We start from the raw sequence: 121,896 nt of genomic DNA on the forward strand, positions 1-121,896 counted from the left end.
AGCTTCCTCCTCTGGCTATTGGCTAATGTGAGGTTGACAATCATCCTAGGTGGGCCGATGTGTCCGGAGTATGGACTCCATCAGTGAGGTCAAAGCCTGGGGCTTTTCAGAGAAGGGAGGATTATGGGTTTTCTAATTATACAAGTCAGAATTAGAAAGAAGGGACATAAACTAAGAAGGGGGCTGAGCGCTTGTCACCTGGAGGGACTTGTGCCTCTCTTAGTGGTAGTAGAGGGGCTACTTCCTCCTGCTGTGACTTCAGTTGAGGGGCAATGGGTGGTGAGCCTACAGGAGGTGTCGTCGAGAAGACATGGGATGACCTTAAGGGAGCAGGCTGGTTGTAAGGCTGTGCGACTTGGTGAGGGAGACTCTCCTCTTCTTCAGAGGGAGGCAGTGCAGGGGGAGCCAAACCAGCCGAGGGTCGAGGCAAAAACGCGGTCTGGCTCAGGAGGACTTTGGAGGTAGAATTATTAATGGCGCATGAATGGAGCCATGGAAGAGGGCTCCTGACCAAACTCAGCCATTGATCAATGTAGGGAAACTGATCAGGGTGGCTGGGAGTTTTGGTAACAACCTGCCACACAGCTTGAACAATTGTAGGATTCAGTGACCTTTCAGGGGGCCACCTAACTCTAAACTTTGGCTATTCTATCTTGCAGAGTGTCCAGAGCTTGCCTTTTTTTAAGGCAGACTGCATAATCTTTGGAAAAACCGAGAAAAATTCTGCAGCATACATTGGAGAGGGCTCTAAATTTTACAAGGTCAGGAGGAAGTGTTTCTTTTTTTTCTTTTCTTTTTTTTTTTAAAAAAAGGCAATTTAACACAATTTGAGCAGAGATATCAGATCTAACATGGACAGAGACACTCACTCCCTGGGGGGCTGGAGTATCGGAAAAACAGAATTAACATAACTAGAAAGAACAGAAAAACGACAACAGCTAATACTACTTGTCACATTGCTGTAGCTTTAAGATTGAGGGAGGGGGACTAGAGGCTAGTCTGAGGTCTCATGGGTCGGTTGGATCTAGGCGTTCTCCTTTTCCTTTTCCTTCTAGACCTGTACCGTAAATACCTTCGATGTCTCCACAACTCAAAGGCAAATAGCTCAAATTCAGCTCTTTCTTTTAAGGGTTCAAGGAGTGAGAGCAGAGCCAAGTCCTGGAAACGCTGAACTTGTTGTCACACCAGAAAATGAGATATGCAGCATAGGGGGCAGGGATGAGGAGGAAAAGGACCACTCATATCATCCTTAAGATGAGAGAGTAGCCACAGAGGAACAGAGTAGGAATCTAAACGAAGTAAAGCAGTACGGGCATAGGTTTCCTTAGACAGTGTTCTATTTAAGGGCACAGGAAAAGTTACAGAATGACAAAAGAGGTCAGCAAGGAAATCTGCAGGGTGGCTGTTTTGAACCTACTACAAGTTTAATCTAGAGGAGGTCTAATCACTTGGATGTGGGGTATGACAATCTAAATGCCTACAACCTCCATGGTGCCAGAAATCTTAATCAGATGAATGTTCTTCACACTTGTTCCTGTAACAACACTTGACTTGCCTCTGGCAGAAAAGACAGGACTGTGGTGGCCAGCCTAAATGATTGATGAGAAACTTAACCTCTTGTGACAAAAAATCAGCACTAAGGACCTTGAAGAAGTTTTTACCTAGACGTCTTGGGCAATACTTACATCTTGACATGCAAAACCTTGACGACTACTAAACAAGACAATAGACACTGAACAAAACAATAAACATAAAACAAACAATTGACTTTAGGGCATGTAAACAGTTATAACAGTTTTCCTATTTATTTTTTATTAGACAGACAAGGGGAGGGGGTCCTGTGATGGGATCATTCAGATGCCTGCCTGGCCTCTCTTGCTGAGGAGACTTGGGCTCCTCTTATAATTGGCAGGCCGGTATAAACCTCTGGCTCGGATCGAGCTATGCCTGATGCTGCCTTAAGCCTTATGAGGTCACCACGGAACTGCAGGTGAGGACCCACTCAAACTCCGTAGCTTTTGCTGTGGAGCTACAAACTGGAAGACAAACGCAAGCCCTTGTCTTCCCCACTCACTCACCATCCACACAGAGTTTATAACAATTTTTTTCTCTTTTCTTTTTTTTCCTTCTTGGAGATTCTCCAAGAAACTTAAACAAGAGAAAGATGAGAGATGAAAAAAAGAGAGAGAGAGAGAGAGACTGGTCTGCCAGAAACTAAGGTTCAGTTCCCCAGCATCCTGGGACGTGAACTCAGTCAAGGGAGGGCCCCCGTCAGGACCACTTCCTACCTAAACCAAGACACAAAGGCACCTACGAAAAAACCAAGGCTCAACCTTTTAGCATCCTGGAGTAACGGGCTGAGTCAAAAGAGGGACGCCTTTGTCAGGGCTGCTTCCTTCTTACCAGAATCGAAGTCAAATCTGACCTACCTGAACCTGGGGTCAGAAGCTGAGGACTCAGATGTTGAATTTTAGGGCACCCACACGGTAGTTGATCCACTCTCCTCCGGAAGACAGTCACCCTTTGGGGACCTGAAAAAAATTTTTCTGGTGGCACCACCCCCTATAAGCCAGCCATCTGTTCTGGGGAGCCCAGAGCGAGAAAGGCTCTTGCCCAGTGGTGTTAATATCTCACTGGGGCCTCCAAATGTTGTACCTGAGTAAGTTAGAGAAAACATCACACTTTGAGACGAATTAAGAGTCCGTTTATTTAGCCAGCGGCCAAGAGACAGCTAACGCTCAAAATTCTCTTGGCCCTGAAGAAGGGGCTAGATTTTCTTTTATACTTTGGTTTAGAAAGGGGAGGGGGCTCTAGTTAAAACAATTTTACAGAAATAAAGTAGGCAAAAAGTTAAAAGGATAAATGGTTACAGGAAAGTAAGCAGTTCCAGGTGCAGGGGCTTTAAGACTATTACAAGGTGATAGACTCGGGGCTTTGGGCATTATCAATCAGATGAATTCCTGGGAATTGCGGATACAGCTTGCCACAGTATCTTATCAGTTAATTGCATTCTTGGATGTGCTGGGAGTCAGCCTGCACAAGTCAAGTCCTTGAGGAAGGGGCTGCCAGTGAAAGAGCCAAGATGGAGTCTGTCTGCCTCTCTTAGCTAAAGGAGAGTCAATTCAGGTAGAAACAAGGCTAAGTGATTAAAGGAAAAAGGAGAGTCTAAAAACAAGGTTAGTAAAAACAAGGTTAGGCATTACAAAACCATTATATAAACTCACAAATGGAAACCTAGCTGACCCCAAAGATCCTAAATCCTTTCCCCACTCCTCTTTCTGTTCCTTGAAAACAGCTCTAGAGATTGCTCCCACACTAGCTCTCCCTGACTCATCCCAACTTTTTTTATTACACACAGCCAAAGTGCAGAGCTGTGCAGTCAGAATTCTTACACAAGGACCAGGACTACATCCTGTAGGCTTTTTGTCCAAACAACTTGACCTTACTGTTTTAGGCTGTCTTTCATGTCTGCATGCAGCCGCCCCGTCTGGGAGGGAGGTGGGGGGGTCAGCCCCCCGCTCGGTCAGCTGCCCCATCCGGGAGGTGAGGGGCGCCTCTGCCCGGCCGCCCCTACTGGGAGGTGAGGAGCCCCTCTGCCCGGCCACCACCCCGTCTGGGAGGTGTACCCAGCAGCTCATTGAGAGCGGGCCATGAAGACAATGGCGGTTTTGTGGAATAGAAAGGGGAGAAAGGTGGGGAAAAGATTGAGAAATCGGATGGTTGCCGTGTCTGTGTAGAAAGAGGTAGACATGGGAGACTTTTCATTTTGTTCTGTACTAAGAAAAATTCTTCTGCCTTGGGATCCTGTTGATCTGTGACCTTACCCCCAACCCTGTGCTCTCTGAAACATGTGCTGTGTCCACTCAGGGTTAAATGGATTAAGTGCGGTGCAAGATGTGCTTTGTTAAACAGATGCTTGAAGGCAGCATGCTCGTTAAGAGTCATCACCACTACCTAATCTCAAGTACCCAGGGACACAAACACTGCAGAAGGCCGCAGGGTCCTCTGCCTAGGAAAACCAGAGACCTTTGTTCACTTGTTTATCTGCTGACCTTCCCTCCACTATTGTCCTATGACCCTGCCAAATCCCCCTCTGCGAGAAACACCCAAGAATGATCAATAAAAAAAAAAAGGAGCAATTATTTTTTATTCAATGAATCTTTGATACAGTGACTTTAAATTCTTAGGTGTTAAGCCTATAAATGTTCAATGGCTTAGGTAATGTCTTATACTGCATATCTTACATGCTAATCACTGTGACTATCAGATTCTCTTTTGTTCATAGCATTTTTTAAATATAATATTTTGTTTTTCTTATTAAAATTTATTTTTCTGTCATGCCTAAGTATTGATAAAAGTAAAGAGGATTGGTTTGCCTGATTTATTCCAAAGTCAAATAGCAGTTTTGCTTTTTTCTTTTTATTCAGTAACTCATTTGTTTCACACAATAAACATGAGAATTAAATAACACAATTATAGTTATATCCTCATGCTAATAACGGAGAAATATTTGAGTTATTTTTTGATAGGGCTAAAATCTTATTTTATATTTTTATTACAGATTATTTCATGTCAAGTGACTAGAATATGAATTTTAATAATATACTATGAGATTAGAAAATGTGATAGTCACAGATTACGGAAGTACAGTGAAGAAATAGATTATATTAAGAGGTGATTTATTATATCTATAATAAAATGGAGTATATAAATAGCCATATAACAAGTAAAGTAAAAAGGTTACTTAAAATGTTTTTACATAAAAGCTCAGTGTCAAGTTGCTTAAATTTTAAATTTTACCAACATTTAATGAAAAGTTGATACCAATTTCCCACAAAAACTGAGAGCAATAGAAGAGGTAACATTTCCCAATTCATCTATTAGCCAGGATTACCATGATCCCGAAACCAGACAAAAGAATCCGAAATAATGAAGACTATGGAACAACGTCCCATATAAATATAGATGCAGAAAATTTCAGAAACACTAGCAAATTAAATCCAGCAACATATGAAAATGAGTACATACCATGACCAGGTAATATTTTTTCACAAATTTAGTGTTGACTTAATATTTAAAAAATCAACTAACATATTACAAAAATAGTAATTACTCACAGGTTTTGTCCTGGTCGCTTCACCTGTGCAGGACCCAAGAATCTGCTCTGCTCTTGTTTCTCTAAGAAGCCAGGTGCTTAACCATGAGAACCAGGAGAAAGAAAGCTGAGGGAGCCAGAAGAGGAAGCGAGCTACAGAAAGAGGGGTGACAGGACCTCCAGGCGCAGGGTGCTTCGGGCAGGGAGGCGGGAAGGGCTGGCGGCTGCCTGGGTCAGGTAGGATGAGGTGGATCTGAGGGTACTCACGGACAGGATGTTCCAGCAATGAAAAAAGCAGAAGCTCCAGCTTTTAGTTGCATGGCCATTACCATGACCAAACAATGGGAAAAGGACTGACTCTCCAACAAATGGCACCAGAGAACTTAATGTTTAAATTAAAAAAAAAAAAAAAAACTTGGGGCTGGGCGCGGTGGCTCATGCCTGTGATCCTAGCACTTTGGGAGGCCGAGGCGGGCGGAACACTGGAGATCAGGAGTTCGAGACCAACCTGACCAACATGACGAAAACCCTGTCTCTACTAAAAATACAACGTTAGCTGGGCGTGGTGGCACGTACCTGTAATCCCAGCTACTCGGGAGGCTGAGTCAGGCGAATCGCTTGAACCCAGGAGGCAGAAGTTGCAGTGAGCCGAGATCGTGCCAACTGCACTGCAGCCTGGGCGACAGAGCAAGACTCTGTCTCAAAACAAAAAAAACAAAAACTTTGGACCCTTTTTTTTGCATATTATACAAAAAATGTCTATGCAAAGCAGAAACTGGAAGTAACATTTGCATACTAATGTTGATAATCATATTATTCACAAAACCAAAACTTGGAAGCTTCTTAAATGATTTTTGATCTATAAATTTTTTTTTCTTTTAAATGAGACAGGTTATCACTTTGTCGTCCAAGTTGAAGTGCAGCAGCGCCATCTCGGCTCACTGCAACCTCCGCCTCCGGGGTTCAAGTGATTCTCCTGCCTCAGCCTCTGGAGTAGCTGGGATTACAGGCGTGTGCCGCCACACCCGGATAATTTTTGTAATTTTAGTAGAGACGGGGTTTCACCATGTTGGCCAGGCTGGTCTGGAACTCCCGACCTCAGGTGATCTGCCCACCTCTGCCTTCCAATGTGCTGGGATTACAGGCTTGAGCTCCCACACCGAGCCGTATAAATGGATTTTTAAAATGGCATATACATGCGATGGAATATAATTATACCTTATAAAAGGAAATTATGTCACATGCTACAATGAAGATAAACCTTTAGGGCCAGTGTGGTGGCTCACTCCTGTAATTCAGTTTGAGAGGGTGAGGCAAAAAAATGTTTTGAGCCCAGGAGTTTATGACTAGCCGGGCAACACACACACACATGCACACACACACACACACACACAAAGGATAAACCTTTAGGACATTATGTTAAGTGAATTATGCCAGGAACAAAATAACAAAGAGCATATAATTTGATTTACATGAGATATCTTCAGTAGTCAAATTAATAAAAATTGTAAGTAGAATGGTGTTTGTCAACAACTGGGGTAGGGGGTAAAAGGGGAAGTTCTTGCTTAATGGGTTTGAATTTTGAGTTTTACTTTTGCAAAATGTAAAAGTTCTAAAGGTCTGTTGCATAACTTTTTTTTTTTTTTTTGATACTGAGTCTTGCTGTGTCGCCCAGGCTGGAGTGCAGTAGCATGATATCGGCTCACTGCAACCTCCACCTCCTGGGTTCAAGCAATTCTCCTGCCTCAGCCTCCTCAGTAGCTGAAATTACAGGCATCTGCCACCATGCCTGGCTAATTTTTTTATTGAATAACAATTTTAATACACTTAATACTACTAAACTATAAACTTCATGGTCAAATATATGTAATAACATTTTAAAAAGCATAATTATTAAAAGTATACAATTTTTAATTAAATAGGATTGACTTTGCATCTTCTTTACTTTATGATTATGTAAAGTTTTACTTCCATTATCATGCCAATTTTCTACCTTCTCTTTCTTTTTTTTTTTTTTTTTTTGACATGGAGTCTCACTCTGTCCCCCAGGCTGAAGTGCAGAGGCATGATCTCAGCTTACTGGAAACTTTGCCTCCCGGGTTCAAGCAATTCTCCTGCCTCAGCCTCCAAGTAGTTGGGACTACAGGCACGTGCCACCATGCCGGGCTAATTTTTGTATTTTTAGTAAAGACGGGGTTTCACCATATTGGCCAGGCTGGTCTCGAGCTCCTGACCTTGTGATCCATCCTCCTAGGCCTCCCAAAGTGCCACCAATCCCGGCCATTCTACCTTCTCTTTCTAATCCTACTGAGATTTTCTTAACTGTTTTCTATTCTTGCATAATTAATAAATTCAATGCATTTCTCTGAGATTTATTGTAACAATGAAATTTTTACTTTTACTTGTTTTTTTTTTTCTTGAGATGGAGTCTCGCTCTGTCGCCCAGGCTGGAGTGCAGTGGTGCAATCTCGGCTCACTGCAAGCTCCGCCTCCCGGGTTCACGCCATTCTCCTGCCTCAGCCTCCCAAGTAGCTGGGACTACAGGCGCCCGCCACCACGCCCGGCTAATTTTTTGTATTTTTAGTAGAGACGGGGTTTCCATGTTAGCCAGGATGGTCTCGATCTCCTGACCTCGTGATCCACCCGCCTTGGCCTCCCAAAGTGCTGGGATTACAGGTGTGAGCCACCGAGCCTGGCCTTTTACTTTTTTTTTAAGTGAAAGCAAGTTTATTAGGAAAGTAAACAAACAAAATAATTGCTACTCTACAGGCCTACCTTTGGTTTTCATACCTACAAGTTGTTTTTGAAAAGAGATCATTTGAGAAATACTAACAGTAATTGCCTGCTATGCAAAGCTGTGTAAAATCAGTACCCAAAATTATAATTCTTCTTTCAAGCAAAGCTCTAGGAGCCCCTATAATGCTTTCAGTCTAGTACCAAATGTAAAATTCATTTTCTGCAAAGAACTGTTCCTTTCACTGGAAAACACAGATACCACACTGAGCAGGCTTGTCTGTACTTATTTGGGAAACGGCTTAGTCATTGTGCCCTAAGTACAATAATTTCCTTCTTCCTTCCTTCTTCTTTTTTCTTTTCTTTCTTTTTTTTTTTTTTTTTTTTTTTGACGAGTTTCGCTTTTTTTGCCCAGACTGGAGTGCGATGGCGCAATCTCGGCTCACTGCAACCTCCGCCTCTCGGGTTCAAGCGATTCTCCTGCCTCAGCCTCTCGAGTAGCTGGGATTACAGGCATGCACCACCACGCCTGGCTAATTTTTGTATTTTTAGGACAGACGGGGTTTTGTCTTGTTGGTCAGGCTGGTCTTGAATTCCCGACCTCAGGTCATCCGCCCGCCTCAGCCTCCTAAAGTGCTGGGGATTACAGGCGCGAGCCACCGCTCCAGGCCAATAATTTCTTAGAATTAGGAAATGAGGAAAATAAAAATAATATTAACTTATACAATTGAAATGTTTAAAAATGAAGTTTATTGTGTAATAAAAAATAATTTCAACATCTCAGTTACTAAGAAAAAGGTTTCTTTTTTTTTTTTTTTTTTTTTTGGAGACGGAGTCTCACTCTGTCGCTCAGGCTGGAGTGCAGTGGCGAGATCTCAGCTCACTGCAAGCTCCCCCTCCCGGGTTCACGCCATTCTCCTGCCTCAGCCTCCCGAGTAGCTGGGACTACAGTCGCCCACCACCACACCCAGTTAATTTTTTTTTTTTTTTTTTTTTTTTTAGTAGAGACAGGGTTTCACTGTGTTAGCCAGGATGGTCTCGATCTCCTGACCTTGTGATCCACCTGCCTCGGCCTCCCAAAGTGCTGGGATTACAGGCGTGAGCCACCGCGCCCAGCTAAGATTTGTTTCTTGTTCATAGAAGTGTTACACAGATTAACTGCATTTTTACTAGTTTTTGTCTTTATTCCAAAATCCAGGCTGGTGAAGCAGCTTCTCTCTACATTTTACTGATTTTCATGGCTTAGAGAAAAGAAGCAGTTGGCCGGACACAGACGCTCACGCCTGCAATCCCAGCACTTTGGGAGGCTGAGGCGGGCAGATCCCGAGGTCAGGAGTTCGAGACCAGCCTGGCCAACATGGTGAAACACCATCTCTAGTAAAGATACAAAAAATTAGCCGAGCATGGTGGCATGTGCCTGTAGTCCCAGCTACTTGGAAGGCTGAGGCATGAGAATCGCTTGAACCCGGGAGGTGGAGGTTGCAGTGAGGTGAGTTGGCGCCACTGCACTCCACCCTGGGTGACAGGGTGAGACTCCATCTCAAAAAAATAAATAAATAAATAAAAAGAAGCGGTCAACCACACATTGACTCTTAAAATTTATGCTCAGAAGTGACACACCTTACTTTAGTCTATTTTCACTGGCCAAATAAAGTTAAATAGCCAAGTCTGATGTCCATGGGGTAAGAAAATATAATTCTCTTGGGAGGGTCATCAAATATCAGGAAACAATAATACAACTTACCACAAAACCTTCCTACTCAGCTAAATATTAAATTATAATATAGTCATTCATAAACAAAGGAACCTTGCATTTAATACTATTTATTAGTAATAATGTTTAATATCTACTGTTTGCTTATTTTCTGCTAGAATCAATGATATGCATTTTATTTTTTAAATTTTTTTAGATAGGGTCTCACTCTTTTATCCAGGCTGGAGGGCAGTGGTGTAATCACAGCTCATGGCAGTCTCAATCTCTTGCTGAAATGATCCTCCCACCTCAGCTTCCTAGGTAGCCGAGAATACAGGCATGGACCACTGCACCTGGCTAATTTGTTTTATTTTTTTTTTGTACAGATGGGGTGTAGCTATGTTGCCCAGGATGCTATCCAACTCCTTTGCTCCAGCAGTCTACCTGTCTTGGCCTATCAGTGCTGGCATAGGCTGCTGTGCCCAGCCAATGATAAGTGGGTTTTTTTTGTTTGTTTTTTGTTTTGTTTTGAGACAGAGTCTCGCTCTGTGGCCCAGGCTGGAGTGCAGTGGCATGATCTTGGCTCACTGCAACCTCTGCCTCCCGGGTTCAAGTGATTCTTCTGCCTCAGACTCCCGAGTAGCTGGGACTACAGGTGCCCATCACCACACCTGGCTAATTTTTGTATTTTTAGTAGAGACCAGGTTTCACCATATTGGCCAGGCTGGTCTCGAACTCCTGACCTCCAGTGATCTGCCTGCCTCGGCCTCCCAAAGTGCTGGGATTACAGGCATGAGCCACTACACCTGGCCCATCATAAGTATTTTATATGTGCTATTTCATTTAAATGTAAGAGGCTGGTATATAATTATCCCTATTTTAAAGATGAAGCTAGTAAAATGTAGTGAAGTTTTCAGTTGCATAAATAAGTAATGAAGTAGAGCTGCCTCTAATCCTTAGTAAATTGCCATACGCACACTAATAGTAACAATGTGTCAGTTTATAAATGCGCATGAAGTTGTACCCAAAGCTACTGATATTTTTCTTTACTAATTTGGATTATCCTTGGAGCTGCCATGAATAAAATATCCATCTAGAGCCCACAAAAGAGCAGCACATCTGAGAATAAACATGAAAACAATGAAGCAGCCACTTTTAGTGAGCTCAGCAGAACCACGGGTTCAAACTCTATTGACCATACTTATAAACCATCCAGGGCTCCAGGACAACTAAAACTGTGGCTTCTAATAATGGAGAACCACCTATGACATTTAAGGTGTGACTTTTTAAAACTGAAAAGAACAAATATGATTACTGCTAACATTTTTATTTTGTTTACTTGACTTTGGGGATGAATGAGTAGATGTAAGAGAGGGCAATGATATGTCTTAATAGTCTTCTGAAGTAATAAATAATTTGATTTGGTCTATCAGAAGTCTATTGGCTACTACCAAACAAACCACAGTTATCCCGCGTTCAAGCGATTCTCCTGCCTCAGCCTCCTAAGTAGCTGGGACCACAGGCGCCTGGCTAATCTTTTGTATTTTTAGTGGAGACGGGGTTTCACCATGTTGTCCAGGATTGTCTTGATCACCTGACCTCATGATCCGCCTGCCTCGGCTGGCGTGAGCCACCGCGCCTGGTTGGCTGGAGTGCAGTGCCGCGATCTCGGCTCACTGCAACCTGCGCCTCCTGCGTTCAAGCGATTCTCCTGCCTCAGCCTCCCGAGTAGTTGGGATTACAGGTGCGCAACGCCACGCACAGATACTTTTTTTTTTTTTTTGTATTTTTAGTAGAGACGGGGTTTCACCATGATGGCCGGGATGGTCTTGATCAGTTGACCTCGTGATCCGCCTGCCTCGGCCTCCCAAAGTGCTGGGATCACATGTGAGCCACGGTGCCTAGCCCAACAGCAGCATTTTTATCTAAAGCTGTAGTTCAGCAAATGCTATAAGGTAAATAATTAAATATTATTTACTACAGACCCAAGCAGTCTACTATGATTTTATTACCCTTTAATACAAATTTATTTCTTGAATTAAATAATTATTTCTCTATTTTAGTTGTATTTTCTTTGTGTCTGTTGCTAAGTTTTGCTGAAATACTACCATTTTACTTAAACTTGCCCCACAGTTTTTTATTTGTGTAAAAAAACTTCAAAAAAAAATATTGTAAACATGACAGCTTGCATTGGTAGTCCCAGCTACTCAGGAGGCTGAGGAAGGATAATTTCTTGAACCCGGGCAGTGGAGGTTTCAGTGAGCTGAGATGGCGCCATTGCACTCCAGCCTGGGCAGCAAGAGTGAAACTCCATCTCAAACTAAAAAAAAAAAAGAAAGAAAGAAAAAGAAAAATGTAGAATTCAATATGCTAAAACAACTTTTTTATATCAAATATATACATCATATTGATGGTTGTCTGATACGAATATTAAGTGTTCTGTATTAGATTTTGCAAAATATATAATTTTTTTGCACGAGTCATGAGCAAAAGCCCAACTATTCAAATGGCCATAAAAAATGATTTTTTGAAAAATAATATATGATTTTAAAAAGTTTGGGCCGGGCATGGTACCTTGCACCTGTAATCTCAGCACTTTTAGAGGCCGAGATTAGCCGATCACCCGAGGTCAGGAGTTCAAGACCGGCCTGGCCAACATGGTGAAGCCCTGTCTCTACTAAAAATACAAAAATTAGCCAGGCGCTGTAGCATGTGCCTGTAATTGCAACTACTCGGGAGGCTGAGGCAGCAGAGTTGCTTGAACCCAGGAGGTGGAGGTTGCAGTGATCCAAGGTCGCACCACTGCACTCCAGCCTGGGCAACAGAGAGAGACTCCGTCTCAAAAAATAAATAAATAAATAAATAAATAATAAAGAGCAAAACACCATCTCAAAAAAAGAAAATTAGCATTCTCTGCTCTTTCTTTTTGGTTCATTTTTGGGTTTGTTTGTTTGTTTTGAGATAGAATCTCTCTCTGTTACTCAGGCTGGAGTGCAGTGGCACAATCTCAGCTCACTGCAAACTCCACCTCCCAGGTTCAAGCAATTCTCCTGCCTCGGCCTCCTGAGTAGCTGGGATTACAGCCGTATGCCACCACACCTGGCTAATTTTTGTATTTTTAGTAGAGACAGGGTTTCACCATGTTGGCCAGGCTGGTCTCGAACTTCTGACCTTGTGATCCACCCACCTCGGCCTCCCAAAGTGCTGGGATTACAGGCTTGAGCCACCACGCCTGGCCAACGGTTTTCTTTTTTACAGATGAGGGTTTGCTACATTGCCTAGGCTGTTCTCGAAGTCATTGGCTCAAGCAATGAGGCTCCTGCCTCAGCCTCCCAAAATGCTCGCTGTAATATTTAATAATACTTATATGAGTCAAGTGTGCTGGCTCATGCCTGTAATCTCAACACTTTGGAGGCTGAGGGGAAAAAATTGTTTGAGTTCAGGAGATTAAGACGAGTCTTGGCAACATCGTGAAACCTCATCTCGACTACAAATAAAAAAATAGTAAGTGGACATGGTGATACATACTACAGTACTAGCTACTTGAGAGGCTTATGGGGAAAGACCCTTTGAGCCCTGGAGATCGAGGTTGCAGTGAGCTATAATCACACCACTGCACTCCAGCCTGGGCAACAGAGTGAGACTCTATCTCAAAAATAATACCTATAGACAGAATGCATTTATATAATTTTGCTATTCACTGTATTGGATTAACTTATAAACAAAAAATATAATACAGTCAAAGGCAGAATCATCCCTTTCTAGTCTTTCTTTTGCCTTTCATGTTAGCTCTTCACTCCCAAAGCAACCCAGCCTGTAGGGCTAGATGTTGCCATGCTGCCAACTGTTTACATTCTTACTCTGATACCATATTAGCTTTTCTGAGCATATCTCTCAGAGAAGAATTTTGCTTCATATTTGTGTATGTAAGAGACTATAAGGTTGGCTTTCTTACTACTTCTTTTTCAATGATTAAAAACAAATCCCGGGGCCGGGCGCGGTGGCTCACGCCTGTAATCCCAGCACTTTGGGAGGCCGAGGCAGGCGGATCACGAGGTCAGGAGATCGAGACCACGGTGAAACCCCGTCTCTACTAAAAATACAAAAAATTAGCCGGGCGTGGTGGCAGGCGCCTGTAGTCCCAGCTACTCGGGAGGCTGAGGCAGGAGAATGGCGTGAACCCGGGAGGCGGAGCTTGCAGTGAGCCAAGATCGCGCCACTGCACTCCAGCCTGGGTGACAGAGCGAGACTCCGTCTCAAAAAAAATAAAAAATAAATAAAATAAAAAAACAAAAAAAAAACAAATCCTGGGCCAGACGCAGTGGCTCACGGCTGTAATCTCGGTACTTTGGGAGGCTGAGGTGAGTGGATCACCTGAGATCAGGAGGTCAAGACCAGCCTTGCCAACATGGTAAAACCCCGTCTCTACTAAAAATACAAAAATTAGCCAGGCGTGGTTGGTGGCCGGCACCTGTAATCCCAGCTACTTGGCAGGAGAATTGGTTGAACCCGGGAGGCGGAGGTTGCAGTGAGCCCAGATCGCACCATTGTGCTCCAGCCTAGGTGACAAGAGTGAGACTCTGTTTCAAAAACAAACACACACACAAACAAACAAACAAACAAAATCTTGGCTGCTGGCAACCAGGCACAGCCAAGTAAGGTGAGGGCAGAAAGCAGAAACTTGCAATCCATGGTGCATCAGCTTTTTTAACATATTTTTTCTCCCCAACTACATAGAAAATATCCTAAGTGATCTCATGCATCTTTGAATCCAAACATCTCATTTTTTGCCTTATCCATATTACAAACGTATTCACAATTTATAATGCATAATCAATCTATTGGAAAATATTCAAAACAAATGCATTCTCTTCATGGAACCAAGTAGTACGCCTGAATTAAACTTTGTATTGAGAATTATTAGTACAATAATTTTTTAAAAATTATTAAGTACTTTTAGATGTTTAGCACTTGGAAAATATTATAAAAACCCTCGCAAAATTAACCTGGGACTCCAAAAGACATGTATGGTCCAAACAGTTCTTTTCTTCACAACACCGAGGAATGGCATACAAGGCTGTCTCCAAGAGGTCACATCTCTTCCAGACCTTAATGAACCTTAAAAATAATTTTTCATGTGCAGTGACTAGCAAGAAATCAAAGATGACAAAGCTCACAATAAATAAGACAGTGTGAAATATACCAGAAAAAAAATAACTGAAGCACATTTGCAAAGACATCTAATATTAGAATTATCAGATACGAAAATATTAAAAACAACTATGCCTACCATATTACAAGAAGATAAAGTATTGGCAGGAAAAAAATATTAAAAGTTTTAAAAATAACTAAGTTGTGGCTGGGCGCAGTGGCTCACATCTGTAATTCCAGCACTTCAGTAGGCTGAGGAGGTGGATCACCTGAGATCAGGGGTTCAAAACCAGCCTGGCCAACATGATAAAACCCCATCTCAGGCCGGGCATGGTGGCTCACGCCTGTAATCCCAGCACTTTGGGAGGCCGAGGCAGGCGAATCACGAGGTCAGGAGATCGAGACCATCCTGGCTAACACGGTGAAACCCCGTCTCTACTAAAAATACAAAAAAAAGTTAGCCGGGCGTGGTGGTGGGTGCCTGTAGTCCCAGCTATTTGGGAAACTGAAGCAGGAGAATTGCTTGAACCTGGGAGGCAGAGGTTGCAGTGAGCCAAGATTGTGCCACTGCACTCCAGCCTGGGGAACAAGTGTGAAACTCCATCTCAAATAAAATGAAATGACTAAGTTGTAGAATGAATAATACAATAACTAAAATGAAAAACTCGCTAGTCACATTTGCACTTATGTGCACAAGACAGAACCAGTAAACTAGATGCTAGATCAGAAGAAATTAACACATAGGCAACAAATGTCAGTCTCAGAAAACTTTTCTGGTAAGTTTTCCAGACATTCAAAATTTAAAACTGAAAAGCATAATGTTGATATTATTTAGCCTCTTCCAAAAAATAGAGTAAGTAAAAAACCCTGCATAACTTAATTCCTGAGTTAATACCAAATCTTGACAGAAACAAAATGAGAGCAACTATAGACAATCTCATTAAGACAAATAGAAAAAATGTTAAAGCAATTGCTAACAAAACTAAATTTTGCTCCGTAAAAAATAAATAAAACCGTAAGTAAGTTTGGTACAGTATAAGTTGAAATTGTAAAATCTACATGTCTATATATAATAGGCACAGAAAAAGAGTTTGGTAAAAACTTTTTAGCAAACTAGAAACAAAAGAAAATTTCATTTTATTTTCTAAATATACAAGGTATCTAAAATAAACTACAGCAAATGTAAATGTACAACTATTGAAAGCTTGTCTTTTGATGTCATAAACATGATAATGATGCTGCTGTCGACGTTTTTATTAAACATTGCATGTATGGCTCCAGCCAACAAAATAAAATGAGAAATTAGTATTACAATTATATTGGCAAAGCAGAACTAGTCAATAAACTAGTACCTAAACAACTGTTCTACCTAGGTAGATTGCATCTCTGCAAAGCAACTCACACAAAAATTGTTCACATAGATCGAGGATTTTCTTTTGGGAGAAAATAGAGGATAACATTGTTTTTATTAAGGGAGGAGACCACCCCTCATATTGTCTTATGCCCAATTTCTGCCTCCAAAGAAAGAAGAAGTAAAAACTAAAAGGCAGAAATGAAATCCACAGGCAGACAACCTGGCACCATGCCCTGGGCCTGGTTAAAGATCGACCCCTGACCTAACCAGTTATGTTATCTATAGATTCCAGACATTATATGGAAAAGCATTGTGAAAATCCCTGTCCTGTTTTGTTCCGTTCTGATTACCGGTGCATGCAGCCCCCAGTCATGTACCCCCTGCTTGCTCAATTGATCAGGACCCCCTCACGCGGACCCCTTTAGAGTTGTAACACCTTAAAAAGGACAGGAATTGCTCACTCAGGGAGCTTGGTTTTTGGAGACGTGAGTCTTGCTGAAGCTCCTGGCCAAATAAAGCCGTTCCTTCTTTAACTCGGTGTCTCAGGGGTTTTGTCTGGGGCTTGTCCTGCTACATTATAACTGTGGGGTAAAAAGACTTATTAAACATATAGAAATAGTGCATAGGCTGGGCACAGTTGCTGATGCCTGTAATATCAGCACTTTGTGAGCTCCAGGTGGGTGGATTACTTCTGGTCAGAAGTTCAAGACCAGCCAGGCCAAAAAGGTGAAACCCCGTCTCTACTAAAAATACAAAACTTAGCTGGGCGTGGTGGCACGCACCTGTAATCCCAGCTACTCGGGAGGCTGAGGTAGGAGAATCGCTTAAACCCGGGAAGCGAAGGTTGCAGGGAGCAGAGATTGCCACTGCACTCCAGTCTGGGCAACAGAGCCAGACTCTGTCTCAAAAAAAAAAAAAAAAAAAAAAAAAAAAACCTATAGCTATGCAAAGCAACATGAAAAAATAGAAAAACAACATAAATAAGCAAGTCACAGATGAAAACTTATGCTAGAATATACATACAGGCAAAAAATAGGCAACACTGAAATGTATATTGTTTATACTTAAAATTGCATAAAGTAAATGATAACAGAGGTCGGGCGCGGTGGCTCATGCCTGTAATCCCAGCACTATGGGAGGCCGAGGCAGGCGGATCACGAGGTCAGGAGATCGAGACCATCCTGGCTAACACGGTGAAACCCCATCTCTACTAAAAATACAAAAAAAAATAGCCGGGCATGGTGGCACGCGCCTGTAATCCCAGCTACTCCGGAGGCTGAGGCAGGAGAATTGCTTGAACCCGGGAGGCGGAGGTTGCAGTGAGCCGAGATCGCGCCACTGCACTCCCGCCTGGGCAATTTCAAAGCGAGACTCTGTCTCAAAAAAAAAAAAAAAAAAAAAAAAAAAAGGGAAATAACACAAAATTCAGGTAGTGGTCACTTTGGGGTAGGAGGTTAATAGAAGACTTTAGAGGTATTGACTTTACAGGAGTGTGTGACGATTTTATGCAGCAAGACTGAAAGTTTTAAAAGAGGAAAGAGCAATACTTTTATTTTTTTCATTTTATTTCCTAAGGCTAGCAAAAAGTATGGCACAAAGTGTGTGCTCCACACACATTTCTAGGTTAAATGAATGAATCCCCTTTGTAAACTGTCAAGCTATGCAAACCAAGACTTTATTATTATTAGTTACTATAGATTAGTTAATAGAATCAAATGAAAGGTAATGAACTGTGGGATTCAGAAAGCACTATTGAAAGTTCAATGTTACCCCAGCATTCTCAGGTAAAATAAATTAAAATTTTTAGTTTCTAAATTTGCGACCATTATAATTACATTTAATTTGCCACGTGTAGATGGAACATGAAATCTTACTTCAGGCGAGCATAATTTGAGATGAAAAGGCAAAAAGGGAAAAATAAAAAAAGAATAAAAACTTGATTGAGTCAAATCTGCAAGTTCTACTTTAAACTTAAAAAAAAAAATTGTTTCCTTCTCTCCTGACCCAGAGTGAGGCTGGCTGGGGAGCCTGGGTCCCTCTGTCCTTCCAGCGGTGGCAGTGGCTGATCTCTGCTCCGGCGTGAGAGGCGCCGCCCTGCGCTAGGCCGGAGGCTGCCCGGCCCAGCCCCTCCTCACTCCCTTGGACTCTTCACGGTGTCTCCGGGCCCCTGCACAATCCTGAGCGTCCCTCACATGGAAGCCGAGGTGGTAGCAGGAAGCTGGTGGAAGGAACTGGCTCCGCAGGCAGGGAGGTCTCGCCCAGGAAATGCTCTGTTGGCCTCGGCTTCCTGCGCACGCAGCTGGGCCCGGACCCAGGGTTGGAGCCGAGACGTACCCGGGCTGGGCGACCTCGGGCGTTGGCGCGCCCGCTGCTGCTGCGGTTCGTGCTGTGCTCGGCTCGGCTGTGGAGAAAGGTTGGATCGAGGCTGGAGGCCAGAAGTGCAGGAGCCGCCTCGCAGGCGGGAGGAGTCGGTAGCCATGGTCTCTGAAAACTGGGCCCTGTAAACAATTTTTAGGCGCCAGGAACAGAAGAACCGGCAGAAACAGCCCTAGAGCTTGAGCCAAATGGACGGACTGTTGGCGCTGCTGAGGGCGAAGGTGCCCAAACTCCTCAAAGTGGAGCAGCAAAGCAACCACCAGAGATGGACAAGAAAAATGAAAAGTCAAAGAAAATTAGCAGAAATCAAAGGCAGTTGCTAGAGCAGTGCAAAACCGTTCACGCCACGATGGAAACCGAGTTGATGAAGGAGTCTGGGAAACTAATCTTTTTTTTTTTCTTTTTTTTTGAGACAGAGTCTCACTCTGTCACCCAGGCTGGAGTGCAATGGCGTGGTCTCGGCTCACTGCAACCTCCGCCTCCGGGGTTCAAGCGATTCTCCCGCCTTAGCATCCCGAGTAGCTGGGACTACAGGCGCGTGCCACCACACCCGGCTAATTTTTGTATTTTTAGTAGAGACAGGGTTTCACCATGTTGGCCAGGCCAACATATAGGGCAACTCACTTCTTTGGTTCCTCCAAACTGAGGCCTCACGAAGGCTCAAATATGGAGTGAGAAGGACTCAACAACAGAGCATGCAAAACAAAAAGGATGAGGTAGGATGGTCAGCTCTAAGGCTTAGGGAGTGCCTGGGGGATGCCAACATAATGATTGCAGCTATAAAGCTTACTGGGTAGAAATAAACATAAAAAGCTGAAAACAGCATGGCTTGAATTTGGTAAAAAAACAGTCTCTGGAATTGTAGCAGTTGTGCCAAAATAATTGAGCAAGAATGACATGCATCTAAGGATTATTAAGGGGAATGTTTAAAAGCACACAAAAATTTGTTCCAAATCTTATTACAGTGGTGATATTATTTTCCGTAATGACAGTTTCCCCAAGCTAAAGATGCCATAGAGAGACTAAGGCAAGTGCCTAATATGTTGTAGGCAGTTAGTTTCAAAATTTAACAAACTTACAATGATTTTATGAATTCAATTGAACTCTGTTTCATGTATAAATTTCACTAAAAGGCACTATCTAGTAGCTATTTCTCTCAGTTTTTCTGGAATTTTTCTGTTGCTTGATTCCAAATCAACCTTACTTGATTCCAAATCAATCTTACTTGAATGCCAGTCATTTCTAAAGCCTCAGATGTAAGAACAGAAAAACAGCAGAAATGAAGCCAAGTTACCGCAAACAGTCCACGTCTAATCATTTGGCTTCCCACATGAACCAAAAACTCCCACAAGCTAAACAACAGTGGGTTTAAAATTCAACCTAAATTCAACAATAGCAGTCACAGCCATATGTAAAAATTAGCAAATCACAATGTAGAAAACTTTAGTCTGTCATTGCATTGTTATTCTTAAATATGTACTATATTTAGACAAGACTTTCAATAAAAAGTACTTATAGCTACCATGTATGAATTAAAACAGCCCTGGGGGAAATAGTATTTTTTATTAATGATGAAGACTGAAGCTCCAAGGATGTAAAATAATTTCTACTAGGCACACAGCTAATGACCCAAATCAAGCTCATATATGTTTGATTTTAAAATTTTTAATTCTCTCACTGTTGACAATGTTGGCAAAACTTTTCAATCATAGTTTCAGTGTTGGTGCTTGGGAATAAATCACAAGTACTACTGAGGGAGGATGGGTAGTCAAGAAAGTGATCATGTCCTTGGGATGCAGCAACCACGGCGATTGCACGGTGACTGTATATTGTCAACACAATAAGTCCCAGCATTTGCTTCGTATTCCAGCTCATTCAAGCAAAGCTCTCTCCAATAGGAAAATTTTCCTGTAAAGAGCATGCACATTTTTATTTTACCTGTCCTCAGACTGACCTGACCTGTTACTCATTATTAATAGTAAAACACCATGCCCATGGGTAGAGATTTAGAATGTCATCGAGACATGCGACATATGAAGAAGCATGTACAGCCACTGTGTATGTGCTCCAAGAGGAACACCCAGAACATGCTTACTAGTAACACCTCTCCCCTCATAAATAATTGTGTAAGGCTCCTGTAAGTGGAGTCTCCCTAGTTCCTTTCTTTCCTGTCTCATTCTTACAGCCTGTCTTGAATCCCTTTCTTTCAGAGTGTACTGGCTATTCTGCATCTAACTTTTTTTTTTTTTTTTTTTTTTTTTGAGGTGGAGTCATGCTTTGTCGCCCAGGCTGGAGTGCAGTGGCATGAACTCAGCTCACTGCAACCTCCGCCTCCCGGGTTCAAGTGATTCTCCTGCCTCAGCCTCCTGAGTAGGTGGGACTACAGGCGTGTGCCACCACATCAGGCTAATTTTTTTTTTTTTTTTAGTAGAGGTGTTTCACCATGTTACCCAGGCTGGTCCTGAACTCCTGACCTCAAGCAATCTGCCTGCCTCGCCCTCCCAAAGTGCTGGGGTTACAGGTGTGAGCCACCACACCTAGCCTGCACCTAACTTTTAAAAGTCTTTGTTTCGCAATAAATTACCCTATGCTGCATCTCCTTTGTTGTGTGTCTCATGTTTTTTTGTTTTTTAACTTAGAAGACAAAAACTGAGGTCTCACAACAGCCATTAACACTATCGCACTGTTTTGTATTTTTTATTATAAACATTTCATTCTCTGATATGTCAACATTCACATTTCAAACAGCCAACTTATATTGAAGTCTGCTATATAACAATGCTAAATTGAAAATTTAAATGATCAGGCAGGGCGCGGTGGCTCAGGCCTGTAATCCCAGCACTTTGGGAGGCCGAGGCGGGCGGATCACGAGGTCAGGAGATCGAGACCATCCTGGCTAACATGGTGAAACCCCGTCTCTACTAAAGATAGAAAAAATTAGCTGGGCGTGGTGGTGGGCGCCTGTAGTCCCAGCTACTCCGGTGGCTGAGGCAGGAGAATGGCGTGAACCCGGGAGGCGGAGCTTGCAGTGAGCCGAGATTGCGCCACTGCACTCCAGCCTGGGCGACAGAGCGAGACTCCGTTTCAAACAAAAAAGAAAAGAAAATTTAAATGATCACAAAATGATTTGTCATAAAAGCATGTATATTTTACAAGTTTCAGCTTTATCACACTATTCAATTTCTTAAAACAATTTCTGACACAAATAATCAAATATCTTAATGATTTGGATTCAATTCCAAAATAATTTACATTCGTTTATTGTTATATGTACTTTTGACAAAGGTGGATTTGAAAACTAAGAAAAAACTAAAGCATGTTCTTATTTTTGTTTTTTTTTTTTTTTTTTTTTTGAGACGGAGACTCACTCTTGTTGCCCAGGCTGGAGTGCAGTGGGGGTAATCTCTGCTCACTGCAACCTCCGCCTCCCAGGTTCAAGCAATTCTCCTGCCTCAGCCTCCTGAGTAGCTGGAATTACAGGCAGACGCCACCACGCCTGGCTGATTTTTGTGTTTTTAGTAGAGACGGGGTTTCACCATGATGGCCAGGCTGGTCTCGAACTCCTGACCTCGTGTTTCACCCGCCTTGGCCTCCCAAAGTGCTGGGATTACAAGTGTGAGCCACCGCGCCCTGCTAACGCATGTTTTTAAAGGTTCAAGGGACTTAAGCTTAGAGGCACAAATGCTCTGTAGTAAAATAAATAAAGCCTCATCTTTTTATCAATAATATTTTAATAGTTTTATGTCTGAGCACTTAAGCATCAAGAACACGACTCTGGATGATGTTGAGGGAATACTTAAATGGATAAAATAGAAAGTGATCATCGGAGTCTAATAAGTGATGGATACAGCAACATAATACTTGACAAAACCATTCAGGGTGTTTGACAAACAAGGTTACATAGAAGCTGCACTGCATGATTAATGTAAAGTGTTTTGTCTCTAACTTTAGTCTTTATTCTCAATCTTACAAATATCACATACTCACATACACAGAATAATTAACTTTTTTTTCCTGGAAGGCAGTGTTTCATCTTTTATTATATCTGTTTCACATTGCTGTAATGATGCTGTTGAAGTACACTCTTTCACCAGAAGATTACCTGTGTGAATTTGAATAGACTGACACTGGATAAGACCAGCTCAGCACACTCACTTGAACTGTCTTGCTTTTCAGGCAGTTAAAATGCCTTTGAAGAGTGAAAATATACTGACTGCTGATTATGCAGAAAGTTTTATATTAAAAAAGCTTGTCAGTTGTTTGAAAATTACATCGCATGGTCTACAACTTTTAAAATGTAAAATGCATAAAAATACTGCACAACAAAATAGAAATGATGGAGTTGGCCACAAAGGACAGCCAAATCTGTATATAGCAATATAGAAATGTATCTACTGTCAGAGTGAGGTAACTTGAAGTATTTGAGAGATGTTCTCTAAGAATCTAAAATTAATTTTAGTTTCAGTGTCCATGTTTTTTAAGGATTTTTAATTTTCAAAAAATGTTTAAATGTGTCCATTGTTTTATTCCTAGAAATACGGAAGGAAAAAAGAGGTATAAAAACAAATGAAATAGAAGGAAGTGGATTACTCACAATAGCTAAGGTATAGAATCAACCTAAGTGTCCATCAACCAGTGAATGAATAAATTATAGTATATTTACCGAATTGAATGATATCCATTTCTTTAAAATAGAAAGTCTTGTTATTTGCAACAACATTGATAAACCTAGAGAACATTATGCTAAGGAAAATAAGCCAGCACAGAATAAAAGTATATCACATGATCTCATTTCTATGTAGAGTGTAAAAAAGTTTAAATTCATAGAAGCAGAAAGTAGAATGATAATTGCCTGGGGCTGGAGGAGATGTTGATCAACAATAATAGGTCTTGTCTACATCTCTTAAGTTAACAAATAAGTTATTCTCCTCTCAAATTGGATTAACCAGGGAATTGAATCATACACTGAAGAATCAATACTGAAGAAATAACACATTTGTTATAGCAATGATGGTTGTATACCAAAATTTCAGAGGCTTAGCAAAATAATATATTCTCTGCTTAGATCACCATGCCCTGTCGGTTTTCTTTTTCTGGTTAAGAGAACGTCTTCATGATCTTTCACAGATAATATTTTCTTTCATCTTCTATCTGCATTCTCCTTTCTTCAGCGAATGGATGAAAAAAAAAAAAACGATGCAGAGAAGACACATTTGCATCTTACCCACACATCACTTTTACTATTAGGCAAAGTGGGTAAGCAAAATAGGCATATACATGAATAAAGTGCTTGTGGTAAAATAATCATTTTGTTGATTTCTATAGCGCTCAGGTTATAGATCAAAAGCTACCAAATATAAGCAGAAAAGAGTATTATTTCAAATAAGAATACTGTGAATGACATTATTCTGTCAATAGAAAAACATAACCTTATCCTAACAGTCTCACCTATATTTGTACATCAAATTCTTTTTATTAAAAATTGTATTTCATATAAATATGCAAGTTATATCACCTTTTTTACCATTTCAATGTCTTCTTCACTCTATGTTAGTGGAAAACAGGCCAGCTGGTCCCGGGAATGATAAAGAGCACTTGTTTGGGTGATACTCCTGTGCCAAACACCGTTATTTGGCCCAAGGTACTGGTTTTCTATTTTTCTCTACATTTAGTAATAAAATAAAATTCTTAGCTAAGAAGACTTGATCTCATTCAAATATGGTTTATGGAATATGGCTGACATTTAAGAGTCTCTGACTTATCTTGAATATTGACTTTTTTATGAATTCAAATTGAGTACTATAAATAATCTTTTACTAAAAGCCTTTGCAGAGTAAGATTCATAAAATTTCTCTATAATATAAAAGGAATATGTTAACCATGCTTCCAGTAATCACTCTGACCACAGCATTCTCAATTTCCAGTATTCACCCTGAGTCACTCAGGGGAAACTGGTATTTGTAAACAGGCAGAATAAGGTGCTGTTGAGTGGAGGTGAACCACACTGCACATGATGCTTTCTGCATGCACCTCTTAGGCTCTTAATTTAATTGGACTGTCATTTATATGGCTAGATACCTACTCAACCTAATCACACTATTTTTTAGCAGCTAATGACATGTGTTACCCATTAGCATTAGTCCTGTACAACTATTTGACTGGCTGAAAAATATTTTGTTAATTTACTTTAAATTGAGAGACTAGATTTGCGATCTTCAATCTTTCAGTGTTAAAGCAAATCAGAGAAGCACAATGCACGTAGAATGCTCCTTCTCTTCCTTTTCCTTTTGTTGTTGTTGTTGTTGAGACGGACTCTCGCACTGTGCAATGGCACGATCTCGGCTCACTGCAACCTTTGCCTCCCGGGTTCAAGCGATTCTCCTGCCTCAGCCTCCCGAGTAGCTGGGATTACAGGTGCCTGCCACCACGCCTAGCTAATTTTTTAATTTTTTGTAGAGACAGGGTTTCACTATGTTGGCCAGGCTGGTCTTGGACTCCTAACCTCGTGATCTGCCCACCTCGGCCTCCCAAAGTGCTGGGATTACAGGGGTGATAGAATGCATTTTCCTGCCCACCATACTTCTTCTTTACATAGAATATATTCCATTCAAACTATTTAGCCAGGATTTTAGATTTCAAAAGGTCAAGAACTTAATAATTGAGTGAAGCCAAAATATTGTCTTTGCTTCTTGTTAGCAATCTAGCCATTTCAAAAAGCACAGCAATTATGCCAAGCCATTGAAAGCATGTAGTTAACTTTATCCCATTTCAAAAATTGTTACTTTTATGTTAATTTAAGAGGAACTATCTAAATAACTTTACATGCATTCAAGGAATATATACATTTGCTGGATGCAGTAGCTCACACCTGTAATCCCAGCACTTTGGGGGCCGAGGAGGTAGGATCATGAGGTCAGGAGTTCGAGACCAGCCTGGCTGACATGGAAAAGCTCCGTATCTACTAAAACTACAAAAATTATCTGGGCATAATGATGCACGTCTTTAATCCCAGCTACTCAGGAGGCTGAGGCATGAGATTCTCTTGAACCTGAGGCAGAGGTTGCAGTGAGCCAAGATTGCACCACTGCACTCTAGCCTGAGCAACAGAGCAAGACTCTGTCTCAAATAAATTTTCATATTAAGGTATTTAATGTTCAATATTGTATGACAGTATAGTGGAATCCTCAAAAATGAGCATGCTTATTATTAATAAATTTATTAGGCCAGGTGCAGTGGCTCAAGTCTGTAATCCCAGCACTTTGGGAGGCCGAAGCGGGTGGATCACGAGTTCAGGAGTTCAAGACCAGCCTGGCCAACATGGTGAAACCCTGTCTTTACTAAAAATACAAAAATTAGCTAGGTGTTGTGGCACATCTGTAATCCCAGCTACTCAGGAGGCTGAAGCAGAAAAATCGCTTGAGCCTAGTAGGTGGAGGCTGCAGTAAGCTGAGATTGCACCACTGCACTCCAGCCTGGGCAACAGAGTGAGGCTCTGTCTCAAAATACATAAAATAAATCAATCGATAAAATTATTTTTTCAAAGTTTTTCAATTGTTAAAGAATCAGGTATGCTCTTCACGGTAAGTTCAATTTTAGGAGGGTACCCACTGGTCTCCATGTTATTTCTGTAATGGATAGTATAAAACCGGGTCACCAGAATTATGCAGACATGCTCATTTAATCAGAATGAGTTCAGCCTTCGTGCTGTATTGGTATCTCAGGAGCTGATCATTCACTACAACTTAGTAAATATTGCTCCATAATCCCAGCAAATTCTTTCGACCACGTTTCCTTTTTTCTCTCATTGATGTGGTCATGTTGTGGTCTCCTCTGTTTATCTTCAGCTATCCCTGATGAGAGGTGATTATTTATTGCATGAATGAGACCCCCTTTTTTCCCTCTTCCTTGGGATCCTCCTGCCTTCCCTACTGGAAGCAACATGTGAGAGGCAGGAATTATGACAATATACAAACATATTTCCTGCCAGGGGACCACTATAAGAAGCTTACAACATGACCCATCTAGAAGTCACTTACTTCCAGGCCAGCAGGGGTGTTTTTCTAGGATGTGTCTTTTTCTCTTAAAAGCATCTCTAATTAAGTTTAGTCCAGTCAGGATAATCTCCCTTTTGATAAACACAAAGTCAAAATAACCTAATTTCATGAGTAATTAATTTCCTACCACAGTAAATCACTTTTTTTTTTTTTTTTTTTTGAGATGGAGTCTCACTCTGTGTTCCAGGCTGGAATGCAGTGGCATGATCTCAACTCACCTCACAGATTCAAGTGATTCTCCTGCCTCAGCCTCCAGAGTAGCTGGGATTGCAGGTGCCTTCCACCATGCTTGGCTAATTTTGTATTTTCAGTAGAGATGGGGTTTCACCGTGTTGGCCAGGCTGGTCTCGAACTCCTGACCTCAGGTGATCCACCTGTCTCTGCCTCCCAAAGTGTTGGGATTACAGGCGTGAGCCACCGCGCCCGGCCAGTCACACTTTACACTAAAAAGATAACACCGCAGGTATGCAACAGCTGGGAATCCTGGGGATCATCTTCGAATTTTGCTTATCCACCTGAACAGACTTTTCTTTTTTTTGAGATGGAGTTTCACTCTTGTCACCCAGGTTGGAGTGCAGTAGTGTGATCTTGGCTCACTGCAACCTCCACCTCTCGGGTTCAAGCGATTCTCCTGCGTCAGCCTCCTGAGTAGCTGGGATTACAGGCGCCCACCACCACACCCGGCGGTTTTGCCCCGTTGGCCAGGCTGGTCTCGAACTCCTGACCTCAGGTGATCCACCCGCCTCGGCCTCCCAAACTGCTGGGATTACAGGTGTGAGCCACCGCACCCGGATCTGAATAGACTTTTCAAATTCTTTCAGTTGTTTTTGTTATCTAAGTAAACAAAGATATCTGCAAATAATATTAACTACTTCCCAATTTAATTCATTACAAATATCTTTTTTCTGGCTTAATTTCTTCATGTACCATTTTACAGATTGACACACACACATATATAACAATGAAAATGTATCCAATTATTCTATTTTTGTTAATCTGTATTATAAATGAGTATTAAAATAATTATTTCTTTTTTGTTTGAAGGGTTTGTTTGTTATTCTTTTTTTTTGTTTTTGTTTTTTTTGAGACAGAGTCTCGCCCTGTTCCCCAGGCTGGAATGCAGTGGCGGGATCTCAGCTCACTGCAACGTCCACCTCCTGAGTTCAAGCGATTCTCCTGCCTCAGCCTCCTGGGTAGCTGGGATTACAGGCGCGTGCCACCACGCCCGGCTAACTTTTGGGTTTTTAGTAGAGACAGGGTTACACCATGTTGGCCAGGCTGGTCTCAACCTCCTGATCTCAGGTGATCCACCCACCTCGGCCTCCCAAAGTGCTGGGATTATAGGCGTGAGCCACTGCGCCCAGCAACACAGAACTATTTTTATAACATACAAGTCTTTCAACCAATAAACAGATATTTAAATTATGTCTTAAAATGTGGTACAGATACACAATGGAGTACTATTCAGCCTTAGAAAGGGGTAAATCCTGTCATTTGAAATATACATTTGAAGACATTATGCTAGATGGAATAAGCCTGACACAGAAAGACAAATACTGCATAATCTCATTTATATGTAGAATCTAATAAAGTTATAAAGTTCAACTCAAAAAAAAAAAGAAAGTGAAATAATGGTTACCAGAGGCTTGATGTGGTGGGAAGAAATTAGTTTTTGATTGAAGGGTACAAAGTTTCAAATAGACAAGGTAAGTAGTTTTTGAGATCTATTTTACAGCAGCGTGACTATAGTAAACCACAATGTAATTGTATTTTAAAATGACTAAGTAAATTTCAAATGTCTTACCACAAAGAATGATAGGTAAGCTAGTTGATAGATGTTATTTAACTCAACTCAACCATTCCACATTACATACATATATTCAAATGTCACATTTTACCCCATAAATTCATTCAACTTTGATTTGCCAAAAATACTATTCATACTTTAAAGAGAAATAAACTTTAAGAAATTTGATGAGAAAAGTGTTCATTTTAAAATCTTAGAAAACATACATATATTTTGCATATATATATTTCAAATGGCTTGCTCCTTTAATGATGTAAGTAAACTTTTTTTTTTTTTTTTTTGAGACGGAGTCTCACTGTCACTCAGGCTAGAGTTCAGTGGCATGGTCTCTCACTGCAACCTCCGCCTCCCAGGTTCAAGCGATTCTCCTGCCTCAGCCTCCCGAGTAGCTGTGATTACAGGCACCCGCCATCATGCCCAGCTAATTTTTGTAATTTTAGTAGAAACTGGGTTTCACCATGTTGGCCAGGCTGTTCTTGAGCTCCTGACCTCAGGTGATCCACCTGCCTCGGCCTCCCAAAGTGCTGGGTTTACAGGCATGAGCCACCGTGCCCAGCCGTGAGTAAACTTTTAATATAATAGTCTAAACCCAACACTCAGGAATAAAATGTTTATTTTTAATGTTCAAAATACAATACTATAAAAGACTCTAACTGCTTACAGTACCATTATTTCTACGTTTCTAAATAAATTATTCCTTCACTTGTTAGTTATTTGAATATATACTTTAAACTACATTTCAACGTATCAAATGAACATATGTACTTGGCAATAAAAAATTTATTAAACAGGTAGACAAGAAAACAACTTGCCTTCTTTTCTAATTTTAAAACTGACAAACACTCGGCATTTAGGTGCTTATTTGTCTAGTGTTACTGGAGTGCTAAAGAGAAGTACTCAATGGGAAATCTTTCCGTATTTATATCCATGCTGGGTGTGAATATATGGGAATTTTCCAAGGGTAGTACTATAAACATTCAACTACTATTATATATAGCCCCAGACTGACTGATTAGAATAAACATGGGTTACAAACCACTGATGTGGCCACCTTGTTTTTAGGCTTAACATTGATCATGATCTAACAGAATCAACAAATGAGAGCTATATGCTGGGTGCTCTTCGGGCATCTTTATTTGCACTAATTGCTTTAATTTTACCAAAACCCTAAAGTTGGGGATGCAATCAGTAACCAGCTGATACCGAGTTTCAATCTAACCATTATGCCCAACACCCTGTCACCCAATGCTTGTTTTAAATCCTGACCTAACATTTTGGCTTTAAATTTTTTAATTTAGTAAAAATAAAGATAAATTTACAAACCACTTCTTTTTATCCATAGATAGTATGTAGAACTTAATTTCTGGTTTAAAGCATTCATTACAAAGTATGAGACAAACACTTCAGTAAGTGAATTATAACATTATTCCTCTTATGACTTAAAAGAACCATTAATTTTACTTTTGAAATAATGAGTGTTTATATTTAAAGTTAAAATGAGCCTATTATTATATAGAAAATTTGTTGTCTGCATGAACCTTGTCATCCACTGAGTGGTCTACAGTTGCTTTCAGAAACACTAATAAGAATACTGTTTCTGATTGAATAATTAAAGAATGTTATGCTTTTTCAGTGACTAAAATAAAATAGATTGAAATTACTGATCAGTAACTTACCATGTGGTTTAAATGTTATTTAATAAATACATGTGAAGTTTCTCTTAAACTCATTTTAACAAATGACTTGTTTTTCACTTCTATTAGAAAAAAGTATTAAAATTTGTTATTACAAGCCTATAAATTTTATTCAGCTCTAAATATAGCGCTAATCTTAAAAGATCTGTATGCTTAGGATTATAAAAAGCCTATTCTCCATTCACACATATAAGATAAATAACTGCTTTTCAGTAAACCCAATGGGGCAATTGTGACTCACAATTATAAGCTATTAATATATTAATACTGTCACCTAGATGACACTTTTAGGTATCTGCATGTTCAAGTTGTTTAACTTATAATTCAAAAATAAATTTTTATAAACTATAAAAAATATAAAGAATTTTCTTTTATTTCTTAAATATTGTCATTATTTCTAGTTGACTTAACATTCAATTTTAGAGGCTGTGGCTTTAGAAACAAGAAATGTCATGGTTGACTCCACTTTACTTCCTGCCTTATTTCACACAAACACAGCAGCACAAAAAAGGCCAGAAATGCTACAACTTGACTGGAAATACACCAGTACCTTTCTAGGGAGAATATATGTGGGAGCATATTTACTTGAAATTAATGACATCTTTTGTTGAAGTACAGGCTTCTATATGGCAAGTAATAAATACAAAAATTTTACAGGGCAAAAGAGTAAGAGATATACTCTAAAATTACCTTCTAACCCATTATTTCTTTTTTCACTAGCATGGTTGTGACGGAATGAGCATTTGCAGCAGCTTTTTTTTTTTTTTTTGAGACAGAATCTTGCTCTGTCGACCAGACTGGAGTGCAATGGCATGATCTCAGCTCACTGCAACCTCTGCCTCCCGGGTTCAAGTGATTCTTCTGCCTCAGCCTCCTGAGTAGCTGGATTACAGGCACGTGCCACCACACCCTGCTAATTTTTGTTATCTTTAGTAGAGATGAGGTTTCACCATGTTGGTCAGGCTGGTCTCAAACTCCTGACCTCGTGATCTGCCCGCCTCGGCCTCCCAAAGTGCTGGGATTACAGGTGTGAGCCACGGTGCCCGGCCTGCAGCACGGTCTTAAATAACCTACACTCTCTGCCTCATCATTTTTGGGATATGGCCATAAGACATTTATGATTTTATTAGAAAAAAATGTTTTCTTTTTCTAATTCAGAAATTTAGCAAAATTTCACAGGTGGATCATGAGGTCAGGAGTTTGAGACCAGCCTGACCAACATGGTGAAACCTAGTCTCTACTAAAAATACAAAAATTAGCCGGATGTGGTGGCACATGCCTGTAGTCCCAGCTACTTAGGAGGCTGAGGCAGAGTGCAATTGTGCCACTGCACTCCAGCCTGAGCAGGAGAGAGACTCCATCTCAAAAAAAAAGAAAATTGAATCTACAATAACTGTAGTAATTATACTTTGAAATAAATTTAACCAAAAAGTGGAAAAACCTGTGCATTATAATCTAAACAATATTGAAGTACAAAATTAAATAATACACAAACGGAAAAATATTACCTATAAATGAATTAGCATTATTATTGTGAAATATCTGTATTACACAAAATAATCTACAGACATAATGCAACCTCTATGAAAATACCAGTGACACACTGGTATAAATTTTAAAACATACATCTAAAATTTATATTGTACCACAGAAGACCCAAAGTAGCCAAAGCAATAAAGAAAAAAAAAAGTGTGCTTTGGGAGGCCAAGGCGGGTGGATCACGAGGTCAGGAGATTGAAACCATCCTCACTAACACGGTGAAACCCCGTCTCTACTAAAAATACAAAAATTTATCTGGGCGTGGTGTCGGGTGCCTGTAGTCCCAGCTACTCAGGCGGCTGAGGCAGGAGAATGGCGTGAACCCAGGAGGCGGAGCCGATTGTGCCACTGCACTCCAGCCTGGGAGAAAGTGCGAAACTTCGTCTTAAAACAAAAAAACAAAGAACAAAACAAAACAAAAAAGGGTGAAGATATCACCCTACCTGACTGAAATATACTAAAAAAGCTATATTACCTAAAACAGTATGGTAATTGAAGAAAAACACACACATACTCCAATGGAGCAGGAACCAAAAAAAAGACCAGAAACGGCTGATTTGAAGTTACAACTAAGCCCAGCAGTAATATTTATGGCTTATTATGGAGCATCAGTTACGCAGCAAGCACTCTCATGTTTCTTTTTTTTTTTTTGGAGAAGGAGTCTCGCTTTGTCACCCAGGCTGGAATGCGGTGGCGCCATCTCAGCTCACTGCAACCTCTGCCTCCTGGGATTAAGCAATTCTCCTGCCGCAGCCTCCCGAATAGCTGAGATTTCAGGCGCGTGTCACCACACACAGCTAATTTTTGTATTTTTAGTAGAGATGGGGTTGTGCCATGTTTGCCAGGCTGGTCTTGAACTCCTGGCCTCAGGTGATCTGCCCACCTTGGCCTCCCAAAGTGCAGGGATTACAAGCATGAGCCACCGTACTTGGCCTCACTGTTTCTTTGATACATTTATATATAAAAACATTCTCATGACTTATGAAATTTCCCTAGTACTTACCTAAAAAAAAAAAAAAAAGACTCAATAAATAAGTAAATTCACTTATGTCATCTATAAAAAGTAAAAGGACAATAACTAAAGTAGGCTTATATAGGCATCTGCAACTAAAAGAACAAAATGGAATGTTCTAAATAAAATATAACTACATTAATTATGGAATTACTTCTAAAAATTATGTGCACTACTGAATTTTATAAAAAACATTCTTATAATCATGACCAACTCATGTAATGGATACTTCATAAACTATAAAACAAAAAATTATAACAAGAAAATTATAGGTCTGGCATGAGTGCCAGGCAAAGAGTTTGTATGGCGAGATTCTGAACCATAAGCCATAAGGTTTTACAGTAATGAATTTAATACAAAGCTGAGAGCATAAATTTGCTTTCAGCATTTTTGAGGTTTTTACTAGCTAGCAAATTAATCACCTTATTAAAATGATTTGTTCCAATATTGCTCTATTCTTCTGAAAATAGGTACAAACTCATGCTCATACAAACACACTCACTCCATAATTTTCTTTCCTAAGGTTTAGAGTAATACACGCATATTTTTAACTTTATGTAAATCAAAATTAAAAGTCTTTGTGTTTGCAGGCAGAGAGGCCACATGTTCAAATAAAAATATATAAGAAATTTATTAAAATACGTATTCAAGACTCACAAATGTATGCATTTTATTCATACTTCTAAATAATATAATCATAGAAATTACCCTGTAGTCAATGTCTATTTATTTATTCATTTTGAGACAAAGTCTCGCTCTGCCACCCAGGCTGGAGTGCAGTGGCACGATCTCAGCTCACCACAACCTCCACCTCCCAAGTTCAAGAGATTCTCCTGCCTCAGACTCCTGAGTAACTGGGATTACAGGCACTCACCACCGTGCCTGGCTAACTTTTCTATTTATAGTACAGACACGGTTTCAACATGTTGGCAACGCTGGTCTTGAACTCCTGACCTCAGGTGATCCACCTGTCTCAGCCTCCCAAAGTGCTAGGATTACTGGCATGAGCCACGGTGTCCGGCCGTCAGTAACAGTTCAGTTGTACATTTTAAACTAACAAAAAAGTGTAAAATTAAATTTTCTGTAATACAAAGGATAAATGCTAGAGGTGATAGATACCTAATTTACCATGAGGTGATTATTACATATTGTATGTATGTATCAAAATATGCCATATGTGGTTTAAATATATACACATACTATGTACCCAAAAATATTAAGTAAATTTAAATGAGAAAGAAAAAATAAAAACTTAACATACAGGAACAACATTCTTTAACTTCTTTGCAGTTTAAAGCCACTAGCAAAAAAGATTACTACAAATACTACTTTATTATGTTAACAAATAATATATTGTTACCATCTTTTACCTACACTCCAAGGTGGAATGGGTTAAGGTTAGTGGCAAAATAACGCTTCATTGAATGCACAATAGTATTTAACGTGTTAAAAATGTTAAATTAAAAAGTTAAGTCTACACATAATTTCAAAGTTTTAAAATGTACTGGATTGTATCACATAAAAGTACAATTAGTAAAATAATACACTATTAAATTTTAACTAAAATTAAAAATATTTTTCTCTCATAGAGTATTAAACTGAACACCTACTTCATGCATTGCTCAATATTATAAGTTAATCACAAAGAGCATCCCTACTTAGATTTTCATCATACATCTTACATTTTAATGTCTTTACTCTTTCATAGAAGAGAGAATATATAACGCCCACCTAATAAAAAAGAATCTCTCATATCTTTCATGCAGGAACAATTCATCACATACTTTCACATGTGAATACAATAGGAATAAAGAAACAGCATGAATTTGAGAGTTGAATTACATCATTATTCACGTATTTAAAAAGTCTATAAAATTTTTTCAAGAAAAAAGTATACTTTGGTGGACACAGTGGCTCACGCCTGTAATCCCAGCACTTTGGGAGGCTGAGGCAGGTGGATCACCTGAGGTCAGGGGTTCAAGACAACCTGCCCAATGGCCAAGACCCCATCTCTACTAAAAATACAAAAATTAGCCAGGCATGGTAGCTCATGCCTGTCATCCCAGCTACTTGGGAGGCTGAAGCAGGAGAGTCACTTGAACTGGGAGGCGGAGGCTGCACTCCAACCTGGGTGACAGAGCAAGACATTGTCTAAAAAAAAAAAAAAAAACAAAAAACAAAAGTAAAGCCTGGCCAACATGGTGAAACCCTGTCTCTACTAAAAATACTAAAAATTAGCAAGGCATGGTGGTGCACGCCTGTAATCCCAGCTACTCAGAAGGCTGAGGCAGGAGAATCACCTGAACCTGGGAGGTGGAGGTTGCAGTGAGCCGAGATAGCACCACTGCACTCCATCCTGCACGATGGGAACAAGACTCCATCTCAAAAAAAAAAAAAAAAAAAAAAATGTAATTTGAATGTAATAACTCTCCAAAATATCTTATACACTTTTTAAAGTTATATAAAAAATGTTTATGTACAAACTTCAGTTCTGAATTATTTTCTAAACTCAGCCCTCTGATTTAGTGTACTGTCTGAAGTGTCAGTTCCTTAGATATATCTACTCTGAACTGACATTTACAGACTTAATTTTTTCAAATAACTAATTTTTTATATTACTGCATCTGCAAAAACATATTTTACTATGAACTCTCTGGTGTTTCCTAGGCTGTAGTTTGTAAAAAAATGTTTTTCCAAATTTATTACCTTTGCAGCGATTTTCTTCAAGATAAATTATCTGATGTTGAAGAAAGCTGGAGCAACTACTTCAGGGTTTTCCTCTAGTACAAAATGTGTAAAATAAGATCTGTAATACAAGTAATGGTACCACAACACTCTTCATATTAGGTTTTTTTTTTTTGAGATGGAGTGCAGCTGGAGTGTCCAGGCTGGAGTGTGGTGGCACAAACTCAGCTCACTGCAACCTCTGCCTCCCAGGTTCAAGCGATTCTCCTGTCTCAACCACCGAGTAGCTGGGATTAGTCATGCACCACCACACCCCATAATTTTTGTATTTTGAGTAGAGATGGAGTTTCACCATGTTGGCCAGGCTGGTCTTGAACTTCTGACCTCAAGTGAACCACCCGCCTTGGCCTCCAAAGTGCTGAAATTACAGGCCTGAGCCACCATGCCCAGCTGACACTCTTGATATTTTAATGCTTGTCTTCAAAATAAATACTCTTCTTCACTTTAAAGGCTTATATTTTCTGAAAAATCTATTGACAGTAATTTCATTTTTAATGCTTCTATTAAGTATGAACTGATATTGAATAAGATGTGAACAGATATTAATGGCTTCTTCACATTCTTTACATTTGCATAATTTTTCTCAAGTATACATCATTTCCTGTCCAATAAAGTGTCAGCATTGGTTAAAAGTTTTGCCACATTCTTCACACTTGTAGAGGTTTCCTCTAGTATATTTTACCTACAATCAAGTATGACAACCATTTAAAGGTGTTTAGAAATGTTGAGGTGTTGTCAACTGCACTGTTATATCTTTCAGGTTTGTACGGTTTCTCTCCAGTAATTCTCTTCGTTGGCCAGGATGGTCTCAATCTCTTGATCTTGTGATCCACCCGCCTTGGCCTCCCAAAGTGCTGGGATTACAGGTGTGAGCCACCGCGCCTGGTCCATTTTTCTTATTTGTCAGATTTTTCTACAGCATGAATTTTCTTGTGTGTAGTAAGGTTTGAGCATTGGTTAAAAGCTTTGCCACATTCTTTACATTTGTAGGGTTTCTCTCCAGTATGAATTACCTTATGTTTAGTCAGAGTTGAGGACCAATTAAAGGCTTTGCCACACTCTTCACATTTGTAGGGTTTCTCTCCAGTATGAATTATCTTATGTTGAGTAAGGTTTGAGTATTGGTAAAAAGCTTTGCCACATTCTTCACATTTGTAGGGTTTCTCTCCAGCATGAATTATCTTATGTCTAGCAAGTGTCGAGGATTGGTTAAAAGCTTTGCCACATTCTTTACATTTGTAGGGTTTCTCTCCAGTATGAATTTTCTTATGTGTTGTAAGGTGTGAGGATAGGTTAAAAGCTTTGCCACATTCTTCACATTTGTAGGGTTTCTCTCCAGTATGAATTATCCTATGTTCAGTAAGGTTTGAGGACCGCTTAAAAGCTTTGCCACATTCTTTACATTTGTAGGGTTTCTCTCCAGTATGAATTATCTTATGTGTAGTAAGTTGTGAGAACTGGTTAAAGGCTTTGCCACATTCTTCACATTTGTAGGGTTTCTCTCCGGTATGAATTCTTTTATGTGTGGTGAGGTGTGAGGATGTGTTAAAGGCTTTGCCACATTCTTCACATTTGTATGGTTTTTCTCCAGTATGAATTCTCTTATGTTGAGTAAGAGTTGAGGACACGTTAAAGGCTTTGCCACACTCTTCACATTTGTAAGGTTTCTCTCCAGTATGAATTCTCTTATGTTGAGTAAGGGTTGAGGACACATTAAAGGCTTTGCCACATTCTTCACATTTATAAGGTTTATCACCAGTATGAATTCTCTTATGTTTAGTAAGGTTCGAGGATTGGTTAAAAGCTCTGCCACAATGTTCACACATGTAGGGCTTCTCTCCAGCATGAATTATCTTATGTCTAGTAAGGGTTGACGATTGGTTAAAAGCTTTGCCACATTCTTTACATTTGTAGGCATTCTCTCCAGTATGAATTATCTTATGTGTAGTAAGGTGTGAGGATATGTTAAAAGCTTTTCCACATTCTTCACGTTTGTAGGATTTCTGTCCAGTATGAATTATCTTATGTGTGTTAAGGTGTGAGGACTTGTTAAAGGCTATGCCACATTCTTCCCATTTGTAGTGTTTTTGTCCTGTATGAATTCTCTTATGTTGAGAAAGGGTTGAGGACACATTAAAGGCCTTGCCACATTCTTCAAGTTTGTAGGAATTGACAGTAGTGTGAATTCTTTTATGTTGAGTTAGGTGTGAAAGAACACAAAATGACTTGCCACATTCTTTACATTTGAAAGGATTCTTTTCAGTCTTATGTCTATTTGAATTTGAAAATTTATGAAAGTCTTTCACATATTTATCACATTGAAGTATTTTGCTCTGGGTAGTTGTCAAACACTGGTTAAATCCATTATAACTTCCTTTGTGCACCTTATACTCATCCACACTTTTATAGCCTTTTTTTAACTGTAAATTGTGATGTCCACATTCTTCATATTTTCTCAGTATTATTCTTTGCAAAGAAGCTTTTATGCTCTGCTCTGGCCAAAGGTCTTGGGCAAAATAACAACACATACCTGAAAGAAATAAAAATAACAACTTACTCCACATACTGGACTCAGATACATATTCTTTATACATCTAACCTACAAAACTATACAAACTACATAAACAAGATTGCATAAGAAGGCCAGGCATGGTAGCTAATGCCTGTACTCCCAGCACGTTGAAAGGCTGAGATGGGCAGATCACCTGAAGTCAGGAGTTTGAGACCAGTCTGGCCAATTGGTGAGACCCATCTTTACTAAAAAATACAAAAAAATTAGCCGGGCATGATAGCATGCACCTGTAATCCCAGCTACTCAGGAGGCTGAGGCAGAAGAATCGCTTGAACCTGAGCGGCAGAAGTTGCAGTGAGCTGATATCACACCAACGCACTCCACGCTGGAGAACAGAGCAAGACTTTGACTAAAAAACAAACAAACAAACAAAAAACTGCATAACAAAATACCAAAGGCCCTAATTTCCTTATAGGCATATAAATATAAGAAAAATACACAGACCAAAATACATTTGTGAAAAATTTATAAATGAGTTAAGTGTGTACAGTGCCCCAGGAGGTGAGTACAATGCAAAGAGCCACAAAGAATAAAGAGAAAAGTCTGTTATGTTTACCTAACATAGCTCATCCCTCTCCCCAATATAATATAGTGCCTTTAGAAGTGAACACCCAGCCAGGCAGGGTGGCTCAGGCCTGTAATCCCAACACTTTGGGGTGCCGAGGTGGGCCGATCACCTGAGGTCAGGAGTTTGGAACCACCCTGGTCAATATGGCGAAACCCCGTCTCTACTAAAAACACAAAAATTAGCCAGGCATGGTGGTGGGCACCTGTAGTCCCAGCTACTTGGGAGGCTAAGGCAGGAGAATCGCTTGAACCTGGGAGGCGGATGTTGCAGTGAGCCGAGATCACACCACTGCACTCCAGCCTGGGCAACAGAGCAAGACTCTGTCTTAAACAAAAAAACAAACAAACAACAACAACAACAACAACAAAAAAACCCCACCAAATCTGTTGACAATGCTATGAAAATGAAACTTATGTTGACTGTTGATGGAAAACAAGGATGCAGCCATTATTTTAAAATGTTATGTTTCACACATAATTAAAAATAGAATTATAATTAAATACAGCAATCCCATTTATTAATCTATATCCAAAGTATGCAACACAGGACCTAGAAGAGATATGTAAACATCTATGTTTATTGTACCAGCATTCACAAAAGCCAAAAGGCTGAAGTAACCCAGATGTCTTTTGATTCATAAACGTATCAAAAAATGTGACATATACATACAATGGAATTTTATTCAGCCTTAAAAAAATCGTGGCCGTGCATAGTGGCTCACATTTGTAATCCTAGCACTTTGGGAGGCAGAGGCGGGTGGATCACCTGAGGTCAGGAGTTCCAGACCAGCCCGGGCAACATGGTGAAACCCCATTTCTATAGAATACAAAAAAATTTATCCGGGCATGATGGTGGGTGCCTGTATTCCCCACTACTCAGGAGGCTGAGGTGGCAGAATTGCCTGAACCTGGGAGGCAGAGGTTCCAATGAGCCGAGATAGCACCATTGTACTCCAGCCTGGGCAACAAAGCAAGACTCCGTCTCAAAAAACAAAAAACAAACAAAAACCACTTGTAAAATTCTAAGATAAACTTTGAGAATATTTTATCACCTAAAATAAGACAGTAACAGAATGATGCATACTATATGATTCCACTTATATGAGATATGTTATAAAGAGTCACACTCATAAAAACAAAGTAGAAGAGCGTTTGTCAAGGGCTGAGGAGAGGGGAAAATGGGCAGTTGTTACTTAATGGATATTGAGTTTTCATTTTACAAGATGAAAAATTTCTAGAAGTGTTTTGCATAACCAGGTGAATATACTCTGTCACCCAAGCTGAAATACAGCGGCAAGATTATGGCTTACTGTAGCCTCAAACTCCCAGCCTCAAGTAATCCTACCCCTTCAATTCCCCAAGCTGCTGGGACCACAGGCGCACACCACCCCATGCCTGGTTATTTTTAAAAAAAATTTTCTAGAGAGAGGGTCTTTTTTTTTTTTTTTTTTGAGATGGAGTCTCGCTCTGTCCCCCAGGCTGGAGTGCAGTGGCTGAATCTCGGCTCACTGCAAGCTCCACCTCCTGGGTTCACGCCATTCTCCTGCCTCAGCCTCCCAAAAAGCTGGGACTACAGGGGCCCTCCACCATGCCAGGCTAGTTTTTTGTATTTTTAGTAGAGACAGGGTTTCACTGTGTTAGCCACAATGGTCTCGATCTCCTGACCTCGTGATCTGCCCACCTCAGCCTCCCAAAGTGCTGGGATTACAGGCGTGAGCCACCGCGCCCAGCCCGAGAGAGGGTCTTTACGGGTGGGCCAGGCTTGTCTCAAACTTTTGGGCTAAAGTGATTCTCTTGTCTTGGCCTCTCAAAATCCTGGAATTACAGATGTGAGCCACCACCATGCATAGTCCTAATATGTACACTTAAATAGATTTAAGATGGTAAATTTTATGTCATCTGTTTTTACAACAATTTTGTAGAAGAAGAACCGAAAAAAGTAAAGAATTATAAATCTTTTCAAAAATTAACTTCAAATAACAAAAGTGATCTGAAAGGAACACAAAGGAAATGTACATTCATTATTAAACACAGTGTGGAAATAAGATTATTTTCACAACTACTCACTTATATAAGACAAAACAACCACTGAAAATCAGCTAAGAAAAAATGTATACAAGATAGGCCATAACCATAATTAGGGTCATATTTATAAATAAAAAACACACACATATATAATCTGATTGCGATAGACATATAGCTAATTTATTTCCTAATTAAGCCCTATGTTGACTTAAAGTGTACAAACAGAATTACAAATTGTCTAAAATTTTAATATGTAAGTAAAACCAAAAACACAATAGATTGATTTTAAGAAACCAACACTAAAAAAAACACATAAAGAACTGCAAAATAATAAGGGAAATGTTTACTTATAAACTCTGGTAAGCAACATTAATGGACCATTAAAAAAGAATTTGTCTAGATAACTACAATATTTGACGGTAACTGTGTACTCATGGAAGGCAGGTATTATGAATCACTGGCATTAACTATATGGTAGTTAAAATTTCAGAGAAAATGCAGTATAACCATAAATAGAAGACTCTAATGAGAAACTTTTAATAAATAAGCATTATAAAAACTAGAGGTAGTTTTCATGTTTTAAATGTATGTTATTCTTATACAAAATGAAACTGCTGTAATTCAAATTTAGAAGCAGGCCAGGTGTGGTGGCTCACGCCTCTAATCCCAGCACTTTGGGAGGCCAAGGCAGGCAGATCACTTGAGGTCAGGAGTTCGAGACCAGCCTGGCCAACATGATGAAACCCCATCTCTACTAAAAATACAAAAAACTAGCCAGGCGTGGTGGTGCATGTCTGTAATCCCAGCTACTTGGGAGGCTGAGGCAGAAGAATCACTTGAACCCAGGAGGTGGAGGTTGCAGTGAGCCGAGATCACGCCATTGCACTCCAGCCTGGGCAACAGAGTGAGACTCCATCTCAAAAAAAAAAAAAAAAAATCAAATTATATTGCTAAATTAAAAAGAAATAAATATATTTTTGCAGAATATAATTAAAGCCTCTGATATATATAAAACAATAAATTATGTTTTTATTTAGATATAGTCTGAAGAAAGTGGGTGCAAATCCTGTAATTCCTATTTGCCTGCAGCAAACAAATGTATAAGTTACTATTTTAGTAAATATGGAGTGCCTACTAAGTATCTAATTTACTTCAGGCATAACATTTAAATTCTGACATATGTGTCAATCTAAAATTAATTCTGACATATGTGTCAATCTAAAATTAAAATTCTGACATATGTGTCAATCTAAAATTACAGACAAATTTGAAATAGAAAATAGAAAAATGAATAGAGAGAGTGACATTAGTTTGACGGAAAAATAAAAGGTGACCTATTTTCTTAACCCGACAGCAACTTTATGAGAGAGCCAAGCATCATGTCTCACACCTGTAATGACAGCTATATGGTACATTGAGGTTGGAGAATTTCTTCAGGCCAAAATTTCAAGACCAGCTTGGGGTATGTAGCAAGTCCTCATCTCCAAAATAAGTGCCTTTAAGAGAGCTTTAAAGGCCGAGTGTGGTGGCTCATGCCTGTAATTCCAGCACTTTGGGAGGCTGAGACAGGTGGGTCACCTGAGGTCAGGAGTTCGAGACCAGCCTGGCCAACATGGTGAAACACTTTCCCTACTAAAAATACACAAATTAGCCAGGCGTGGTGGCGCATGCCTGTAATCCCAGCTACTCGGGAGGCTGAGACAGCAGAATTGATCGAACCCAGCCGGGAGGCAGAGGTTGCAGTGAGCCAAGATCGAGCCACTGCACTCCAGCCTGGGTGACAGAGATGAGACTTCGTCTCAAAAAAAAAAAAAAAAAAGGCCGGGCACAGTGGCTTATGCCTGTAATCTCAGCACTTTGGGAAGCTGAGGCGGGTGTCGATCATCTGAGGTCAAGGAGTTCGAGACCAGCCTGGCCAACAAGGCGAAACCCTATCTCTACTAAAAATACAAAAATTATCCGGGCATGGCCGGGCGTGATGGCTCACACCTGTAATCCCAGCACTTTGGGAGGCTAAGGCAGGAGGATCACCTGAGGTCAGGAGTTTGAGACCAGCTGGCCAACATCGTGAAACCCCGTCTCTACTAAAAATACAAAAATTAGCCAGGTGTGGTGGCATGTACCAGCTGCTTGGGAGGCTGAGGCAGGAGAATCGCTTGAACCTGGAAGGAGGACGTTGCAGTGAGCTGCGATTGAGCCATTGCACTCCAGCCTGGGCGACAGAGCGAGACTCCAAGCCCCATTTCCAAAAAACAAAAAAAATTATCCAGGCATGGTGGCGCGTGCTTATAATCCCAGCTACTTGGGGGCTGAGGTAGGAGGATCACCTGAACCTGGGAGGCAGAGGTTACAGTGAGTTGAGATGGTGCCACTGCACTCCAGTCTGAGGAACAGAGTGAGACTCCGTCTCAAAAGAAAAAAAAAAAAAAGAGAGATTGAGAGAGAGAGCTTTGAGATCCAGGGAGGGAGTTGTGAAACTCTGATAATGCCCAAGACTGAGGAGCATCCTTTTCAGAAGGCAGGCATTCATTCAGGTGGTAAACTACAGGACCTCTGTTCTTGGCTACAGACTGAAAAATAGCCTACCCAACTTGGTCCCACTGAGAATACTGAACTTACCCCGTAACCATCTCAAACTACTCCCAGTCACAGTCTGGGAGAGGTCCTGCCCTTCCAGAGGCCTGGAGGAAGACACCCATTTATAGCCATGCAGGCAGGTTTGCAAGACCTTAGCCTTTACTGTGGTCCCTGAAGCAGTTCCATGACTCAGTTCAAGGCCAGTTCTGCCTACACAGAAATCTACACAGTGACCTGGCAAAATCCTCTTTGATACTAAGTGAAAGCCATACTCATTCACATCCTGATGTAAGGCTCACCATATGCAGACCTGACTACAGAAACCTGCCTAGTGTCTGCCCTACAGATCAAAGTCCTGAAGGATATTCAGCCTGTCCAAAAATAAAATGCAAATTACAACTACACAATCCCCTTGTAACAAGCCAACTAAAGGTAAACCCTTGTGCAGACATAGCAGCCTTGTGAGCAACCTACAACCCCTCTTCATTACAAACCCATAGGGCATCCCATTATCCTGGGTGCCCAACAAAAGATCTTTTACCTCCTGAAACCAGTTTATAAAAACTTGAAGAGGTGTTTGTTTCTTGAAATTCACAGACACCAGTGCAAAACTATATTGTGCCCAGTGTCAATGCTTCTATTTTAAAATAGCACTGGAAGTATGTAGCAGAATAATTAGAACAACTTTTAAAAAGCCATTAAAATTTAAGACAAATAGGTAAAAAGTTGCTGTTTGTAGATCATATAATCTCATATATAAAAAATCATACACAGTACATTTAAACAGGTCTAAACTAATTAATATACTCAGTAAATTAGCAAAATATAAAATTAACATACATTTATAAGATACGGTTCCATAAACTTAAACTATCTGATAAAATAAAGGAGGAAAACAATCTTATTGACAATAGCATTAAAATAATAAATTTCTTAGAACAAATTTAACCAAGCATCTAAAAAGCCTTTACAATAAATGATGTATCAATGGAGGAAATTAGAAAAGACGCAAATTTTAAAATATTTTGTGTGTATGGATTGAAAGAATAAATATTGTTAAAGTGCCATATTATCCAAAGTGATCTACAGATTTAATAAACTCCCTATCAAAATTCCAGTGGTACTTGTTTTCATAGTAATGAAAAACACAATCATAAAATTTACTTGAAACTTCAATAAACTCTGAATAATGAAAGCAATCTTGAGGAAAAAGAACAAAGGATGAGGACAACATACTTTATAATTTCAAACTATATTTCAAGACTATAGTAATAAAAACAGGAAGGAATGTGCAGAAAAAATGAACAAAAAAAATGAAACAGAAACCACTACTCTCACATATTTCAGACATGATGTAGAAAGAAAACTTAATAGTTTAACATAGAGTTTCTTAAAATTTCACAGATATTTATGTGTCCGCCAAAACATTAAAAAGCAGATTTTGTAGTCTTGTATATGCCAAAAAGGGGACTTTGGTTCTCACTGAAAACTTGAAGAAAGATAACGGAAGGGAAAGTATATTCCTTAGAAAAGTTAGAAGGATAAGACAAAAGATACCCCTATGTAAGAGAAAAAATAAAATAAACTATTTTATTTTCCCAGAAACTATTTTCCTTGGAGCACAACTCCCAAATTGTATTTCTTATTTTTATTCGTTTATTTATTTATTTATCTGAGACGGAGTTTCGCTCTTGTTGCCCAGGCTGCAGTGCAATGGCGTGATCTCAGCTCACCACAACCTCTGCCTCCCAGGTTCAAGCGATTCTCCTGCCTTAGCTTCCCAAGTAGCTGGGACTACAGGCATGCGCCACCACACCCAGCTAATTTTGTATTTTTAGTAAAGACGGGGTTTCTCCATGTTGGTCAGGCTGGTCTCAAACACCCAACCTTAGGTAATCTGCCTGCCTTGGCCTCTCCAAGTGCTGGGATTACAGGCATGAGCCACCGCACCTGGCCCCAAATCGTATTTCAAAAACTGACTTTCTCCTTGACATTTGGACCTCTCATCTGTGTCATCTGTCATATTCACTCTCACCTACCTGGGTGTTTGGCCACCATCTCATGTCTCTCCATATTCCAGGGCTCTTTGCCTTGCTCCAGACAGGTGATCAGGTCTGGCTTAGAGACAGCAATACCTGTTTTATTAAAAATAAATAACATGAATGTTGCTCATATTCTTCAAATAATGTGCTCAGTAAAAAGGGTGTAATTAATAGAATACTAAATTAATTACAAAATACTAATTTAAAACAAATTTCTAAATATTTAGACATTATTTTAAATTTGTAGGTCCTTAATTTTACTATTAGTACTACTGAATCAAAAACTGGAGATGACAATTAGATTTTAAGGTATAGAAAACAATATTTTATGCCACTAAATTTCTGGAATTACCACTAATTTAGAGTGAAGGATACAGATCAGCTCAGGAATATAAAAAGTCCAGATCACAATGAAACATCTTGAATTTTTTTTTTCTACATTGACAAATCCCCAAGATTTTCTTTCTCTCCTTTTTTTTTTTTGTTTTTTTGTTTTTTTTTTTTTTGAGATGGAGTCTCACTCTGCCACCCAGGCTGGAGTGCAGTGGTACGATCTCGGCTCACTGCAACCTCCACCTCCCGGGTTCAAGTGATTCTCCTGCCTCAGCCTCCCAAGTAGCTGGGACTACAGGCGTGCACCACTACACCTGGCTAATTTTTGTATTTTTTTAAGTAGAGATGGGGTTTCACCATGTTGGCCAGGCTGGTCTTGAACTCCTGACCTCAGGTGATCCACCTGCCTTGGCCACCCAAAGTGCTAGGATTACAGGCATAAGCCACCGCGCTTGGCCCCCAAGATTTTCTTAGAAATAGAGATCTGATACTCATTTATGCAAAGATCAATTACCAAAAAACATCCTACCAAAAAACAAACGAAATATTTAGGGTAGATTAGGAATTGTGTATTGAAGTTATTCTCACCCAGGAAGACCAGGTTTCTGTAGTTCTCTAACATCACATTCCTATATAAATTCTGCTGTGCAGTGTCCAGGCATTGCCACTCCTCCACAGAGAATTCTATGGCCACATCCATAAATGTCAATGGTCCCTGAAAAGTACACACACACATAATATTTATGAAGTGGCCATGGGCAAAATTTTTAATTTGATTCAAGTTGAAATGAAAGACTAAGGAGTACTCGTTCTGACTTATAAAAGTGAATGAAATTATCCAAATGAAGTAATTTTAAAGACAGAAATATTCTCTGATGTACTCTCTAACTCTGAGAAAAGACTAGAATAAGATCCACAACATCAATTTATATATGATACTTTTCTGGATAATAAAATGTAAAATTAAGGACATGAACACAGGCATGTACATTCTGGAGTGCTATATTCACACTATAAAGAATGAGTTCTGTTGAGACGAAAGACATGTTGAGTTACAAGGTACATCTCAAATTTTAATGTGTACAATAAACTGGAAATCTTGTTATGCTTTTTTTTTTTTTGCAGAAGATCTGGAATAAAGTCTGAGTTGCTGAATTTTTAATAAGCTCACAAGTAATGCCAATGATTTTGCCCCAAAGAAAAATATTTTATCAAACATCCAATAAGTGAAATAACCTGTTTTTTTCCCCGTTTTTATGGCCTATAAGAGAGAGATGACAGCCTTCATTTTCCAAAAACAGATATATGCAAAGAAACCCTAAGAAAGAAGAGCAGCTGTCAGATTACATTTGATAATTTATACAAATCAGCTGCACAAAGATACTTAATAATGAAGAAAAAATAATTAACTGTATAGTGAAAAAATCTGTCAGACAGCTCTTTAACCAAGTGAATCATTAGCATCAACTGCACTAGGACAAATTTTTACGGTGTGCTAAAACACACAGAAGGACACACAGCATCACTGCTGGAATATTGTTCCCAATAAGTAAATTACAGTCTAAATTCAACCATATGGAAACATCAGTTTTATGCAAAGTTCAAGATACAGGTATCTTCTATCTTGATACAGGATATCTTAAGATACAGGAATCTTCTATTCAAGATACCTGTATCTTCTATGTTCTGTAATGTTTAATAGTGATTTTAAGTAGTCTTTCTTTAGCACCCTAGAGAACAGGTATCTCCTGATAATTTTTTTCAGAACTTTCTGGGTAATAAATGCCATCCTGTTTAAATAAGCATTTTCTTAATTCTGTTCTGCATAGGGCTAATAGCAAACACAAAAGGAACTTCAACATTACATGTTCTCCATCTTTACTAAGGATCCCAGCTTTTCCCCAATAGTAATCTTGAGTATCCACACTTTTCTAAGTTCAACAGCCAAAAAAGAACACTTTTAATACTGCAGATCATAAATTAATGGTGATAATTTTGCAAGGCATATAAAAAGCCAAAATGTAAAAAATTTAGAGAAGGCTCTGGTATATAGGAAAGAAATATTTTTCTTGATTATCATAAGAATTTTAAAAAGTAGTTAAAACAAACTCATTAGGGAGAAAAAAACACAAGTATAGAAGTCAAGGTTTGCAAGTACTAAACACACAGCATTCCGGAGGCAGGGTGGATACAGCTCTTGATCCAAGACACGTTTAGCTGAAAAAAAAAAAAATGCCACTTTTTCCTCTATCTCCTCCTTCTCTTGGATTTATTTTCAGATGAGATTTTCTGGACAAATTACACCGGCATCTTGAGAAAATGCCACCTGTTTACATGCTATAACCACACCCACAGGCAGAAGGACCAAGACCCTCAGAAAAAGTCCACCCATTTCTGGGTGAATCTTCAGAAAAGATTCAGAAACAATGAAGAGAAAAATAGAAGTTTCTCCTTTCCTGTCCTTAGGTACCCTCCCCACCACAGACACCAGCAATTTCTGCTACAATAATGGAAATATGGGCCACGCTGCCCTGTCTTTACCAAACCCAAACAGAACAGGCCCTGTGACCATCCTTCAGTGGAAAAGTAAAACTTAACTCTCATGAATGTATCTTGAACCCCTCATAGTTGATTCTGGCCTTACCTTAGAGTCACATGAGGCACTTAATTAAAACAACATAAATGTGTCCACACAAAACAATAAACAAAACCTGTGAAGAAGGCACAAGTAAAGGGATTTCTAATAATTAGCCATGTAATTTGAGTGCCTACACCTAAGTAATCCAAGTCACTTAGAATGGCAAAAACGTCAATTAAATTTTCCACCAACCTAATAGAAGTCCAGCTGATAACCATTTAGCTAAGCATTGCCTTGCCATTTTTTTTTTTTTAGATGGTGTTTTGCTCTTGTCATCCAGGCTGGAGTGCAATGGCACAATCTCTGCTCACCGCAACCTCCACCTCCTGGGTTAAAGAGATTCTCCAGCCTCAGCCTCCCAAGTAGCTGAGATTACAGGCATCTGCCACCATGCCCAGCTAATTTTTGTACTTTTAGTAGAGACGGGATTTTACCATGTTGGACAGGCTGCTCTGGAACTCCTGACATCAGGTGATCCACCCACCTCGGTCTCCCAAAGTGCTGGGATTACAGGCATAAGCCACCACGCCCAGCTGCCTTGTAATATTTAATAAGCTTATAAATCACTTGGTAACTTTGGACCTTCCCTATGTATTTTGATTCTGCAGGTTTTCAAAGGGTTCATGAATGTGTGTTTTAAATAAGTCCCCTGTCAATGCTGATGTTGCTTCTTCTAGGCTCATCATTAGAATTGGTTAGAGAAGCAGGCACAGTACAGAGTCCCTTACACTCAGCACTCTTGTCACAACACAAATACTTCCAGCACAAATGAAGACAACAAATCTCCATCTTTAAGTATCATATTCTTTGCTGGTTCTTTAAAGTTTACAGAGGCAACAGAAAGTAGCAATGCCTGAATAAGTCTGCACTTGGAAAACAACATGTACTATTGAAATGTTTATAAAGCAGGTACTATGTGCTCAAGAGTATGTTACAGAGCACTGTGCTTGGAATAACACATTATGTGATTTAATTCTCATAACAAACTGGGAGTCAGCACAGCTGTTTAATAATTCCCAGGATTTAGATTAAGGCTTATCATTTTTATTTCATCTTCTGTTTCTCTGTCCTTGGTTTTTTTAAAAAAATGTATAGAACACTAAATATAGACAGATGAGAGGGATACAGAAAGGACGAATTTAATGTAGTTTAAAGAAATTTTTATTGTGTTCATATTTACTTGTTTGTGACTTGTGGAGCAACTACTGGATCTGCAGGAATAGAAAACAAGTTGCTAAATGTCTCTGCAAGCACTGGTTTAATAGAAAATTTAAAAATTAAGATGCTAAAATATATACTTTATTTTTCCAATTTTATCTACTTTTGGGTTTCAGAAAATTGTGAGCACCAGCTCTAAACATGTAACAGACTCACTAGTCAAAACTTCCAATCAGTTCTGTGAGGCCAGACTTCAATGTGGGGCCAGACCGAAATAAGAGGTAAAATAGCTGATTGCTACCCTGTGAAGTTTGTAGAAATCTGAAGTGACTGGAAGCCTGAGAGGAAAAGGCCCCTCTAGAGTAAAGTTTGGCTGGAACCATATGTGTTCATATCACGTCTAGTAATTCTAGACAGTGTTTGGAAAATATAATTAAAAGAAAAAATTTCTCCAGCCCTAGAGAAACTCCAAAATGATAGAACAGAAAGTAAACTGTTTCATTACACAATTAAACCAGAATGTGACATGCATCACAGTCAATCTTCTTAAGAGATTGCAAAGACAAAAAGACACTCCCATAATTAGTCCACAAGTAAAAGAATTTACAGCACCATGTAATACATGGTTCATCCTAAATTCACCTGGTAATGGGGGAGGTGATCCGTGTATGCTAATTGGTTATAATCAATGACAAAATTAACTTTTCACATCCTCATGACAGGAGGTAATTTTGCAACTTAGGGAGTTATCTTTTTGGCTATTTACATTTTAAGCAATCAATGGCTCTGTACTCCCTGAGCACTAGACTCTGCTTGCCCTTTCCTGATAGCCAGTGTCCTTTCTTGACTCCTACCACAGGGCTCATAGCTGGCAGCTCACATCTTACACGAACCCCAACTGCCAGAGCAGCACTCCAGTCCCACATCAGGTAATGAAGCCTGAGCCAGCCCTCCTGGCTGAAACTGCACCTTCATGATAATGGGAATGGGAGCAGTGTTTCAGCTTCAGTTTCTATTTATAATAGTGACATGAAAAAAATACTGCTGGATTTTCAGCATCAGTCCACATAGAGATACCTCTAAGAGTTCTCCCTGTGACAGCCCAACTCATTCACGACACCATGGGATAGTAATAGAGCTTCTGAAACAGACACCCAAAGCATTGGAGAGAAAAATCGCTCTTCATCTTAGTAAAATTATACTAAGTAAAAAAGAAGAGCATCTTAAAAAAATACTCAGATTAGATATAAGATTGATCATGTTGGCCAGAAAATGTTCCCCTAAAATAAACGTCTCTCTAAACACCCAAACTGCACAGCTACTCTCAGCATGAGAAGCATGAGCATTATGAAGAAAGGGGACATATTCTCAGCAAAATTTTATAAAGCTTCTCGTTTATCTCTGCTGCTCTCTTGTCTCCTAGCCATTAAATGGAGGATTTATATTGGAAAACATCTGACAATTTCCAACAGCTCCTTTTTATTTTTATTTTTTTTGAGACAGAGTCTTGCTCTCTCACATATGCTGGAGTGCAGTGGCGTGACCTTAGCTCACTGCAATCTCCACCTTCCAAGTTTAAGCGATTCTCCTTCCTCAGTCTCCTGAGTAGCTAGAATTACAGGCACCCACCACCACCCCCCGCTAATTTTTGTATTTTTAGTAGAGACAGGGTTTCACCATATTAGCCAGGCTGGTCTCAAACTCCTGACCTCAAGTGATCTGTCCACCTTGGCCTCCCAAAGTGCTGGGATTACAGAGGTGAGCCACCGCACCCAGCCTTCACCAACACTTTTTGATGAAGAATCAGAATCTGACTTTGTTTATTTAGTAAAATATATTTGAGCTTACAACACAGCTAACTTAAAAGCTATTATATTTCTTGCATGGTCACATCGCCCATCACGTTTATTTGTACTGTAATAGCAGTATTCGAGTTTAGTAAAATAAAAGATACTGAAATCATGCTCACCTATATCTATTGGGTAAATTAATATGCATGTCAGGCTAATATCTACTGTAACAATTTTGTAGTGAATTTTTTTGGATATTAGATGTAAATATCTAAGCATAAATAATTTTAATGTACTAGTAATAATGTAGAATTTAAAAAAATTTTCTGTAACCATAATTTAGTTATAATACTTTATATTTCAAAAGTATGACTAATATTAAAATGACTAAGACATTCATCCAAAATAAATATTGTGGTCTTATATTCATAATATTGTAGAAAATACCGTATAATTTAGGTCGGGCGCAGTGGCTCATGCCCGTAATCCCAGCTACTCAGCCGAGATCACGCCACTGCACTCCAGCATGGGCAACAGAGCAAGACCCCGTCTTAAAAAAAAAAAAAAGAAAATACTGTATAATTCACACAAATGCAAGTTGTCTACAAACACTACACATAACCATGCTAATTGTTTTGAAGCAGTAAATAGGAACCAAAGCATAACCACAGACTCCACTGTTGAGTTTATACACTGAACTGTTCTTTCTTTTGCAGTGTAAGTACTTCAGCCTGCAAATATTGGATAATTACACTGGATAACCAGTTTTTTGTCAAAGAAACTTCCTCTGCATCTTTTAGTCTTTATCATTCTGTATTGCTAAGTTTAATCCTATCTTTGTGCTCCACTTTTTGTGTGCTCTTAAAATGAGCTTTAATCTAGACAAATCTGTATCTACTTTAAGAGACTGAAAACAACAACAACAACAACAAAACCTTGTAATCCCAGCACTTTGGGAGGCCGAGGTGGGCGGATCACGAGGTCAGGAGATGGAGACCATCCTGGCTAACACAGTGAAACCCCATCTCTACTAAAAATACAAAAAATTAGCCACATGTGGTTGCGGGCGCCTGTAGTACCAGCTAGTTGGGAGGCTGAGGCAGGAGAATGGCGTGAACCCGGGAGGCAGAGCTTGCAAGGAGCCCAGATCACGCCATTGCACTCCAGCCTGGAAGCGAGACTCCGCCTCAAAAAACAAAAAACAAAAAAACCTTTGCCAAAGCAAAAACACTGCAATGGTTCTGAGGTCCTAGATAAAGACAATCCTGAGTCTGAAAGAATGACAAAACGTTTCTTTAGCTGTAAATATGATTTACGTGTATTTCAAAAAAGCAGAGAATATCTACATATAATCAAAATGCTTCAATAAAGAGAGATGAACAAAATATCCTCCCTTTTTATAAGGTAAGAAAATAAAGACTCTTATTTCTAATTTATGTTTTCTCCTATAAAAGCCAAATCTCAACCAGGCATGGTAGCTCATGCCTGTAATCTCTGCACTCTATGAGGCAGAGGTGGTTAAATCACTTGAGGTCAGGAGACCAGCCTGGCCATCATGGTGAAACCCTGTCTCTACTAAAAATAAAAAATTAGCCGGGCGTGGTGGCATGCACCTGTAATCCCAGCTACTTGGGAGGCTGAGGCAGGAGAATCACTTGAACCCAGGAGGCAGAGGTTGCAGTGAGCCGAGATCGTGCCACTGCACTCCAGCCTGGGCGTCAGAGTGAGACTCCATCTCAAAAAACAAAAACAGCTAAATCTCTGGACAAGTTCTTGATCTCTTGGACATCTGAATTTCAGCAGACTGTAGGTTCAGGCATCTAAGGAGTAGCCTTGGGCACACTAAAGAAAAAAGCAGAAGAGAGAAAGGTGTTCTAAAAAAATCCATGAGTGCATATGAATAAAGCAAGTTCTTAGAGACCTATGAAGAGAGTTGGATTCTGACACAATAATAGTGGGAGACTACAACACCCCACAGACACTATTACATCATTGAAGCAAAAAAATTAACAAAGATATCAGGACCCAAACTCAACATTTGACCAAATAGTCCTAACTGGCATCTATAGAACTGTCCAACTGAAATCAACATAGTATACATTCTTCTCATCACCACATGTCACATACTCTAAAATTGACCACACAATCAGAAATAAAACAATCCTCAGCAAATTCAATTTTCCCAAAGTCATACCAAACACACACTTAGGCCACAGCTTGGTAAAGATATAATTCAATACAAAGAAAACCACTTCAAATTATCCAATTACATGGAAATTTAAAAACCTTCACCTGAATGACTTTTGGGTAAATAATAAAATTAAGCAGAAATCAATAAGTTCTTTGAAACAAATAAGAAGAACAAAGATACACAAACCAGAATCGCTACAACACAGCCAAGGCAGTGTTAAGAAGGAAATTTATAGCACTAACTACTCACATCAAAAACTTAGAAATCAATTTAAATACCTAAAATCATAAATAAATGAATGAGGCCGGGTATGGTGGCTCAGTCCTGTAATCCCAACACTTTGGGAGGCCGAGGAAGGTGAATAACTTGGGTTCAAGACCAGCCTGGGCGGTAAAACCCTATCTCTACTAAAAATACAAAAATTAGCCAGTCATGGGGGCACTCGCCTGTAATCTCAGCTACTCGGGAGGCTGAGGCAGGAGAATCCCTTGAACCCAGGAGACAGAGGTTGCAGCGAGCCAAGATTGTTCCATTGTACTCCAGGCTAGGCAACGCAGTGAGACTGTTTCAATCAATAAATACAGCAAGAGAAAACCAATTCCCAAGCTAGCAGAAGACAAGAAATAACCAAAATTAGATCTGAACTGAAGGAGATTTAGAAATGAAAAGTCATAGAAAATATCAAGTAATCCAGGAGTTAAATCTTTGAAAAAAATTAAGAAGATAAACCACTAGCAAGATTAGCAAAGAAAGAATAGAAGATCCAAATAAGCACAATTAAAAATGACAACAGGGGGCCAGGTGCCGTGACTCATGCCTGTAATCCTAGCACTTTGGAAGGCCAAGGAAGGTGGATCACCTGAAGTCAGGAGTTTGAGACCAACCAGCCTGGTCAACATGGTGAAACCCCCTCTGTACTAAAAATACAAAAATTACCCAGGCGAGGTGGTGCATGCCTGTAGTCCCAGCTACCTGGGAGGCTGAGGCAAGCCAATTACTTGAACACAGGAGGTGGAGGTTGCCTGGGCAACAGAGCGAGACTCTGTCAAAAAAAAAAAAAAAAAAAAGATAAGGACAAAACCTAAAAAGGATGAAAACAGAATGGCACTAAGGCCTAGAGTTTTGGTCGCACTCTGACCAAAAAAGGAGACAATTTTTATTGGAAGACATTATTCTGGACTGAGCTTGTGCACTAGGTCCAAACAGACAAACCTAACCAAAATGGAGTCACTGATGCTTAAATGTGACATAATGGAACTGAACATTTAAGGAAAGTGGTAGATGCTAAAACAGGCCAGGTTTTGTCTGTCTTTTGTAAACAGCAGATTTAAGCACATAATTGCTTAAACCAGGAAGGCGAAGGTTGCGGTAATCTGAGATCATTCCACCGCACTCCAGCCTAGGTGACAGAGTGGATTCCACCTAAAAAAAAAAAAAAAAAATGGCAACAGAGGCCAAGCACAGTGGTTCATGCCTGTAATCCCAGCACTTTGGGAGGCCGAGGCAGGTGGATCACCTGAGGTCAGGAGTTCAAGACCAGCCTGACCAATATGGTGAAACCCTGTCTCTACTAAAAATACAAAAATTAGGCCAGGTGTGGCGGCATATGCCTGTAATCCCAGCTACTTGAAAGGCTGAGGTAGGAAAATTGCTTAAACCCCGGAGGGAGAGGTTGCAGTGAGCCAAGATCACGCCAGTGCACTCCAACCTGGGCAACAGAGCAAGACTCCATCTCAACAACAAAAAAAAGACTACAGAGACATTACCTCTGACCCCACAAAAATACAAATAGCTACTGAAATTTACTATAGATACCTCTGTACACAAAAACTAGAAAATCTAAAGGAAATGGATAAATTTCTAGACAAACAAATTCTCTCAAGACCAAACAAGTTGAAGCCCTAAATAGATCAATAACAAGCTCCAAAATTAAGTTAGTAGTACACAGGCTACCAACTAAAAAAACCCAAGACCAGAAAGTTCACAGCTGAATTCTACCAAGTATAAAAAGAAAAGCTGATATAATGCCTTTTAAAACTATTACAAAAAATTAAGAAGGGACTTCTCCCCAGCTCATTATATAATAGCATCATTCTGATACCAAAACCTGGCAGAGACAAAACAAAGAAGAAAACCTCAGGCTAATATCCTTGATGAACATTGCTGCAAAAATCCTCAACAAAATATGGGCAAACCAAATCCAGCAGCACATCAAAAAGCTAATCTACTATAATCAAGTAGGCTTTATCGCTGGAATGCAAGGTTGGTTCAACATACAAAAATATCAATAAATCTGATTCACATAAACAGAACTAAAGAACCACAAAATTATCTCAATAGATGCAGAAAAAACTTTCAATAAAATGTAACATTGTTCATGCATAAAACCCTCAACAAACTAAGCATTGAAGATACATACTTCAAAATAATGAGTTATCTATGACAAATCCAAAGCCAACATACTAAATGGACACAAGCTGGAAGCATTCCTTCTGAAAACTGGCACAAGATAAGGATGCCTTTTCTTACTGCTCTTATTCAACAGAGAATTGGAAGTCCTGGCTAGAGAAATCAGGCAAGAGAAAGAAAGAAAATGCACCCAAACAGGAAGGGAGGAAATCAAACTATCCCTGTTTTCAGATGACATGATTCAGTATCTAGAAAACCCTAGTCTTGGCAGAAATGCTCTATAAACTGACAACTTCTGCAAAGTTTCAAAATACAAAACAAAGGTGCAGAAACAAGTAGCACCTCTATACATCAACATACAAGCCAAAAGCCAAATCAAAAACACAATCACATTCAAAAATGCCACAAAAAGAGTAAGGTATCTAGGAATACAGCTAACCAGGGAAGTGAAAGATCTCTACGACAACAATTACAAAACACTGCTCAAAGAAGTCAGAGATGACACAAACAAATACAAACTATTTGATGGTCATGGACAGAGAAGATCAATATCATTAAAATGGCCATACTGACCAGGCATGATGACTGACGCCTATAATCCCAGAACTTTGGGAGGCTGAGGCAGGCAGATTGCCTGAGCTCAGGAGTTTGAGACCAGTCAGGACAACATAAAGAAACCCAATTTCAACAAAAAAATACTAAAAGAAAAATTAGCTGGGCATGGTGGCGTGTAATCCCAGCACTTTGGGAGGCTGAGTCGGGTGGATCACGAGGTCAGGAGTTTGAGACCAGCCTGGCCAACATGGTGAAACCCCCTCTCTACTAAAAATACAAAAATTAGCTGGGCTTGGTGGCACGTACCTGTAATCCCAGCTACTTGGGAGGCTGAGGCAGGAGAATCACTTGAACCCAGAAGGCAGAGGTTGCAGTGAGCCAAGATCACGCCATTGCACTCCAGCCTGGGTGACAGAGCGAGACTCCGTCTGAAAAAAAAAAAAGTAATAATAATAATAATAATAATACAGGCCAGGCGTGGTGGCTCACACCTGTAATCCCAGCACTTTGGGAGGCTGAAGCGGGTGGATCATCTGAGGTCAGGAGTTTGAGACCAGCCTGACCAACATGATGAAACCCCAGCTCTACTAAAAATACAAAATTAGCCAGGTGTGGTGGCACATGCCTGTAATCTCAGCTACTAGGGAGGCTGAGGCAGGAGAATAGCTTGAACTCAGAAGGCGGAAGTTGCAGTGAGCCAAGATTGTGCCATTGCACTCCAGCCTGGGCAACAAGAGCAAAACTCCATCTCAAAAAAAAAAAAAAAAAGAAAGAAAGAAAATATAATATGTAAATATCATGGAATACTGTATGACCATAAAAAAGGAACAAGATCATTTCATTTGCAGTCACATGGATGAAATTGAAGCCCATTATCCTTAGACAACTAATGCAGAAAGGCCAGCCATGGTGGCCCACACCTGTAATCCAAGTACTTTTGGAGGCCAAGGAGGGCAGCTTCCTTGAGGTCAGGAGCTCCAGACCAGCCTGGCCAACATGGTGAAACGCCGTCTCTACCAAAAATACAAAAACTAGCCAGGCGTGGTGGCTTGCCTGTAATCCCAGCTACTCGGAGGCTGAGGCAGGAGAATCACTTGAACCTGGGAGGCAGAGGTTGCAGTGAGCTGAGATCGCGCCACTGCACTCCAGCCTGAGTGACAGAGCAAGAGTCCATCTCAAAAAAAAAAGGTAAACTGATGCAGAAAGAGAAAAACAAATGCACTATCTCATTTATAAGTAAGAGCTAAATAATAAGAACCCATGGATGCAAAGAGGGGAAAAACAGACACAGGCCTAGTTGAGGTTGGCAGGACAAAGACCTGTTTGGGCCGGGCGCAGTGGCTCATTCCTGTAATACCAGCACTTTTGGAGGCTGAGTTGGGCAGATCACCTGAGGTCAGGAGTTCGAGACCAGCCTGGTCCACATGGTGAAACCTCGTCTCTACTAAAAATACAAAAATTAGCCGGGCATGGTGGCAGGCACCTGTAATCCCAACTACTTGGGAGGCTGATGCAGGAGAATCACTTGAACCCAGGAAGCGGAGGCTGCAGTGAGCCGAGATCACACCATTGCACTCCAGCCTGGACAACAAGAGTGAAACTCCATCTCAAAAAAAAAAAAAAAAAAATTAAATTAAATAAATAAAAATACCTGTTTGGTGCTATGCTTAGTATCTTGGTGAAAAAATAATCTACATCAAACTTTCATGACACAATCTTACCTATGTAATAAACCTGCATGTGTACCTCTGAACTAAAATTAAAAGTTGAAAGGAAAAAACTCGACGGGTGGGGGTAAGTGCAATATGTAAACTGAAAGATTGGTTTGTGCTATTTATTTCTGGGTCCATGCAGGCACGTGAGATTATGAATAAGTGGTCCAGAACCCTAAGTTGGTGGGGAAAACAGGTTGCTGCTGCAGATTCGGTGTCTGGGGAACAGGAATATGCCGGGAGACTCGTAGACACCTTTGAAGGATTTTTGCAAGAAATGCTAAATCAAAAATGCTGTGAAGTTCCTGAGGGTGGTGCCTTGTCCTGAGAGGGGTGTGGATGCATCAGTGTCTAGCGGGCATGATTGTGAGTCGGTGGGAATCCTGTGGTGGCAACTGTGGAAAGAGAAGGTCTGTCATCAGAGATTCTTTCCTCTAAGTTTTCAGTCCTCTCTCACTCTAAGAGAAGACCTGGAATCAGAAAACAATGGGCAGTGTGACAGCCAGTACATAGGAGCAGAGCCTCACATTCCCAGACACTCAGTTTTATTCCAGGCTAGACCTTTTATGGTATTTTTATTCTGGCACAAAACCTATAGAGTTTGCTGAACACCAAGCAACTCTCCAACACCAATTCTTTATCTAACATTTAAATTCTGACACCACCCAGAGTCAGCACAGATGCTGATTCAGGGCTTGGTCTCAAAATATTGTTCTTACTACAGTTGCCAGTAACAAACTCCATGGGCCCATTTATGCTTCTAAATTATGAGCCCATTATGAGCTACTGTTTAAAAATTCAGGACTCCCATAAACTTGCTCAAGTTCAATAACTTAATAGTGCTATACACAGTACTTAGAAAAACACTGTAGTTATGTTGACCGGAATATTATAAAAGATACAACCCAGGAAAAGTCAAATGAAAGAAATGTGTAAGACAAAGAAAAGAGGTGGGGAAAGATGAAGCACGTAGGTAATCCTGGTAAATGGCTATAATTAATAAAATTCTCCATCTTTTTTGTGCTCCAGAAACAGTTTATGGAAAGAAACACACATCCCATTATGACTTAGATGATGCACTCTTTTCTTACCTATCACATAGCCAGACATAGATTCTGCCCATTTTCTTCTTATCCTCTTAGAAAACTCAGCTGAATTTGTCTTCAGTGGTCAAAATAAAATACCACTTAATCAAACAAGTTTATCTCCTTCCCACAGCTCTTGAACTTTTGAGCTACCCTCAGTCTAAGCCAACATACAACCCCATTATATGCTCCTCCTAAGAACATTCTCTGATTTAGCCAGGTGCGGTGGCTCACGCCTGTAATCCCAGCACTTTGGGAGGCCAAGGCAGGTGGATCACGAGGTCAGGAGATCGAGACCATCCTGGCTAATATGGGGAAACCCTATCTCTATTAAAAATACAAAAAATTAGCCAGGCGTGGTGGCGGGCGCCAGTAGTCTCAGGTACTCAGGAGGCTGAGGCAGGAGAATGGCGCGAACCCAGGAGGCGGGGCTTGCAGTGAGCAGAGATCGCGCCACTGCACTCCAGCCCTGGGCAGCAGAGCAAGACTCCATCTCAAAAAAAAAAAAAAAAAAAAAAAATTATCTGATTTAGAATCTGATTTTTTCACCCTTCATTTGCCATTCCCCTCCCACCTTGTTTCTCATCTTGGTTGCTCCTTACTATGAAAAAAACCCACCCTTGTCTGCCTAACCTTTGAGATCCTTAAAGACCTTATAATTGGTACTTCCTCCTGTTGCAATACTCCTTTGGAACTTAATTTTTTAATATAAATCTAACTTTATTTTTAAAAGTCTAGAAACGCCTCAAAGCAAGAACTTTATCTTCAGTAAGATCCTTTCGGTCCCATTCCATCTTAACTGCATCTGTCTGTGGGTCCCCAGCTTTCCATGGCTCTATAGCTTCTCTTCAGATAAAAGGCTTCTTCCATGGCTGGAGTGAGCAGGCTAGGAAATCTGCAGGGGAGGCTCCCCAGGAAGAACTAACTGGGCCTTTAATAACCTTCTTTTGCAGGATCAATATGAGCCTTTAGCTTGGAGTCACTGGGCTCAAGCTTTACTTTTCCAGTAAGAGTTATTCACTCAGATTTTGAAACTCAGTGTTTGAAAAATCAAGTAAAATTACTCAAACACAGTGCTTATATAAAAGAAAAAAAATTTAAGGTGCTTAAGTTTTATACCTCAACAAGAAAAGCAAAAGAATCTAAACTTTCTTTCAGACAATAAATACTTTATTATCTCCATTATAAATCATGTAGTAAACAATTAGTCATATGGGGACACCTCTAGGAGGTACCAAGTTTTGTCTTATAAAATTTAGCATCGGCCGGGTGCAGTGGATCACACCTGTAATCCCAGCACTTTGGGAGGCTGAGGCGGGCAGATCATGAGGTCAGGAGTTCAAGAACAGCCTGGCCAACGTGGTGAAACCCTGTCTCTACTAAAAATACAAAACTTAGCTGGGCGTGGTGGCATGCACCTGTAATCCCAGGTACGCTGGAGGCTGAGAGAGGAGAATTGCTTAAACCTGGAGTCGGAGGTTGCAGTGAGCCAAGATCGCACCATTGCACTCCAGCCTGGGCGACAGAGCAAGACTCTGTCTCAGGGAAAAAAAAAAAAGAATTAGCATTAAACTCATACATCAAGATTACAGGATATAGAACAGAGATATTCACTCTCAGAAATTTACCCTGCAATAAGAGGAACTGATGTTTTTATCAATCTATGTAACTCAGCAATTATCTACCACATTTTCTTGTGAACATGTATTCATTTTCTACAGCCAAAATGGAAGAGAAATTTTCCTTATTCTTTTCCTTGATAGCTCTCTAAAAGCTAATGCTTGAAATTGTGTTTGAAAACACTCAGGCAAAAAAACACACCTGAGAAGGCTGGGCACAGTGACTCACGCCTGTAATCCCAGCACTTTGGGAGGCCGAGGTGGGCGGATCACCTGAGGTCAGGAGTTCAAGACCTGCCTGGCCAACATGGCGAAACCCCGTGTCTACTAAAAATACAAAAATTATCTGGGCATGGTGGTGTGCACCTGTAATCCCAGCTACTCAGCAGGCTGAGGAAGGAGAATCGCTTGAACCTGGGAGTCAGAGGCTGCAGTGAGCTGAGATCATGCCACTGCACTCCAGCCTTGGCAACAAAATGAGTGAGACTCCATTTCAAAAAATAAAAAATGTACCTGAGAAAATTTCTAAACTCACAGTAGGGAAAAAAAAGTAAATGAGAATTTTTAACAATGGAATATATGAGTAGGTATTTTTTGAAACCTGTCTATTTTATGTTTTTGTAAATATTTTCTCACCTTTCACGCTCTACTAATAAAATACAATTTACAGTTTAAAAGAGTCAATATAAGTGAACACATCTTTTCAAGGTGACAAAACAAAGGAGTGGCAGTGCTGATTAGAAAACAGATGTGTCTGACTCATTCGTCAAGTCAGGCCATCCAATCCCTGGAGAGATTTTCCCACCCCATCCTGCTCACTTAAGTGTCCAATGACCACCCTCTCAGGAGACACTGCATTACGCCCCAATGAGTGCCCCAAGTGCATTTTACTTGGCACGTTCTTGTACTAGCTCACTGAGACGAGGTTTTTATCTGTCTTTGGGGATACAATTTTTTTTCACAAATCTTGGAGAATCCAGGTGGCAGAAATTATTTCTGTTTTCCCCTCAATAGCAGTGTCTGATCGCTGACCAGCAATATGTCTCCAAGAAATGGAAGATGGCTTGGATAAAAACAATCTTAATGTCTCAAAGGGTTAACTTTTCAAAGGAAGAATACACCAGGAGATCCCTCTAAGCCCCAGGGCATTCACATTCTTCTTGAGAGGCTACACTCCATACCTCAGCTTGTTCTATAAGAGAAAATGACCCAAGAGCTGATATTAACTCTAGCAGACAGACATGGTGGGTATCTTGGTTTATTCAGATAGTACAGGACCAGGAAAAAACTAAAGGGTAGCTGAGGACACATCACCCCATAAAGTTTACAAAAAACACTGACCCCCAAAACATTATGATCTCTGTGCTTAGGGAAGATAAAAGAAAAAGAGGCACAGATATTTTTTAAAATACAGTGTCAGGGGATTACTCTTTGCTTTCTTCTCATGGAAAATATTTAAAAACAGAAAACAAATTTTTAAAATGTTTTCAATGTGTTGTCAGTAAATAATTAAAATACAGTATGAAAAATGTACACTAAAGGACAAATAGTTCATAATGTGAATTAGGGAAAGAAAGTTGACAGTTCCTTGAAGTAAAGTACTAAATTTTCAGTTCTCGAGATTGTCAGAACTGGAAATCTAGTATGTATTTTTACTTCAAGCCAGAGTTAGGCTGGAGGTAAGGAGAACTGGGGGATACACGGGAGACCCTGCTTGGAACACACGTAAAAAATGCGGGGAAAATCAGTCCTCTGTGGAGTGTGAAAATAGTTAAGTGCCAGGCAATTAGTCTGAGGTGGAAATCTAGGCCCTGGATTCCTGCTTTGAAAAAAAATCTAACTCAAATGCATTTTTTTTTTTAAACTACTACATTAGAGGAAACAAAATTCAGGCTTAACCGACTATAAACTGTCAATTAAGCTCCAATTACACAACCAGGAAATTTGTACGCTCAAGGTGGAAAATAAGAAACTGAGGCAGGGAGCACTGACTCATGCCTGTAATCCTACCACTTAGGGAGGCTGAGGCCGGTGGATCACCTGAGGTCAGGAGGTCGAGACCAGCCTGGCCAACATACTGAAACTCTGTCTCTACTAAAAATACAAAAATTAGCCGCGCATGGTGGTGGGCACCTGTAATTCCAGCTACTTGGGAGGCTGAGGCAGGAGAATCACTTGAACCCGGGAGGTGGAGGTTGCAGATCGTGCCACTGCACTCCAGCTTGGGCGTCAGTGCAGGACTCCATCTCAAAAAAACAAAACAAACAAACAAACAAACAAAAAAACTAAGAAGAAGAAACGAGGAGAGAAACAAACAAAGACAGGAAGACAGAAAGAATATAACTGTACCTAACCAATTATTGAATTTGGGATTTTTGCATCATGCACCTTATCAAAGTCCTTCAAGCCCCTCTTATAAACCAAAAACTACAACCCATAGGGGTGCTCTAAAATTTTTGAACCACTCTTTGATTAAATTATTTGCTATTTTTGCGGAGACTGCCTTTTTTTTTCTTTTTTTTAGACAGAGTCTTCTTACTCTGTCGCCCAGGCTGCAGTGCAGTGGCGCGATCTTGGCTCACTGCAACCTCCTCCTGGGTTCAAGCGATTGTCCCGCCTCAGCCTCCCGAGTGGCTGGGATTACAAGCATGCGCCACTATGCCCGGCTTTTTTTTTTTTTTTTTTTTGAAACAGAGTCAAGCTCTGCCACCCAAGCTGGACAGCAAATGGCGTGATCTCGCCTCACCGCAACCTCCGCCTCCCGGGTTCAAGCGATTTTTCTGCGTCAGCCTCCTGAGTAGCTGGGATTACAGGACCGCGCCACCACGCCCGGCTAATTTTTTGTATTTCTAGTAGAAACGGGGGTTTCACCATGTTGGTCAGGCTGGTCTCGAACTCCTGACCTCGTAATCCGCCCACCTCGGCCTCCCAAAGTGCTAGCATTATAGGCGCAGGCCACTGCGCCAGACTAATTTTTATATTTTTAGTAGAGATGGGGTTTCGCCATGTTGGCCAGGCTGGTCTCGAACTCCTGGCCTCGGGTGATCCGCCCGCCTCGGCCTCTCGAAGTGCTGGGATTACAGGCGTGAACCAAAGCGCCCGGCCTGCCATAAATTTTTAATAGGGGGAAAGATGAACTGGAAACGCAGCGGACTAAAGCCCTTCCCATTCATGAACCCGCTCCCCGAGTCAGGATTCTCCCCTGACTACCCTCCCTTGGTCCCTGCACAATCTGGGAGAGACGCTGCGCTGCGGGAGCAGAGCTGCCCAGAGAGGGCTCCAGGTCAGGGCACAGTCACTGGGCAAGGAAGAGACAAGACGCCCGGGGCCCAGCTGTCAGCGAAGCCGCCATCTTATGGCTGAAGGGGACTGAGGCCCAGCTGGGCAAGGAAAACTCAGCGCGCAGTTTGTGGAGATGACTGCGGGGAGGCCCGAGTCCGCCACAGCCACTTCCCACCGGTTTCAACCAGCCCCTCCCTCTCTCTCCGGATGTCGGAGCCGCCACTCTCACCATTTCTAAGCTTCCAGGGGAGGCCCTGGCGTCTTAGCTGTGGATCTCCCAATGCTTGCAGGTCACAGGGCCACAGAGGCTGGGCCTCTAGGAGCAGGGGACACAAAGCAGGGAAGACGAGACCAATCGCTCCAGCTGCAGCGAGAGACAAAGGCCCCGCCAAATCCCGGAAGCCGCCCTGTCCGCTCCAGCTGCGTGCCTGATTGGACGGTCCCCAGCTCAGCGTCCCTGGTTGGAAAACGTCTAAGGCCCAGCCCCTTCAGGCCTTAAGTGACAGAAGACCTGACCAAACGCTGGACGGAATGAAGAAAGAGTGACAGCCTAAGCTGCAGCGTTTTCAGGCAGGGCTTCCTCCCTGAGCTTAGCCCACCCCGGAGGGTATTTGCATTTAACCTCGTGTATGAGGTTTCATGTATTTATAAATAACATACTATACGGCTATTCACAAATGAAAAATATATAATAACAATAATTTTAAAATTTCAGTTTTTATGATCTTCCTGGCTTCTGGCATTTGAGCAAGCAGCCTGAGATTTTTTTAAAAAGGCAATCCTCTGAAATAAAATATAAGCCACATGTGAATTTTGAATTTTCTAGTAGCCAAGTTTAAAAAGAAACAAGAAAAAGGTGGAGTTGATTGTAACAATTTAACTTACCCAATATATCCAAAATATTATCAGTTTAATATGTGAGCAATAAGTAATTATATATGTATATATGTATATATGTTTATATATGTATATATGTATATATGTGTATATATGTATATGTGTATATATATGTATATATGTATGTATATGTGTATATATGTATATATGTATATGTATATATGTATGTATATGTATATGTATGTATATGTATATATGTATGTATATGTATATATGTATATATATGTATATATGTATATATGTATATATGTGTGTGTGTGCATATATATATATATATATATATATATATATATAACTAAATCTTTGAAACTAACTCTGTATTTTACCATTCCAGCACATCGCAGTTTAGACCAGCGACATTCCAGGCACCCAGGAGCCACACGTGGCCAATAGCTGCCATATTGAAGTGCAGCTGCGATGTCAGCTGAGTGAAGGGCCTGGACATCAGAGGTGGGGGAAAGCCTCTTCCTACCAACATCTCTTCAGTTCCCAGGGTGGAACAGATAGTGGCCATAAAAGAGCAGAAGGCAGCAAGAATAAAATAACCACACATAGACCACTGCTGGCCACCTGTTGACCACCTTCCTTCCAGATTAAACAGTGAACAAAAAGTGATGGGGTGACAGGAGAAGTAAACTCTATGTCTTCATATCTGTCCAGTCTTTTTTGAGACAGAGTTTTGCTCTTATTGCCCAGGCTGGAGTGCAGTGGAGTGCAATGGCAGGATCTCGGCTCACCACAACCTCCACCTCCCAGGTCCAAGGAATTCTCCTACCTCAGCCTCCCAAGTAGCTGGGATTACAGGAACGCGCCACCACACCCAGCTAATCTTTTGTATTTTTATTAGAGACAGGGTTTCTCCATGTTGGTCAGGCTGGTCTTGAACTCTCGACTTCCGGTGATCTGCCCGCTCCCACCTCCCAAAGTGCTGGAATTACAGACGTGACCCACCACGCCCGGCCTTTTTTTTTTTTGAGACAGACTTGCTCTGTCACCCAGGCTGGAGTGCAGTGGCACGATCTTGGCTCACTGCAACTTCCACCTCCTGGATTCAAGCAATTCCCTGCCTCAGTCTCCTGAGTAGCTGAGATTACAGGCGCCCACCACCACGCCGAGCTAATTTTTGTATTTTTAGTAGAGACAGAGTTTCACCATCTTGGCCAGGCTGGTCTTGAACTCCCGACCTAATGATCCACCCGCCTCGGCCTCCCAAAGTGCTGGGATTACAGGCATAAGCCCAGCCTTGTCCACAATCTTGACCTCCAATGTTTATATATGAAGAAAACAGATTAAAGGCAAACTTATTTTGCTATTTGACCTTGGCCCTAATGGTCAGGCTGTGGTTATCTGTTTTATTTTGTGGTGTGGGGGGTCTGTGTAAGTACAAATCACATGCATAAATGTCTACATGTATTTCTGCGTTACTCAGCATTATCTTACAAGACATCCAACTTTATTTCTTTTTATTTATTTATTTTTGAGACAGAGTCTCACTCTGTCACCCAGGCTGGAGTGCAGCAGCGCAATGCGACCTTGGCTCACTGCAACCTCCACCTCCCGGGTTCAAGCTATTCTCCTACTTCTGCCTCCCCAGTAGCTGGGATTATGGTGCGTGCCACCACCCCCAGCTGATTTTTTTTGTATTTTTAGTAGAGACAGTGTTTCTCCATGTTAACCAGGATGGTCTTCATCTCCGGACCTCGTGATCTGCCCACCTCAGCCTCCCAAAGTGAGCCACCGCGCCCGACCAAGACATCCAACTTTAAATTAGAAATAAAAAATTAGAGGCTGGGCACAGTGGTTCAGGCCTGTAATCCCAGCACTTTGGGAGGCAAGGCGGGTGGATCACGAGGTCAGAAGATCAAGACCATCCTAACACGACAAAACCCCGTCTCTACTAAAAATACAAAAAATTAGCCAGGCGAGGTGGTGGGCGCCTGTAGTCCCAGCTACTCGGGAGGCTGAAGCAGGAGAATGGCGTGAACCCAGGAGGCGGAGCTTGCAGTGAGCCGAGATGGTGCCACTGCACTCCAGCCTGGGTGAGACTGTGAGACTCCATCTCAAAAAAAAAAAAAGTTTGTGACTTACATATAATCTTTAATAAGGCGACTTTAAAATTATTGGTAAAATAGTATCAGCAATGTCTTAAATATTGTTAGCATTTTGTTAACTTTTTTTTTGAGATGTAGTCTCACTCTGTCGCTCAGGTTGGAGTGCAGTGGCGCGATCTTGGCTCACTGCAAGCTCCCCCTCCCGGGTTCAAGCAGTTCTCTGCCTCAGCCTCCTGAGTAGCTGGTATTACAGACGCCTGCCACCATGCCTGGCTAATTTTTGTATTTTTAGTAGAGACGGAGTTTCACCATCTTGGCCAGGCTGGTCTTGAACTCCCGACCTTGTGATCCACCCACCTCGGCATCCCAAAGTGCTGGGATTACAGGTGTGGGCCACCGCGTCCGGAACATTTTTTTTAATCAAGGGGTTTTTGGCCAGCCTCAGTGGCTCATGTCTATAATCCCAGCACTTTGGGAGGCCAAGGTGGGTGGATCACTTGAAGTCAGGAGTTCGAAACCAGCCTGGACAACATGATGAAACCCTGTCTCTACTAAAAATACCAAAAGTTGGCCAGGTACCATTGTGCATGACTGTAATCCCAGCTACTCAGGAAGCTGAGGGAGGAGAATGGCTTTAACCCAGGAAGCAGAGGTTGCAGTGAGCCGAGATTGCACCACTGTACTCTACGCTGGCTGACAGAGATTCCGTCTCAAAAAAAAAAAAAAAATCAAGTGGTTTTATGATTATTCCTCCAACAATACTATAAGATTTGCCCTAAGGGTTACAAATGATAAAGCCCAGCACATGACAGAATAATCTTTGCTTGCATATGCTTATAAAATATTGTTGGCTTAATGAAAACAGCTAAATTGTGCACTTTTGGTATAAATTTTTTTTTTTTTAGAATGGTATGAGGTCACAGATTGGTTTAAGAGTGTGCCCTTTCTTAAGGATGATATGCATGGAAAGGCCAAAAGCAATTTCAGGATACCAAAAAAACTTCCCCTAATTGGTACTTTAACTAGTGAGGCTGGGGTGGAAGAGCTTTTCACTGATATTCCCCTTTATTTAACAATTTATTTAGTTGAATCAAATAAGGTACTCTTTTTACTTTTACAAAGCCCGGATGGCTTCTCTACCATCCAAGGAGGTAAGAAGTTAAGCTGAGAGTTTTGTTTGTTTTTGTTTTTTGAGATGGAATCTTGCTCTGTCACCCAGGCTGGAGTGCAGTTGCTTGATCTCGCCTTACTGCAGCCTCCGCCTCCCAGGTTCCAGCGATTCTCTTGCTTCAGCCTCCTGAGTAGCTGGGATTACAGGTGCTCACCTCCACACCCAGCTAATTTGTGTATTTTTAGTAGGGACAGGGTTTCACCATTTTGGCTGGTCTGGTCTTGAACTCCTGACCTTAGGTGATCTGCCTCCCAAAGTGCTGGGATTACAGGGATGAGCCACCACGCCCAGCCAGCTGAGAGTTTTAATCCTCTATTACACAATTGGTTTCTCTGGCAATCAACCCTGGTCCTGAGGCTGTCCAGAAGCCTCCAGCCAGAAGTCATCTCATTAACATACAAAAGATGCTTCTCTTTTCAGACATTCTAAAGATTTTAGGGGCTGCATACAAAGAAACTGAGACAAACTCTAGATTTTAGGGGCTGCAAACAAAGAAACTGAGACAAACTAAGTACTGACATTGATAAGAGCCTCCAGACCTGGCTCAGCTCTGGCAGTCTCTGGAAAGCTTTGCTTTACTCACCTCCTTTTAATTAGAACCTACCCCCAATAACCCTGTGGACATTCTTTATAGCAGCGGCATGTTCTGGCATTTCACATCTTTGATATAATCTTGGTGTTTGTTGTTTACTTCCTTATACTTTTGTTCTGGGGAGCTATGTCTTGTTTACACTATATTCCCAGTGGCAATCACAGGCCTCAGCCCATGGCAGGTGCTCAATGAATAGTTGTTTAATCAATGCACAATGGCATTGTCTGTAAAAGGGAAGCAAGGAGTAGGTTAGAGCACAGTTTAGCTCAGCCACTTCCTATCTGGCTGACTTTGGGCAAGTTCCTGAATTTTTTCTTCTTTCAGTCACCTTGTCTGTGACACGAGGAATCATTAAACTTACCTACAGAGTTTTTGCTGATGAAGACTTAATGAGCAAAAATATCTAAATGGCTTTGAAACACTGGCTGGCACAGCAAGAGTGCTCCACACATCAACTGTGTCGACTAAGGGTCAAACTCTTTAAAATATTTGAAGAAATTTATTGAGTCAAATATGAGTGACCATGCCCCATGACACAGCCCTCAGAAGGTCCTGAGGCCATGTGGCAAAGGTGTTCTTCGAAGTGTTCATTATTAAGGCATCCGTCTCCCATAACTTCAATGCACTTTGCTAAACAATGCATTATTTCTGAGGACGTCTGAATCTGTTTCTGTACCAATGGTCTTAATCAGAACATCACATAAATTGCCACATCTGTGTGAGATACTCAGGACCACGGACTCTCACACACTCCAGAAGAAAAGGCACGGATTCTGCTGCTGCCTCTCCAACACCATCGTGGAAATAAAATTTCAGTAAAGGGACCACCAGTTTGACAACCTGCTTGGTGTACTCCACAAAGCACAGTCAAATCAGCTATGTGCTGCAAAAGGTCACTTTTTTTTTCTTTGAGATGGAGTCTCCCTGTCACCCAGGCTGGAGTGCAGTGGCGCAATCTCGGCTCACTGCAATCTCCGCCTACCCGGTTCAAGCGATTCTCCTGCCTCAGCCTCGTGGGTGGCTGGAACTACAGGCGCCTGCCACCACGCCCAGCTAATTTTTGTGTTTTAAGTAAGACAGGGTTTCACCATGTTGGCCAGGCTGGTCTCGAACTCCTGACCTCAGGTATCCACTCGCCTCGGCCTCCCAAAGTGCTATGATTACAGGTGTGAGCCACCGAGCCTGGCCAAGGTCACAATTCTTCCTGTGAGCAGAGACCAGGTAACAGAAGAAAATCACATCACCTCTGTGAGTGGTGCAAAGACAATGTCCTCTGGTGCCAGGACCCAGGCATAAAAGTTACATCACCTGGATGTTGGACCCAGCAATATGTCACAATGGCCCAAGTAGGCAGAGACAGAAGAGTCAAATAATGTCAGTGCAGGGCCCAGCAATGTCACAAAGTCTCCTGCAGGCAAAACCTAAAAGAAGAGAAAAGTGCTGGGCATAGCAATATGCTACAATGTTCCTGTAAGCAGGGACCAGGCAGAAGAAGACAGTCACATCGCCTAGATGCTGGGCCTAGTGATATGTCAACCATCTTTTCTGTAATAAAGACCCAAGCAGGAGAAACACATCACCTGGTTGCTGGCCACAGAAATGTGCCACAATTTTCCCTGTAAGCAGGGTGCAGGCAAAAGAGGAGAGTCACATCTCCTAGGTAATAACTGTGACATACCTGTGCAGAAGTATGTCACAATGCCCCCTTCAGGAAGGGGCCAGGTAGAGAACTCCCATCCCTTAGGTGTTAAGCCCAGTGTCACATGTGGGTATGTCACAATACTCAAATATGTGGGGCCTGAGAAAAAGAGGAGAGTCACATCACCAAGATGCTAGGCCAATGATATGTCATAATTTCCCTGTGAGCAGAGACCAGGCAGGAGAAGAGTAACATCACCATGGTTATGGGCATTCAGTTATGTCACAAAGCCCCCTGTAGTCAAGGCCCAGGAAAATGTTACATCACTTGGGTGTTGAGCCCAGCAATATGTAATGATGTCTAATGTGACACATTGTGCTGCAATATGGCACAACATGAAGGACATAGGTTGGAGAGTCACATAACATGGGTACAGGATCCAGCAATATTTGACAATACCCAAAATTTGTGGTGTCCAAAAAGAAGAGTCACATCACTGAAATGCTGGGTCCAGTGATACATCACAATCTTCACTTTGGGTTGAAACAAGGCAGGAGCATCAAACCACTCAGGTGTGTAACAAAGACATATGTCACAATCACACCTGCAGGAAGGTCCAGTAATTAAAAATCCTGCACATGTCCCAGTTTGAGGTATCAGAGTATGCTGGGTCTAAGTATGCTAGTGACAATCTCACCAACTGGATCTGTGCGTGAGAGCCCAGAGCCTTCATCCCTTCCATGAACTGTTTGGCCCTAAGCCCAGGTAGGAGAGTCAACATGTCCCCCAGCCAATTAGGGACATGTTGACTATCCTATCTAGGCTTAGACAGGTAGAATTCTCACCTGCCTATGAACTGGATTTAGAAATAAGTCATTATTTCAACTCTAGCCAGATATTCACATATGACAGTCACAATTTTTTTTTTTTTTTTTTTTTTGAGACGGAGTCTCGCTCTGTCGCCCAGGCTGGAGTGCAGTGGCGCGATCTCGGCTCACTGCAAGCTCCGCCTCCTGGGTTCACGCCATTCTCCTGCCTCAGCCTCCCGAGTAGCTGGGACTACAGGCGCCCGCCACCACGCCCGGCTAATTTTTAGTATTTTTAGTAGAGACGGGGTTTCACCGTGTTAGCCAGGATGGTCTCGATCTCCTGACCTCGTGATCCACCCGCCTCGGCCTCCCAAAGTGCTGGGATTACAGGCGTGAGCCACCGCGCCCGGCCGACAGTCACAATTTTAACTGTAGACTGTGTGTGTGTGTGTGATTCAGGGCCTCACCAGTGGGCTCTGTCCATGTGTGAGGGTGACAATTCTAACAGTTGGTGGGGAGTGTATATGAGAAAGAATCTCATCTGTATGCTGAACCCTGTAATGACACTCTCTGTACCACAAGAGATTTATATAGTATGCAAGAAAGTGGCAATTCTTCATGACCTTTGTACAAGGAGACCCAGAATCATATTCATGACTCTAGGCCTAGCTGTTAAGAGACAGCATCTTGGGCTGGGCACAGTGGTTCATGCCTGTAATCCCAGCACTTTGGAAGGCCGAGGTGGGCAGATCACCTGAGGTTGGGAGTTCGAGACCAGCCTAACCAACCTAGAGAAACCCCATCTCTACTAAAAATACAAAATTAGCTGGGCGTGGTGGCACATGCCTGTAATCTCAGCTACGTGGGAGGCTGAGGCAGGAGAATCGCTTGAACCTGGGAGGCAGAGGTTGTGGTGGGCAGAGATCACGCCATTGCACTGCAGCCTGGGTAACAAGAATGAAACTGTCTCAAAAAAAAGAGTGAGAGCAAGAGAGAGAGAGTATCTCTCCTATTAAATACTGTGAGGTATGAGAGTAATCATTGCATCTGTGATCTAGGTCAAGATATATTTTACAGGCCAGGCGCAGTCGCTGACACCTGTAATCCCAGCACTTTAGGAGGCTGAGGCAGGTGGATCACCTGAGGTCAAGCGTTTGAGATCAGCCTCACCAACATTGGGAAACCCTATCTCTACTAGAAATACAAAAATTAGCCAGGTGTGGTGGCTAGCTACTTAGGAGGCTGAGGCAAGAGAACTGCTTGAACCCAGGAAGCGGAGGTTGCAGTGAGCCAAGATCATGCCACTGCACTCCAGCCTGGGTGACAAAATGAAACTGTCTCAAAAAAAAAAAAAAGATATATTTTACAATCCTGCCTGTGAATAGGGAGAGAGGAGAGTCACATCATCTGGGTTTTTAGCCAGGAATATGACACAACCTTTTTTTTTTTTTTTTTTTTTTTTTTTGAGATGGAGTTTTGCTCTTGTTGCCCAGGCTGGAGTGCAATGGCACAGTCTTGGCTCACTGCAACCTCCACCTCCTAGGTTCAAGTGACTGCTGTGCCTCAGCCTCTCAAGTAGCTGGGACTATAGGTGCATACCACCACGCCCGGCTAATTTTTGTAATTTTTTTTTTTTTTTCCCAAGATGGAATCTTGCTCTGCTGCCCAGGCTGGAGTGCAGTGGCATGATCTTGGCTCACTGCAACCTCCACCTCCCGGGTTCAAGCAATTCTCCTGCCTCAGGCTCCCAAATAGCTGAGATTACAGGCGCCTGCCACCACACCCGATTAATTTTTGGATTTTTAGTAGAGACGGGGTTTCACCATGTTGGCCATCTGGTCTCAAACTCCTCAGGCGATCCACCCACCTCGGTCTCCCTAAGTGCTGCGGATTACTGGCATGAGCCACCGGGCCCAGCTTGACACAACCTTTTCTGAGGGCAGAGATCAGTCAGGAGTGTGACTGCATACTCAGCCAGAAATAAGTTACAACCTTCTCCTGAAAGCAGCACACAGGCAGCAGAGTCACATCACCTGGGTGCTGAGCCCAGCAATCAGTAACAATGCTCTCTGTGGTCCAGGCCCAGGCAGCAGAAACACATCACCTGGTACCTGGGCCAGCCACAATTTTTTCTGTGGGGCACGTACAGGCAAAAATGGAGCATCACATCTCCTAGGTTATTGATGCAGAGGTATGTCACAAGGCCCTCTGTAGAAAGAGCCCAGGTGGTAGCCTCCCATTTTATAGGTGTTGGACCTACTAGTATGTCTTAACATGAAAAATATTCAGGGCCTAAGCAAAAAAGGAGAGTCACATAACCTGAGTGCAGGGCTTAGGAATATGTCACAATGCAACATGTGGGCAGCTCCAAGGCTGGAAAAAAGAGTCACATCTTGGAGGTTCAGAGTCAAGCCATATGTCACAATCTCATTTGTGTGCTTGGCCAAGGCAGGAGAGTCAAATCACTAAAGTGCTTTGCAATGCACACAATCGCACCTGCAGGAAAGTCCAGGGATTAGATTAGAAATTCCAAACATGTCCAGGTTCTAAAGGTATGAAAGTCAACACCTCCTGTATGTTGGGTCTAAGTACATGAGTCGCAATTGCAATGATTGACAGAATGTGTGCAAAAGAGCCACAATTTCTTCTGCAGACTGTATCTTCTTAGTGTAGTCACAGCCTTACATGTGCGCTGAACCTTGGTCTGGAAGTCACTAACCCACCTGTGGACCAGATCCACACATGAGAGGCAATTATCCAACTTTTGACAGCCTCTGTGAAATTCAGAACTTCAACAGTGGGATGTGTTTATGTGGGAGAACGACAATCTTTACTGTTGCCTGGGTGTGCATTCGAGAGACACTCTGTGTCACCTGAGGACTTTATACAATATGCAAGATTGATAATCCTCTGTGACCTTTGCACAAGGAGCTCCAGAATCTTTCCTGTGGTTCTAAGCCCAGATATGAGAGTCAACATCTCTCTCACTGACTGAGTCCAGATAGGAGAGTCTTCACCTTCCTATGATCTGGATTTAGAAATGAGTCACCATCCCAACTGTAGCCAGATGTTCACATATGACAGTCACAATTCCAACTGCGGACTGTGTTCACATGTAATTCAGAACCTCACTAGCAGACTCTGTCAATGGGTCAGGGTGACAACTGTAAAGGTTGGTGTGGTGTGCATAGGACAAACACAATCTCACTTGTGTGCTGGGCCCTGTTATGACATTCTCTGTAACACACTAGGGCTTTATATATGTAAGAGAGTAGTAATTCTTTATGACTTTTGTACAGAAAGACTTCCTCATTTTCCTAAGCCTGAGAGCAACATTCTCTCTCCTATTGGCTTCTTCAAGGTATGACAGTCATTATTACATCTGTACGCTTGGCCAGATATATGTCACAATCCTACCTGTATGTAAAGAGCAAATTCAAGAGTTACATCAACTGTGTGTTGGGCCAGGGCTATGTCACAATCCTCCCTGAGGGCAGGCATCAAACAGGAGAATCACATCACTGGGGGCTTGACCAGGGATGTTACAATCCCTCCTGAAAGCAGGGCACAGGTAGAAGAGTGAGATCCCTTGGGTGCTGGGCCCAGATGACAGACAAAACGACTGGTTGCTGGGCCCAACGATATGTCAAAATCTTCCCTGTGGGCAGAATGCAGGCAAAAATACAGAGTTTTATCTCCTGCATGATGGATGCAGAAATACATCACAAAGCTGGGTGCAGTGGCTCACAACTGTAATCCCAGCATTTTGGGAGGCTGAGGCAGGTGGATCACCTGATTTCAGGAGTTTGAGACCAGCCTGACCAACATGGAGAAACCCCGTCTCTATTAAAAATAGAAAATTAGCCGGGCATGGTGGCAGATGCCTGTAATCCCAGCTACTCAGGAGGTTGAGGCAGGAGAACCGATTGAACCCGGGAGGCGGAGGTTGCGGTGAGCCAAGGTCGCGCCACTGCATGCCAGTCTGGGCAACAATAACGAAACTCCATCTCAAAGAAAACAAAAAACAAACAAAAAAACATCACAAGGCCTCCTGTGGGAGGGACTCAGGCAGGAGCCTTCCAACCCCTAGGTGTTTGTTCCAGTTGTATATCACAATGTCTAAAATATGCAGGTCTCAGGCAAATGAGGAGAGTCACATCACCTAGGTGCTGGGTCCAGTGATCTGTCACAATCTTTTCTTTTGGCAGGCCTGAAGCAGAAGAGTCACGTTACCTAGATAATCAACAAAGAGATGTGTTATTTCCGTGGGAGCATCCATGCAGGACAGTCACATCACCTTGGTGTTGGACCCAGAGACATGTTGCAACACACAATCTATGCAGGTCCCAAGCAGAAGAGGAGTCATATCACCTAGGTTCTTGGTCCAGAAATATTTCATGATATTTCTGGAGGGGAGGGCCTAGGCAAAGAAGTCACATTACCTAAGTGAGAGGCCTAAAGATATGTCACAATGCCTCCTGCGGGTAGGGCTCATAAACAAGAGGAGAGTCACATAACGTAGGTGCTGGGCTCAGCTTTATGTTCCAATCATCCCAGTAGGAAGGGCCCAAGCATGAAAGAAAAGTCACATCACATAAGAGCTACGTCAAGCGATGTATCACAATTCCCACTGTGGACAAACCCCAGAAGAGGAGTCACATCATCTAGGTGATGGGCCCAAACATATATCACAGTGACTTGTGTGTGCAAGGACCAAGCAGAATAATTACATCACTGGTGTGCTTGGTCCAGCGATAAGTCACTCTCTATTCTGTGGGCATGGCCCAGGCAGTAGAGGAGTGTCAAATCACGTAGGTAAAAGAGGGCATTTATCTGTGCTTTTCCCACAGGAGAGATTGCAGTGGGTCAACAGATAGGTCACAATGCTTCCTGTGATCAGGGTTCAGGCAGGGAACTCACATCATCTTGGTGCTGGGCACAGCAGTATGTCTCAATGCCTTCCAAGGGCACAGCCAAAGCAAATAACTAACATCACCTTAGTGTTAGGCCCAGCAATATGTCACAATCTCCTTTGTTGTCAGAACCTAGAATAAAGAAAAGTCACATCAGCTAGGTGCTGGGCCCAATATGTCCCAATACCCCCTGTGAGTACAGAACAGGCAGGAATAAAAAGTCACATCTCCTGGGTGATTGGTGAAGACATATATTACAATGCCCTCTGTAGACAGGTCCAGGATGAAGCGTTACATCACCTGGGTGTTGCACTCAGCAATGTTACAATGGCCTATGTGTTTAGGGCACAAGCAAGAGTCACATAACATACGCCCAGCAATATGTCACAATACACCTGTGGGCAGCACCAAGGCAGAAGAGGAGACTCAAACCACCTAGGTGCAATGCCCAGCGATGTCACAATGACCCCTGTGGGCTGTATCAAGGCAGAATAGAATCACATTACCAAGGGTCTGGGTCCAGTGATATGGCACTGTGAGCTGGACCCAGGAAACAACAAATAACTCAGATGCTAGGCCAAGGTATATGTCACAATTACACTTGTCAAAAGGTCTTGCAATGACATTAACAATTACATACATGTCCTGAGTCAAGGGATGAGAGTCAACACCTCCTGCATGTTGGGTGTAAGTACAGGGTGGACTGGATTTGTGTGAGAGCCTCAATTTCCTTTGCAAATTGTGTGCCTTAGACTGGGCACGGTGGCTCACACCTGTAATCTCAGCATTTTGGGAGGCCGAGGTGGGCGGATCACTTGAGGTCAGGAGTTCAAGACCAGCCTGACCAACATGGTGAAGCCCCATCTCTACTAAAAATACAAAAAAATTAGCCAACACGGTGGTGGGCACCTATAATCCCAGCTACTTGGGAGAATCAGGCAGGAGAATCACTTGAACCCAGTAGGCAGAGGTTGCAGTGAGCGGAGATCACGCCACTGCACTCCAGCCTGGGTTACAAGAATGAAACTTCATCTCTAAATAAATAAAGCTCCTTAGTGAAGTTACAGTCACAAAGGTGTGCTGAATTTTGATTAAAGAGTCACTAACCCAAATGTGGACAAAATCCACACAAATGAGAGTCAATTTTCCAACATTCAACTGCCTCCAAAAGTGAGATTCAGAACCTCAAAAGTAGGGTGTGTTTATTTAAGTAAATGACAATCTTTGCTATTGACTGGGTGTGAATATAAGTTTGACAATCTCACCTGTGTGCTTGGCCCTGTAAGGGCACTCTCTTGAGGACTGTATGAGTTGGAACCTACTCTGAGAACTTTGCACTGCTTTGGACCCATGATCTTATGTGGTCCTAAGCATGGGTGAACCCTAAGTATGGGTGAACATCTCTTCAATTGGCTGGGTCCAGAGAGGAGAGTCCTCACTCACCTATGAGCTGGGTTTAGAAATGAGTCACCATCTCAACTGTGGCCACGTTTACATATGATAGTTACAATTTTAACTGTGGACTGCATCTGTGCATGAGAATTATGACCTCATCAGTGGGCTTTTACCATGTGTGACGATGACAATTGTAAAAATTGTCAGGGAGCGCTTACATGAAACATGATCTAACCTGTTTGCTGGGTCCTATGATGACATGCTCTGTATCATCTGAGTGCTTTATACAATATATGAGAGAGTGGTGATTCGCTATAACCTTCATGCAGAGAGGAGACCCGGGATTTTACTCCTTTTTCTAAGCCTAGCTGTGAGAGACACTATCTCTTCTATTGACTGGTACGAAGTATTAGAGTCATCATCAAACCTGTGAGCTGGGATGAGATATATGTTACCAATCAGCTTGTTGGCAGAAAGCACCCAGGAGAGTCACATCACCTGGATGCTGGGCCACTGATATGTAAATTTTTTCCCTGAGGGCTGTGAAAAGGCAGGAGAGTCACATCATCTGGGTTTTCAACCAGTGACATGTTACAACTTTCTCCTGAAAGTTACGTACATTCAGGTGAGACACAACAGCTGGCGGCCAGGCCCTGCAGTGTCACAATCTTTCCTGTGGGCAGGGTACAGGCAGAAAAGGTATCACATGTTTTATGTAATGGATGCAGATATATGTCCAGATATATGTGGACAGGGCTGAGGCAGGAGCCTCCCATTTTTTAGGTGTTTGGCCCAGTGAAATGTCACAATACCCAAAATATGTGGTTGCTAGACAGAAGAGTCTCATCACCTAAGTTCTGGTTTAAGTGATATGTCACAATCTTTCTTTTTGACAGGGTTCAGGGAGGAAAGGAGTCATATCACTGAGACGATGAACAAAAATCAATGTCCTAATAACCCCATGCTCACGGTCCATGTGAGAGAGCTGAATCACCCATGTGTTGAACCCAGTGACACGTCAAAATATACAATTTATGCAGGGCCCAGGCAGGAGAAGACGGTACCTTCACCTAGGTGTCAGGCCCAGTGATACATCACAATACCTTCTGTGACAGAATCCAAGCAGTGGAGAACAGTCACATTACCTAGGTGCTGAGTCAAAAAATATGTCACAAAAATCACTGAAGGGAGGGCCCAGGCAGGAGTCAAATTACCTAAATTAGGGGCTCAGAGATATGTTGCAATGACCTCTGTGGGTTGGACTCAGGAGAAACAGGAGAGTCACATAACCTAGGAGCTGAGTACAGCTATATGACATAATCACCCAATTTGATAAGCCCAGGCAAAAGAAGAGAGTCATATCACATAAGTGCTGGGCCAAGTGATGTGTCACAATCCTCATTATGGACAGTTCCCAGAAAGAAAAGGAGAGTTACATCATCTAGGTGATGGGTCTAGAGATGTCACAATAAGCCATGTGGGCTGGGATCATGCAGAAGAATCGAATCACTTGTGTGTTAAGCCTAGTGATAAGTCACTCTTTTCTGTGGGCATGGACCAGGCAGGGTAGGACAGTCATAATATCTAGGTGCTGGGCCCAGAGATAGGTCACAATCTCTACTATTAGCAAAGCCCAGGTAAGAAAAGAGTCGCCGGGCACAGTGGCTGATGCCTGTAATCCCAGCACTTTGGGAGGCCGAGGCAGGCAGATCACCTGAGGTCAGAAGTTTGAGACCAGCCTGACCAGCATGGAGGAATCCCTCTCTACTAAAAATACAAAAAATTAGCTGGGCGTGGTGGCAGGCATCTGTAATCCCAGCTACTTGGGAGGCTGAAGCAAGAGAATTGATTGAACCCGGGAGGCGGAGGTTGTGGTGAGCCAAGATCGTGCCACTGCACTGCAGCCCAGGCGACAGTGCAAGACTCTGTCTCAATTAAAAAAAAACAAAAACAAAAACAAAACCCCCAAAAAACACAAAGAAAAAAAAAAAACAACAAAGCTCTACTGTGTACTAAATATTTCACAAAATATTTTTTCTTTTTTTTTTTTTTTTTGAGATGGAGTTTTACTCTTGTTGCCCAGGCTGGAGTGCAATGGTGTGATCTCGGCTCACTGCAACCTCTGCCTCTCAGGTTCAAGCGATTCTCCTGCCTCAGCCTCCCGAGTAGCTAGGACTAGAGGCACCCGCCACCATGCCCAGCTAATTTTTATATTTTTAGTAGAGACAGGGTTTCACAATGTTGGCCAGGCTGGTCTTGAACTCCTGACCTTGTGATCCACCCACCTCAGCCTCATGCAGGCATGAGCCACTGCATCTGGCCCAGAAAATTTTCATAAACAGGGGCAAATATTATTACTTCTCATAAATTATTGTTGTATTGTGCATTAATATATAAAAAATTGCTAGGATAAAATTTAGTAGTCAATATAGCCCAAGAAAGATTGTTGCCAGGCATGGTGGCTCATGCCTGTAATCTCAGCAATTTGGGACTCCAAATGATCCCAAAGGATCACTTAAAGTGGGGAGTTCCAGTCCAGCCTGGCCAACATGGTGAAACGTCTCTACTAAAAAAAAAATAAAAAAATCAGCCAGGCGCAGTGGCTCACGCCTGTAATCCCAGCACTTTGGGAGGCCGAGGCGGGTGGATCACAAGGTCAGGAGATCGAGACCATCCTGGCTAACAAGGTGAAACCCCGTCTCTACTAAAAATACAAAAAATTAGCCGGGCGTGGTGGCGGGCGCCTGTAGTCCCAGCTACTCAGGAGGCTGAGGCAGGAGAATGGCATGAACCTGGGAGGCAGAGCTTGCAGTGAGCCGAGATGGCGCCATTGCACTGCAGCCTGGGCGACAGAGCGAGACTCCGTCTCAAAAAAACAAAAACAAAAACAAAAACAAAAACAAAAAAACAGAAAAAACATTAGCCAGGCTTTGTGGCACATACCTGTAATCCCAGCTACTCAAAATGCTGAGGCAGAAGAATCACTAAAACCTGGGAGACAGCAGTTGCAGTGAGCCAAGATCGCGCCACCGTACCCCATCTTGGGTGACAGAAGATGACTGTCTCAAAAAAAAAAAAAAGATTGTTGCCATTCTTGCTATAATGCTATAAACCTGTAAATTCTATAAAACTCTCAATTTCATATTCTCCGTGAATTCTTACAGGCACACACCTGTAATCCCAACTACTTGAAAAGCTGAGACAGAAGATTGCTTGAACCCTGAAGACAGAGGTTTGCAGTGAGCCGAAATTGTGCCACTGCACTCCAGCGTGGGGAATAGGCAAGACTCTCTCCCAAAAAAAAAAAAAAAAAAAAAAACAACAACGCAGAAACATAAGCCCAACCCTGGATCTCTTGAATGAGAATCTGCATCTCAAGAAGATCTCCAGTTTATTGTTGCACATGATACAATTTGCAAAGTGTGCTTCTAAATCACTGACTTTTCTACCTGATAATTATACACAGCTGATTCTGGATGATTTAAAATAGCACTCAGGCCAGGCGCGGTGGCTCACACCTGTAATCCCAGCACTTTGGGAGGCCGTGGTGGGCAGATCACAAGGTCAAGAGATCAAGACCATCCTGGCCAACATGGTGAAACCCTGTCTCTACTAAAAATACAAAAATTAGCTGGGTGTGGTGGCCTGCGCCTATAGTCCCAGCTACCTGGGAGGCTGAGGCAGGAGAATGGTTGAACCCGGGAGGCTACGTTGCAGTGAGCCGAGATCACGCCACTGCACTCCAGCCTGGTGACAGAGCGAGACTCTGTCTCAAAAAAAATATGTAAAAATAAATTTTAAAATATAAAAAATTAGCCAGGTGTGCTGTTGCACATGTAATCCCAGATACTCGGGAGGCTGAGGTGAGAGAATTGCCTGAACCTGGGAGGTGGAGGCTGCAGTGAGCTGAGACTGTGCCACTGCACTCTAGCCTAGGCAACAGGGCAAAGACCTCGTCTCAAACAAACCAACAAACCAACAAACAAACCAGGCTGACTTCTGCGTAAAATATTCCCCGATCTAGCATCTACTTTCACCATGTTCTATCCCTCCCCTTCCCACTTTTTTTCTTTGTTTTCTCTTCCTTATGAAAGAAAGTCCTTTTCTCTCTAACCTTTAAAATTCTCCAACATCTTATAATTGGTGCTTTCCCCTTGTTGCAATACTCCTTTAAAATTAAGTAACTTCATTAGCTGGGCATGATGGCGGGTGCCTGTAATCCCAGCTACTTGGGAGACTGAGGCAGGAGAATTGCTTGAACCCGGGAGGCGGAGGTTGCAATGAGCCAAGATCACCCCACTGGACTCCAGCCTAGGGAACTGAGCAAAATGCCATCTCAAAAAAAAAAAAAAAACTAAGTAACTTCTTACCAAGCACGGTGGCTCACACCTGTAATTTTAGCACTTTGGGAGGCTGAGGTGGGTGGATCACCTGAGGTCCAGAGTTTGAGAACAGCCTGACCAACATGGTGAAACCCCATCTCTACTAAAAATACAAAAATTAGCCAGGCATCGGGGTGCCTGTTTGTAGTCCCAGCTACTAGGGAGGCTGTGGCAAGAAGATCGCTTGAATCTAGGAGACAGAGGTTGCAGTGAGAGAATGAGACTCAAAAAATTAAGTAACTTCTTACCTAAATCTAAATTTGTCATATTTTACAAAATCTAGAAACAACCTCAGAATAATAACAACTCTATTCCCAGAAAGAGCTTCCCAACCCCACTTTTGTGCCAATCCCAACTGCATCTGCCTGTGGATTTCGAGGTTTTCAGGGCTCCGTGGCTTCTCTAAGTATAAATGCTCTGTCCATGGCTATTGTGAGCAGGCCAGGACATCTGCAGGGGAGGCTCCTCAGGCAGAACTGGCTGCTCCTTCAATGATCTCACTTTACAGGCAAAGCTGTCCTTAGCTTGGAGTCACTGAGTTCAGGCTTCTACTTACCAGTCAGGGTTACTCACTTAGTTTTAAATAAGAAAATGACCAATGTAAGGCCAGGTGCAGTGGTTCAATGCCTGTAATCCCAGCACTTTGGGAGGCTGAGGCAGGAGGATCACTTAAGGTCAGGAGTTCGAGACCATCCTGACCAATTTGGTGAAACCCCATCTCTACTAGAAATACAAAAATTAGCCGGGAGTAGTGGCATGCGCCTGTAATCCCAGCTATCCATAAGGCTGAGGCACGAGAATCCCTTGAACCCGGGAGGCACAGGTTGCAATGAGCCAAGATCGCACCACTGCACTCCAGCCTGGGCGATAGAGCAAGACTCAGTCTCAAAAAAAAACAACAACAAAAAAAGTCAAAAAACGAAAATGACCAACGTTTCAAGAAAAGAGTAAAATCACTCCAACACATTGTTTATAGAATATTGTAAGGAAATTGTAAGACTTAAATTTTCTACTACAATATAAAAAGCTTAAGTAGGTTTGGGCACGGTGGCTCACACCTGTAATCCCAGCAATTTGGGAGGCCGAGGTGGGTGGATCACCTAAGGTCAGGAGTTCGAGACCAGCCCGGCCAACATGGTGAAACCTGTCTCTACTAAAAATACAAAAATTAGCTGGGCGTGGTGGCGCTTGCCTATAGTCCCAGCTACTTGGGAGGCTGAGGCAGGAGGATCGCTTGAACCCAGGAGGTGGAGGTTGTAGTGAGCCGAGATCATGCCACTGCATTCCAGCCTAGGCAACACAGCGAGGCTCCATCTCAAAAAAAAGAAAAGCATAAGTATCTGTCCTTTTCAGACAATAACATGTTATTTAAATATTTCCCTGATAGACAATTTAATAAACAACTATATGTGAACATTTCTAGAAGGTGTCAAGTTCCATCTCATAAAATTTAGCATTAAACATGGACATTCAGACAACAGAATACAGAACAGAGATACCCATCGTTACAAATTCTAGACTCTGCAAAAAAGAGGAGTCGATGGTTTGAGAAATATATACAATGCACCAATTAATCTATCACATTTGCTTGTAGAAATGTATTCACTTTCTATAGCTTTAATGGAAAAAAGATTTTTCCATTTCTCTTCTCTGACAGCATTCCCCAAAGCAAAGCCCTGGGGTTCTATTTAAAATCATGCAACCAGCTGGGCGCAGTGGCTCACGCCTGTAATCCCAACACTTTGGGAGGCTGAGGCGGGTGGATCACGAGGTCAGGAGATCAAGACCATCCTGGCCAACATGGTGAGAGCCCGTCTCTACTAAAAATACAAAAAATTAGCCGGGCATGGTGGCGGGCGCCTGTAGTCCCAGCTGCTCGGGAGGCTGAGGCCGGAGAATGGCATGAACCCGGGAGGCAGAGCTTGCAGTGAACCGAGATCGCACCACTACACCCCAGCCTGGGTGACAGAGCGAGACTCCACCTCAAAAAAAAAAAAAAACAAAAAAAATCATGCAACCAGAAAAAACAGACATAAGAAACTTACTACACTCACTCTGGAGAAGATAAAGGTAAATAAGAATCTGTAACAAATAACATATATGACTAGATTTTTCTGAAATATACCTTTCAAAGTCTTTGACTTTTTAAACATCATTTAAGCTTTTGATGAAATGTAACTTACAGTTATTAAAAAACTGAAATTGAAATAAGTGAAAAAATCTTTCCAAGGTGACAAACTCAGGAAGTGGCAGTGCTGATTGGAACACAAACATGTCTGACTCCACTGTCAAGTCAGACCATAATATCACTCAAAACATTCTCCCATCCCCATCCTGCCCATTAAATTAGTGACCACCTTCCCAGGAGACACTGTACTGTACCCCACTGCAAGCCTCAGGTGCATTTTGCTTCAGGTTCTTGCATTGCCTTACTGGGATGGGATCTTCTTGTCCTTTGGAAAAAATTTTATTTCAAGAATCAACAGAAATCATTTCTGCTTTTTCTCATCAATACCAACATCTGATTGGCTCACCACCAATGTGTCTACTAAGAATAAAAATTAGGTTGATAGGTTGAGAGGCCGGGCGTGGTGGCTCACACCTGTAATCCCTGCACTTTGGGAAGTGGGTGGATCGCCTGAGGTCAGGAGTTTGAGACCAGCCTGGCCAACATGATGAAACCCCATCTCTACCAAAAATACAAAAAAGTAGCCGGGTGTGGTGGCAGGTGCTTGTAATCCCAGCTACTCAGGAGGCTGAGGTAGGAGAATCACTTGAACCTGGGAGGCGGAGGTTGCAGTAAGCCGAGATTGGGATAATGCACTCCAGCCTGGGCAACAAGAGTGAAACTCCATCTAAAAAAGAAAAAAAAAAAAATAGGTTGAGAAGAAACTTTTTAACTGTTTACACACTTGTTCATTTTTATGTCATCAGGGAAGACCCCTCAATATATTTCAGAGTCAACGGGTAACATTTTATTTTTAATAATTTTTTTTGAGACAGAGTCTCGCTCTGTCACCCAGGCTGGAGTGCAGTGGCATGATCTCAGCTCACTGCAACCTCCGCCTCCCAGGTTCAAGTGATTCTCCTGCCTCAGCCTCCCGGGTAGCTGGGACTACAGGTGCCCGCCACCAGGCCCAGCGAATTTTTGTATTTTTAGTAGACACAGGGTTTCACCATATTGGCTAGGCTGCTCTCAAACTCCTGACTTTGTGATCCGTCCACCTCCAACCTCCCAAAGTGCTGGGATTACAGGCATGAGCCACCACGCCCAGGCTTTTTTTTGTTTTGTTTTATTTTTTGAGATGGAGTCTTGCTCTATTGCCCAGGCGGGAGTGCAGTGGTGATCTTGGCTCACTGCAACCTCCACCTCCTGGGTTCAAGCAATTCTCCTGCCTCAGCCTCCTGAGTATCTGGGATTACAGCACATGCCACAATGCCCAGCTAATTTTTTGTATTTTTAGTACAGACAGGGTTTCACCATGTTGGCCAGGCTGGAAATAATTTTTTACTCTGGGACTGGGTGCAGTGGCTCATGCCTGTAATCCCAGCTACTCAGGAAGCTGAGGTGGGAGCATTGCTTGAATCTGGGAGGCTGAGGTTGCAGTGAGCCGAGATCGCACCACTGCACTCCAGCCTGGGCAACAGAGCAAGATTCTGTCTCAAAAAAAAAAAAAAAAAAAAGGTATACTCTGCACCAGCAGCATTAACACAAAAAGTTCTATTAAACCCTGACACCCACTCAAATGTCACCTCCTTTATAAAGCTCTCTTTGATTTTCCCTCTGTGTCAGTGGCACAATTGATCACTATTACCATTCAGCTCAATACCTTATGTCTTTTTATGTGCAAGTATTATTCTCCAGAATAAATTAATCATTTACACACCTATCCATGCTAATGAACTATAAACTCCTACAGGGCAGGTATGTTGAACTCTGTTCACCTGTGTAATCCAAATGTCTTATACATAATAGGTATCATATACAAGCAAAATCCCTGTCAGGAAATTATTGGAAAAGCTACCAAATTCTTTTAAGTTCAAGGGTACATGTGCAAATTTTTTACACAGGTAAATGTGTGTCATGGCGATTTTTTGTGCAGATTATTTCACCACCCAAGTATTAAGCCTACTACCCATTAGTTATTTTTCCTGATCCTCTCCCTCCTCCAATAGGCCCCAGTATGTGTTGTTCCCCTCTATGGGTCCATGTGTTCCCATCACTTAACTCCCACTTGTAAGTGAGAACATGCGGTATTTAGTTTTCTATTCCTGTGTTAGTTTCCTAAGAATAATGGCTTACAGCTCTGTCCACGTTCCTGCAAAAGATATGATCTCATTTTTTGTATGGGTGCACAGTGGCATGGTGTATATGTACAACATTTTCTTTATCCAGTCTATCACTGATAGGCATTTAGGTTGATTCCATGTCTTTGCTATTGTGAATTGTGCTGCAATGCACATACGCATGCATGAGTCTTTATAATAGAATGATTCACATTGCTTTGGGTAAATACCCAAGAATGGATTGCTGGGTCAAATGGTATTTCTGTCTTTAGGTCTTTGAGGAGTTGCCACACTGTCTTCCATAATGGTTGAACTAATTTACACTCCCACCAACAGTGTATAAGCATTCCTTTGTGAAAAAATAATTTTAATTTTCTAACAGGTTAGCTTTTTAGACAAATAGTATACAAGAAAATTTTCCACAGGCCTAGGCCATCCAGCTGCTCTTCTGAGAGGCTACACTCTTACTCCTCAGGCTGTTCTCCAAGAGATGACCCAGGGGATGATATTCATTAGACACTCCAAGAGATATGGCCATTGTGGGCATCTTGGATTATCCCAGACCATTCTGAAACTCATTACCAAAAAAAGACTGGAGGGCTGCTGTAAAGGGCTCTGTAATTTCTCCAAAGCAAAGCTTCAACCCAAAGATTTACTAAGGTGTGTGTGCCTAGAAAAGATAAAGAGAGGCACAGATTTTTTTTTTTCCGGTGGAATTTCAGAGGATTATTTTCTAGTTTTTTCTCATGTAAAATGTTTACAGACTTGGGAGGCTGAGGCGGGTGGATCACCTGAGGTCAGGAGTTCGAGACCTGCCTGGCAAACAAGACAAAAGCCTGTCTCTACTAAAAATAGAAAAATTAGCCAGTCATGGTGGCGGGAGCCTGTAATCCCACCTACTTGGGAGGCTGAGGCAGGAGAATCCCTTGAACCCGGGAGGTGGAGGTTGTAGTGAGCTGAGCTCACGCCATTGCACTCCAGCCTGGGCAACGAGAGTGAAACTCTGCCTCAAAAAAAAAAAAAAAAAAAGAAAATGTTTACAGACAGAAAACAAATCTTTAAAAACCTGCCATTCACTGCTGTGTAAAAACATGATTAACAATTAAAACACTGTGTTTGAAATGTACAATAAAGGACAAATAGTTGATAGTGTTGTAAATTGGGGAGAGGAAGCTGTCCTCATTTCCTACATTTGAGAATGTAGGAATGAAAGCGGACATTTATAATTTTACTGCAAGCCTGAGTTAAGCTAGGAGAAAAGGTGGATTTGAAGTCCTGCTTGCCATACATTAGGAAGTCACAGAGGTAAACCAGTCCTCCTGTGGAGTGTTGAGATAACCAAAAAGCAGGAAATTAGACTGAAGTGGCTCTAGTGCCCTGTGTTCATAAGTAAAAAATGAAAAACCTAACTCAAATTCACTTCTTATAAATTACTATTTTAGGCAGAAACAAAATTCAGGCTTAACCAATCATAAATCTGCAATTAACCTCTGATTACATAACCAGGAAATTTCCACCTGAATCATACAAATAAGGTGACTACATAACTGTAACCAATTCTCCAATTTGGTTTGCCTTCTCACACGCCCTTTATAAAACCGTTTCCTTTATGTCTCTCAGGTGGGCCACATATTATGGCTGGGTGCTTTCCATTTCACCAATCACTGCTCAAATAAACTCGTTCACGTTTTAACATTGACTCCCTTTAATATTTAATAGAAGCGGCTGGGCGCGGTGGCTTATGCTTGTAATCTTAGCACTTTGGGAGGCCGTGGCGGGCGTATCACTTGAGGCCAGGAGTTCCAGACCAGCTTCCACCATGGTGAAACCACTTCTCTACTAGAAATACAAAAATTTGCCAGGCGTAGTGACAGGCGCTGTCTCCGGGACAGGGCGGCGGCTGGGCGGGGGCTGCCCCCCACCTCCCTCCTGGATGGGGCGGCTGGCCGGGCAGGGGCTGCCCCCCACCTCCCGGACTGGGCGGCTGCTGGGCGGAGACACTCCTCACTTCCCAGACAGGGCGGCTGCCTGGTGGAGGGGCTCCTCACTTCTCAGACGGAGCGGCCGGGCAGAGACGCTCCTCACCTCCCAGACGGGGTGGCGGTCGAGCAGAGACACTCCTCAGATCCCAGACGGGGCAGCCGGGCAGAGGGGCTCCTCACATTCCAGACGATGGGCGGCCAGGCAGAGACGCTCCTCACTTCCCAGATGGGGTGGCGACCGGGCAGAGGCTGCAATCTCAGCACTTTGGGAGGCCAAGGCAGGCGGCTGGGAGGTGGAGGTTGTAGCGAGCGGAGATCATGCCACTGCACTCCAGCCTGGTCAATATTGAGCACTGAGTGAGGGAGACTCCGTCTGCAATCCCGGCACCTCGGGAGGCCCAGGCGGGCAGATCACTCGCGGTCAGGAGCTGGAGACCAGCCCGGTCAACACGGCGAAACCCAGTCTCCACCAAAAAATACAAAAACCAGTCAGGCGTGGCAGTGCGCGCCTGCAATCCCAGGCACTGGGCAGGCCGAGGCAGGAGAATGAGGCAGGGAGGTTGCAGTGAGCCGAGATGGCGGCAGTACAATCCAGCCTCCGCTCGGCATCAGAGGGAGACCCTGGAAAGTGGGAGATGGGAGAGGGAGAGGGGGAGGGGGAGGGGGAGGGTTCTTTTTTATAATCCAAGTTGTTGGCTTATGAAAAACTCTAAACTGATCACTGCTTGTTTTTTCTATAGTCAGGTCCATTGTTCTCATAAGCCATGACCCCAGAATATCCAGGATAACCTCTTCCTGCTATGGAAGGAATATACACTTTCCTAAGATGATCACATAGATCTACATTTTATGTGGAATTATTTTTTTAATGTCCAGACATTCATTCATTATTTTATGCAGAGGTTTAATTACCACAAAGAGCAGTCACATATCAGAGAACCCATGAGTCACCGACTGAGTCCCTGCCCTCATAGAATTTATTATATGGTAGCAATGACAGTTACAGACTAAATGTTTTGAATAGTTGTTTGATAATTTTCTATTTACTAAATGTTATAATAAAGAAATTTAGAGGCCAAAATTTTATTTTAAAATGGGGCCTCTAGTAATTTGGAGACAATGGAAAACTTATATGGGTATGTAGCTTTAAACTAATTAATTTAAAACGTCCGCTGGGCGCTGTGGCTCATGCCTGTAATCTCAACACTTTGGGAGTCTGAGGCAGGCAGATCACCTGGGGTCAGGAGTTTGAGACCAGCCTGGCCAACATGGCGAAACCCTGTCTCTACTAAAAATATAAAAATTAGGTGTAGTGGTGTGTGCTTGTAATCCCAGCTACTCTGGAGGCTGAGGCAGAAGAATTGTTTGATCCCGGGAGGTGGAGGTTGCAGTGAGCCAAGTATAGTGCCACTGCACTCCAGCCTGGGTGACAGAGCAAGGCTCTGTCTCAAAAAAAAAAAAAAAAAAAAGCCATAACAGGTTCATAGGTACATCAAGATGGTAGAATAGAAGGCTTCACCAACCTTCCCCCCTGCAAGGACACCAATTTAACAACAACCTACATTTAAAAAGCACCTTCATAAGAAACAAAAATCAGGTGAGCACTCATGGTACCTGGTTTTAACTTCATATTGCTGAAAGAGGCACTGAACGGGTAGGAAAAACAGTCTTGAATCTCTTACACTATTTCTCCCACATCCCCCAACAATGGTGGCATGGTGCAGAAAGGGAGAGTTCAGCAATTGTGAGGCATTGAATTCAGTGCTTTCATGTTATAACAGAAAGAAAAACCAAACGAAACTCAGCTTACAGCTGCTGATGGAGGAATTATTTAAACCACATAGTTAAATACAGTTGCTGGTAATAGTAAGTACACAGAAAATAAAATAATATTATAACACTGTAACTGTGATGTATGAACTACTCTTATGCAAGGTAGAAAGACTAAACAATAAACCAATCAAAAATAACAACTACAACAACTTTTCAAGACATAGACAGTAAAATTACATATAAATAGAAACAACAAAAAGTAAGGGAAAGGAATTAAAGCATAGAGTTTTTATTATTCTTTCTGCTTCTTTGTTTATTCAGTGTTAAGTTGTTATTAGATTAAAATAATAGGTTATAAGATAGCATTTGCAAGCCTCATGGTAAGCTCAAACCAAAAAACATACAAGGAATACACAAAAAATAAAAAGCACAAAACTAAATCATATCACCAGAGAAAACTACCTTCACTAAAAGGAAGACAAAAAGCAAAGAAAGATAAAAGAGAAGACCACAAAGCAACCATAAATCAAATAAAATGGCAGAAGTAAGTTCTTGCTTATCAATAATAACATTGAATGTAAATAGACTAAACTCTCCAGTCAAGACAGAGGGGATGAATGTATATAAAAACAAGACATATTGATCCTTTGCCTGTAAGAAATTCACCTCGTCTATGAAGACACACATAGACTGAAAGTTTTAGAAGTGGAAAAAGATATTCAATGTCAATGGAAACAAAAAAAATGCAGTAGTAGCTATACTTACATTAGAAAAATAGATTTTAAGACAAAAATTATAAGAAAAGACAAAGAGGTTACTATATAATGATAAAGGGGTAAAGTTAACAAGAGACTATAACAATTTTACATATAAATACACCCAACTCTTGAGCACTGAAATATGTAAAGCAAATATTATTAGAGCCAAAGAGACAGATAGACTTCAATACAAAAATAGCTGGAGACTCCAACACTCCACTTTCAGCATTGAATTGGTATTTCAGACAGAATATCAACAAAGAAATGTTGGACTTAATCTGTACTATAGATCAAATGTATCTAATAGGGATTTAGAGAACATTTCATGTAATGGTTGCAGAATATACATTCTTTTCTTTAGCACATGGATTATTTTCAAGGATAGACTATATGTTAGGCCACAAAACAAGTCCTAAAACATTCAAAAACTTGAAATAATATCAAATATCTTATTTGTCCACAATGGAATAAAATTAGAAATTAATAAAATGAGGAATTATAAAAACTATACAAATACATGAAAAATCAACAATATGCTCCTGAATGATCAGTGGGTCAATGAAGAAATTAAGAAGAAAATTAAAAATTTTCTTGAAACAAATGATAATAAAAACACTACGTATCAATATCTATGGGATACACAAAAGCAGTACTAACAGGAAAGTTTATAGGTATAAGTGCCTACATCCCCCCACCAAAAAAAATTCTCAAATACACAACCTAATACTGTATCTTAGAGAACTAGAAAAGCAAGAGCAAACCAAACCTACAGTTATTAGAAGAAAAAAATCATAAATATTAGAGCAGAAAAAAATTGAACAAAAAATACAAAAGATCAATGAAAAAAATGGCTTTTTTGAAAAGTTAAAAATTGACAAACCTTCAACAAACTAAAAAAAATTTTAAATCCAAACGTAAAATAATTTAACAAACAAATAAACTATGATACAAGAGGGCAAATGAGTGAGGCCTACAGGCTCCAGAGCAATGTAAGAGACCTCAGAAGCCTCCTGTGCTTCCTTGTTTGCCTCCACTGTTCTGAGGTATCCAGTTAACTCACAAGTTCATCATCCTAGCCTGGAAAATGACTCTGGTTCCACTTCCAAAAAAGAACCCCAAAGCTATGACAGGGATGGTCTTCAGAGCAGTGATCTGATGCTCTGCCACATTCTACACTAGCCTGAGTGCTCAGTCCCACAAACCCCCAAGCAAATTTCTGCTCTGAAAGACCTCCAGAGGATATGGAGAAATTTCCAAGGATCTGAGAGTACAGTGGGTAATTGATAGACAGCAAGGTCAACTCACATTTTTGAGCGTTTGAAATTTAGATGCCACCCAGGTCAATTACTTCAATTTATAGAGAAAAATTTGAGGTTTTTCACTACTGTATTCCCCTTCATACTGTGTGTAGGGGGATTACTCCCAATTTTAATTACACAGAGAAATGAATGCAGAAACTAAGTTTTCGTCCTCTAAAAGCTTTCCTGGGGATGGCCACAGAACAGGCAGATCCATGGGAACCTTGAGGTTCCCAAGTCATCAGCCTGTTATCTTTTCTCCTCCCCATGTTATATAGGTCCTAGGCATGTTACCCAGGAGACTGGGTGCCCCTACCCCGTGGCAGAGCTGCCCTCATCCTCTGTCTTCTTGTCACTCCATCAGTGTTAACTGCTCTTCTGACCTTTAACCTGAGAAGTCTGTGTGTGTGTGTGTGTGTGTGTGTGCGCTCATGCACGGAAACCTGTGCAAGTTTAATGGTGCAGATATGAGTGTGCTCCATACGAGAAAATTGGCAGAAATTCTCAAGATCTCAGGGACTCTCATTCTCAAAGCAAACCCCGTGATAGGGAAGAGCCCTGGCCTATGAGGTCAGAATGCTCTTTTATCCTCTAGACTCTGCCAACTTTATGTTCTCTGGGCCAGTCTCTGCTTCTCTCCAGACCTCAGTTTCCCAGTTATCCAGTGAGATGTTAGATGTCAAAGTGCTTAAGCCACAGCTCAGCATGCACACGGTGCAAGCTCCCTACCAACTAGGATGGGCGTAGCAGGGCTGTGATCAGGGTGTACCCAGATCTTCCTCAGTTGGACAGAAATAGACGGGTTCTGCACTGGGCAGCTGGACCTTCTGCCCAAAAAAGGTCACCCACACAGGATCCCTCAAGGCCCACAGACAATGTGCGCATGTGAGACCCACCTTTATCCCCCAGCAGCTCCCACTGGAGCATACCCAATATGTCCCCTGTCCTCTGCATCTAGAAAGTGGTGACATCCTCACTTAACACATGGACTGATGGACCCTTTGTGGTGGAGTAGTCCCACAAAGAGAATCTGAGATGCTATTAACTGTACAAGAAACTATGGATGTGGGCCATATGAAGGCACTAGAACTTCAGAATTAAATCTTCCCCACTCCTGCCTCCACCACTGTGCAGATAAAAAAAATAGTCCTTGGAAAGCGATATGTCTTACCGAAGATTACCAGGGATTCCATGTCAAAGCTAGCACTTTGGTTAGGATTACATTTGCCTATAAGTAGAAGGATGCCCAATATAACAGTAGTGCAGACAAGATACAGAATGCTTTCTTTCTCATAAATAAGAATCTTAGAGCTGGACAGTCCATGACTCTGGACCGTGCACCAAGGCAGTCAAAAATTATTTTTTGCTACTTTTTTTTTTTCTTTTTCTAACTTTTAAGTTCAGGGGTACATGTGCAGGATGTGCAGGTTTGTTACATAGGTAAAGATGTGTCATAAAGATTGGTTGTACAGATTGTTTTATCACCCAGGTATTAAGCCTACTACCCATTAGTTATTTTTTCTGCTTCTCTCCCTCCTCCCACTCTCCACCTCACAATATGCCCCAGTGCATGTTGTTCCCCTGTATGTGTCTGTGTGTTCTCATCATCTAGCTCCCATTTATAAGTGAGGACTTGTAGTATTTGGTTTTCTGTACCTTTGTTAGTTTGCTAAAGACAATGACCTCCAGCTTCATCCATGTCTCTACAAAGGACATGATCTTCTTCTTTTTTTATGGCTGCACAGTATTCCATGGTGTATATGTACTATATTTTCTTTATCCAGTCTATCCTTGATGAACACATGGGTTGATTTAAGGCATTTGCTATTGTGACTAGATCTGCAATGAACGTGTGTGTGCACGTGTCTTTATAATAGAAAGACTTACATTCCTTTGGGTATATACTCAGTGATGAGATTGCTGGGGTGAATAATATTTCTGTCTTTAGGTCTTTGAGGAATCATCACACTGTCTTCCACAATGGTTGAACTCATTTACACTCCCACCAACAGGGTAAAAATGTTCCTTTTTTCTCCACAACTTTGCCAACATCTGTTATTTTCTGAGTTTTTAATAATAGCCATTTTGACTGGTATAAAACAGTATCTCATTGTGGTTTGGATTTGCATTTCTCTAATTATTGGCGATGTTGAGGTTTTTTCACATGCTTTATTAGCTGTGTGTATGTCTTTTGAGAAGTGTCTCTTCCTGTCCTTTGCCCACTTTTTAATGGGGTTGTTTGCTTTTTTCTTGTAAATTTAAGTTCCTTGTAGATGCTGGAAATTAAATCTTTGTCAGATGCATAGTTCACAAAAATTTTCTCCCATTCTGTATGTTGTCTGCTTACTCTGTAGGCATTTCTTTTTTTTTTTTTTTTTTTTTGCTGTGCAGAAGCTCTTCAGTTTAATTAGATCCCATTTGTCAATATTTCCTTTGTTCCCATTGTTTTTGGCATCTTCATAAAATATTAGCCCATGCCTATGTCCTGAATTGTATTGCCTAGGTTGTCTTCCAAAGTTTTTATAGTTTTGGGTTTTACACTTAAGTTTTAAACCATCTTGACTTGATTATTGTATATAGTGTAAGGAAGGAGTTCAGTTCTTTTTTTAAATTTTACTTTAAGTTCCAGGATGCAAGTGCAGAACGTGCAGGTTTGTTACATAGGTATGCATGTGCCATGTGGCTTACCGCACCAATCAACACATCATCTAGGTTTTAAGCCCTGCATGCATTAGCTATTTGTCCTTATGCTCTCCCTCTTCTCACCCCCCATCCCCTGACTAGCCCTGATGTATGTTGTTCCCCTCCCTGTGTCCATGTGTTATCATTGTTCAACTGCCACTTATGAGTGAGAACATGTGGTGTTTGGTTTTCTGTTCCTGTGTTAGTTTGCTGAGGATGATGGATGAAGGGGGTCAGTTTCAATTTTCTGCATATGGCTAGCCAGTTATCCCAGCACCATTTATTGAATAGGAAGTCCTTTTCCCATTGCTTGTCTTTGTCAGGTTTATCAAAAATGAGATAGTTGTAGATATGCGGTCTTATTTCTGGGTTCTGTATTGTGTTTCATTGGTCTATGTCTGTTCTTGTACTAGTACCATGCTTTTTTGGTTACTGTAGCAGCTTAGCATAGTTTGAAGTTGGGTAGTGTGATGTCTTCTGCTTTGTTCTTTTTGCTTAGGATTGTGTTGACTATTCAGGTTCTCGTTTGGTTCCATATCAATTTTAAAATACATTTTTCTTGTTTTGTGAAAAATGTCAGTGGTAGTTTAATGGGAATTCTATTAACTCTACACATTTACTTGGGCAGTGTGGCCATTTTAACAATATTAAGTCTTATATCATCTTTTTTTTTTTTTGAGTTGGAGTCTTGCTCTGTCACCTAGGCTGAAGTGCAGTGGTGTGATCTTGGCTCACTGCAACCTTTGCCTCCCAGGTTCAAGCGATTCTCCTGCCTCAGCCTCCTGAGTAGCTGAGATTACAGGTGTGCACCACCGTGCCTGGCTCATTTTTGTATTTTTAGTACAGTTGTGGTTTCACCATGTTGCTCACGCTGGTCTCGAACTCCTGACCTTGTGATCTGCCCACCTCAGCCTCCCAAAGTGCTGGGATTACAGGCATGAGCCACCATGCCCTGCTCTGATTTCTCTGAGTAGTGTTTTATAGTTCTCCTTGTAGAGGCCTTTCACTTCCTTTGTTAGATGCATTCCTAGGTGTTTTATTCTATTCATGGTGATTGTGAATGGGAGTTTATTCAGGATTTTGCTCTTGGCTTGATTGTTGTTGGTGTATAAGAATGCTAGTAGGCCGGGTGCAGTGGCTTACACCTGTAATCCCAGCACTTTGGGAGGCCGAGGTGGGCGGATCATGAGGTCAGGAGATCGAGACCATCCTGGCTAAGGGAGTGAAACCCCATCTCTACTAAAAATACAAAAAATTAGCCGGGCATGGTGGCGGGCACCTGTAGTCCCAGCTACCCAGGAGGCTGAGGCAGGAGAATGACGTGAACCCGGGAGGCGGAGCTTGCAGTGAGCAAAGACCGCACCACTGCACTCCAGCCTGGGAAACAGAGCGAGACTCCGTCTCAAAAAAAAAAAAAAAAAAAAAAAAAAGAATGCTAGTAATTTTTGCACCTTAATTTTTCATCTTGAGACTTTGCTAAAGATGTTTATCAGCTTAAGAAGCTTTGGGGCTGAGACGATGGGGTTTTCTACATGTAGGATCATGTTGTCTGCCATCAGGCATAGTTTAACTCCCTCTCTTTCTATTTGAATGCCTTTTCTTTCTTTCTCTTGCCTGATTGCTCTGGCCAGGACTTTCAATACTATCTTAAATAGGAGTGGTGAGAGGGCATCCTTGTCTTGTGCTGGTTTTATTGGGGAATGCTTTCAGCTTTTGCCCTTTCAGTATGATGTTGTCTGTGGGTTTGTTATATATGGCTTTTATTATTTTGAGGTATGTTTTTTCAGTACCTAGTGTATTGAGAGTTTTTAACATGAATGGATGTTGAATTTTATTGAAAGCTTTTTCTGCATTTATCGAGACAATCATGTGGTTTTTGTCTTTAATTCTGTTTATGTGATGAATCACATATTGATTTGTGTATGTTGAACCAACCTTGCATCCCATGGATGAAGCCTACTTGATTGTGGTGGATAAGCTTTTTTATGTACTGCTGAATTTTGTTTGCCAGTATTTTGTTGAGAATTTTTGCATCAATGTTCACCAAGAATATTGGCCTGAAGTTTTCTTTTTGTGTGTATGTCTCTGCCAGGTTTTGGTACCATGATGATGCTGGCCTCATAGAAAGAGTTAGGAAGGAGACCCTCTGTTTCAATTCTTTGAAACAATTTCAGTAGGAATTTTACCAGCTCTTCTTTGTAAATTTCATAGCATTCAGCTGTTAATCTTTTTGGTCCTGGGGTGTTTTTGGTTGGCCGGCTCTTTATTATTGCCTCAGTTTCAGAGCCTGTTATTTGTCTTTTCAGGGATTCAATTTCTTCCTAGTTTAGTCTCGGGAGGGCATATATGTCCAGGAATTTATCCATTTCAACTAGATTTTCTATCTTATGTGCATAGAGGTGTTTATAATATTCGCTGATGGTTATTTTTATTTCTGTGGAGTCAGTGATAATATCCCCCTTATTATTTCTGATTGTGTTTATTTGAATTTTTGATCTTTTCTTCCTTATTAGTCTATCTAGTGGTATATCTATATTATTAGATTTTTTAAAACAAACAAACAAACAAACAAACAAACACCTCCTGAATTTGTTGATCTTTTGAATGGTTTCTCATGTCTCTATCTCCTTTAGTTCAGCTCTGATTTTGGTTCTTTTTTTTTTTTTTTTTGAGATGGAGTCTCGCTCTGTTGCCCAGGCTGGAGTGCAGTGGCACGATCTCAGCTCGCTGCAAGTTCCGCCTCCCGGGTTCACACCATTCGCCTGCCTCAGCCTCCTGAGTAGCTGGGACTACAGGCACCTGCCACTACGCCCAGCTAATTTTTTGTATTTTTAGTAGAGACAGGGTGTCACCATGTTAGCCAAGATGGTCTTGATCTCCTGACCTCGTGATCTGCCCACCTCAGCCTCCCAAAGTGCTGGGATTACAGGCGTGAGCCACAATGCCCAGCGATTTTGGTTATTTCTTGTCTTCTCCTAGCTCTAGGATTTCTTTGCTCTTGTTTCTCTAGTTATTTTAGTTGTGATGTTAGGTTGTCAACCCAAGATCTTTCTAGATTTTTGATATGGGCATTTAGTGCTATAAATTTTCTTCTTAACATGCCTTAGCTGTGTCCCAGAGATTCTGGTATATTTTGTCTTTGTTCTCATTAGTTTCAAAGAACTTCTTGATATCTGCCTTAATTTCATTATTTACCCAAAAGTCATTCAGGAGCAGGTTATTCAATTTCCATGGAATTGTATGGTTTTTAGTAAGTTTCTTAGTCTTGAGTTCTAATTTGGTTGTACTGTGGTCTGAGACATTGTTTATTATGATTTCAGTTCTTTTGCATTTGCTGAGGAGTGTTTTACTTGTGACTATGTGACCAATTTTAGACAAAGTGCCACGTGGTGAAGAGAAGAATATATATTCTGTTGTTTTGGGGTGGAAAGTTCTGTAAATATCTTTCACATCCATTTGATTCAGAGCTAAGTTCAGGTCCTGAATATCTTTGTTAATTTTCTGTCTCAATAATCTGTCTAATATTATCAGTGGGGTGTTAAAGTCTCCCACTATTATTGTGTGGGGGTATAGGTCTCTTTGAAGACCTCTAGAAACTTGTTATAGAAATCTGGTTGGTCCTGTGTTCAGTGCATATATATTTAGGATAGTTAGTTCTTCTTGTTTAATTGAACCCTTTGCCATTATGTAATGCCTCTATTTGTCTTTTTTGATCTTTGTTGGTTTAAAGTCTGTTTTATTGGAAACTAGGATTGCAACCCCTGCTTTTTTCTGTTTTCCATTTGCTTGGTAAAATTTCCTCCATTTCTTTATTTTGAGGTTATGTGTGTTATTGCATGTGAGATGGGTGTCTTGAAGACAGCATACCAATGGGTCTTGGTTCTTTATCCACTTGCCACTCTGTGTCTTTTAACTGGGGCATTTAGTCCATTTACATTTAAGGTTAGTATTGTAATATGTAGATTCAATCCTGTCATCTTGATGCTAGCTGGTTATTTTGCAGACTTGTTTATGTGGTTGATTTATAGAGTCACTGGTCTGTGTACTTCAGTGTGTTTTTGTGGTGGCTGGTAATAATTTTTTCTTTCCAAATTAGTGCTTCCTTCAGGAGCTATTGAAAGGCAGATCTGGTGGTAATGAATTACCTCAGCATTTGCTTGTCTAAAGGGAATGTTATTTCACCCCAGCTTAGGCTTAGTTTGGCAAGACATACAATTCTGAGTTAAAATTTCTTTTCTTTAAGAATGTTAAATATTGACCCACAACATCTTTTGGCTTGCAGGGTTTTAACTGAGAGGTCTGCTATTAGTCTGATGGGCTTCCTTTTGTAGGTGACCTGACCTTTCTCTCTGGCTGCCCTTAACGTTTTTTCTTTTCATTTCAATTTCAACTTTGGAGAATCTGATTTTTATATGTCTTGGGTATGATCTTTCTATGGAGTATCTTACTGGGGTTCTCTGCATTTTCTGAATTTGAATGTTGGCCTGGAAAGCAAGATTGGGGACATTCTCATGGATGATATTCTGAAATATGTTTTCCAAATTAGTTCCAGTCTCCCCAGCTCTTTCAGGTACACCAATCAGTTATAGATTTGGTCTCTTTACATAATCCCATTTTTCTCAGAGGGTTTTTTTATTCCTTTTTATTTTTTCTTCTCTACTCTTGTCTGCCTTTCTTACTTCAGAAAGACAGTCTTCAAGCTCTGAGATTCTTTCCTCTGCTTGGTCTATTCTGCTATTAATACTTGTGATTGCATTATGAAATTATTGTATTGTGTTTTTCAGCTCTACCAGGGTTGATTAGGTACTTCTCTATCCTAGCTACTTTGTTTGTCAGCTCCTGCAATGTTTTATTATAATTTTTAGCTTTCTTGCATTGAGTTAGAACATCCTCCTTTAGCTCAGTGAAGTTCATTTATATCCACATTCTGGGGTCTACTTCTGTTATTTCAGCCATGTCAGCCTCAGCCCCATTCTGAACCCTTGCTGAAGAAGTAATATGGTTATTTGGAGAAGGGAGGGCACTCTGGCTTCTTGAGTTTTTAGTATTCTTGTGCTGATTCTTTCTTACCTTTGTGTGCCTATCTACCTTTAATCTTTGAGGTTGCTGACCTATGAATGGGAGTTTTTGTTTGTTTGTTTGTTTGTTTTTAACTATTTGGCCATTCTTTGTAGAGCTGCTGCAGTTAGTTGGGCATCTGCCCCAGTTCCTAGTTCTTGGATTTTTCAGTATCTGGAGGTATCACCACTGAAGGCTGTGAAACAGCAAATATAGCAGCCCACTCTTTCCCTTGGGAGCTCCATCCCCAGGGGAGGTGCAGACATGTTGCTGGCCCAAACACATCTGGAGGAGGTGACTGGAGATCCCAGTTAGAAGATCTCACCCAGCTAGGAGGAACAGAATTGGGGACCCACTTAAAGAAGCAGTTTAGCCCCACTTTAATAGAGCAGCCATGCTGTGCTGGGGTACCATTTTTGCCCCTCATCAGGGTGGGCTCTCCCAAGCCTGGAGGCTGAAACAGCTACATTGCAAAACAGCAAAGATGTTGGCCCACCCCTCTCTCTAGGAACTATGCCCCAAAATGTTTTCAAACCTCTGTTACCCAGAGAACATCAGTGGGAGTAGCTGGAGGCTCTGGTTGGGAATTATCTCTCAGAGATGAGGAGCATATCATAGTCCCACTTAAAGAAGCAGTCTGGTCACATTATGGTAGAGCCACTGTGCTATGCTGGGAGATTCCTTCTGTCCCTTGATGATTTGGTCTCTCCTAAGCCCACAGGCTAGAATGGCTGAGTTGTCCAAATACCAAATACGGTGTCCCACTCCTTCCACTAGGCACTGCATCCCAGAGAGAAATCAAATCCCTGTCTGCCAGAGAATATGGGAGGGGCCGGCTGGAGTCCCTGATAGGAGGCCCCACCCTGAGACAAAAAATGTGTCAGGGTTCCACTTAAAGAAGCAGTCTGGCCACATTTTGGTAGAGCCACTGTGCTTTGCTGGAGGTTTCTTTCCATAGGCTGTCAGTTTTGTTTGGACTTTCCTAAACCCACAGGCTGGAATGGCTGAGTCATCCAAACAGCAAATATGGCAGCCTGCCCCTGCCTCCAGGAACTCTGTCCCATCCCAGGTAGATGCAATGCCATTGCTGGGGAGTGGCTGGAATGCAAAGCCAGTGGGTCTTATCCTGTGAAACTCTATGAAAGTGGGGTCCACAGACTGATGCTGCTCAGCCCCATGGATTCAGCTTTCTTCCTAGGGGTGTTTACAGAGGTCCAAATTCTTGCATTTTCTGAGTAGCTTTCACCTTTGCCAGAGATCCCGGAGCCAGAGTATCTAAGGCTCCTGAGATTCTGTTTGTGCCTCAGTAGTTGCTCTGCCAAGACCATGCAGCTCTGTGTGTCAGACCAGAAGCCCTGGTGGAATGGGTTCAAGAGAAAATCTCCTGACCCAAGGATGGCAAAGATCCATGGGAGAAGTGTGGTTTTCCAGGATCACACATTCACTCATCACTTCCCTGGGCAGGGTAGTTTCCCTTGGCTCTGTGTCATTCATGAGTGGTCAGTGGCCCTGTCCTGCTTTCCTCCATTCTCCATGGGTTGAGCTGTTTCCTTCATGAGTCCCAAGGCAAATACTTGGGTGTTTCAGTTGAAGATGCTGCATTTACTCTCCTCTTGTTCCTTTCCATGAGAGCCACACATCGTAGCTGCTTCTAATCAGGTATCTCAGCATCCTTCTCTGCTACAATATTTTGGTAGATGGTTTTTATGCTGTAGGCTGTCTCATGGCCCAAGATGGCTGTAGGAGCACCAGCCTGCACCAACCACCATGTGCATTTCAAAGAGCAAAGGAGGAGAAAAGGTGCAAAGTCAAAGTGACTCACACAGCTGTGTTAGCTTCAACTAAGGAGTCTCCCCAAAGTTCCATCGATACTTCTGCTTACACCCAAATGTCCTGAACGTCCTCTAGTCATTGTCAGCTTCAATAGGGGTCAGGAACTATAGCTTTTGTGTCTGGTAACTTGCTGTTTGAATGAAACAGAATCTCTCTTTTTAAGAATGAAAGAAAAATAAAAACTGTGGCAATGACCAGTGCTCTTTTGCTACACTAAATTCAAAGATAAAGAGAAGAAGATGGAGTTATTCTCAGGAGAAGTGGGCACTTATTTTCCAAACAAAGTCTCTTTTACTGTTTATTTATTTTCAGATTAGATGGGAAAAAGTCTTCATTCTGACAAGCACTCCCTTTATGACCAAAGGTTAGTCAAGCTTAACTGAACCTTCTTTTTGACTAAGCCAACCTTGACTTACTACCCTACTCCTGGTTTGAGAAGCTCATTTTCAGAAATCCTGCTAAGATTGCTTAGTAAGAATCCACATATTCTTTACAACTTCTGAAAACTTAATTCCCCTTCCTTGATATTTAAGTCGTTAGCCTGCCTGTAGCCAGAATCCTGTTAGAAAAAAATCTCTCTTCTTTTGGTATTTTATCAAATTTCTCTCAGTAATTTTTTATCCACTGATCTATTCTTTCTATTGACTATAAATCCTGAGTTGTCTGTGTTCAGAGTTGTGAACAATTTTTGAATCCTATTAAAATGGCCATAACATCTACTGCAATAGTATTAAAGTCTTTCTTTCCAATTTTTAACAAATGTCAGAATTAATTTATTTGACAGTTGCCCAATAGGATGTTTGAGTATAAAACCAGTTTTCAGTTCCCAAGAAAAATGATGTGGATAATATGTAGTTGTATCTCCAAGTGTATCTGAAAAATTATCTTCTTTTTCAAGTGGGGTGTGAGTGAAAGATTATGGAGCCAACATGTTCCTAAAATGCTGAGTCATAATTCAAACCATACAAATCAAAGAGGTAGAATGCTTGGACCCCAATATTTTTAACCTTGAGGATACTTTGATGCCCATGCTCAAAAGTATTGTGAAACTGGCGGGGTGCGGAGGCTCATGCCTGTAATCCCAGCACTTTGGGAGGCCAAGGTGGGTGGATTACCTGAGGTTGAGAGTTCGAGACCAGCCTGACCAACAATGGAGAAACTCTGTCTCTACTAAAAATGCAAAGTTAGCCTGGCTTGGTGATACATGCCTGTAATCCTAGCTACTTGGGAGGCTAAGGCAAGAGAATCAGTTGAACCTGGTGGATGGAGGTTGTGGTGAGCTGAGATTGTGCCATTGCAGTCCAGCCTGGGCAACAGAGTGAGACTCTGTCTCAAAAAAAAAAAGTATTTTTTTGTTGATCCTATGTGTGAGCAAGAAATTTACTAAAACCACAACTGTCATTCAATGCCAAGTCGAAAATGTTTCTTTTCATTCTGATTAATATAGAAACAGAGATAAACTAGCTTTAAAGGCACTAACCAAAATTGAAAATGCTGACTAATTCCATTTAAAGCTTACATCTTTTCAGGAACTGTTTATTTTTGAACATGTGACATTGGAACACAATTTTGTAATTGGTTTGGTTGACTGAAGAAGTGACTTCTTGAATTGGGGTAGAAAAGCCAAGGTCTGTAAATTGAAGATAGACTGCAATATTGAAAGCAAATTTCAGATTCCTTTGCACACTTTAACTTGAAGGTTAACAGATATAATATATGTAGATAAACACATACAAACACATACAAATATATAAATATATCTATGTAATGTCCATTTATGAGTATGTCTTGTAAAAAAAAAGGTAAGTCAGAGATCATTTCCCTACTTATTCTTCTCAGGGGAGGTGAATACAAGCAGCCCACTTACTCAGCCCTGATTATTTCAATCAGCCAATTAGCTCAGCCCAGTGTATTCCAATTAGCCAATTAGTTTGGTCTAGGTAATTCTCATCAGCCAATTAGCTCAGATCAGGTAAATCCAATCAGTCAATTACCTCATTCTAGGTGATTTCAATCAGCCAATTAGGTCAGCACTTTTGATTTCAATCAGTCAATTAACTCAAATCAGGTCATTACAGTCAATTAACCAATCCCAGGAGATTAAAATCAGGCAATTAGTTTAGCCCAGGTGACTCCAGTCAGCCGATATTTGAGCCCAGATGATTTTAACTGGCCAATAAGCTCAGCCCAGCTGATTTCAATGTCAGTTAGCTCAGCCCACGTGGATTCAATCAGCCAGTTCTCTAAATTTCAACTGTAGATTAATCAAGACTGGCCCCCAGTGGTGCATGAGAATAGCTCATGCATACACTGAGAAGGAAAGCAAGGTCCAGAAATGCTAACCTGCACAGAAAGTGTTACATGACTTTACTATCAGCTTATTTCCCAAACCTTGCCCCTGAAAGTGAAGCTTTGTCTATACAAAAAACATTCTATACCTATGTTCCATTCTGACATGCTACTGAGCCAGAGAAGAGAAATAATTCTACATCTGCACCCTTAGAATATGCTAAGAGACTGAAAAATGTCTTTGGAGGAACAATTTTTGTGTACATATTTACATAGAAATACTCATATAATCTTGTATATGTATCAATCTTTGTATATACATTCATACAGAACAAAGATGTAGAAGGTGGAAGAATTAATAGGTACTGGTACCAATAGTAATGCAAATAGAAACTAGGATCTCACACATGGATCAAGTCAATTGTTGAGACTACGACTCATCTATTTGGATCCAACACACAGGTGTTGACTCTCATACCTAGAACCCGGACCTGTGTGAGATTGTTAATCTCATTATTGGACCTTCCTGCAGGTGTGATTGTGATATATGCACCTTCACAGAACCTTCATGATTTGACACATCTGCCTGGGCCCAGCCCAGATGGAATTGTGACATATCACTGGACTCAGCCCCTAGGTGATATTACCCTATTCTTCTGCTTTAGCGCTGCTCACAGGGGAATTGTAACGTATCACTGGGCCTTATATCCAGGTGATGTGAATCTTCTCTCCTGCTTTGTCGCTGCCCACAGGGGGCATTTCAACATATAACTGAGCCCTACACCCAAATATGTGACTCCCTTGTCTGTGTCTGGCCCATATCAGTCATTGTGACATGTTGCTTGGTCTAACACCCAAGTTATATAACTCTTGTGCCCTGGCCCTGCCTACAGAGAGCATTGCGAGATATCTGTGTGTCCACCAGAGAGGTGATGTGACTCTCTTCTCTTCGCTGTTCCCTTCTCAAATGGGTGACTATGACATATCACTGGGCCCAGTGCCTAGCTTATGTGACTTTTCCTTTATTTTTTTTTCTTTTGAGATGGAGTCTTGCTGTGTCACCCACACTGGAGTGCAGTGGCGTGATCTTTGCTTACTGCAGCCTCTGCCTCAAAGGTTCAGGTGACTCTCCTGCCTCAGCCTCCTGAGTAGCTAGAATTACAGGTGCCTGCCACCACACCCAGCCAATTTTTGTATTTTTAGTAGAGACAGGGTTTTGCCATGTTGGCCAGGCTGGTCTTGAACTCCTGACCTCAGGTGATCTGCCCACCTTGACCTCCCAAAGTGTTGGGATTACAGGCCACCGTGTCCGGCCAACTTTTTCCTTCTTTACACGTTCTGCCCACAAAGAAAAGTGTAACATATTGCTGCACTCAACACAAAGATTGTTACTCTTTTTTGGTTCTGCTCTCAAAACATATTGTGATGTATTCCTTGTCCTACCTCTATCGTGATGTGAGTCCCCTGCGTGGTCCCTGTCCACAAGGGGCAATGTGATATATCTCTGGGCCCATCAACCACTTGATGTGACTCTGCTCTCTTACCCGAGCATTGCCCAAAAAAGAGATTGGGGCCTATCTGCGAATCCAGAGCTTAGGTGATATGACCCTTCTCTCCTGCCTGGGCCATGCCTAAAACAGAGAGAGTGACGTATTGCTTAGTCCAGCATACATGTTGTGTGACACTTCTTCCTGACCTCTGCCCAAACAAGTAACAGTGACTAACTCAGGTTTTGTTACCTAAATGATGTGATTCTCTTTTTCTGGGGACCTGTCCACAGTGAAGGTTGTGACAAATTGCTTGGTCCAGCACCTATGTGATGTGACTCTACTCTCATGCCTGGGACCTGTCCACTGGGTGATTGTAACATACAGCTGAGCCCAGCTTCTAGATTATGTGACTCTCTCCTTTTTCCTGAGTTCTACCCACAGGGGGTACTGTGAGATATCTCTGGGCCCCTCACCTAAGTGATGTGGCTCTCTTGCCTGTACCCTCCCCTCAGCAGGTATGGTGACACATTGCTGGACCCAGCACCAAGGTGATGTAACTCTCCTCTACTACTTCGGCTGTGCCCAAAAAAGGATTGTATAGCTGGGCTCAACAAATGAATGAAGTTACTATTGTCTCATGCCTCAGCTCTGTATACACTGTATATTGTGACATATTTCTGGGTCCAACACCTAGGTGATGTGACTCTCCCGCATGGGTCCTGCCCACAAAACTATTATAATATGTATTTTCATTCATCACCTGGGTGATGTAATTTTTCTTTCTGCCTGGGTCTTGCCAAAATAGAAAATTGTGATATATCATTGGATCCAGAACCCAGGTGATGTGCCTCTCGTTTTTTTTGCCTGGGCCCTGCATAATTTGGGTATTGTGACATATCACTGGGCTCAACCCCTAGCAGGTGGAAGGCTTCAGTCTGGACCCTGCCCACAGAAGACCTTGTGACATGTCTCTGCATCCATCACATGACTCTCGTCTTCTGCCTGCATCATGCCCACAGGAAAGATTATAACATATCACTAGGTTAAGAAACCAACTAATGTGTTTTGACTGCCTGAGTCTTTCATACAGGGGGCATTTTGACATATCTCTGGCAACACCTACTATCTGATATTACTCCTCTTTTTTAGCTGGGTTTTGCCCATGTAAAAGATTGTGACATATCTCTTGACCCAGCGCTTAGGTAATGTGACTCTGCTCTTCTGCCTGGGCCATGTCCACAGAAATGAGAGTGACTTATCACTAGGGCCAGCACACAAGTGATGTGATTCTTCTGCCTGGTCTCTGCCTAAAGAGGTCATTGTGACATGTCTCTGGGCCTATCATCATGGGGATTATGACATATCACTTTGCCCAGCATCTATGTGCTTTGACAGCCTTCTCTTTAATGGACCTGCCCACTAGGGTGATTTGTGTCATGGAGCAGAGCCCACCTTCTAGGTTATGGGACTTTATTCTTTTCTGTGAATACCCAAAAATGGAATATCTCTGACATTCTCACCAAGGTGACTCTCTTTTCCTGGGCCCTCTTCTTAGGGGCATTTGTGACATATTGCTATACCCAGAACCTAGGTAATGTGACTCTTTTTTACTGCTTGGGCTTTGCCCAAGAAGTGATTGAGATGTATTGCTGGGCCTAGCACCTAAGTAATGGTGACTCTCCTCTCCTTCCAAAATACTGCAGACATTGTGATATATTGCTGAGTCCAACACCTAGAAGGTGCAACTTTTCTGCAGAAGCACTGCCCAAAGGAGAATAATGACGTATCTTTTCATTCATCATCTAGATGATGTGACTCTTCTCTTCTATCTGGGCCCTGCCAAAAAAAAAAAAAAAAAAAAAAAAGGTTATTGTAACATATCAATGGATTGAGCACCTAGGTAATGTAACTCTTCTCATTTCCCTGGGCCCTGCATATGTTGAATATCGTGACCTAATGCTGGTCCCAACTTATACTGTATGAGAGACTGCTGCCTGGGCGATGACCACCAGAGGTCTTGTGACATATCTTTGCACCCATCACCTAATAGATGTGACTCTCCTCCTCTGCGTTCATGCTGCTTATAGGAAAGATTGCTATATATTGTGGAACCCAGGAACCAGGTGATGTGTCTTTCATGCCTGGGTATTACCCAAAGGTAACAGTGTGACATATCATTGAGCCCTGAATCCGGGTGATGTGCTGCTGTTGTCTGTGCCCTGCTTTTAGTGTGGAATTGTAACATATCCCTGGCTGAGAACCCAGGTGATGTGTCTCTTTTTTCTGGTCCCTTCTTTCAGAAAAGTTTGTCACATATCTCTGGCCCAGAACTTAGGTGATGTGACTCTTCTGTTTGCTCCCTACACACAGGTAGGATTTTGACATATATATTGGCTCAGTGCACAGGTGCAATAATGACTCTAATATTTTGAACTGGCTAAGAGGACAAATACTGTCTGTCATAGCTAGGTGTAGAAAAATGGGTAAGATCCTGGGTTTCCTTTCTGTATGGAGGTTATAAAAGGTTACCACTCTCTCGCATATTGTATAAAGCCCTTGGGTGGTAGAGAGAGTGTCATCACAAGGCCCAGCGTGCAGATGAGATTGTGTTTCTTGTGTGCTCATCCTGACAACCATTAGGATTGTCACTCTCACACATGGATGAAGCCCACTGGTGAGGCACTTAATCTCACACATGGATGCAGTCCACAGTTAAAATTGTGACATTCATTTGTGAATTTCTGTCCAGAGTTGTGATGGTGACTCATTTCTAAACCCAGCTCTGGCAGGTGAGGACTCTCCTATCTGGACCCAGCCAATCAGAAAGATGTCGACTGTCATACCTGGGCTTAAAGCTACAGACACTATCATGAGTCCATACCAGCACAAAGGATTTAGAGGAAGTTGTGACTCCCATGCATACCATATAAAGCCCTTGGGTGATACAGAACATGTCTTAACATGGCCCTGAACAAAGGTAAGATTGTGACACTCTTACACACACACAGCAAACAGTAAAGATGATCATCCCTTCACAGCCCACTGTTGAAGTTCTGAATCTCATACCTGGAGACAGTCAAAGGTTGGAAAATTGACTCTCATGAGTGGATCTGGTCCACAGGTTGACTGCTGTCTCTCAGATCAAAATCTAGCACACCTGTGAGACTGTGATTCTAATAAGGGAACACAGTACACAGAAAAAATTGAGGCTCTCATGGGTGGATTCAGTCCATTGTAGAGATTGTGGCTCATGTATACAGAAGCAACATACAGGAAGCATTGACTCTCATACCTAGAATTTGGACATGTGTGGAATTTTTAATCTCATCCTTGGACCTTCTTGCAGGTGTGAAATGTGCCTCTTCCCAGCACCCAAGTGATTTGGCTCTCCTTATGTGGGCCCAGCCCACAGAAGGGATTATGACATATCACTGAACCCAGTAGCTAGGTGATGTGACTCTACTCTTTCCTTGACAATGTCCACAGCGGCATTGTGACATACTGGTAGGCCTTGCCCCCCAGGTGATGTGAGTCTCATGTTCTGCCTTGGTGATGTCTACAGGAAGCATTGTGACATATCGCTGGACTCAACACCAAGGTGATGTCACTTTTTTGCCTTAGCTCTGCCTTCAAAAGGCACTATTACAAATTACTTGGACTATTACCAAGGTGAGTTGAGTTTCTTGCTTGGACCGTCCCCACAGTAGGCATTGTGACATATCACCTGGAAAATGTGACTCTTCACCTCTGCCTACACCCTGACCACAGAAAGAATTTTGACATGTCACTGGATCCAGAAACCAGATGATGTGTTTCTTTTGCCAGGACCTGGGTCATAGAAAATATTGTGACTTCTCTGTGGGTCTCTTACCTAGGTGATGTGACTCACTCTCTTGCCTGGGGCCTTCACTCAGAGGGTATTGTGACATATTGCTGGACCAAGCATTTAGGTGATGTGACTTTCTCAACATCTTGGACTCTGACCAATAAGGAATTTGTATGTGTTGATGTGCGCCGCATCTAGGTGATGTGACTCTCCTCTCCTGCCTGGGCCCTGCACATATTGTGTGTTGTGACATGTTGCATGTTATCACACCTAGGTGATGCTACTTTCTCGCATAAGTCCTGCTCACAGAGGCATTACGATATATTTTTTATGTCTATTTCCTACGTGATGTGTCTCTCCTCTTCTGCTGGTCTTGCCAAAAGTGGGGATTGTGACATATTACTGGACACAGATTCTAGGTAACATGACACTCCTCTTTTGTCTGGGCCCTGGATATTTAGGGTATTGTGACGTATTTTTGCACTAAACATCTAGAAAATAAAAGGCTCCTGCCTGGGCCTTGCCCACAGGAGGCCTGTGACATATCTCTACATCTATCACTTAGGAAATGTGACTCTCCTCTTTGGCCTGCACCCTGTGCACAGGGGAGATGGTGACACATCACTGAGCCTGCTCAGCAGGTGATGTAACTCTCTTTTCCTGCCTGGCCCCCACGTATATTGTGTATTGTGAAATATGGCTGGGTCCAACACCTAGGTGACGTGACTCTCCTGCACGGGTCCTGCCCACAAGGTTATTATGGTGTGTCTTTTGTTCATCACTAGGTATTTCAAATTTTGTCTTCTGCCTAGGCCATGCCAAAAAAAAAAAACGAGTACTGTGACACATCACTGGAGCCAGCAGTAGGTAATGTGCCTTTGCTGATTGGGTCTAGCCACAGAAGACATTGTGACATATCGTTAGGCCCAGCAACCAGGTGAAGACACTCTGCTGCCTTAGTCCTGCTTTCAGGAGGGGATTATACAATATCCCTGGCTGAAAACACAGGTACTGTGACTCTCTTGCTGGTCCCTACTCTCAGGAAAAATTATGACATAACCCTAGCCCAGCAACAACGTGATATGACTCTCCTGCCTGGTCACTGCCCTCAGAGACGGTTGCAAATATCTCTGGCACAGCACCCAGATGGTGTGATTCTCCTGCTCACTCCCTCCTTACCCAATTGTGGGACTGTCATATATATCTTAGTTCAGTTTACAGGTGTCACAATGACTCTCATAACTTGAGCCAGCCAATATGAAAGATACTATCTCTCTTAGCTGGGCTTAGGAAAATGGGTCAAATCTAGGTCTCATTTTTGTATGAAGGTCATAGAGAATTAACCACTGTCTCGCATTTCATAGAAAGTCCTTGGGTGATACAGAGAGTGTCAACACAGAGTCCAAGACACAGGTGAGGTTTTGTTTCTCATCATTTTCTCACTTGAACAAAGCCCATTATTGAGGTCCTGAATCTTATAGGTGGACACAGTCTAGAGTTGAGATTGTGACTATCATACATAAACATGTAAGCACAGTTGGGATGATGACTCATTTTAAGGTCAGCTCATAGGAAGGTGAACATTCTTCATTCTGGACTCAGCTAATTGGAGAGATGTTGACTCTCATACTTGGGCTTAAGGCCACAGGTACAATCATGATTCATACCAGCACAAATGTCTCAGAGCAGATTGAGAATCTCATGCATCAGGTATAAAGCCCTAGGGTGATACATAGGTGAGATTGTGAGACTCACCAAGTCGACAGAAAAGATTGTCATCTTCCCACATGAACACAGCCCATTGTTAAGGCTCTGGATTTCACAACCAAAAGCAGTCAAATGTTGGAAAATTGACTCTTATATGTGAATCTGGTCCACAGGTAGGTAGGTGATTCTAAGACCAATATTCAGCACACCTGTGAGGCTGTAACTTCACCCAGATAAAACAGCACACAGGAAAGATTGTGCCTCTCATGCACAGATCCAGTTTATTGTTGAGATGAACTCATGTACTTAGACCCAACATATATGAGGTGTTAACTCACATACTTAGAAACAGGACATGTGCTGGATTGTAAATATCATTCTATGACTTTCCTACAGGTGTAAATGTGATATATGCCTCTGGCCAGCACCTGAGTGATTTGACCTACAGTCTGGGACCAGCCCACATACAGGATTGTGACTTATTTTTGGACCCAGCACCTAGGTGATGTGACTCTATTATCCTGCCTTGGTGCTGCCCACAGGGCACATTGTTGGAACTCACTTCTCCTGCCTGGTTCCTGCTCACAGGGGGGATTGTGACCTGTGACTAACCCAGTACCTAGCTGATGTGACTCCTCTTCTTTTTACGTTCTTCCCTCAGGGGAGACTGTGATGTATCAGTGGGCCCGGAAGCCAGGTGATGTGTCTCTCCTTCATGTTCCTTGCTAACAGAGAACATTGTAATTTACTGCTGGGCTTGGCATCCAGGTGAGGTGACTTTGCTGCCCGTGTCCTGCTTTCAGGAGGGGATTGTAACATATCTCTGGCCCAGGTGAGATTGTGGCACTCTTATGCACACAAAACTCATAGTAAAGATTTTCATTCTTGCCCATGAATTCAGTTTACTGCTTAGGTTCTGAATCTCACATTAGGAGGAAGTTAAAAGTTGGATAATTGACTCTCATACATGGATGTAATTCACAGGTGGGTTGGTGAATCTCAGACTGTGATTCCATGAATAAGACACAGTCCACAGAAGGGATTGAAGTTCTCATGCACAAATTCAGTCCACTGTTAATATTGTGAATTTTGTACTTAGACCCAACATACAAGAGGTGTTTGCTCTCATAGCCAGAACAGGGACACGTGTAGGATCTTTAATCTTATCCTTGAACCTACCTGCAGCTCTGATTATCACATACACTTCTGCCAAGCACCTGAGTGAGAATGTCACAATACAGGCAAATACCCTAGGTGTAGGTCCATGAATGTCACATGGAATTGTGACATATATTCCTGCCCCTAGCACCTAGGGTATATGTTTTTTATTATTTTGTCTTGGCATTGCCCACATTGCATCTTGTGACATATTCCTAGGTCTAAAACCCAGGTGATGTGAGTCTCCTGCCTAGATTCTGCCAACAGGGGGAATTGACATATTTCTGGACCCATTATCTATTTGATGTTATTCTCCTCTCTTACTTGGTATTTGCCAACAGGTGACATTGTGACATATCTCTGGGCCCACCTAGGTAATGTGACTCTTCTTTTCTTCCTGGGCTCTGATCACAGAAGGGAGGGTAACTTGTCCCTGGATGCAGCCCACAGGAGATGTGATTGTTCTTGCTGGTTCCTGTCCATAAAGACAAGAGATACACACATTGTGATGTATCTCTGTGACCATAAACTAGATTATGTGACTCTCCTTTATTTCCAGAGACCTGTCCACAGTGCGAGTTGTGACATATCACTTGGCACAGCATCTGTGTTATGTGACTCTCCTCTCATGCCTGGGCCCTGCTCACTGAGGTTGTAACTGCAGCTGGCCCCAGCCCCTAGGTTATTTTTCTCTTCTCTTCATCCTGAGGCTTACCCACAGAAGGCATGTTTACATATTTTTGGAACCCTCCCCAGATGATGTAACTCTTCTTCCTGGGCTCTTTTTTCAGGCGTATTGTGCCATATTTTTGGGTCCAGCAGCAAGGATTACCTCTACTGCTTGGGCTTTGCCCTAAAAGAGATTGCAATTTATTGCTGGGCACAGCACCTAGGTGATGTGACTGTCCTCTCCTTTCTGGGCTCTGCATATATTCTGTATTGCAAAATATGCAGCACCTATGTGGTGTGACTCTTCTCTCATGTTTGAACTCTTTTCACTGGAGTGATTGTGACATATAGGTCAGCCCACCTATTAGGTTATGCAACTTCCCTCTTCATTCTGATCTTTACCCACACAGAAAATTGTGACATGTTTCTAGGCCTCTCACCTAGATGATGTTATCGTTTTACATGGGCCCTCCTCTCAGGGGTCAGGTATTGCTGGACCTAAAGCAGGTGGTGTAACTCTCCTTGACTGCTTAGCCTTTGTTCAAGGAAAAATTGTAATGTTTCAATGGATTCAAGACCTAAATGGTGTGACTATCATCTCTTGCCTGAGGTATTGTGACATATGACTGGGTCCAACACCTAGGTGATGTGACTCTCTTGCATGGGCCCTGCCAACAGAAGGCATTATGACATATCTCTGGGCACACCAATTATTTGATGTGACTCTGCTGTTTTACCTGGACTCTGCCCATAGAAGAGATAGTGACATATCTCTGGGCCAAGCAGCTAGGTGTTGTGACTCTCCTCTTTTGCTTGTGTCAGGCCCACAGAAGGGATAATGAATTACCACTAGGACCAGCACACAAGCAATGTCATTCCTCTGCCTGGTTATTGTCCACAAGGGCCACTGCAACATATCTCTGGGCCCATGACCTGACCTAGGTGATGTGATTCTCGTTTTCTTTCTTGGACCTGTCCACAGTGGAAATTGTGACATATTGCCTGGTGCAGCACCTACATAATATTACTCTCCACTTTTGTCTGAGCCCTGCCCATGGGTGTGATTGTGGCAGATAAGTGAGCACTGACTCTATGTTATATGAGGCCTCTCTTTTTTTCTAGCCCTACCTACCAGAGACATTGCTACATATTTCTTGTCCCCTCACCAAGGTCATGCGACACTTCTGGCTAGGCCTTTCTCTCAGGAAGTATTGTAGGAAATTTTTGTACCCAGAACCTAAGTAATGTGACTCTTCTCTACTTCTTGGGCTCTGCTCAAGGAGGCATTATGTGTATTCCTGGATGCAGCACCTAGGGGATGTTACTCTCCTCTCCTGCCTTTGCCCATCATACATTGTGTATTGTAATAAATGGCTGGACTCAACAAGTAGGTGATGCGACTCTTCTGCATGAGCCCTGAAGACAGGGGTATTATATGATACAATTTATTCATCACCTAGGAGATGTGACACATTTTTGTTGCCTGGGACCTGCCAAATAAGAAGATTGTGACATATCACTTGACCCAGCATCTAGGTGAGGTGATTTTTTTTTTTTTTTTTTTTTGCCTGGTCCCCACATGTTTTGGGTTTTGTGACATATTGCTGGGCCCAATACCTAGAAAATGGAAGGCTCCGCCTGGGGCCTGTCCACAGTGGATCTGGTGACATATCTCTGCATTAATCACCTAAGAGATGTGGCTGTCTTCTTCTCCCTGAACCCTGCTTACAGGGAAGATTGTGACATATTGCTGGCATCGGCAAACAGATGATGTGTCTCTCGTAATTGGGCCTTGCCCACAGAAAGCATTTTGACATATTGCTGGGCTTATTACTGAGGTGAGGTGACTCTGCAGCCTGCACCCTGCAGGGGTTGTAACATATTCCTGGCTGAGTACCCAGGTGATGTGACTCTTCTGCCTGGTCCCTTGTGTCAGGGAAGATTGTGACATATTCCTGGCCCAGAATACAGGTGATGTGACTCTCCTGTTTGCTCCCTACCCACAGGTAAGACTGTGTCATATATCTTGGTCCAACTAACAGTTGCAATAACGACTCTCATGCCACACATCAGCCAATAGAAAGGATACTGTCAGTTTTAGCTGGGATTAGAGAAAAGGGTAAGATCCCATGTCTCCTCTTTGTATGAAGGTTATAGAAAATTACCACTTTCTCATACATGGTGTAAATCCCTAGTGGGGAACAGAATGCCATCACAGAGCCCAGCATCCAAATGAGATTGGGTTTCTCATATTCTTACACTACCATCCATTGGGATTTTCACCCTTACACGTGGACAGAGCCCACAGCTGAGGTCCTGAATCTCACAGGTCGACACAGACCACAGCTGGAATTGTTTCCGCCATATGCTACAGTTGAGATGGTGACTCATTTCTTTTCTTTTCTTTTTTTTTTTTTTGAGGCGGAGTCTCGCTCTGTCGCCCAGGCTGGAGTGCAGTGGCGCGATCTTGGCTCACTGCAAGCTCCGCCTCCCGGGTTCACGCCATTCTCCTGCCTCAGCCTCCCATGTAGCTGGGACTACAGGCACCCGCCACCATGCCTGGCTAACTATTTTTGTATTTTTAGTAGAGACGGGGTTTCACCGTGTTAGCTAGGATGGTCTCGATCTCCTGACCTCATGATCTGCCCGCCTCCGCCTCCCAAAGTGCTGAGATTACAGGTGTGAGCCACCGCGCCCGGCCAGGTGACTCATTTCTAAACCTAGTTCATAGGTAGGTGAGGATGCTCCTATTTGGACCTAGCCAATTGGAGAGAAGTTGACTCAGACAAGAGCTTAGGGTAAAAATTATAACCATGGGTCCACACCAGCAGGGAGATCTCAGAGCATATTGAGACTCTCATGCATAAAGCCCTCTGGTGCTACAATGAGTTTCCTGACAAGGCACAGCACAGGTGAGATTTTGACTCCTGTATGCACATCCAGTTGACAATAAAGATTGTCATACTGCCATGTGAACACGGCCAACTTTTGAGGTTCTGAACGTCACATTTGGAGGCAGTCGAAACTTGAAAAAGTGACTCTTATATGTGGATCCAGTCCACAGGTAGGCTGGTGACTCTCCGTCCAAGATTCAGCACACCTGTAAGGCTGTGACTCTACTAAGGAGGCATAGTGCACAGAAGAAAGCAAGGTTCCCACGCACAGACCTAGTCCACCATTAAGATTGTGACTCATGTATTTAGACCCAACATAGAGGAGATGTTGACTCCCATACTTAGAATTGGGTCATGTGCAAGAATTTTAATTTTATCCCTGTATCTTTCTGCATGTGAGATTGTGTGACATACACCTCTGTCCAGCAACTAAGTGATTTGACCCTTCTGCCTGAGCCCATCCCACAGATGGAATTTTGACATCTTGCTAAACCCAGTACCTTCATGATGGGACTCTAGTCCACTGCCTTGGCACCGCCCACAGACAGCACCGTGACATATCACTGTCACTAGGCCTTATATTCAGTTAATGTGAGTCTACCCTTCTCTTTTGTCACTGTGCACAGAAGGCATTGTGACACCCAACTTATGTGATTCTCCTGCCTGTACCCTGCCCACATGGCCCATTGTGATACATTACTGGGTCCAAAACTCAGATGATATAACTCTCCTGCCTGGTCCCTGCCTACAGGAGGCATTGTGACATCTCTGCATCCATTACCTAGGTGATGTGACTCACTTCTGCCTGATCTCTGCTCACAGGGGATATTGTGACTCATCACTGGGACCAGCATTGAGTTGATGTGACTCTTCTATTCTTTTTAGGTTCTGCCTGCAGGAAAGGTTGTGATGTGTCTCTGGACCCAACAGTAAGGTGATGTTACACTTTTGCCTTGGTTCTGACCTCAGAAAGTTTTCTGACATATTGCTGGGCTCAGCACCAAGATGATGTGAGTCTCTTGCCTGGACCCTGCCCACAGGGGGCATTGTGACATATCTCTAAGTTCATGAACTATTTGATGTGACTCTTCTTGCTTACTTGGTCTTTGCCATTAGAAGAGATTATCACATGTCTCTGATTCCAGTACCTAGGTGTTGTGACTCTCCTTGTTTGCCTGTGCTATGCCCACAGAAGGTAGAGTGAATTATCCCTAAGCCCAACACACAGGTGATGTGATTCTACTGCCTGGTCATTGCCCACAGGGGTCACTGCAATGTATCTCTGGGCCCATTACCTAGATGGTGTAATTCTCCTTATTTTTCTGCTTCTGTCCCCAGTAGGGATGGTGACATATTCCTTCACCCAACATTTATGTGATGTGATTCTCCTCTCATGTCTGGACTCTGATCACTGTTGTAATTTTGACATAGGGCTGGGCTCATCTGTCTAGGTTATGTGACAGGTTATGTGACTCTCTTCTTTCTTCCTAAGCCCTACCTACAGGGAGCATGGGTACATAGCTCTGGGCCCCTCACCTAAATGATGCAATCCTCATTCTTGGGCCCTTCAGTCAGTGAGTACTGTGACATATTGATGGACTCAGCACCTAGGTGAGGTAACTCTCTTCTACTTCTTGGGCTCTGACCAAGGAGGTATTGTGATGTATCGCCGAGCCCAGCACATAGGTAATGTTACTCTTTTCTCCTGCCTGAGCTCAGCATAAATTGTGTATTGTGACATATGGCCTATCTTAACAACTATGTGGTGCAACTCTTCTGCATGAGCCCTGCCCATAGGGGTATTATGCCATACCTTTTTGTTTATCACCTGGGTGATGTGACACATTTATTTTTCTGCCTGGGCTCTGCTAAAGAGGGTTATTATATCTTTTGGCCCAGCACCTATGTGATGTGACTGTCCTTTCTCCCAGGCCCCAAATATTTGGTGTATTGTGAAATAACACTGGGCCCAACACCTAGAAAATAAGAGGCTCCTGCCTGGGCCCTGCCCAGTGGGCCTTGTGACATATATCTGCATACACTACCTAGGACATGTGACTCTTCTTTTCTGCCTGCACCCTCCTAACAGAAAAGATTATGACACATCACTGGACCCCGCGACAAGGTGGTGAGGCTCTTTTGACTGAGTCTTGAATACGTAGATCATTGTGACATATTGCTGAGCCCTCACAGGAGATTGTGACATACATCTGGCCCCAAACCAAGGTAATGTTACTCTCCTGCTTACTCCCAATCCATGAGTGATTGTGACATATATCTTGGCCCAGCTCACAGGTGATGATGACTCTCATACCTTGAACTAGCCAATGAGAGAGATACTGTCTCTTATAGCAAGGCTCAGGGAAAAAGGTAAAATCCTGGGTATCCTCTTTGTACAAAGGTCACAGAGTTTACCACTCTCTTGCATATTGTATAAAGCCCTCAAGTGGTACAGAGAGTGTCATCACAGGTCCAAGGACACAAGAAATACTGTATTTCTGGTATGCACACCCTGCCAATCCTTAAAATAGTCATCCTCACACATGGACACAACCCACTGGTGAGATCCTGAATCTCACAGGTAGACACAGTCTACAGATGGAATTGTGTCAGTCACATGTGAACATCTGGACACTTATGGGATAGTGACCCATTTCTAAACCCAGCTCATAGGCACATGAGTACTCTTCTATTTAGACACAGCCAACTGGGGAGGTGTTGACTCTCATACCTGAGCTTAGAGTGACACGTACAATCATGGGCTCATATCAGCATGAAGGTCTTAATGCAGATTGCAATTCTCATGCATATCATATTGTATTAGTTCATTTTCACACTGCTATAAAGAACTGCCCAAGACCAGGTAATTTAGGTAGAAAAGGGATTTAATTGACTCACAGTTCCACATAGCTGGGGAGACCTCAGGACATTTATAATCATGGCAGAAGGAGAATCAGGAACCTTCTTCACAAGGTGGCAGGAGGGAGAAAGTGAATGAAGAAGGAACTTCCAACATTTATAAAACCATCAGATCTCTGAGAACTCACTCACTATCACAAAAACAGTACGGGGGAAACTGTCCCATGATCCAATGACCTTCCTGCCTTGACACATGGAGATTACAATTGTAGATGAGATTTGGGTGAGGACATAGAGCCAAACCATGTATCTCATAAATTCTTTGGGTGGTACAGAGAGTGTACTAACAGAGCCCAGCTCAAAGGTGAGATTGTAATACTAGTAAGCAGACACAGTCAAGAGTAAAGATTGTTGTCCTCTCACATAAGCATGGCCCACTGTTGAGGATTTGAATCTTATATCTAGAGGCAGTCAAAAGTTGCAATGTTGACTCTCATACATGGATTTTTGTTATGCATGGATTTGTTGACCTTCAAACCATAATTTAGCACATGTGTCAGGCTGTGACTTATCTAAGGGGACACAATGCCCAGAAAACATTGAGAAGCTGCTGCACAGATCCAGTTCACAGTTGAGATTGTGACTCATGTACTTTACACAACATACAAGACATGTTGACTCTCATACCTAGAACCAGAACATGTGAGGGATTGATAATCTCATCCGTGGATTTTTTGAAGGTGTGATTGTGACATACGCCTCAGCCAAACACCTGATTTGACTCTCCTGCCTGGGCTTCGTTCACAAATAGAATGGTGATATATTGCTGGACCCAGAACCTAGGCGAGATGACTCTATTCTCAAGCCTTGGTGCCTCTTACAGGAGGCATTGTGGCATATCGCTGGGACTTGCACTCAGGTGATGTAAGTTTTCTCTCCTACCTTGGTGCTGCACAGAAGGGACATTGTGACACATCGCTCATTCTAACACTTAGGCGATGTGACTCTTCTGCCTGGGCCCAGCCTAAAAAGGGGATTGTGATATCTCCCTGCACTCCTCACCCAGGTAATGTACTCTCATCTCTTGCTTGGAGGGATGGTGACATATCCCTGGGCTCAGCACCTAGCTAATGTGACACTTCTCTTCTTCCTAGGCTCTGCCCACAGGGGAGATTGTTACATATATCCTGGGCCCAGCTCCAAGATGTGACTCATTTGCCTTGGCCCTGTCTACAGAAGGTATTGTGACTATTTCTGGGCCCAGGACCAAGGTGATGTGACTTTCTTGCCTTGACTCTGTCAAAAAGGGGGCATCTGTGGGTCCATAAATATTTGATGTATTTTTCTTTTCTTACCAGGGTCTTGCTTATAGAAGAGATTGTTACATATCTCTGTTCCCAGCATCTAAGTGATGTAACTCTCCTCACCCGCCTGGGCCACATCCATAGATGAAATAGTGACTTATCCCTGGGCCCAGAACACAGGCAATCTGATTTATTTCTCCTAATCTCTTTCTCCAGGGGGCATTGAGAAGTATCTCTTAGCCCATCAACTATTTGATGTGTATCTCTTCTCTTACCTGGGCTTTGCCCATAGGGGATGTTGTAACATATCTCATGGCCCAGCATGTAGGAGATGACACTCTCCTCTGATTGTTACATATTGCTTTGCTCACCACCTACTTGATGTGACTCTCCTCTCATGCATCGTCCCTGCCCCTTGGGGGTGATTGTGACATATAGCTGGCTGTAGCCCCTAGGTTATGTAACTTTCCTCTTCTTCCTGAGCCCTACCCACAGAAGGCATTGTGCCATATCTCTGGGGCTCTCACCTAGGTGATGTGGCGCTCCTGCTTTGGTCTTCCTCTCAGAAAGTATTATGATGTATTGCTGGACCTAGAACCTAGGTGATATGGCTCTCCTCTACTGTTTGGTCTCTGACCAAAAAGGGATTGTGATGTATCACTAGGCCCAGCACCTAACTGTTGTGGCTCTCTACTTTCTCCTAGGCACTGCATACATTGCCTATGGTGACATATGTCTGGATCCAAAACCAAAATAATGCTACTGTTTTGCATTGGCAACGTCCACAGGTGTATTACCACATATCTTTTCCTTTAGCTCTGAAATTGAGCTCTGAAATAATCTGGATTTTTTATCTGTGTGTCTCTCCTGTTGAGTTTGAACTTTAATCCAAAAGCCATGAAAAGAGTCATAATTACTGTCACAAAGTGATAACTTTTTTCTCCTCCTCCTCCTTTTTCCTTTCCATCTACTCCATTCCTTTTCGTCTTCTCCTCCTCACTTTTCTCCTCTCCTCATCTCTTCTTCCTCCCCATTCATGTTCTCCTGCTCTTCTTTTTCTCCTTTCTCCCCTCCTCTTCTTCCTCACCTCCTCCTCCACTTCTCCCCCACCTCCTCCTCCACTTCTCCCCTTTCTTCCTCCTCCTCTCTTCTTCCTCTCATCTTTCTCCCCTCCTCCTTTCTGCTCTCCTTCTCTCCTCCTTCTCCTTTCCTCCCTCTCCTCCTTCTCTCTTCTCCTCCTCTACCCTCTTCCTCCTCCTCTCCTTTTCTCTTCCTCTCCATTTTCTCTTCCTTTCCCTCTCCTCTGCCTTCTCTTCTCCTTTCCTCTTATTTTTCTCCTCCTCCTCCTCTCATTCTCCTCCTCTCATTCTCCTCCTCCTCCACTTTTTCTATTTCTCCTCTCCTCCTCCTCTCTTCCTCTCCTTTTCCTCCTCTTCCTCTTTTTCTCCTCCTCTCCCCTGCTCCTCTACTTTTCTCCTCCTCCTTCTCTTCTCCTCCTTTTCCTCTCCTCCTCCTCCTCTCCTTCTCCTTTCCTCCTATTACTCCTTCTCCTGTCCTATTCCTCCTCTTCTCCTCCTTCCCGAAACCTCTCCTCCTGTCTCCACTCCTCCTAGTCATCTTTTACTCATTCTCTCCTTCTTCTCTCCTCCTCCTCTCATTTTCCTCCTTCTTCTCCTGTCCTCTTCCTTCTCTCCCCTTTCTCCTTTTACTTCTCTTCTCCTCATTCTTTTCTCCTCCTTCTTCTTCCTCCTCTTCTCCTTACTCCTCCTCCTCCTCTCCTTACTCCTCCTCCTCCTCTCCTTCCTCCTCCTCCTCTTGCTCCTCCACTCCTTTTTTCATTATTCCTCCTTCTACTCCTTCTTCTACTCTCCTCCTTGTCTCTTCCTCCTTTTTCCTCCTCTTCCTCTCCTCCTTCTCAACTCCTCCTCCTTCTCTCCTCCTCCTTCCGCTCTCCCCTTTTCTCCTTTCCTTCTTGTTCTTTTAATCTCCTCCTTCTCCTCTTTATTCTCTCCCCCTCCTTCGCCTCTTCTCTTCTTCCTTCTCATCTTTCTCTTTCTCTTCTTCTTTCTTCTGTCCTTTCTCATTTTTTCCTCCTTTCCTTCTCCTCTCCTCCTCTGCCTTCTGCTCTCCTCCTTCACTTCTTCTCCTTTTACTCCTCTTCCTCTTCTTCTCCTCTCCTCCTTTTTCTTTCTCCTGTTCCTCTTTCTCCTCTCTTCTTTCTGCTTTTTTCTCCTCTCCCTCTCCTCCTCCACCTTCTCCTCTCTTCCTCCTCCTAATCCTCTTCTCCTTCTTCTTCCTTCCTCCTTCTCTTTCCTCCTTGTCTTCTCCTCCTCCCCTCATCCTCACCCTCTCTTCTCCTCTTCCTCTCCTCT

At 42.1% G+C, this 121,896-nt stretch overlaps 1 protein-coding gene and 2 long non-coding RNA genes across 5 annotated transcripts; all 3 read right to left on the reverse strand.

Moving 5' to 3' along the window:
* Nucleotides 1-19,103: 19,103 nt before the first annotated feature.
* LOC101123988 (zinc finger protein 724) lies at nt 19,104-64,290 on the reverse strand. Of its 3 annotated transcripts, XM_019014865.4 has the most exons (4): nt 64,038-64,217; nt 45,958-46,084; nt 45,034-45,129; nt 19,104-37,783 (listed from the first exon to the last, which is right to left on the reverse strand). In XM_019014865.4, the coding sequence occupies exons 1-4, from the start codon at nt 64,038-64,040 to the stop codon at nt 36,150-36,152; spliced, it is 1,860 nt and encodes a 619-aa protein (XP_018870410.2). In that variant the 5' UTR covers nt 64,041-64,217; the 3' UTR covers nt 19,104-36,149. The 3 variants fall into 3 exon arrangements, with proteins under 3 accessions (XP_018870410.2, XP_055228306.1, XP_055228307.1); XM_055372331.2 differs by lacking the exon at nt 45,958-46,084 and having other exon boundaries at nt 64,038-64,290; XM_055372332.2 differs by lacking the exon at nt 19,104-37,783 and having other exon boundaries at nt 45,026-45,129; nt 64,038-64,173.
* Nucleotides 64,291-66,731: 2,441 nt separating this feature from the next.
* LOC134757667 (uncharacterized) lies at nt 66,732-84,508 on the reverse strand. Its single transcript, XR_010131928.1, has 3 exons — nt 80,219-84,508; nt 75,888-76,012; nt 66,732-75,200 (listed from the first exon to the last, which is right to left on the reverse strand). It is a non-coding gene; the product is annotated as an uncharacterized lncRNA (long non-coding RNA).
* Nucleotides 84,509-97,081: 12,573 nt separating this feature from the next.
* Nucleotides 97,082-121,198, reverse strand: LOC134757666 (uncharacterized). The gene is made up of 3 exons (XR_010131927.1): nt 108,400-121,198; nt 108,174-108,280; nt 97,082-106,943 (listed from the first exon to the last, which is right to left on the reverse strand). It is a non-coding gene; the product is annotated as an uncharacterized lncRNA (long non-coding RNA).
* Between the last annotated feature and the right edge of the window lie 698 nt (nt 121,199-121,896).

This window comes from Gorilla gorilla, chromosome 20 (genome assembly GCF_029281585.2).
Source record: "Gorilla gorilla gorilla isolate KB3781 chromosome 20, NHGRI_mGorGor1-v2.1_pri, whole genome shotgun sequence".
Taxonomy (NCBI): Eukaryota; Metazoa; Chordata; class Mammalia; order Primates; family Hominidae; genus Gorilla; species Gorilla gorilla.

Coding starts and splice junctions, on each gene's coding strand:
- LOC101123988 (XM_019014865.4), bottom strand. Junction 45,130..45,957: donor CAGAAACCTGGTCTTCCTGG/GTGAGAATAACT, acceptor TTAATAAAACAG/GTATTGCTGTCTCTAAGCCA. Junction 37,784..45,033: donor GATGGTGGCCAAACACCCAG/GTAGGTGAGAGT, acceptor TATTTCTTTCAG/GTATGTGTTGTTATTTTGCC.